Source organism: Planococcus citri, chromosome 4 (genome assembly GCF_950023065.1).
Source record: "Planococcus citri chromosome 4, ihPlaCitr1.1, whole genome shotgun sequence".
Classification (NCBI taxonomy): Eukaryota; Metazoa; Arthropoda; class Insecta; order Hemiptera; family Pseudococcidae; genus Planococcus; species Planococcus citri.
Window position 1 is genome coordinate 18,562,647 of NC_088680.1, and position 110,820 is coordinate 18,673,466.

Genomic DNA, 110,820 nt, shown 5'->3' on the forward strand with positions numbered 1-110,820 from the left:
ATTTTTTTCTTGATGATTCAATAAGTTCAATTAATTTTTCTGAAAAACTACATAATTTCCTAATAAGTAAACAATTTTGAAAAAAATTGCCAATTTTTTGTAATTTCTGAAGAGTGTAAATTGGCAAATATTCATCTCTTTCCTGACTGTACTTTTGGGTGATGTGTGACGAGGGGAGGGGAGGGAGAGGTAAATACATATAAAATATACTTTGCACAAAATCCATAAAATTTGTAAAATTGATTTTTTTTTCAATTCTACTTTCAAATTCTACTTTCACCTGCTTTAAAACATTTTTGAAATAATTTGATGCAAGGAAGTAAAATATGCCTTGAAATTCTAAAAAAAATGTAAAAATTGTCAAGACTTTATCCTTCCTCCTCCACCTTGTTCTACATATTCCAGTACATCACTCCTATTGGAAAAAGGAAAAAACCAACTCACACCACCAAATAATTTCACCCATCAACCTCCCTCACCTTCCCTTCACCCATACACTTCCATTACGTCACGTCTAACTAAAAAACCCACCAAAAACACAACGTCATTAAACTATTATAAACACTACCACAGTAACACCAAAAAAGAGCAAAACGGAAACACGACCCAGAATCGTGCGCACCTTTAGGTAAGTCCTGTATACGTATTATCTGCGTGAATGTTAATACGTGTATAAGTACGTTATATATTGTGTTTACAAAAAGTTAGCACGCTATACGATTATAATACCCGATAAACATATTTTAATATTTGGCATGACATGTATGCGACCATTTGTTTTAAACTTCCACGTTTTTCGTTGTTCCTAATATAGCTTATTATGCCTGCTCTCTTACGTAATGCATACCTTATACCATACCTAGTACCTACCAACCTCCTGCTTAACATAGTTTATTATAAGCAAGTCCCCATTTACACTTACCTACATTGTATGTAGATATAACTCTCGTCCAGAGCTGATGAAATTACAGTATAATATCTAGTAAAGTATACACACAATCGATTCTTTTAATATATTTTCTAAACATTTTATTAAAATATTGAAAGACAACAATAACTCGCTTATATACATCACAAGGAAAAAAAAAAGAAAAAACGAATAACAATTTTTTTATAGATATACACACGTAGAAGTAGTAATAGTACTAGTAGTTATAATTTCCGTATATAAATCTCATTAAATACACGTACGGGTATATTAGTATCCGCATATACAATAAATAGGAAATCATGGGCGAAATTTCTTCTTCTTTTATTCCCCACAGTACTATATGTAAAGATAGGTACTAATAACACATAATACACTCAACACTGGGATATATGGGGCAGGGGGCAGGGAGCAGGGCGGGGATCTATACAATAAAATTTATTAATCACAGATATGTATACGCTGCCGCCAATCTTACAATAATAGTAATCATATAATCTCTCGTATTTATTAAATACTTCTTTAAAAAAAAAAATCAATAATACGGAGCTATGCGGGCGCCGCCACCGCCGCATGCTTCTCGCAGAGATCATCAACTCCTGGTCATTTAATCGATTCGGTTTTCAACTCGAGACGATCGTCTGATTCTGTGGAAAAAAACAACACATTGTAGATGAGAAAAAAAAACACAAACGATGTCGATTAATTCACACCTCGTCCGACAAGTCGGCTCTCCACTAAACGGTCCCATCAAAATTTTCCTCTTAAAACTCACGAGTTCTTGTTCCATACTTTTCTACATCTCTTAAGCAGCAAAAAAAGCGATTAATTTGAGCCACGAAGCTAAGGTGATCTCGCAGATAATTAAGCCTCTCGCGAAGATCAGTCGGTCTTTTCCCCTACACTAGGATGATAATTCATTAACCTAGAATATGCCGAGACTCGATTTACCTACGTAGATGTTTAGCTATACAAACAAACTCGTGGGTAAGTACGTATAAGTACTCGAAGTGTGGATATTCTGCTTAGTCATCATATTCCAGAGACCACCTAGCATCTCGAGTCTACTTATCCGAGCAATTATATTAACTACAGGACATAAATTTTGGCGATAGTTGCATCGGTTTGTTTATTTTCAACTACAAAATACAACGATCGTGTGCGTAAAGACGTATCGTGCATCGACGAAGAAGAAGAAATGAGTAAAAACAACAGAACAGGCCGACTCGATGCCAAGGTATTCTATATACCTACCTATACAGCCGCAGAATGAGAGAGGTGTAGTGTGCATGGCTGGCCGAAGAGCAAAGGGCTATATAAAGGTGGTTTTGATTCGTATCAAATGGCACGCCCCTTAAACACAGGCCGACAAAAGAAAAGTGTTTGAATTATCCTGCCTTAATTACAGGGCAGTACTTGGAAGTCGTTCCGACAGTTTAGCTTGGCATGCATACTATACACATACACTGCTGCGCGAGTAAGGTATTACACACAGTATACGAGTATACCTTACCTCTCTAGTGTATATATCGACATAGCTCCCTTTTCAAAACACGCTGAAAGGCATTTAGCTTATATTCTTTTTCTGTTTTGTAGATACAGTACACGTATATTATGTGTATATAGGGTCATCTTTCTCTCTTAGACGGATGGATGCTGCAATCCGAGCGAGAGAGATTCTCTCTTTGGAAGGAAAAAAAAAAAAAACCAATAATATAGATCTTGCAGAAATTACTTTTTATTCTTTTCTCGCTCGTTTTCTTCGAATATCTATGCCCCCGCTATTACGTCTATCTTTCTTGCACTCGATACACATTACATTCTCCGATGGTCGCTTCAAAGCGGTTCTTTATAGTTTTGTTTACCAACGCTGAACCTTAATTAGCGGTTAATACTTTTAACGTAGTGTTACCCAAAATGTGTTCGTGTAGCTGTTGTAGTGTCTGCATGAATCATTGTTCAATTTCGATGATTGCATATCGCTGTAACTGTCTAGAAATTCACTGTCTGTCTCATCAAAGAGGATGCCTAATCCACATCTCAAGATATGTTCTACAATGATATCTGCGTCAAGGTTAAAGAATTGGTAGCCATTTTGCCAGGCTTGATTGAATAAAGTTGAGGAAAAATGAGAGCTTGATACTTGATCAATTGCACAGCTCAAACTTGAGAGCTTCATACTATGATTGGGCCAAATTTGGAGAATTTTCTGCAGCCCTACTTCACCCCAGTATCATTGAAACTATTACAAGTTGGAACTAGCAAATGGTCAGTGAAATCACCGTGTACTCAACCTTACAGTGAGCCTAAAATCTTGGGGGAAAAATTGGTAAGTGCGTCCCATCTAAAATTCAATCATTGGATAATTCAATGACAGAACATCTGCAAACTTCAAACATTTCTGATAAGTGGTGAAAAATTAGAGCCTTAGAAAAATTCATTCTGGGCATGAGATTAAAAATAGATAATACATAAGCCTTTAAAACACCGAGAAAATTCACTGAAATATCATTAAGAAACTTATGTTGAAAGATCCGCACAATTTGATAAAAAATTGGTACGGTTTTCTGAAAATACAAGTAAGTATACAAAAACGTGTTGTAGATTAGAGTTATATATACTTGTTTTGGATTCCAAATTGATCATATATTGTAAGTTTGTTGATAAGATAGTAAGATTCTAGTTACACTATGGTAGGATTTACAGTATTAGGCTATTGAGCTTTTAGCATGAAGTATTGCATTCATCGTTATCCAACCATTGCTCCTGCACTTGGTTTATCATTGTTCCAAAATATGAGAAAGACAGAGAGCAAATTTTAAGGGAGCTTACTTATGAAGATATTTACCTACACAGATGATGAAGATACCTATATTTGTCAAAAATTTTTCACCTTTTTTAAAATTTACTGGAGTCTATGACCTTATTTAGTGGAACATTATTTTTTTCAATGTCATTTTGTAATTTTTTTTTACTTGTTATGTTACCTATCTATACCTACTTGATTCATTTATTTGTTTATTTGCCTACTTGTTTATTTATTGCCTGATTAATCTATTTTGTAAATTGATACATTTTGTGCATCTAAGTAACCATATCTATGAAAAAAATGTAAATGTATTGTAGACGCAAAAAAGCCTAGATGCTAGAGAATCCTTGAATAAATTTATAGTAATTTCATTCATTCAACTTCAAGTTGTTCATCTGTCCAAAAAATGAGGGATGTTGACCCGAAACAATGCTTGAAAGTGTGCAAAAATATCGTGAACCCCAAAGAAAGTTTTTCATTAAAAATAAATGATTGTTAGAACATATTGTTAGAAAGATGTGAATGAAAACTTCAACTAAAAGTGTTCAAAAAATGTTATCAAATGTATGTATGTTACGACTTAACGTCGACTCATCAGCTCTTCACATTTCCAATTTCATATGTGTCATTCCGTAGGTAAAGGGCCCATTTGGTCGTTTCTATTTAACGAGATAATCGTGTTTTTTGTGAAAAAGTTGAAAAAATCGAAAATCGAAGTTTTGATGGATTACTTATCTCGTGTCAAAGTATCAAGGCCGCAGGTGCGTCCCAAGCGGAGAAAAACGGAACTAAAGTTTTTCTATAAAGGGCCCATTTGGTCGTTTTTGCTTTTTCGCGGTAAATTTGCTTCCAAAAAAATACCCTACAAATTATACTGCACCTAGTCGCCAGTGGCAACATGTATACCATTCAAAAACGCGATTTTCGTTGGTGCAGCGTTGTGTGGCACTGATAACGGATTGCAGAGCAGGACGTCTGGCGTCTGGGTTCAAATCGCACCTGGGGTAGAAATTTTTTGAAAATTTTTTTTCATGATTTTTATTTTTACAAGTTGAATTTTGACGGAAAATGTAATTTAATAATTTTTTTTTGCTTTTGAACAGAGTAATGAATTTTTAATTATGCAAAATTTAAATTGATTAATCATTGTTTTTCAGGCTTAAAATACTCATAAACATGAAAATATTGAGTAAAAAAAATTGCTATTGCAGGTGGGTAGTAATATTTGACATCAGAAACAATAATCTTCAATTTTAGGTATGAAGGTTTTCGGATTACGTGAAATTTCAGTTTTTTTCAGAAAAAAACTTTGAAGGTGATTTTCTCAAAAGTTGAGTTTTTCAAATTTTTAATTATGGATTTTTTTTGGAGTTTTTTTTGCACTTTTTGGGCTTCTATCCAGCTCATATGATTGCTCCGGAGGTCTACTTCATCCCCCCCACCCCTAACTCAATATCGACCAAATGGGCCCTTTACCTGCGGAATGACACATATGTACTATTATGGTACAAATTGGTGACTCTGACATTAGAACGCCTATTTAACACAGTGATGAAATACGCCATTCCTAAGCCAGTAATGCATATGCATGTGTATCAAAGACAAAATCATCTGTAAGTAAACTTTATTTCAATCATTCTCAGCAACAACAACAACAACAACAACAAAATCACTGACGCCACTTTGGCCAGAATAATTTCGACTTTAATCTGCAAAATATGACCAGCTTGGGTGCAAGAATCCGAAACGACGTGGAGTAGTGAGCCCCATATGCTTTGTCAAAATTCACTCACCTCATCAGAAGGTTCAACATACAATCTCAATGCAGATGTCAATGATTCAACTGTCAGTCTCCAGTAGTTCACAATTTGCAATCTGGTCAGGCATTCTCAATAGATGGAACTTCAATCATCCTGAATCAGCATTTTTTCTTCAGAATCAACAAATTTCAACATCAGTCATCAACTAACCAAGTAACCAATTTAAAATCAACTCATTCTGTCTCATTGTTTTTCGAAATCGCAGCTCCTCCACTGGAGGGGGAGTTATGTAGCTGCTCTCTGTAAGAAATACGCGGCCGCTCATTCTAGTTACCAGAAATGTTTGTTATTATTTTCGGTTGTTATTCTGTTATCAAAATGAAGGGTGGTTTTCCAAAAAGTGATAAGTCAAAAATTATGATTTCGAGATAAATGACGTTTTTAGTGCCCATTCCAAGGCGCGATGCACTTGGAGTATGCCACCTATCCTGCATGTTGTATTGGATCTACCTCAACACCTATGTGTTGGTTTCATGGTGTAACTCCCATTTGCAGCGCTTCTGCGGCAGAGACAGTAAACTGACTTATCATCTTTTGGAAAAACGATTTTTTATGTTTTCATTTATATGATAGAACCAGTGTTGCAAATCGATGTAAGTCAACTCTAATTCACAATACAAAAGTATATGACCAAAAAAATTGATTACAAAAAATTTTACCTGTATTTTAAACAAAAATCAAGTACTTATTACAACACTATAAATTGAAAAAAAAATTTGATTAAAAAAAATCTTACCACTATTTTGGCAATAAATTTACAAAAAAAAAATTTTTGATTGAAAAAAAATTTTTACCTCCATGTTGGCGACAAAATTGACAAAAATTAAGTATTTATCTACAGCACTATCATTTAAAAAACATTTATCTGCATTTTGGCAATAAAATAAAAACGAAAATTAAGTACATAAGTACTACAGTACTATCCATTAAAAAAACAATATTCGCAGCTCTATTTTGGCTATAAAAGTAACGAAAACAAAGTAATCATGACTTATTGCGTTTTGGAAAAACGATTGCAATCCGCAACTTAGAGAAAAGCTGGATTGTGCGTAGATAAATAGGTATTTTGGGTAGGTTAGGCATTAAATAGGTGAGAAACGACCTATAGAACACAATGGTGTGAAAAACTCAATTTTCAAAAAAATTGACTTATCCACTTTTGGAAAACCGCCCTTCAAATATATATATGTATGTTACAACTCAACTATGATTCATATCAGATCTTCACATTTCCAATTTCATATTACAACTCAACAACAATTCATATCAGATCTTCACATTTCCAATTTCATATGTACCATTACAGTATCTACAATTAAAATCACTGAAAATTTTATGTTATTTTCAGGGTTGCGGAGAGGAATAGAACCAGAGCAACTGGAATGTGAAACATTATTTTTGGAAACTTTTTGGGGAGTGGGGGTGGAATGGAACCATGAGTAAAATTTAAAAATATTTGCAGGAGTGGAACCAGAACTGAACCAAAATAAAAAGTAGGGTTTTAACGCTCCAACCTCACAAAACTTTTTCGCCTTTAATAAACGTTTTGCAAGATCATAATGTGAACAACTAGTTTTTTTGCTGAGATTTTAGATCAACAAATAAGAAAATTATAACATGAAATGGTAAATGACATGAAACAGACTGTACAGTGTACATTGTACTTTTGAAACAAAATATCATTTCAGAAAATCTAAATTCAAGTGCGAAACAGTTGAAATACATATACCAAAGTGTTTGATTGATTGTAAAACCTTACGTGGAGAAGGGAGAAGGATTGAGAGAAATTTTTTCAGCTCTAAAATTATTTTTGGCCTCTCAAAAATACCCAGTGAAATTGTGAATATTTTCAAAATTTGAGCCAAGAGTCGATTTAGGTACCTATTTTAACCAGAAGTACTCTTTCAATAGTTTCAATCAAGTTGTGAAGTTCATTGATCACTTTGAGCAAAATTTTTGTTCTTTGGTACACTATGGAATATTTTTTCACGGTAAAATTTCATTTGAATTGTGAATTTTCAAGTCAATTGCCACACTGGCTTCTTTTAGTGAATTCTAGTGGAATTTCACTCAAACATCATTTTCTGTACAACTCCCATTTTTAGACCCCTTTAGTTGAATCCACTGAAAATGTCATGAAAATCAAAGAGATTCCGTCTTTTAACCTCATGCAGTAACTTGAAGTGATTTTTCAGGAAATTTCAAGTTTGTGAATATATATATTTTTTTTGTTTTTGAAATTGTGAGTAAATCAAAAATTTATCCTTGAAACTACATCAGTTTTTTATCCTTCAAAGGCTTTCTGGGAGAAAAATTTCGACTGAAATTGAATCACATTACCTACTTGAAAGAACCAACCTGAAACCAAAGAGTAATTCTCTACATCAAATTTTCACCCCCTCCCCCTACAAAAAACAAACAAACAAAACAACGAAAATTTCGAAATCAATAATTTCAATATAGCATCATTCGTAAATACATAAATGTAGGTACGACGAGAAAAATTATACGGCTTTTACCAGCCTTCATTTCACGATACCTTTTACCCAACTTACACCGCCGCTTCACCAAGCGGTGATTTTATCACGTCGAGTGGGTGTGATTTTTAATTTTTTAATTTATTACAAAGGAATTAGCCGAGTTAAGCGCGTTATGGTGCGTACCACGAGCACCATACCCGGTGTAGGTTAGGTTAGGTACGTGTTTATGTACATAAAAGCAACAACGACCACGACGACATTCTTGTCTCAACTCTTCAATCTACAAGATGAATTACTTTTTAACGAATCAGCTCGCGTGATACATGTTCCTTTGGAATCTTAAACGCGAGTTTAACCCGCAGCTTGAATGTTTCAAGTACGCGAATTTTCTTCCGTTTTTTTTTCACGCGTGATGCATGAAGAATTACCCCCGAAAAAATATTAATAAAAATATAATTACGGGATTAATGCGAGGGAGGGGGCTGAAAACAGGATGTGGAGTAGTTCTAAACATATGGATTAGGCATTTATGGGCTGCAAAAGTGGAAAAATTGTTTACAGGAAATATTTTTCTAAAATTGGGTGAATTTTGGAAAAACATGTCATAACAACTAAAAATCACAAAAATTTCAAGAACTCGAATACTAATTTTCCAAAAAAATTGTTGAAAATTTCTATTGCCAAATAAGAATAAATTTATTTTGAAAAAAAAACATTACCAAACATCTATAGCGACAGACTACATCCTCAACGTAAGTATTTCACTCAATTTATACGAGATAGGTGAATTAAATTATCCAAGTCATTTTTCTTTTACATTTGAGTAAGTAATTTCAAAATCACAATGAGCAATATTAATTTATATTTTAATTAAATAATTAAGCGCACGAGTACTCAAAAATTTGAAATAAATTTTAATTATTCGTAATTGTTTATATTTATACAACTGGTGCTCGAATCCTTGAATCTTTCACTAATCATTTCAGCTACGTAGACTTTTTGAATTACGGTTGTTTTAAATTATTCTTTAAATATGTAATTGTACACAGTGGGTACGAGTTTAGATAGATATGAGTTGAAAACTAAGTCATTCGAGTATACCATCGTTTTTGTACCTGTACATGTATTTTCGTTTGTAGTAATTTCCTTTAATTATCGTTTTAAATTGCTTCGAAATTATGAGAAATTAGCAAATTACCTAGGCACGTCGTTTTCACTCGCCTTTCGAATTTTTTTTCTTCTTTTTTTTTTTTGCAATATCCGTGACCACCAACATTGTGTGCACTTATTTAAATTACCTGCGGGATCGTGTTTGTATAGAAATGATGTTACAATGAGTGCAAATTTTCATTGTTTGAAATCTCGCAAAATCGATGCAATCACGAATTACTGCTCAAAAAAATGATTCGACTCATTCGCAAAAATTGACTAGAATATTGAAAAAATGCTCAAATATCTAAAAATACTAATCGTTGAAAATTACGAAAAATTAATCAAATATCAAATATGTATTATTAAAATGGAATGAAATTGTGAAGAAATCATCTGAAAAATTGCCAAAAATTGATGGAATTTCAGTGAGATTGTACAACACTTTGCAACAACTTCTTAAAACATTACTAATAATGCTTGTTAGAATCACAGGACGCCATAAAAACATTTAAAAACGATCAAAAACTTGATAAAATGTCTCGAAATGTGAGTAAAAATCTTGCGAACGTTGCCTAGATTAAAACTGCAGAAATTAGGTAGGTAACGAAAAATCAGCCAAATTGACTTTTCAGTCACTGAAAATGAACATAAATTGATAAAAAAAAAGTCAGCGCAATCGAGCCTTCTCAAATAATTACCTACTCGTACTTTGCAATAATTTTGCTAAAACATCGAAAGAGCATCGTCTCTGAAACAGGCGAAAGACTTTGGAATACGTGCAGTAGTCCCGATTGGTCATTGGCAATTTCAAAAAATCTACAGAAATTGAAAATTTCAATACAAAAATGTGAGGGGAGAAGGGGAGAGGGTTGAGAACCAACAAAAAAGTCTGAAATTAGCCATTAGACAATTTCCTATACTTATTTTTATGCGCTCGAAAAAAAAAACTCCAAAAAATGTTTTTTTGGGGGGGATTTTTTACCCTGTTCCACTATTTAAAAAATTTGAAAAAATATAACCTGCAAATCCTATTATGGTTTGAGGCCAATATTTTGGCAAAAAAAATCTATTCTGCACCACTTCCAGTTTCGGAGCATTGCAGTTTGAATCTTTGAAAATTGCTTCTAAGCTTTTTGGCTAGAAAACAGTGGAAAAAAATTGTAAAAAATTTCATGAATTGGGCCCCAGCCTCTTTGTACGCCAAAGAGATTGCAAAATTTTTTGGCAGTTCGCGAACGATTCATTTGTTTGTGAATGAGGAAGAATCATTTATGAACGACATGAGTCAGAATTTGTTTGCTAAAGCAAAGCAATCCTATATAATACCTATGAATATTGAATACTTATAAAGTTGGTCGTTCGCGAATGATTCGTTCATTCGTGAATGAAATGAACGAGTTTCTAAAGAATTGTACCATGTAAGTGAGAGAATTTCCATGTTTTAAATTTTTGGTTCAAATCTTATTGGAATAGTGATCGATTCAGTCGTTCTCGAACGATTCGTTCGTTTGTGGGGGAAGATGAATCATTTGTGAACGATTTTCATAAGTCGTAATTTGTCTGTCCTAGTATATTTGTTTGAGGGATCTTTTAATAATTTCAATTTTAGTCGTTCCCGAACGATTCGTTCATTTGTGAATGAATTGAAATACAAGATTCGTTCGTGAACGAGTTTCAAAAGTTGAACCATATCAGTTAAAGGATTTCCACGCATGAAAATTTTGGCTCAAAATTTATCGCAATACATACCTAATTATTATATATTTTTCATTCGATTGATTCAGTCGTTCACGAACGATTCGTTCGTTTGTGAATGAAAACGAATCTTTTTGTTGAACGGTTGTCAAAAATTAGGATTTATTTGCCAAAGTATTGCGTTGAATTTTTCCTCAGTCAGAAACTCAGAATACCTACCTATGAATACTCGTCAATTCGGTCGTTCACGAACGATTCGTTCATTCGTGAACGATTTTCAGAAGTTAGGTAATGTAAGGAGGAGGATTAACGTGGTGAAGAATAAGAATTTTGCGTGAAAAACACGCTTTTTTCGCACAGGAGCGAGGGGAGGGGGACTAAGTGAAATTTTTTGTGCTCTAAAATTTTTTTTCGGTCTCCCAAATTAATGCCCTGTGAATATTTTCAAAATCTGAGCCAAGGGTCGATTCACCTATCTTAACTGGAGGTACCCTTTGCTGAAAATATGTCTTGAAAACTTTCAAAAACATATAATTTTCAAAAAAATCACGCTTCATTGAACTAATTTTTAGTCAATTTCCAAATACAGCTCGAAAAACATCTGATAGGTAATCAATTTTCAAATACCAACTTCAAAGACATCTAATTTCATAGCATACTTATTTTCCTCATAATCTCAGACCTGTCTACTTCAACTATGATCATCTCCTTTACCAGCCTTCTCCTTCACATTACTCTGCAATTAAAACCCTCTCTCCTCCTTTCCTCCTCTTTTCTCTACACCAAAATCTCTTCCATCCCCATCGACCAACACCCTAGTACATACAACACTTCGCACCTTATAACATCTCATTACGTATTATTCGTGAAATCATACCCCTACGGACTTATTAAGTTATTAATAAGACAGCGGTCTTAATTTACGATTACAATTTCGATGCGCGCAAAGGCCTATACTAATGGCTGGCTAAGCTACGCTTGCATACATTTTTATTATCGATTTTTCATGTAGGTACTAAAAAAATGATACAGGTCAGCGTGTTATTAACGGTACGAGTCCTCCGTTAATGGCTAATAAAGCGAATCTAAATACGCTACGTTTAATAGTATAGTTATATAAACACTACTTTTTATGTCTAAAATAATATAATTTTGTTCAAATAATAGAACGGTTTTTATCAGCGGGGTGTCTTGACATAGCACCGAAAAAAGCGGACAAATATTCCCGAAAAAAAACTCGTTTATATTTCCGCTATTAAAAAAAAAATAATACCATCTTCGACTTATACAATACCGCAACTTCTTCTAGCGTATAAAGGCTAGCAACACTTCACCACGATACCCAAAGAAAAAAAAATGAAGAAAAACAGGGGTTGGTACAGTGTGGTTTAAGTTACGAGGACCTTTCAAAGGGAAAATTTCATTCACCTGTGATCCTTTCTTTGTCGAAGAAGACAATCGCCCACATACGAAGACACATCCGCGACTATGGGCACACGCGATAAATAAACATCAACAATACGCCGACTACATAACTCGATAAGTATACATAATAGGAACCATTGAAACGGACAATTGCGTTATAACATTCGTAATATTCTAATTTATAGTCCACAATTTATAATTATCAAATAAGAAAAAAAAAATGAACACGGTTTATTAATCCGGATACCGTAGGTATCAACGCCGAAGCGTTAAACACCACAAATATTCTCTCCGTGGTACTCTGCTTCTTCCTTTTTTTCCCCATTTAATACGTACTAATTTCGACTTCTGTGAAAAGTGTTTACCAAAGCAGGTGTTTTTCACGCATGTATGCGTCTAACCTATCTATTTTCACCTCCTTCTACTTATATGAATATTCTTAATAAACTTCGTCTTCATCTCGTAGGTATATTATAATATCAGATGTGATAAATATTATATCGCCTAATCTTTTTATGTACGAGTAATAATATTTAAAAACCTCCGAGTCTGATCTAGCTGATTTGAAACTTTAACCCTTCGTAGTACACAAACAATGCGGTGGTGGAGTTGTCGGATTAAGCTGGTCAAAATGTGGTATTTATTTCTGGTTTTCCATTTCTTTTCCTAATACTTTCGTACACATTTTCAGTTTCGTTCTCACTTTTTATGGCACAGTAGTTGATACAACACAGCCAACACAGGGCACAGAGCTATGTACATAATACCTCTACCTACGAACAGTGTATTTAAAAGTTCAACGACTCGGTTATGTTTTCATTCGACTAATCGATTTTTTTTGTGCTTTTTATACACGTACAGGACATTTATGACTAACCACCGCAGAAAACCTAGGTGAATTTAAGCATTACGTGTGTTATTTGCTTAAACAAATTCCATTTCTGAAATTTATTTCATTTTTTTAAAATTTATACGACGCGACACGTCAACGAAGTGACCAACTGACCACTGTTCAACGACGTAAAATTAATCTCCTTGATAAAAAGTGAGTCTTTGGCGAAGCAAGAGTAAATAAAAATGGAGGGAAAAAACGGGAAATTGATATATTATCCAATTTGAAATGAAATTCTTCTAATCATTTTCTATTTTCTACCTCAAAAAAAAAAAAAAAATAATAACACTTTGTCACCTCAATATTATAGAATCAATCTATCGTCAGCTTAGAATTCAAAAAATTATTGAATATTTGAAAAGAGAACGTTAAAAAAACTCTCTCAAATGCAAAATTTCAGCAGCCCAAGTTGATTTCACGATTTTCGATGAATCTTTGAGAATATCAGAACGACCCAAAAATTTATTTAAAAAAATATCCATAACTTCTGAAAATTCATCAAAAATTTATATGTAGAAATTAATTTTAGCAGCTTTCATTTTGAAGTAGGAAAATTTCTGATATGCTCATTCCGAATATTCGGACCCCAGAATTTTTTAAATGAAAAAAATCACCATTAATTGATCAACTTTTTTGGTTAGAGTGAGGAAGAAGGAAAAAAGTGACGAGCATTCAGAGGCCAAGTTCAACCCAAAATTGGGAGAACAAAATAGCCTGCGCCACTTCTAGTTTCGAAAAATTTCCATTATTTTACAACCTTATACATATTTTAATCATTGTCAAATGAACAAATATTGAAGGGAATTCATCTTAGAACGTTCTCATTATCTTTGCTTCAAAGTTTCTTAGCAAGCTGCCTCACAAGTAAGACAGAATCAGGACTTTTAAGGGACACTTTTAAAAAATGTTTAAATTGAGGGAGGGGGGAGGAGGGGAAGTGGGATACAAATTTGTTCTAGTTGACATTTCCACATGTCATTTAAGTATTTCAGGAAATAGAAGAAAACAATACTGAAAGAAAAAAATGGAAAACTCTAAAACACATACTTAATAAAGATTCAAAAAAATGAAAAAAATAGGCTCCAATAGGAATTTTTCCAAAAAAACAATGCTCTTTTGTAATTTTGACAAAAAAACAATTTTTTGCAATTTCGGTAAAAAATGGTACTTTTTTGGAAATTTTGGCAAAGAGACAAGACTTTTGGAAATTTTGACAAAAAACATGATTTTTTTACAATTTGGTGAACAAAACAAAACTTTTTTTTTAGGTAGCAATTTTTGCGAAAAAAAACACTCTTCGATCTTTGCAATTTAAACTAAAAAACAGAAACTATTGGAAGTTTGCAGGAAAACAATCAGTTTACTTTTGAAAACTTTGAATAAAAGGACTTCTTTTTGACCGATTTTGACAAAAAAAAAAAATTTGAAAATTTTGACAGAAACAGGACTTTGTTTAATTTTGGCATACCTACAAAATAAAAATTTTTAGCCAATTTTAGCAAAAAAAAACATGATATTTGTAACAGAAAAGGCACGTTAATGAAAAAAAGTAAAAGTAAGTAATTTGCCACTTTTTCCGAGAAAAAGTGACCTCTTTTTGGCAATTTATACAAAACACATGACTTTTTTGGAAATTTTATGATGGAAAACAAAATTTTTGGCGATTCTGACAGAAAATAGAACACAATGTTTTAGGAAATTTTGGCAATTTTTGCAAAACAAAAATTTCTTTGCAATTCAAAAAGAAATTGAAAATTTTGGAGATTATCTACAGTAAATACTTAGCAAATTATTGTGACAAAAACAGGACTTTTTTGAGGGGGCAGGGGGGCAGGGACACTCTGACAACTTTGGCAAAAAACAGAACATTTTGGAAATTTTAACAAGAAACAGGTCTTTTTGGTCAATTTTAGGAAAAAAAACAATCATTTTCAGCAATTTTGGCATATAATAGGACTTTTTTGGAAATGTTGGCAAAGAAACATGATTTTTTGAAATTCTGGCGAATGAAACATTAATTTCTGGCATTCTGGCAACTTTGGCAACAAGCATCGCTGTTTTGATGAAAAAAAACCTTTTATAGAATTTTTGACAAAAAACATGACTTTTTAGGGAAATTGTGACAAAAAAAATCAAGGACTTTTGGCAAAGAAAAAGGATTTTTTGACAATTTTCGAAAAAATTATGACTTTTTTGGCAAATTTGGCAAAAAAAACAGGATTTTTTTGCATTTTTGGAAAAACTTGACTCATTAAAAAATTGGGGTAAAAAATATCACTTTTGGTTATTTTTACAGAAAACAGGACCTTTTTTTGGCAGATCTGGCAAATAATAATCCAAGACTTTTTCACAATTTTGATCTCCAAAACAAATATTTTCTGACAATTTTTGAAAAAATTTGTATTTTTCTGACGAATTTGGCAAAAAATAGGACTTTTGGGTGTTTTAAAAGAAGACACGACTTTTTTGGTAGTTTTGAGGAAAAACAGGACTTTTTTGAAAATTCGAGTCAGAAAAGACTTTCGGATATTCTGACGGAAAACAGGATTTCTGATGGAAAATCTGGCAAATAACCCAAGACTTTTTAGCAATTTAGGGCAAAACAAAATCATGACTTTTCGTGGAAATATTTGCAAGAAATCAGGACATTTTGACATTTTCAACAACCAATCACTGTATTTTGGACAAAATAATTTTTTTTTCAAATTCTCCAGAGTACTTTCATAGTCATCTTTGAAGTTGATTTCTCAATTAATTTTTTCCCCTTTTTCTAATAACAGAAGAATGTCAGAATTTTTCAAGTTTTTTTTTTTTGCATTACATAATAATCTAATTTTGTTTTTTCTTTTTTGCTCCTCATCTCCATTCACAAAAATAACAATTTCGCTAAAAAAAAACATCTCTCCCACACGATCTAATAAAACACTCCGCCGTTTATTTACTGGATGTCAAATCCCAATCCGTCAAAACACATCAAAAATATTAAACAAACCATACATTCACATACACCATACACCTTTAAAAAGGAGGAGATTTTAGCCAAACTAAAAAAACCAGTTCTCTGATTTCTCGTTGAACAGATTGGCGGAATATTTAATGACCTTAAATTCGCGCCATTAGTCCATCACCACCAGCTCGATAACGCGGATTTGCACGAATACGAGTATACTTACTCGTATACTTGGAAGAAGGAAAAAGCTGTATATTTAGCAGCGTTCGCGAGCCTAATTACTATTTTCCATCGATATAGGTAACACGTACCTACTCGTACGTCAAAATATAGCCATTAAGATTAATTTGGATTTAATCGAAAACGTTTATTAGCGTATTTTAGTTAATTAAATCATAAATTTGATCGGCGCATGGCATAGTACGGTTGCTCAGCAACATTGCCTTGTCAGTTGATTGCCTTAGGCTGTTTCAAGTAACAAGTATGTTCCGTAATGAGTATTATGATGCGTCTTTGGAGTTAGCTTAGCGTATGTCATATATCTTGTATTTTATTTTTTTGCAAGTGAAGCAGCTGATGTACCTAGACCTATATACGTATAGGTAAATGTAGGTGAATTCTCGAAGTACACAGGTACAGGTAATGTCGATAAATCGATAGATGTGGCGTTTTTAGTCGTCGTCGACATATACGAGAAAGAGGAGGAACCGTGTGCAGATGCCGCAAAGTCTCGAATGCAATTGAGGAGCTGGATATCAAAACGCCGTAAGTCCATTTTGCAAAATTTTCAGAAATGAGGAAAAACTGTGGGGGGGTCGGGGGAGTCGAAGGGGGTCAAATGTGTTATCAGAGGAAAGGGGAAGTCACCATGACCTCAAAACATGAAAGTGCCCAAATTTTTGAGAACTGGTGGGAACGTGGGAAGGGGGAGAAAAAAAGTTACTGCGTTTTGATCTGAAAAAAGACAGTTACTGCGTTTTGATCTGAAACTTGCTACAAAAATCACGCACATTTTATATCAAAACGCAGTAAATACACCGGCACTCTCTTACTGAAATAAAAACACATGGGTAGAGAACCACTTTAATGATTATTATCTATTAAATAGTAAAAAAAATATTCAAAATTAAAGCGCCGTTTGCCATAGTGACTGAGTCATGACACAAGATTTTGTTTTTTATGTTCAGGCCAAGTGTGATTATGATTGAACAATATGTTGGAAATTTTTTAAAAGTCTGTAGTTTCATTACCAACAGTAACCATCTTCTGAAATCAATGTTTACCAACCTTAAAACACAAAAAACGCTAAAAATAGTGTAGTTACTGCGTTTTGAAGTAAAATTGCTGGTTTTTACTGCGTTTTGAAGTAAATCTCAACTTTGAGTGGGATTTTCGAGGTGAAGGATGGCAGATGGATTTACGACGATGGCTGCAATCGATTCCCCGTTGAATTGTACATAGGAAAACACTCTTATCTCAATTTTCATAAAAATGGACTTACGGCGTTTTGATATCCAGCTCCTCAATTTATTGGCAACATGCATTTGTCGAAAATATCTACCACGAGTATTCATTTTCGTATATATGGCCGCTGCGACACGACGACTACTACCTCATCGATGTACATATGTGTACTAGTTTACCTTTGTGGGTACCTATACATTATACAAGTGAATACATTTGTTGGTACCTTGGGTTTTCGGTGAACATACATCTAACTAATATGTAGATATACGATCAACGGTGCTAATTTATCGATTTTTTTTACGTATGTATTTAAAAAAAATGAACGGAACACATATGTTTGGTTATGATGTAGTTTTTTGCACACTCTAAGGTAATCTAGTTTTTTTCTTTTAGGACGAGTAATTTCTACAGGTACAACATATGATAAGGTGGTGTGAGGAAGTATAAACGGCGGTTTATTTTTTGCGATGAATTGGTTAATTTATATGCGATATTAATTTATCGTTTGGGTAGCCTAATTTCAACAAGTATGCGAGTAATTCTTTATACATGTATCGAGCAAGTAAGGCGGGTATTTTGTGACGTCTGGTCTGATGTGGTTTGTAGGTATGTAGAATACTCTTGTTTTTGACAATTGAATTGAACCTTATGTGTATTATAATGCAATGAATGCCAATGGGAGGTTGCAGAGTTTGAGAGTCTATTCGATATTTGGATTTGACTCTTCAATGTTCCTTCAAACTTCCATTTCAAAAAAAATAATAATAAAATAAGAAGTGGAGAGAGGTCACAGGGGGAAATTGGGAGGCATTGAATTCAAAAACTGAATAGGTATTTGAACTCAGCGACCTCAGATCAATAAAAATTGACATGTAACTCCATATTTCCATAATTTTTCAAAAAAGGTTATTCATTTGAGAGCTGGAGAGGCCTTGAGAGGTCTTGTGCAAAAAATGAGAAAATATTCGAACTCATGCCTTCAAAACATTAATAAACGATGCATCATTTGCAAATTTTCATTTTAGAATTTTGAGGGCAATGACGAGGGACTCAGAGGGGTGGAATCGAAAAAATGAACCAATATTCGAACTCATCACTTTCAAATCAATAACAATCGATATATCACTTCATTTTGAAGAATTTTATAAAAATTGGGTGCTTTTGTTCGTCCGAAACGTGTTAGGATTTTTTTTTAAATTATTAATTTTACATTTTTGTAAAGAATATTTTTTTCAACTCAAAACCAACAACTTTTTGACCATTCTGGATCCTTCTGCAAGTATTTAATTTTTCCCAAGAATTTCAAATTGCCCTTGAAGGGTCAAAAGGGAACTTCCGCACATGTAACATTGCATCACTGAGGCTTTTTGAGGACCCTCGTAATTATTTTGGGCCATTACAAAAAATTCCAGTTCTTAGTATTAGCTCAATAATGAATTTATTGATTAAAAAAATAAAAAATTCACCTTCGACCTGACATTTCAAGAATTTTGCGGTAATAATCTATAATCTAAAATGACCAAAAGAGTCCCCAATCAGTCCTAATCGAAGTTTTAGGTTTCAAAGTTTCCTTTTGAACCTTTCATAGCAATTTAAAATTCATTCTGGAGAAAATTGAAAACTCATTGGAGGCTCTAGAACGGCTCAAAAGTGGTTGTTTTGGAGGAAAATGGAAATTTCTGATTTTTCAATTTTCCAAAAATTTCAAAATGAATTTCAACACAATTGATTGCTGAAGTTAAAGCGCTCTTCCATTCTGGCTCGGTTTTGTTAAAATCGGAGAATGTCGGTTCGAATAGGATCCTTGTTACTTGACATTTAATTAAAATTGAGAAAAAATGTCAATCTTCTAGGTAATTTTGAAACTCAAAATTCAGCTAATAAATCTCTTTTTTTTTCAAAATTTAATAGAAAGAGAATCTCTCGGTCACTCAATCACTGAAAATTTCAAATCATTCGACATTAACATTAATTTTCAACGTAGCAAGAAAATAACTCCTTTAAGCCAGTATTAATTTATAATTCCTATTGACCACTGCACATTATTCTGATTAATTTATCTACAAGTTCAACTACAGGTCATCAAATCACCTACTTAAACATATGAACAGCGAGCTTTGGCAAATGAACCAAACAAAACTTACTTTCTTTTAATCGATCCATGGGTCTCATAAACTGCAAAAACAAATTTAGCCACCAAACTAAAAAATTGAGGGTCTTAAGAGGATTTGAATTTTCCAAAATAGTATTGAATATTGAATAAATCTTTATTTAAGGACGCCTTAGAATCTAGGCCTTTTAGCGTCCACAGTTTGTTCACAAAATTTTTTTACATATAATAATAATATAGTGACTCAAATGAGCAAAATGTATAAACCACCAATAGACAATCAGATACCAATTAAATAAGTAGGCGAATAAACAAATAATAAATGAAAAAGATAACAAAAGTAAAAAGAAGAACAATTAAACTGATGAAAATAATCAAAAGTTCAATTTTTTCCAAAATAAAGCAGGTGACTTTTTAGTAACCAAAAAAAGTTCAAAAAAGTACCTAACCAAAAATTCACCAAAATATAATAAAAACAGTAACAAGACGTGTGCAAAACATTTTAGTGTGTAAAAAATCACAAAAAGCCAGGATCGAGATTTCATTAAAAAACGAGAAAAAATCATTTAAATGACTTTTTTCCAAATTTTTTTCGGAAAGACAATTTTGCAACTTCTTGGTAATATAATAAGAGCAAGATTTTTTGACCAATTTGACATAAAAGTGAGCATTTTTGGCAATTTTAAGAAAAAAAGCGAGATTTTGACAATTTCAGCAAAAAGCACAGCTATTTTTTTCAAGCTATCTTTTAAAAAAATTTTGAAACTTTTTGGAAGTGTTTGCAAAGAAACGACAGTTTTCAATAACTTTTGACACAATAATTTTTAGGGGGAAAAGTGAGACTTATAGGCAATTTTTGGCCTATTTCGGTTAAATTTAGAATTTGGAAATTACTGGCAAAAAAGTGATGCATATTTTTTTACAATTTATCAAAAACAGGAGACTTTATATTTACAACTTTTTGGTAAAAAAGTGACTTCTTTAAAAAAAATTCTGATGAGAAGCGAGACTTTGGCAATTTTAGCTAAACAGGAGAACTTTTTACCATTTTTGAGAAATTTTTGGAATAAAAAGAGAAGCATGTGTGATATTTTGCAAAGAAACGACAATTTTGGCTAGTTTTGGCAAAAAGCGAGACTTCTCTAAAATCATGAGATGTGCGATTGGGCAGCTACAACAACATAGGGGACCCCTTTTTTTCAGGTCATATTTTCATTCATGACTATACCATGTTCTGAGGAGCACTTTTGATAGAAAAACTAATTTTTTAGCTCTGGTTTAAAAAAAAATGTACGTTCTTTGCCTTTCCAGAGCGATTTCAAATTTCTGAAGGAATTTGAAAAATCACTGGAAGCTCTAGGATGCTGCATGGAAGTTGAATTGCAGGAATTCACATTGGTTAACATCGCTTAAAAAATGTATACCTTATGAAAAAGTTGAAAAATCGCCCTTAAAACAAATTTATTAGAATTTTTCAAATTTTCAAAAATTTGTCTAAACTCCAAAAATGTACAGTAGGACTTGAAATCTTGTTTACGGAGGTTTTAAGACATGTTCTTTCAATCTAGCTTGGTTTCGTTCAAATCAAAAAATGCATCTACGTTGAATCAACTGCAGCCTTCAAACCCCTTAAAACACATTCACATTGAAATTCTTCAAATCAAACTGCCCACACATAGAATAATTCAAACAAGCACCATTCATCGCGTCAAATATCATTAGGTAAACTCAAAATTCATAACTTTTTCACGCGTCTATTCTGCTGAAAAAAATCTCTCGCCATCCTCTCCACTCTGTGTTAAATCTAATCAACGACGATCGTGTATAAAGCCGCAGATCGAATTCCAATTACACCTCGAGCCAGCCCTTGAAACCGCGTTACTCTTAACAATACCAGGAAGAACGGTAAATTTCAAAGCTCGTAAGAGGCGTCAAAAGAAATTAGAAGAAGGATAGATATAGACAAAGAGAGAGTTTACGTTAAAAGAGATGGTAAAAAAAAACACAGCTTATATAGTACACTATAGCAAAACCAAACTCCAAAGCATATATATACGAGATGGTTAAAAAAAAAAAAAGAAACAAAAACAAAAAAAAACACGCCTCGAGCATTAAAACGTATAATTTGTTACTGGCTTATAAGCCGGTAACAATCGTTAATAGGTTTACATTTAATAAAACCGCCTTATAAGCCGCCAAATGTACGATAGTAATTGTTTCTCGGTTAGTTGGTAGCTGAAGCATCGCGATATTGTAAAGGCAGGCGAAATATTACTATTTTAATCTGAATATCGTATATACAGACTATACGGAGATACACGTACGAGTGTATTCGTAATAGGTATAGGTGCTAGGTAAAGTTCCGACCGAATATATTATCGCGATGTAACAATAATAATAATCCGGCTACAAAATTACGAGATTGTGGTTACGCGCTTCTAATCTATTATATTTCCTGTATACCGAGCGACTTAAGGTTGTGTTTATTTTTAAATTGGATACACGTCTGTGTCCATAAGTGTACAACAAATCGGTATAGGTAGCATCGAGTGAAGTAAAAATACTTATATAGAAAATCATACGTGAAAACATATCATAGATAAATACCGACCAATTGAATTAGATTTCATTTTCTATATAAGTCCAAGTCCATAATTCAACCCTGATGCGCTATAGCTTTTTGGATCATGTCTGCGGATTGTGGTTTGACCAATGACCAGTTGACCACACGTTACCACATCATAGATGTGATTTATTGTATAGCTTATAGAATGAGTATTTTAAAGCTGCGATTACACGTCGTTGTGTGAAATATCTCTTATAGGTACTCTGAGATGGTCTCGAGATGAAAAAAAAAGTGAGAGAGAGTCACGAATCCTTACAAGGAAATTACTGGAACTGACACCCTCCTATTTGAGAGATTCGTTTGTTCAGAAAACATCCATTGTCGTTCACTGGAAGCTCAAGAATGGTTGGAAAAAGATTCGTTTTGGAGTTGAAGGGTTGTAGTGAAGTAATTCCTCACAATAACTCATTTCGTTTGAAATAAAAAATAATAAAATTGAAAGTTCTCCTTTGTAACAGCTTTTTAAAAATTTTCAAACAGCCCAAAATTCGCCAGAACCCAAAAAATCAACTTCAGCATTTGACTATTTTATTTGAGAAAATTCAAGAGAGAAGCTTTTTTGATCTATCCTGATCAATGATCATTTATTTCAAAAATCAACTCCAAAGACTTCAATTTTTTTTAAAATCACCACACCTGGCCACTTCTCTCAACAATCCCTTCTCCTCATCTTCTCTGAAAAAAAAATTCCCAGCACTAATACCACATCAGCCACTTTACTTTTATAAATTTCATCCTCCATCTTCATCGTCAAAATTATCACCTCTAATTACCACTAACATAGTTACTTTGTACCTTCGCTAATTACCCAACCGACAAATTGTACACGTTGGAATTTTTTTTTCATTAAACTTGCATAACTGTGTATCTAGCTAGCTTCATCTCTATACACAAGTATAATATACGAGTAAATACACTTTCGATGCACAATTAGTCGACCGTTTTGATAACTTTCTCTCTCTCGAAGAGATGAATTAATACGACGATAGAATAAATTTCACAGATCACGATAAAAATGAACGAATACCTACATAAAAGTATACACAATGTATACCTTGCTCAGGGATTGGCCCAAGGTGCAACGTACCAACACATGTACAACCGATCAATATCCTATGGCTATGTTTTCATCATTTCAATGTAATAATGTGCCTCTAAATAGCCTTCGCGAATTCAAAATTGAGCAAAATATTGCACAAAACCCCCATTAGGTAGCCTAATAAAGTAGAATTATGCAATTGCCTTCATGAGTCAGCAAGCTGAATTTTGATGCATACCTGCATTTGAATGGCCGGATCTCAACTCAAATACATCGTATTGGATCTCTTTAATCGCGAATTTTCAATTTCTTCCTCACCCCACAATTCAACCCCCCCCCCCCCAAAATTACATGACTATATAGTCAGGTGTCGTAGGAGTATTCCCAAGTTTCGAAAATAGAAAATTTTTAGTACTCAAATAGAAAACTATAATCTCAAAATTCTACTCTCTTAAACGTATGTATCAAAAATTCAGGCCAATTTGCAAAAAAAAAATGCATTACTGCATGCCTAATTTAATCAAATTGTACGGTGATGACAATATAAATACAGGTATACAATGTATACTAAGTATCTTTACCTGCGGTATAATTTGTCAGTTCACGTAGCACAGGATACTGCCGCATGGACTATCTTTGTACCGCACTGCACCACACCATCAAATAATGGCGCGATCGTTTAAAATTCTATGCATAATTCATGATATGAAAAATAGAGGAGATTTTAATTCGCACATCAACGTCGTACATATGATTACCGCACACAGTGTATACTTTTCTTCTTGCCCGGTTGCCCCCTCCTTCTGGCTCCTTTCCCTCGATGGTATCGAATTAAATCGCATACGTAGATACCATCTGAGTGCTTTACTGATGCATATGCTACATACAAGGTGTCCTTTGAGCACCTGTGGATGTCGCACTGTGAATTTTTCTTAATGAATAAAACTGAGTATTAGGAATCCAAAAGGTAGAAATAGAGAACGAAGGAGGCAAATTAAACCAGTCTTTCAATTTTTTAGAGAGCCTATAATGGATAAAAAAAACTAGGAAATCTCAAGCTCAAAGGAAAACCTCTATTCATATCATCATTTCTAAGGCATCAAACTTTTAGAATCCGGCTGAATACAACTTACTCTAGTGCTCACACTCAACAAAGGTGGCACTCCCCAAGGAGCAGTAATTAGTCCTATATTATTTATTTTGGCAATGAATGATACACTTGGACTCTACCTAGATGAGCGCTTGAATTGGAAAACTCATCTCAATAATGTTAAACAGAGAGGAAATAATGCTATAAGCATTCTCAAAAAACTTAGTCATAATGTACCAGATGGGGTGCTGATAGATGGGCATTATTACGTATATTTTCAAGCCACCTCCGATCCATTATTGACTACGGATCAATCATCAATAATTCAGGTGCCGAATCAGAACTGAACAAACTAAATTCCATCAGAAATCATGCTCTTTGCCTCTGCATAGGCGCTTTCCACACAAGTCCCATATCAAAACTTATATCCGAAATAGGCACCACCACATTACAAGAAAGAAGAAACTGTCTTGCTCTAAAATACTTTATAAAGATCGCCACGAATCCGAGTCACACGAATTACTTCAAGATTTTTCATTCAAGCCTTGAAAAGCAATACTCCACCTACAAATCCTTTGGAAACCGAACTAGGGAATTGCTAGCCTCTGAAAATATTGATCCTGCCAACTTAAATGCTATTAAAGAAAGAATTCAGTCATATAAAAACATCATAATACCAAATCCTGTTACCTCATACCATTCAAGCAGACATAAAGACATAATTTTAGCCAGGATAAGAATACCCTAGGCCAAGTGATTTTTAAGCAGGGAGGGGAAAGGAGGGAAGCCAATATGACAATTGTTTTATCTCATTTCAGTTCTCGATGAAAGCAAAATGAACTTTCTATGAACAGAATGTTTATATGACCCCTTTCATTTCAAAAAGCATATCCAAGTCAACATACTTAAAAAAAGCACAGGATAAAAGCAGAGCTTTTGGCAGGAAATTTTTAATTTTTTTCAAACGTTTCAATTTAAGAGAAAGAAAAAAGGTTGGGTCAAAATGTATTCAAGACAATATTTTTTTGTGTAAAATTTTTTCTATTTTTAGAAAAAAATTCTAAAAAAAAAGAAAAAAGAAATGTCAAAGTTTGATTTTTAAAAATGAAAAAAAAACGATTTTCTCATAATTTTTGCAAAAAATTAAAAAAATGTTTTCAAATATTTTAATGGAGAGGAGGGGAGAGGAGAGGAGAGGAGAAGAGAGGAGAAAAATTCACTCATGTCAAAAATTTTCAACTCTAAAAAATCAAGAACATGTTTTGTAAAAATGAACAACAATCGACAGGTTTCACTAAAAATTTGTTTCCTGAAATCTACTTCAATTCCAAGGTGACCAGCACCGATTCGTGAAAAATTAGTATTCTTCTTCCTCGTTACGATCCAACTTTGGAGGGACGAATAGAACAATTTTAAAACATTTGTACAAGTAAGTATGAAATTTTTTTTTTAATTGTTTGGAAAATAAGAAAATAAGCCTCAAAACTCCTCAGAATAACATTTCCCTATTTAAATAAGTAATTTACAACTTTTTTCGAAGGTTTAGGTATGAAGTTTCGGTAAAGTTGTAATAAAGGGTCCTAAAAAATGGGACATCAACCCCCCACCCCTTCCCCCGAATCCAGCTCAACACCTTGAATAAATTTAATTGAAGGATTTATGTCTGAAGTTTTGTTTTGATTTCATATCAATTGAGGGAGTTTTATGGTAAAGGGGCCTTAGTCATTTCTTTTTTTTTTTTACTGATTTTTACATGTTCAAATAGACTAAACATTTTTTCTACAAGCACACATTTTCCAATTCGTTTTTTTTTTCTTGGAAGAACACTTTAATATCACTGAATATGGTTAAAATGAAAAAAAATTTTAAATAAGTATATTCAAAATTGTAAAAATCAAAAAACATAAAAAATGACTAAGGCCCTTTTTCCATGAAATCCCTTAATCATACTTACCAGCAATTTTTTCAAGCAAGAAATTTTCAATCTTACAAACTCACCCCCTCCTTTTCACCTCTCTTTTCAAGAGTTCCACGAAAGACAAAAAGTTTTTTGTATCAATACTTTTATTTCTTGAATTTTGTAAAAATTTGAACTTCTTGAATCTTGAAACCACGATGAAAAGCTGAGAATGAAGATAAATTGATTTGATTTGAATTCATCTTCCAAAAGGCCTCTGAACTTTTTGAACTTTTTGAACTTTTATCAGGAGATTTCGGTAGAAGTCCTGATATTGAAATTCTCTTCAAAGTCTTGACAATTTTTAATTCCAGTAACAGAAAGGTGGTGAAATAGAAGAATGTCTCAATGCAGCTGCGAATGTTGAAAAGGGATGAATAATTGGGAAATCAATTTTGTTTGTGAGGAGAGGAGACAAAATTCTGAATTCATATCTTGGGGGGGGGTTATAATTACAAGATTATTACACCCGTAAAGTGGGGGGTTAAATTTGGTTTGTGAGGTTGTACATATTCAAATTTTATATTTCTTTCCCATCGCCATTTGAATTCAAATCCAAATTGAAGCTCAAATTGAAGAGATTCAATTTGTATTTAGTTATTTTGCATGTTATTCCATTCTTGTCTTAAGCAATGTGATCTTACATGAAACTGATTCCAAGACTCCAAACGTTGCATACTTCATTACATATATAAGACGTTTCAAGCCTATATTATAGAGTTTCGACCCCTGCAACCTCTCCCCTCATTTCCCCAAAAAAGACATCAAGATGTTATCTCACCTCTGTGGTTTTTTCCACGCAGCTGTTCTGTATTCCCTACCCACCAATTTTTTTTTTTCGCTTTCATCAATTAGTGTAAATTTTTTCGCAAAAATTCACACTTGGCTGGTCTCCTTATACTTTATTCCTTATCTATACATAAGATTACTTTGGTCGTTATTGCTCTAATTTGACTCTTCGCAATGGTACCGTTATATTTACCCTTTTTTTCTCAGTTACCCCCGCTGAGAAAAAATTATTCTACTGAAACGTGGGTAATACGAGTATGTACATAAAATTGAAATATAGGCAGGCGCCTTGAACTTGGAAACTTATCGAATCGTAAAATCTACATGTACATACGTTGTCGGCTAACATATTACCATCATCGAGTCTAGGATAAATATTTAAATAAACGAAAAAGAAAAATGGTGGCGTTTTAAAACTCCATGACCGGCAACGATTTCCAAATAAACACACCTACGCCTCCTACAACACCCAAAATATACATATACTCGTAATATAGACCACGTATGGCGTTAATTAGTCAAGTAAGAAGTGTGTATAGTATACCTATACTTCTACATTATATACATAGAACGATTGGTACATTATTAACATACACTACTTACATATATGTACAAGGTAGGCCGCACTGTAAAATATTGTATGTGTATAATGCATAGATACACATACGGTCGAAGAAAAATATATGCCCTTTAATTAACTTCTAATTACGTACCTATTAAACGCGTTAGCGGCCGCGTATATTATAACTTTAAATATCGAAGGCTATTATGTACTATGTAGAGAGATACGTATACGTATGCCATAGCAGAGCTCTGGATAAAACTGGAAATTTCATAAATTTACATATGTAATGATAAATTACAATGTAGGTATACGAGTGTAGGTACAGTAATTCGCCTACTGCGTTACATATAATGTATATTTTTGTAGGTAGTACATAAATACGAGATAGCCTATATGTGTGTAATTGTGCAGTATTCTATATGCTTCTGGCGTGAACATCATAATATGCAAAGATCGAGAGGTAGAGTAAAATATGGGTATAATAATGATGTTAATATGGGTTTATGGAAAAAAATTTCGTCCTATTTGAGCAATGTATGTGTGTAGATATATAGGGATACTCGTACGACTGACGACGACGGCAGCGTAGACGTATAATTACTCGAATTAATATTTATTCTTCTTTTATATGTACGAAATATTCCAAGAAGCCGGTTTTGATTGGTTTACAAGTGTTGTTAATTATTCAGGCTGGTGCGCTTAATCGCCAGCTACTGTGTAAGAGTGTACTATGTACTGAGTGGCGAGTGTCTATTTTGCCTATCTCTGGTTTTATACAGGGTGTCCGATGAAATGTCTGCTATCCTAGTTTGCATGTTGAAAATAAATCGGGATGATCACCCTGAGTGTGAGAAGTTTGAAAACTTGCAGGATAAAGCATAGATTCTTTTTAGAGAATAGGTTTTAAAATGTGCGAATTTTTGCAGAAATTTTGGAGAAAAAAAGTTTATTTTTAAATGAAATTTTTTTCTGAAATTTGAGCAAATTTTTGGTTTTATGAAATAATTTGAAGCACGCAATTGTAAAGCAAATGAGTGAAAACAAGAAGAAGGAATTTTTACGCATCATAGACCGGTTCTTTCTGGAAATTCGAACTAAACGAGTGAAAAATGCATTATTTTTCATCCATAAATTCACTTATTGAAATTTGACAGAGCAAATCCAAAAAATTGTCAATTTTTACGTAATTTCGAAAAGTGGAGAAATTCCAAACAAGAAAAAAGTAGGCACAGAAAAATGCATGAAAATTTGAATTTCGACATTTATTGCTTGCAGACTTGAGAAATTTATTTGACACTCTTGGTGCAGAATTTTTTCAAATTTTGGAATTGAAGAATCACTTTTGTTGCCTACTTGTAATTTTGAAGATTTGCAAAAATTTTCAAATTGAAAAAGATTCATCCAGAACCAATGCTCTTTAATAATGCTCACAAGGGAACCACTCGAAACATCCACCTCTGATTTGAAACCATCATTAATTTTAAAATGCATGAAAATTTTAATTTCGACTTTTGATTGCTTGCAGACTTGAGAAAATTGGACACCCTGAATATTGGTGCACAATTTTTTCAAATTTTAGGATTTCAAGTTCACTCAATTTTTAAATTAAAAAAAATCATCCGGAAAAACAAAAATCCTTTAAAAAAGGCTTACAAGAGAACCACTCGAGAAGTCAGCCTCTGATTTCAGCATCAGGACCACAATTTTTGGAAAGAGCATGATTTGAAACCATCATTAATCAATATTTCAGCAGCCCAAATTTATTTTTCGATTTTTGGCAAAATGATGAAAATAAATTCTCAATTCCTCCGATCCTTGCGCAATTTTATCACTTCGGGTCATTGCGAAGCCTCCAGTGCGACTTTCAATTTCTCCAGAATTTTTGAAATTCGAAAATTTTGCAGGAGATTCCAGAATGGCTGGAAGTGGTGAAATTCGAATTCGATAGGTTGGTTATAGTTTTCAAGGGAATTTTAAACACTCCCTTACAGACAGAAATTTCTTTGAAATTTCTCGTTTTCCTCCTCATAATAGGCCATGCTAAACAAAAAACACATTCGAGGTATCCTTTTGAAAATCGGCCAAAATGTAGATAAACTCGTTAAACAGGTCGAGAGTAGCCACAAAAATGTTACATCATAGGACTTTTAAAATGAATAAGTATAGGTATAAAACCACGCAGTTGATCTTCCAGTAGGTACGTTCAATTAAGGAGCCGAAGTTCCACATTTTCATCATTCAAGGGGGAGGGAGGGATAAAATCATTGAATAGTGCTTTTCTGATAAAAATGGATCAATCCTAAGGATTAGAATGCAAAAATGTTTAAATTTTTGTTTTCTTTGATTCATCTCATTTTTAAAGGGGTCCAAAGTTCGACTCCTCTGCTTTTATATTAAATGGACGAAATCCAAGAATTAGACAGTAAAAACATTTCATTGGATCTAGAAAAATACCATTTCAAACGAAAATTGGACAACACAATTTGGAGGAAAAAAACATAGAATGTAATACAATCATTTTTTCTAAAAACCGAAATGTGAAAATTTTTGAAAAAAATTTTTAAAAAATACGAATAATTAATACGATTAACAATAAGAGAAGTTTCTCAAGAGTTCAAAAATATGCTGGAGACGCCCCCTCCCTTTTCCTTCAAAAAGATGAAATTTTATTGAAAAAATTCACAATTCACAAATCAAAATAACCAAAAACGTATTAAGATCAAAATGGGTGAAATTACCTCTCCAGAAAAGTTTTGAATCATTGATATATTTTTTGCTCAATTTAGCTCAATGTTCAGAATCCCAGATTTAAAATAAAGTAAACATCAGAAAATGATTTTTGAAAATTTGATAAGCATAATTTTGATAATTCATTAATTTTGCTCTCCTCGCGTTATAATTTTGAATGAAAATTAAATTTTGGAAATTAAATATAAAAAAAGATTATTATTTTTTTGTTTTTCGAAGTCAATTTTTCATCATTTTTTCAAAAATTACTGTACTCAAGTTGGTTAGAAAAAAAATTGAGGAGTCGGCCTGCAAAGTGACCTAACTGCAAAAAAATGATTTTTGAGATAGCAACGCTATCTGATAGTTTAGGACATGCCCTACAAAAGGAATATATCACCTTCATCCAGTTTCACTCGTAACACCCCTTCCCCCTCCCTTGAAAATGATAAAATTGAAAGCATGACCTGCAAAGTGACCTTATTTTTACGATTTTCCGAAAATGTGTTTCATAGGGTACTGTTTGTTGAAATCAAAATTAATTTTAACACCTTCTGAGGAAATTTAAAAATTTTGGAGACATCGAAAATCGAACTGGAGGCTCTAGAGTGATTCGAAATGGTAAAATCGTAAGTTGAGAATAAGCCACAACTCCAGTTTTAGCTACCCAGCTTCCTGTACATAAAAAAATCTTGAATGAATGAATAAATCTTTGCTTTCATAAAAAATAACATACGCAATGAAAAACTGGAGAAAATTGCGTACATATCACTAAAAAACAAAAAAAAACGTATGTGCGGCCTGCAAAGTGACCTAACTGCAGCATTTTTCATTTTTGTTGCACCCTGTAGCGAACCCATGTTCATATTTTTCAGAAACGAAAAGGTGATTTAGTGAGTGAGGGTTGACCCTTTCGATTCCCGAAAACAAATTTCGAAAATGTGACTTCATTTTCCTAGGACACGTTTTTCTCATTCATCTCGAAATCAATTTTTTGCAGTTAGGTCACTTTGCAGGCCGACTCCTCAAATTAAGACTACACCATCGGATTCTACGTGAAAAATTACCCTAGAAAACGTGTCATTTCACGTTATTGTGCGATGAAAAAAAATATTTAAAAAAGTGCTGTAAAAAACTTTGAGCTCATTTTTCTCAAAATGAACTTTTTCAGTATGTCAACTTCAAAATTGAAGTAATCCGCGAATTTTCAACATTTTTGAGTGGCGTTTGGCTTAAAATGTTCGTAACGATGTCCTGTATCTGTGGTGTGAATATCTCCGCTTTATGTTTTGCGACTTGGGTAATTATTGTACAACCAACAACAATAAAATTTTTCAACACTAATTTTTTTTGTTGAAAAATCATCAATCGGTTTCTTGAAAAGAGTGGGGGATGCTTCTGGATAAAAAAGGTTCAAATATAGCTTCCCAAATTTAATTATCTAACTATATGGTCTTTTTTACTTGAATTTCTACAAAATTTTTGCATTTTCATCAAATTGTTTCATTTTAGTTTCAGATCTGAAACAGGTCAACTCAAACAAAATTTATTACAAAAAACACCTCACTCACAAAAAAATATTCCAAAATTTAATTTATTCCTCCCCTTCCCTCCCACCATCTTCCATTCCTTGTAATTACAATATTATGCTTTTATAGCTACTTTTTTACAGTTCGCAATGTTCAGTTCAATTCACAGAAAAATCTATCCTAATTCTTAGCTTGGCCAGCATGAGAGACGTCGAGAAGCACGAAATGCCACACATAGACAAATACACACATCCAAGCAGACGCAATGGCATCACACATAGGGGATGTTTCACATTACCATGTAGGAGTTGTGAAGTAGTAAACACATCGTGTACTAAAGATGAACGAACATATGTGCGCGGTAACTCCAACTCCTCGTACGTCAATAAATTGGATGACTATTGCTATTGCATTACGCAGGGTTTAGGGGTTGAAACAATAATGGTGTCGTTCTCGTTATATTAATACCACACAGAGGGTACTTAATGGGTATTTATGTTTATACTGCGATGATTTGACGTCAGCGCGATTTTCGATGAAAGCTTATTTTTCAAAATATATACGAGTAGCCTACAATTGGAAAACATGTTAGGTCAATTTACGAGCAACGCTGTCAAGTATTATATCGTATTGTTTTCGGCGCTGTAGGATGGAAAATGAAATGATCGACGTAAGAGCATGATGAGGCGATGACGTAGCGTGCGAAAATCATTATTGTGGGTAGGCAGAGGAGTGATAATAATTGTCAATTTTCAACTTGGAGAGAAAACAATAGCGATTTGTTTGTCGGTTTAAGACACTGAAAAATATTTTGAATGGTTGAGAATTTTTTTTTGAAAACATGGAAAATTGTTTCCATCAAAATTAATTTCATCAAATTAATTTCCAAGCACTTAACCCTCCCTTAATAAATAATCAGAATTCGTCACTTCGAAATCCTTCCCAGAAAGTAATCCCCCCCTTTCAATTTCCTCGCACATCTCGCGACCTCACCTCTCTCTCTCGACTTGACCTACGTTAATACACTTGCTCTCATGCTCTGTGGCACGTTGCACACCATCGCACGTGTACATATAATATCTACGAGTACTTCTCTCTTTCTTTCTCTCTCTCAATGCCCAATACCCATATACGAATGCAGCTAATGTGCACAATTCACCGCCATGCCATTGCCGCAGCACAACTGCACATACACAATACAACACGTAATCACAGCTCGTATCTTTTTACTCGTAAATACAGTATAAAAACAACAACCATTATAACGTTATTACGTAAACGCTGCACATACTACAATTTACTCGTTTCGAGTACACACAATTTTGCACAATCAATTACACACATAGCCTATACTCTGCAGTCTGTTCTGTATACATATATGCTATACATACACTCCTCCTCCATCCTCTTCCTCCTCCTCCTCCTGCAATCGGTGTAAATGCAGCTTGTATTATACTACATACATTATAGTACCTACACAGCATAATGTAGGTATACTAAGTACATGTCGTACATACTTATGTAGAAAATTTATACACGTTTTCGAACATTAACAGGCAATCGTTTCGACAGTAATGCATTTTCTTCGATGCAATAAATCGTAATTTCTTCCGAGTTAGATAAACCAATAAATTGATAAAAGATTATACGCCTTTCAAAAACGTCAATCTTATAATCTTAAATATCCATGTAGGTATAACGTCATCGTGCAGCTTGCATTCGGCATGTCGAACTCAAAAAAACACAAAGAACCGATACCATTCACAGATACGTACTTATCGAGTCTAAATTTCTAATCGAGATACAGGCCTCGGGCTTTATGGCATACTTTGAGTGAAAAAAAAAATGAAATCGTATCGTGATCAAATTTTTTTTTAAAACTTGAAAAAATTTATAGCATTGTAATTTTGAGAGTTCATTCTCATAATTGGATTTTGAAGGGGTTATTTCTCATTTTTTTTTGAGGAGAAGGAGGAGGGGAAGGGGTAAAGATCCGTATTAAATAGCTTAGAGTAAAAATCTGAGCAGCACAATCGAGCTCTATAAATTTTCAAAGTTTGTAAAAATTCAAATTTCTACGTCAATTTTGCCCTCACCCCCTCCATTTCAAAAAATAGAGAATTTGATAAGCAGCTGAAGCAAACGAGAGGGAGTCTTTTTTGCTCAGACTCGAAGTTTAGGATTTCTTACTTCGAGTTCTATCTCTGAAGAAAATGCTACAAATTTTTTTTGAAAATAGTCGAAAAAAAATAATCGAGTACCTAGTTACAATTTATTGTACTTTCTGGTCATAATTTAATATCCAAGTATTTTGAGAGCCAATTTACAAAAAAGAATCAAATTAAACACGTACGTATTTTGAGACATTTTTCATGTTAAAAAAAAAGGATTGGCCTGAAAAATTATAAAAATTGCACTGTACTTTGATTAGAACAGTTGATTCAGCAAGTTGGTTACAACTGCCAGGTCAATTTTTTCGCCATTTTTCTATAAATGGAGTAAGTTTTTGGTGTTAACGGACAAAAAAACAATGTTCAATTTTTTTTCAGATTTTCATAGATATTATAAATAAGTTCCAGAAATTCAAAAATTGTTTTCTCATTTTTTTAATCCTGAACTAAAGAAAAGATACAGCATTTTTAAATTGACTAATCAGAAATTTAAAAAAACAACGCAACCAACATTGAATAGCTGCAGTAACTACATTATTTTTTATTATTAATTAGGTATACGAGTAGGTCGCAGGAATAGAGGTTTTTGGACTTTTAAAAAATATTTCCAGGCTTGTAAGGTTGAAAATTTTCAATGCAGAAAATTTCAAAAAAAATTTTAATTTAATTTCAAAAAACTATAGTCACGTTTTTCTGGAAAAAGTGATTTTGCTCACTAACACCCAAACCTTATTTCACGACACCTATATGGGGGAAAAACTCAAGATTGAAAAAAAATTAAAATATGACTAAGACTATTTAAAAAAATCATATTATATTTCTTCAATCAACTTCAATAGAATTTTTTTCAAAATAGTGGATGGGTAAAGGTTTGAAACGTTGAAAAAAACTGAAATTCAATCACAAGAAAATACCTCTAAAAAAATAAGCCTGATAAAATTGAAATATGGCATTTAAAAATTTCATTTTGGGTCGTTATTTCGAATTAGCACTGAAATTCCTATTTGTAATCTTCAAAAACTTTTAGAACTTTAATATTGTGGTTAGGTTGAACAGTTCAAAATTTCTATTTTAGGCTACGTAATTCCTGGACTTCTCCTGATGCTGTTTTTATCAAATACATAATACGGCAAATTCACAAAAAAAAGGGGCTTTGAGGTGACCGACTTCAAAAAATCACAGATGTGCTCAAAATTTTCATTAAAAAACTTTTTTCTCCAATATAACACATAAATATTTTTATTCTAAAAACAATAAAAACATCAATACGAGACTCCAAGAGCCAAAATTTTGATTTGAAAAGCATTTTGATGTGGGATGTAAACTTTTGCTTTGGTCACTAAAACTAAATAAATGAGACTAAAATTATTTTTTAAATTCTTACATACATACTTAAGGCTTCAGAAAAAAAACACTTGAAATGCTAAACCCAATTTTTCCAAATTCACAGTGAAAATTCTCAATTTGAGACGATATTGAAATAGAAATTTCAATTTTTCCTCAATTTTCTTCGCCAATAGGTAATTACAATCTCAACATTTCCTCCAAATTCTAGACACACGCCATGTTTTCTTATTTGCTCGTCATTTTCGTCCGAGATACTCAAAGTTGAAAGGATCGTTTCTTTCGAATATAGGAAATTCCGAATCGATTGAGTTTCAGCCACTCAGATTCACCAACAAACCAATTCTTGAAACCTTCGATGGCATTTTATTCAAATTCGAGTCTATAATTTCGTAAAATTGTTCTAATTCAGGAGAACTCTACTCAATTCAGCAGTATTTTGCTCCTCAATCCAGCTATATCAATTGTGAGCTAAGGTGACTCAAAAATGGCCCACCCCATAAGACGTTTATTTTGTTAACTCGAATAAATTTGGTGGAACAACTCGATAGTGCCATTGACAGCTAAAAGGAGTATAGAATAAAATAAACCCCCTTCTCATTCCTCTTTTAAAAAATCAACTCAAAGAAAAATTTTTAAAATTGATTAAAATTGCTCATTTAAGTGATAAAAAAAAAACTCAGAAATTGAAATTTTAAAATAAATCTTCAAAATCCAACACATGAACACTCACAATCTATCATTTATCTCGGATCCTTCATTTTTCCTGTTCTCAGAGAAATCTAGCTCTGAAACAAATATTGTCCCCTTACAGTTCTCTTCTCTACAATCCTGCATCTTTCAACTCTTCAACCCTTCCAAATCTCATGAACACATCACATTAAAACCAGGTTTTCCACACTTCGATCATACGTGCTCATACGTAATTTAAATACACCATCTTTGATCTTACCCATCATTGTAATAAAGGGCAACAATAGAGACGCGTTCAAATAGCCTACAATCGATTGTCTTTCTCTTCATGAACGGTAATTATTTCTTAAAATGAGCCCACTCGAGCTCTTCCGTATCATCGAGCTGTCTCCTTCATAATATAATAATGGCAAACCTTCGACCTTTCGTGCAACCTCACAAAATGGAACATTTCACCGAGATTTTTTATTTCATCATCCGTACTTTTTTCTGTGAGGCCTTCCTTTTCAACACCTTTATTCAATATCCTTTCCTCAAAAGCAAAAAAAAAAATCACTTATTGTCAGCCAAGTGTTAATCGCCTGGAAGAAAAAACAAAACCATTCTTCCAGCCATAGTACTATAAAACAATGCGCATCGAATGCTACCTATAGTAATAGGAGCCCTCCAAAGTCAAACCTATTTACGCCTTTAAGTCTCATTATCTTTTGAAATCTTCTCTTATAGCTCTGTAATCATGCATCATAGTGTTATTTATGTTGACCAAATGATAGTAATTTAACGTAATCCCTTTTAGCTTCGATACATCAGCATATATATATAATATCTATCAGTATCTCTATAACACGAATATAGATAGGTAGAAATACGCATTTAAATATTATTTCCTATAGCTTCGGTTTTTCTCGCCTGCATCGAGCGTCCAGCGCAACCACCTGCTCAGTAATAGCTTCATTTAAACGCATGCGATAATCAAAACATACATATAGCTGTACACACCATTCAAATATATCAAATGAGTCGGATGAAGGACGAAGAGAAGAGTTAACTATCGTCAATGTGTATAGAAATTAACATAAATGGATTTCCAAACAGCAGCACTGATAGTGAGATCCCTTCACTGATTCTGGAGTCGACGTCGAGTCGAGCGCCGTACAAGTGTCATTTCTTTTAATCTCGTTCTTTATGGAGAAACCCTATAAAAATATTTCGGATTTTTTGGCATCGTAATGGGAGAATGTGGCAGCGGTAGCAGCATCAGCATCGTCATCAGTACATAGTAGCCGTATAGATGTCATGTTTATGAAGCTGACGTGCTGTAGATACATAGGTACAAGTATTTGTGTGATCATGCAGCAAAAAACGTATACGTAGCAGCCTCGAGGTGTTTGGTCCCCTTTTCTATTTCTCGAATACCTACTATCGCGTCAATCTTCCTTATCTTTTTGATATACCACCGTTTATACGTATCATATACGTGTAAAGGAGGTGTACAAAGTATAGGTGATATAAGATTTACGATGTGTAAAGCCAGCCGAAATAATATAACGTATGCTTTGATAAGCGGCATCGTGCCTATTAATTTCCAAAGGGTATAATTTTTCGAAATTCGATGGCGCCCATGTTTGAAGATGAAATGACGGTGCAGCGTGACAAATTTTACAATGTGTTTCAATCGTGGGTTGGTTGAAATTTTTGTCGAAGACAAAGAGCATAGAGCTGAATTTATGGGAATTTGGGCACATTCTGAAATTGAAGATGAATTCCATAACGTTTGAACAAAAAGACTAAAATGAACTCGAATCAAAATGAATGATTTTTTTAATTTTTGGTATTTGGTAAAAATATTCTTACAAGGACGTGGTTGAAACGATCACGTGCCCACATGACATACACAAAAAAAATCACCAGCTTCTTCGAATGAAATGAAACTTTCTTTTTTGGATTAGAAGAACCAATGAAAAAACTGCTGAAGTGAATTAGATATTTGATTTTGCGATAAATTGCCAACTGAACAAATTCATCTTTTTGCTGCATGAACCACTTATTTTCTCCAGGAAATTTCAGGACCCTACTCATGAAAAATAAAACCTAAAATTGAGTATACCGAATGAAGCAGAATTCTCAGGTCTCAAAAATTCAATTTTTATCCCAATTTTTAAAAAAATAGGTAAGTATCAAAATTTTCAAAAAAATTAATCAAAAAATTGAGAACTAGGTAGATATACAATACATATGTTTTTTTGAAAAATTGAAAAAAAATCATCCAATCAATTTTAGAAAAAATGTTACCTACCTATACTTCACAAAAAATAAAAATGTTTATGGGACCCTGGAACTGATTGAAAAATGGAACGCACTTGATGGGTTAAAATAGTTTTTTCTTCAAAATTATCTCAAATGATCCATTTTTCCGGACTACCAACTTGGCAAGAAAATCGATAGAAAAATATGGAAATTTTTTTTCAGATACCTAGAGTGAAACATTATGGTCTTAAATCGGAGTAGGTAATTAAAAATTTCAAAGTTGAAGTTTATTTTTGAACTTTCGAAAATTGAAAGAATCTAAAAAAGGTTTCTAATAACACTACTTTTAAGCTACTTTTGAGACTTCACCAATGTTTTAGTTTTCCCCAGGAAATTCACGTTGCTCTTAAAACGCCAAAATGAAAGTTATTTGGAGATTTTAAAGTTCATTCTTGGCCTCGAAATTAAAATACACTCCAGATGGTCTCTTGATATTAAAATACAAAAATTACTCGCGAGAGCCAAAAATAACTATGGAATTGAAAATCTTGAACATTTTAGTCTCCCCCTCCCCTCCAAAAATAAAAACAGAAAACCAAAAACCAAATAAGATTTTAGGTTATTTTAAAATAAATTTCACTACGATTTGCAGGCTCAATCTTCCTTCAATGAATTATGTTTTCGATAGCATCCGCATTTCATTCCCAGCCTGGCCTTCTTGCCAATCTCCTGAAGTCGAAGATACAATTCAATCGAATTTGAAGGCACAAAATTCTCCCTTTTCCCCAGTAAATAAATTCATTAATTTTTACAACAATTTCTCCCCCTCTCCTGTAAAAAATATTTTAAAAAATTCACAATTTTACACTTTGTAAAAGAGCTCAAATCTTCCACTGTAGTTTCCAAAATTCTCAAATGGTGCGGAAAAAGGAAAAACTGAGATTAACAAGACATAAAAACGTATTTTCCTGGATTTTTTTCAAATATTAGTAAAATTAAAAGCCACGATAACTTGAATTTCTCAAACAGAGTGTTTTGAAAAAATATTAATATACCAAAAAGAAGAGGCCTTTGAAAAGACATTTTCAAAATGAGAATGAGTCAATCTCCACCCTCCCCTTTCACCAAAAATATAATTACGACCAATTTACTTCATTATACCAATATTACGTAATATAACAATATTGACACAACTACACTATGAAAATCAGTCGACAATAAAGCCCAAATTAGTACCTGTGTTTGAAGTTTTTTTTTCATTGGGGGAGAGGGGAGGCGAGATTGACTAAAAATTTGCCAACTTACATGAAAAAATTACTCAATTTGCCAAATAAAATTGTGAGCTTTTATAAAGAAAAATGAGGGGGGAAAACAATGTTGCCGATCGAAATATTCGTATGACTTGAATAAAAAAATTCTCATTTTTCCTTCTAAGATTTTTATGAAAATTAAAAGGTTAAAAGGAATTCAAAACGTTACATGTATTTTTAATAAAAATTGAGCAACGAAATGACTCAAAATTGAAAAATTGAGTCATTTCATTGCCCAATTTTGATTAAAAATATAACATTCTGAAAATTTGAAAAAATAAGGAACTTTTCAAACCTTTTTGAAAAAGAAAGAAAAAGAAGTACCTAGGTACTTTTTCAGACCTAAAGGACGATTTCTCAATTCGAAAATTTTCAATTTTTCCAATATCATGAAACTTTTAGAAGTTTCTTTCAAAAAAGGTAGCTACTTACGTACCCACTCCATTTAAATTTTCCCATCATGTAAGTATAAGGTTTTCTCCCTTCCCCCTCTCTCCAATTTCTCCATTTCGTTGACTCGAGCCATTTCCAAATAAGACCTAAAAATTAAAATTATTGAGAAAATCACAAATTGGAAATTTTTTAAAATATGCACACAGAATACCCAGCAGAATTTTTTTAAAGTATAAATGCTCATAAAGAATTTTTATGATTATTCTGAGGAAAGCATTTCTATTCAATGCTCAATTAAGGGCCAAAATAGATCAAAAATAATCAAGTCATAAAGACCTAATGGTGCTTCAAATTATCAGTTCGTTGAATGATTTGAACCCGAATTCCGAGCTAAATCAGGTTGAATTTTCTAAAAATTCATTATCAGTCTTGAGGTAATTTTTTTTTAAAAATCTAACAATGAAAGTTTAAAAATTGCGATTTTCTTCATATCCGGCTACAAGTATAAGTACACCATATAAGAATTTCAGGCCAGGGAAATTGTCTCGTCACTTGATAAACTAAGAAATCGTTTCGAGGTTGAAAATTATTTTCACTGAATTGATCAATATTGTGATGCTTAAGTTCAATAGCAGGGTGTTCACTCATTTCTGGGAATGATTTTCCCTGACTTTTCCAAGTTTTCCAGACCAATTTTTCCATTTTTCTAGACCATTTTTAAAAATTTTCTATGCTAACCCCATACTTGAATTGAAGAAGTTTTTTTGGGGGGAGGGGGGTGTAATTTTTTTCATAGCTTCTCTTCGAACTGGATACTTCTTCGGATATAAAAAACAACCTGCATCAAGTTTGGCCAACTAATACAATATTCATAAATTATGACTTATGAAAATTTTTTTTTTTTAGATTTTTGGAGGCCTCAAAATGTGAAATTTGTTTATGTGAAAAGGAGAAACAAATTGGCCCGAGCGAAGCGAGGGCGAGAACTTTTGAAAATTTTCATTTCGAGATGCCTAAAAACGAGTTTTTTTTTAATGTGAGAAATTTATTTTTTGGTCTTTTAAATTTCAATACTGGAATGTTGTTTTTTTGAAGGAAGTTACTTTTGAAAAAAAAAGAACTGGCTCGAGCGAAGCGAGGTCGAAAGCTTCTGAAAATTTGCATTTCGAGAGGCATAAGAACGAGGTTTTTTAATGTGAGGACGAGTAGTTTTTTTGGCTTTCAAGATTTTAGAATTTAAATGATATTTTTTTTGAAGGAAGTTGATTTTGAAAAAGAAAATAGGGCTGAGTGAGGGCGAAAGCTTTTGTAAATTTGTATTTCGAGATGCATAAAAACAATAGTGGTTTTTTTCGTGTGGAGTTCCTTTTTTAGCTTTAAAACTTGATTTTTATAATTTAGAAATTTTCATCTTGCTTTCGAAAAAGAAAAGAAAACAAGCCCGAGCGAAGCGAGGGCGAAAGCATTTGAAAATTTGTGTTTCGAGAAGTAAAAAATAATGTTTTCCTTTCATCACAGGTCCTTATCCAAAATTTGCAATTGATCATTTTTTCAAAATTCCAGGAGAAATTCCCTTACTTTTCCAGACCGACCAAATTCCCTGACATTTCCAGGTTTTCCAGACTTGTGGACACCCTGAATAGTAACTTGCAATTAGATTCATAAAGCTTTGTCATTTATGCCACTTAAAACTATACTAAGTAAGTTTCTATTGAGGGATTGGCCCAATGACCCTCGACTAAAACATGTTAAGATCTGTGAAAACTCTTAATCACCCATATTATTGGATTTCTGAGCTTCTGAAAAAGGATGCAGAGAATCCTGATTGATATCTACTCTACTCGTACAATACAAAAGCTCAAAATAAGGAGCTGTGTGACTTCTACAAACCTGTGATGAATTTCTCAAAGGTGTTTCCTGTTCAAATATAGAGCTTAATTTGAGCATATAAAAATATTAAGACTTTCTTTGAGGGATATCTTCGCCATTGAACAATCGATAATCCCTAATAAAGACAGCAAAGAATTCCCTCGAAGATTCGAGCCAATCAATCATGGGCATTTATCTACCTATTGCCTCAGCAATAGACCATCAAAATGTACATATCTAAATATACTTGAACATCCGTTACAATAATCTCCAGTTCTATTTCAAAGACCAAACTTCCGCCCAATCATCCGCATCAAAGGCTCACATTAATCGCATCATCGAACCTCATCCTACACATTCTTTCTCTCTCACAGTCACACTGGAACCATTTAAAGAGAGACGACATCCGGCACACCATATACAAATACAGTACCAAAAAAAATCAACACAAAATATCATACTTACTGAACTTGGCAGCCATCAGGCTATCCGAGGAACTGGACGTATCAACGACATCGATCGGAGGCGACGACATCGGCATAGGTTGACAAAACCGCAAACTATCGATAGACGGTAGAATGGAATTCGACATAGGTGGCGGCACCAAGAACCCTCTGAGTGCCGCAGCTGCATAAATCGCCGCGTAATTCGAGTTCAGCAAAGGCGGCAGGCATACCGGCGGGTAGTAGTAATGCGGAAACACTGGTTTCGGTACCAAGGGTTGGGAATTCGAGGTATTCGACGACATTATGCTATCGATACTGAACGATTTACTATTACTACACGTGATAGGCGAGGTTGTTTTGGTATTCTCTGATGCAGATTCCGAAGGTACCGGCGATACTTTGGTCATCGCTGTCGTCGTCCTGTGGATATCAGCGGCTGTATTCCTTATGACGAAATCTTCGGCATCGCTTAGCTTGGTGGATGCTCCAATTGGTACAGCTGAGAAAATACCGTTCCTGTCGATATCTAAGTTGACTTTAGATGAGTTCAGAGGCAACGTTGCACGCAGCAGGTCGCGATCGATTTTAGGTAATTTGAAACGTTTGCGACGTCTAAGAAAGGAACCATTTTCAAACATATCGAGAGCTGCCGGATGCAGAGCCCAGAACGCTCCTTTACCGGGGCGATCCGGTCTTCTGGGGATTTTGATGAAGCAGTCGTTGAACGAGAGGTTATGCCGGAGTGAGTTCTGCCATCTTTGGGTGTTCTTCCTGTAGTACGGGAATCGATCGCTGATAAATCTATAGATGTCCGATAATGGGAGCATTTTCTCTGGCGAACTCCATATCGCCATTGCTGTCAGAGATATATACGAGTACGGTGGCTTCTGATCGCCGTACGATTCCCGACAAGGTCGAGGCATCTCAGATGAACATTTTCCAAATCAATATTCAAAAACGCGACAATCAAAAACAATCCGACGAGAAAATTTTCAAAATTTACAAAAACCAACGCATAGATATCAAGTTAATTAATCACCAAAAACAATAATCCGACCGCGAATTCATTTTACCATCGAAAAAATTGTACATAACGTAAATTTACGAAAGAAAATTTGCGGAAAAAACTCACACGACGATGGTAAAACGCCGGTCATCGACAATACCAAACCAAAGAGACAGCAAGACATGTACGAGGAGAAATATGGAGCGTATCTGCACAATTAATACTGGGCGGTAATTTCGTCACAAGTGACAAGCAACCGAAAAGGCGGAGCGACCGAACCATTGGTTAAATATAATAACCAGTGACGTTCAAGGGTGCACCACGTTCTCTCATCTACCGAATATTCGGATCGTATTACGTTATTCGTTTATACCATACCCATCGCAGCCGCATCATAAACCGACTCACCGACGCGTTCTCTTTCATCTCCACGCCGCTGCCGCATACATCAAACGTGCCCCACTCCGGGCGCCGAGTTATTTTCAAATAAATGATATTATTAATATCTTTCACTTTAAAAAGAAGAAAAAAGCCAGTCAGCTAACCAGAGAGAGAGAGAGAGATGCGAACCCATATACAAGGAAAAATAAAAGCTGAGCTATACACATTATTTTCACTTTTTTTCCCTCTGCAATCGTCTCTCTGCCTCTTCTTATTTCTTTTTCTATTTCTCTTCAAATTTTTTTTCTCTCTTCGCATATCTGCGTCAAATATGTATTATAAACCAGCGCTGTATAATAAATTTAAATAGACCCCCGGTGGCAAAACTTATTTTCATTCAAAATCATAGCTTTTTAACCATACAGTATAGTTGGGCGTCAATACCTACTATACACATTATACACAACAGATTAGTACTACAATATACATAACACTCTGCTTAATTTAATATTATATTAAATATATTAACTACACGCCGTATTAATGTATTATGAGTTTCATAATTCCACGCTCAAGGGGTACTGAGCACTGAGCGCGTGCCCCCTGCCCCCACTTTTAATTTTCGCTTTCGAATAATGAATCCTGGCAGTAAGTATCGCATGAGCGAGCATCTAACTATTAAATTTATATCTATACCTACACAACATATGCACACAAATTATGTAATGCTTATTTACTGCTAAATCATATTACTGAAGTTTGCACTTCCCTTCTTAATTAGATAAATACCTACATATTTGGCAAAGCAAGATCAGCTTGCTCATCAAAAATTAATAAGTATCTTCTTTCACTTACGCAGCTAATGCATTGATTTTTAATGACATTAGGGTGTCTGGTGAGTGGATGTCAAAACTTTAGACATGGATATAACTGGGTACAACTTTGAAAAAAAACGTTATATGGACAAGTTACATATCTTTAAAATTTAAGGAGCAACCGAGCTTTGAAAAAAATTGCGAAAAACGTATTTTTGACCTTGGGAATGAGTAGTATGTACTTTGGAAAAAAACACAAATTTTGTCATTATGAATTTTTGCCTAACTTTGAAATTGAAGGGGCTAGAAATATTTTAAAAGAAAAAATTGAGAAAAACGTGTTTTTTAATATAAAAAGGCCAAAAAGGGGAATTCAATGATTCTTAGAAGTGAAAAGTGACAATTTTTTCAATATGTACTTCAAGAGTTTTTTGATGTTAAATGAGCCAAACAAAAAAAAAATCAAGTACACGAACTAATGATTTGAGACTGAAAACTCAAAAAACTGTGAATGACTCTGAAAAGTGATTCGCATCACACAATTATTCAAATCAATTTCAATTCAACACGATTGTGTTTAATCAACAGTAGAAAGTACATAATTATTAGAGTAAAAATGAACTCTATTGCTCTACTTTATCTTTGTTTTTATTAATCATAATTTTCAAGACTTACGCCTTTTCGATATTTTCAGCAAACTGCATCATCCAAAATTTTAAAACAAAATCAGATTCGAAAATTACAAAAAAGAATACCTACGCCCCAAAATTGGGACGAAATATTGCATAAATCACTTAGATCGAAAATTATGAAAAATTAATAAAATATTTTCAAAATTGAATGATAATTTTTTCAAAAGTATAAAAAGTACAAATAAAAATTGCAAAATTGACCTCTCGTGTCATTGAAAACGACCATAAATCGATGCAAAATCAACACAATATTGAGAAAATGTTTGCAAAAATTGCTTAAGAGGATGTCAAAATGTAATAATAATGGTGAAAATGAACCAAAAATTGATTGTTTTACTATAACACAAAAATTCAGAAAACTTGCAAAAATATGCTACATAAATTTGAAAAAAAAATAATGAAAATTACGAAAAATTGAACAAATATTATTGAAATGTAATGAAATGATGAAAAATTCACATCAAGTAAAGTTATACTAATCACAAAAATGGTAAAACTGACATAGAAATCACTTGAAGTCTTGAACCGAAAAAGTTACCAAAATTGAAAAAATGTTGTTAAGACTACATAAAACTACGTAAAAACGACAAAAAACTAATTGATGAAAAAGTTTCGAAATGCGAGTAAAATTTTGAAGAAAAAAACTAAGGTTTAAAAATTGCATAAAAATTTGTCAAAATTGTAGTATAAAGTATTACAAAATTGGTCAAACTGACATTTCAGCTATCTATAAATTCATAAAAAAATCACCACAATTGAGCAAACTTTGTAAAAATTGTTTGAAAATTTGTTAAAACGTCATTTGCCAACAAGATTGAATAATGAACACATTGAAATTTGAGTAAAACATTGCAAAAATATCCAAACATCAAACAAATTAGGAAAATCACGAAAAATTGATCAATTATTATCAAAACCCGGGGAAAAAAGTTCAAACTTGGCCATACATGATCATGTATGACGACTTCATACATGATCATACTAAAAAATTGTCCCCCACATGCTCATGTATGGATCATTTGTATGAAATTGCATGTTTTATATCATACATTTTATTCTATAATCTAGAAAAGTGTCTATAATCTGGAAAAATGTCTGAAATTCATTTATCCACATTTGTCTTGCATTCTTAGCACATCTTATGTACTTATACCATTCAGCAAATCATCCCATATAGTATTTTATACTGACAATATTTTTATTATAAAAATTCATACATTCTCGAATTTTAAGTATGATCATACATGTTCATGTTAAAAAAAATTCCCGCATTTACACATGATCATGGTTACACTAAATCATACTTGATCATACATGATCATATATGACATGTATGATCATGTGGGGGACAATTTTGTAACATGAGCATGTATGGAAACTTCGGTTTATGTATGATCATGTATGCTCGAGTTCATCCACCATACATGATCATGTATGGCCAAGTTTGAACTTTTTTCCCCGGGAATTTAATGGAATTTTGCAAAAGTTCCATAAAGTATCCCAGAAAACCTGCATAAAAATTGCTGAAAATTATCTACCAAAAAATTATGAAATTTTGACTAGATTACTAATGCATAAAAAAACGTTAGAACATAAAAACAATCAAGAATTAGGGATTTGAACAAAATGTCGTTAGAAACTGAGAATTACAAAGATCATAAAACATTACCAATAAAATTGATCAAATATATTATGTATTATCAAAATGGAATCAAATTCTGACAAATTTACATGAAGTATCCAAGGCTCGTAGGGCTAAATTCTTTCGAGAAAAAAAAAATGGGCAAAAAGCAGAAGAGCCGAACTTCTGAAAATTTTTGTTCAAGAGTGAGACCTTAATACTTTTTAACAAGAATGCGATATTTTGTTTTGTGACGATTTTTAGCAAAAAAATGATGATCTATGACAATTTCTAGCAAAAAGCAAGACTTTGACAATTTTTGAAAAAAAAAGTGAAACATCTGAATATTTTGCAAAAAACCGACAATTTTTAGAAATTTTTGGCAAAAAAGAGAATTTTGGATAATTTTGACGATAACTGGCAAATTTTTTTGATACATATTTTGTTGCAAAAGGAAAAGGAAAGGCTTTTTGCCAGTTTTTGGCAATTTCTGGGAAAAAAGCGAGTCTCTTGGGGAACACAAAAGTAAGACTTTTTGGAATTTTTCGCAAAAAAGTAACAATTTCTAGCAAATTTTTGGCCAGAAACGACACTTTTTGTCAATTTTGACAAAAACTAGATTAAAAGACAGAGTTTTGATAACAGAATGACAGTCAAGTAACAGTACCTACCTGAGTAATAGTAAACGCTGATAAATCGCTTGAAAAATAATAAAAAAAAAACATGTACGACTACGAGGTATCTTCACCAATTATTCACTTGTAAATGTTATTAACATTTTTTCTTATTTTCATTAAAAAATAAGACTAAGCTTTCAAAAAAATATCTAGATTTTTTTGAAAATTAAAAAAAAAGAAATTTGAGTAACCAAAATTTTAAAAAATTAACTAAAAGTCTACTTTTAGTGATTTGATTATTTGAGAGGTAGATAACCGAATAAAAGCCCTGAAAAACTGTAAAATGATCAAAAAAATGACCAAAAATTGCCAAAAGTTGGTGAAATTTTAGTAAGTAAAATATTTAAAATTTATGAATTGGGAAGACAACTAAGAACAAAAAAAATTATTAGTGAACATCATTTTATGGCTCATCATTGCGATGAATCATGAATCACAGCTTAAAAATGATTTGGATCATGAACCAAATCAAAAACAAAACTTTTGATCAAAAACATGATTTCTTATCGAATCACGATGGTTGTATTGTATAGGTCTGTATCTGATCTGCAAGACAATTTTTTGCCATCATTCAGCAATACTTCTTGAAATTTTGGAAACGATTGTTCAACTCCAAAATTCCTAAGCATCAAAGTGAAACAAGTTTTTATTAATTTGGAAACTCTAGTCAACAGCACAGGCACCAGAATTGCTGTGCAGATCATCGAAGATCGATAGTTTTCTTGAAGTAACATTTAGCCCAATGCGAGCTCTTTTTTCTTCAATACAGCTTCAAATTGAGCTGTTGCTAATGGGATGGAATGTAAGTATGTCCAGGATGAAAGCTGGCTGTTGAAACCCCGGGCTTCTTCTTTGGTTGCCTTTTACATAATTTTCTAAAAATGGTCATTCTGAGAGAAAGCCCCATCCTTTCAGATAGCGTGTTTGAACAAAATAAAATTCCATGAAAGTTCAGTAAAACTTTTTAAAATAAACATGAATGGACTTACTTACTTGTGTTTATTCTTTCACATAAATATTTACCGGACGAACTATGCGTTCTGATAAAAATCTGATGAGATGGGCTCCATCATCAGACTAAATGACAAGACAAAAAGTTTGAATTTTTTGAACAAAAACACAATTTGGCTGTATTTGCCACGTTCAACTGAAATATGAAATCACTTTCGACGTTTACTGTCATATTTGCAGCATCATGTTCATGAAAATAAAAACTTTCTTCTAATTTGGATTTTGTGGAAGCTCACCAACAATACTTATAGCAAACAAAATCAGTCCTAAAGGTATGTACTTATTGCCTAAAAAATGTAAGCTTTCTGCAGTCTCTCTAAATAAGTATCTATAGGTACGAAATACGTATCTACCTACTTACCATTTTTGAAACCGTTTTCATCTTTCTCGGTCTGCACATGTCTTTTCAGCACCTGAAAACAAATAACACCCCACAAGTGAGTACAAATAGGCCTAAAAATATAAGTATACTTACAATATAAACTCAACAGACACACATAATCACCTAGTACACTACAGATACATTTTCACAAATCCACAAAAGAAATTTTTAATGCCTCGTTTACCTAATTATCGACACCGTCGCGTAAACGATTAATTTTAATCATTACATCATCGAGTTCTTCATTGTCTTAATGTACAACAAAAGCAAAAATTCAGGTACGAATAATTTTTCTACGTTGATTCATCATTGGAATATGATTATGAGAAGTAATTATTATTGACGGATTATTTACTAATACCACCATATTATATTTTCCCAATATACTGAAGTAAAGAACAAAAAGCAAATTATTATTGCTCAAGAGTTGAACATTGAATCGAGCAAATTAAATGATGACAAAATTGGGCTACCTATTAATTACACAATGATAGAATTTGTTGAAACAATCTTGTATAACACATGCATTACAGTGAGATGGAAATTAACTGGAGAGAAAATAATATTCAGAAAGATGATTCATTTGCCTTACGTAGGAGATTTAAAAAATAGTATTCAACTCACGCATTACAATCTAGAATTATTAATTTGCTGATATTTTTTTCAGTGCAAAAAAGATTTTGAAAAATTAAAGAGACGAGAGAGAATCATTACTACCAATAATGAAATTTGAAAATTCTCATTTTTCCAACATCTGGCTCTGGATACACATTAATTAATTATTAAGATCACGAAAACCTCGCCTACTTTCCAAAGTCTCGCAGACATTTCCATTTCCTATAACCCAGTACAACAAATCTGCTAATCTTTTCATTTTACACCATAAATAAAACGTTGTCTCTCACGCAAGATACCTAATTATCGCATAAATTTAAATAATGTCTACATTAACAAAGCACAGTAGGAGAAGACTCGTCTCAGAGACATACCAAATAAATACAAGTAGACCTGTGTTGATTTGCAAAGCAATGGACATCTACAATTATAAGGAACTTGGCAATAATTAGTCAAGTCGTACGTGATAATTTTCAGTCGAATTATCCATCCTCGAATAAGTTAGAAAAACTTGAGCTATTGAGCTTGACGAACTGTATAAAGTAGCTTGAAAAAAAAAATGGAACAAATCGAGTTATTTTTACAATTCATGAACCCAACCATATAAAAACAATAGAGCTGGATTGGCATCTTTCATAAAAGACGAATTCAACATCTCAAATTCTTGCCCCTCTCATACCTGGAAAATCATCACGTAAAATGATTCAAAAAAGCAGTCTCAACTCGTAAAAATTTTATCGATCTAAGACATGCCAGAACACATTTTTCTTTCAAGTCTTTATAGCACCCACCCACGTAGGCTGTGCACCTTTTTGCGAAATCAGAATTATTTCACGCTCGACACATCAGCGTTGTATTTATTCCGCGTGTTAATTTCACGCAAACTTCCTGAATCTCTTACACAAAAACGTTTGTATACAAATAGGAAATCAATAGATATCTATAGGCAGTAGGCACCAAAAATATCACTATTCTTGTAAAAGGAGATCATACAACAAGAGATTTTCTAGCAGTGTACTTCTGCGAGAAAATTCCATCAGCTCTACGAGCACGTAGACACTAGACAACTATTTATGTGCGAGCAATAATCACGAATCAGTATGCACAATGCACATATTATACATTATAATGAAAAAAGAGAAAGAAACTTCCCAAAATAACTCTCCCATCAGGTGGATTCCATTTCACGAGCACCGGAGCACCAATGGGTAATGGGCATAGCTAAGTAAGTACAAGAGTACAGGTACAGGTAGCCATAAGGTAGTAGGTGATGCATCATGCATGCTCATAACAATCACACAAATTCATCCACGCGTTCGTCGCCCTCGCCACAGCTTCCATATGGACGAAGAACGACGACGACGTGACGAGAGTACAATTATTCGTATTAAGAATATTATAAGGTAGGTACAAAAGCCCGAGAGTTAACAAAGACAACTCGCGGACATCATCAACTTCACATCAATCTTGCGCGCGAGGTTTGTGAAATGGGAAAACATTCGTAAAATTGATGAGATATTAAATGACTAGTTTTCTAAGCTAGATGCCCAAATATTTGTACCTATGTGCGCGTTTATTTCAAAAGACATTTTCATAAATAACAAATCTTCAACGGTGTTGTGTTCGTCTCGTGAAAGGTAATATGAATCTTGAGTGTACCAACTTTGTTTAGGCGTTTCTGAAATAACCAATGATTAACGAGATTTCAGAAACTGGTCGAGATTGTTATGCTTTACTTGACCAATTTTGTAAAAGAAATAGAAAATAGGTATGTAATATTTTAACAATTTTTTTCCGAAAAAAACAAACATTTTGAGTCTGGATTAAAATTCAAAAAAAATTACAGATTTTGATAGAATCTCATGAAAAATGTAGGTACGAGTATATTATGCCTACTTTGAACTTTGAGGAATAGAATAATTATATTCTCAAAAATGATTCTTCAAAATTTTACACGTGAATTTTTGGCTTTTCTAATGTCTTCGGATAAGTTTTGGAGGGAGGCGGGTCTATTTCAATTTTTTATTGAAAAGAATAAAATTTTCAACCATCTTCAAACTTATTTCTTTCGAGACGGGATGTCAAAATTTTACATGTACATTTTTCGTTTTTTCAATAGGTACTCTAATGTTTTCAGATTTATTCCTATTTTTTAAACATGAGGGGAGGGGGAAGGATTGGGTTTGACAATTCTCCTTCCATCTTGGCCTTCCTTTTTTTAAAATTCCTTTGCGCGTTTTAAATTATATAAATTTTATATATGAAATTTCATCCTCTTCAATTTATGTTCAGAAAAAAATTTTCCCAAACCCCCTCAGTTGACAGTTCCAACTTCCAACTTCCAAGAAAAATGGGCAGTTGAAAAAAAATTAAAAATTCGCGTTTACACCTACATTTCACAATGTACCTACAGAAGTTGGAAACGAACCAATCATGAGAGATTACTCTACTATGAACTGCTCGCACCGCACAATTATGAAAAAGCCAAAAATCTGTTCATAAAAATTGCTTGCTGATTGGCTAGAAATACATGAAAGTTCATGAAAAAGTGAAAACAATATTATAGTTTTTTCGCTCAGCACAAAAATTATAAAAATTACTCGTTTTCTTCGATTTTAATTGGGAGAACCCTAGAAATTGTTGGCTGATAAAACCGAAGTTAAAATGCTCGCTTTGTTGAAGAAACTGAAAGTGACTTGGCAAGTAGAAAGGTCTCTTATGTGTAACATAATACGCAACACATAAGGCACCTTTCTAAATAACGTGCGCACTGAAGAATTCTTGAAAGCGATTTTAATATGGTTCCCCTTGGTGGGGAACCCTAAAAAACAGCCAAAAATAGTCGAAAACTTACGATGGAGCAGCTGCAACTTTTGGAATCGTCTGAAACTCAACTTTTGACAAGTAAAGACGATTCCCAAAATTTTTTAGCTATTCAATCGCATTTTTCGACTTTTGAGGGAAATTTTTTGACATTTTTGGGTTCAAAAAATACTTTTTTGGATGCTCAGACTCAAAATCGTGTTCAAACACTATAAAACTCGATTAGTGACTAGAAAATAAGATTCCCAGAGTTGCAGCAGCCCAATCGCACTTTTGGACCATTTTTCGATTTTTTGGGCTCAAAACAATACTGAACCAGCTGATGTTTTGATAATTCGTTAGAGAGCGGTAGATGAGCAGTGAAATTTTTAGGGCTGTTCGTGCTTCCGATTGTTTCTCCCTTAGTCACAATACCTAAGTACGTAAATATTCTCCAATGGATTTCACCACTTTCGGCAACGTATTAATTTCGTCGGGTTTTCTCCCAGATGCAGATTGAATAGAAATGATAAACGTGGAATGCACTTATGCTATCATTTCACTAAAACGATCGAATACAAAAATATTTCAGAATGAAATCTCTCAGAAAAGTAACATGTAGGACATGTAGGTAGGCACCTAGTAAGTAATTTATTCAAGGAATTCCATTTCTCCCAATTTTTCAAACAGACAAATTGTTCTGCTTTTGAGTGTTATTACATCGTTTTAACACGTTTTAAGCATTTTCCCGCGCATTTTCAACAAACTCCCACGTAATTTCATGAATTTTTGTAATTTTTGGCGATTAGTATAATGTTTTTTTGAGCATTTTTACATCATCTTAGCAAGTTTTCAACACTTTTCAAGCATACTTTATTCAACAGATTTCACTGAAATTATATAATTTTCTGCTAATTTTCAGTGATTTACTTTTTTGAGTGTTTTTACACAAGACCAAAAGGTTTTGAACTCTTTTTCGTGTACATATTTGACCAATTTTCTCGAAATCTCATTTTTCAAATTTTCAATGGAGTTTTGGCCATCCATCTTCAGAGTTTTTAAAACTACATACATATTTCAAGTGTGTTTTTCTAACTTTACCGAAATTCCATCAATTTTTTGTAACTTTTGGTCATCATTTCAATGCAGTGTTCATTTTTACTCCACCCACGATATAGGTACCTAATCTACCTAAGTATACTAGGTATAACAAAGAGGCTTAGGGATCAAATAGCGATTTTCCATGTTTCTTGATACGAGGGGTCTAGTTCTACGTAAAAAATCATAATTGAGAGAAATCGAAGTTTCTAAATCCAAAGCAGGGTTAATTTGGCACGGAATGACTCAAGAGAAAAAGAGTTTTGAAAAATTTTCTCTAAAAATAGGTGATTTTGCAATTTTTTTTTCAAATTTGAGATTTTTAACTTGAAACAATAAATTTTCTAATTTGCCACTTCACATTTGCGATTTGATAGCCAGAGATAAATTACTGATATGCCTTGCAACAGTTGTGTCTGACACGAGCGTCTAGATTCATACCCGTGGCGGTTTGTAGTGGAATTTTTTTTTCTGGACTTGGACATTTTCTCGTCTTGGGATAAACATGTTATCTTATCATATGTAGGTATGCATACAATTATTCGTGTATAAAATGCAACTTTTTCGATTGTTCGCGGGTTCGGATGAACTTTCATGAGGTCTTAAATTAAAGACGATGAAATTCCCTATCGATTGGTGTTAAATTTTTATCATTTCGCGTAAAAATGACGATTTTATGAATACTTTTATTTCACTGATTTTTGCATACTACGTACGTCATCTTTAAACTGAAAATACTCGAAATTTTCATTAGACACATACGTATTTGAATACAGCAAAATGTTCGTAATGTTATCCTCTTTAAAATGAGCTATTACCGAAAGCTCTACATGCAACCGTTCAAAAGTTTTCGAAGTTTTAAGTTGCGAAAACAAGCTGTGGATGGTAAGTATTGATCTTTGAATTAATATTACTCGAAATTTTCAGTGGACACATAGGTATTTTAATACATCAAAATGTTCGTAATTTTATCCTCTTTAAAATGGTTGTTTCCCGAAAGCTCTACCTTCAACCGTTCAAAAGTTTTTGAAGTTCAAAGTTGCGGAAAGTGGTCTAATTGTGTTATTATTATGGTTATCGTGTTATCAGTAAGTTATAGTTTTGATCAGTAACCACTTTTCGCAACTTTGATCTTCAAAAACTTTTGAACGGTTGAAGGTAGAGCTTTCGGTAAACAACCATTTTAAAGAGGATAAAATTACGAACATTTTGATGTATTAAAATACCTATGTGTCCACTGAAAATTTCGAGTAATATTAATTCAAAGATCAATACTTACCATCCACAGCTTGTTTTCGCAACTTAAAACTTCGAAAACTTTTGAACGGTTGCATGTAGAGCTTTCGGTAATAGCTCATTTTAAAGAGGATAACATTACGAACATTTTGCTGTATTCAAATACGTATGTGTCTAATGAAAATTTCGAGTATTTTCAGTTTAAAGATGACGTACGTAGTATGCAAAAATCAGTGAAATAAAAGTATTCATAAAATCGTCATTTTTACGCGAAATGATAAAAATTTAACACCAATCGATAGGGAATTTCATCGTCTTCAATTTAAGACCTCATGAAAGTTCATCCGAACCCGCGAACAATCGAAAAAGTTGCATTTTATACACGAATAATTGTATGCATACCTATGATAAGATAACATGTTTATCCCAAGACGAAAAAACGTCCAAGTCCAGAAAAAAAATTCCACTACAAACCGCCACGGGTATGAATCTAGACGCTCGTGTAACAACTCTGCGAAAGCGCATGGAAGAAAGCGCACGTATATTTTTGTTTTTTTTTTTTTTTTTTTGAACGATCTTTTCCGAAATTAGCCGATCTTGGAGCACAAGATATTCCAATAGCCAATAGATGGCGCTTTCTCGCCAAAATAATGATAACAAATGTTCACCTTATCTAAGATAAAAATTCAAATTTCAAAGTAAGCAATTCATCACTATTTAAACTTTATGCCGATGAAGTTAATTTATTTCGATTAAACATATCACAGAACTTACTTACATGGATGGATTTTTTCCAACTTGAAAACTATTTTGTAAACAAAAAACTTGAGAGGTCAAATTTGACGTCTCGAAAGCTTAGCTTGAGCAAAATATTTACAATAAAAATACGTTTTGTAGTTACTTTATTATTTTTCAGGGGTGTTTCTTTTTTTAAAAAATAAATTAACTGTATGTAGTGAATTTATTAGGTGAAATGTTATGCTGAATTGTTTTCTATGCATTGTTTGAAAAATTTTTCACCACAATAATTTTCATCGGATATCTGAACTAAGCTGACCAATTTGAAGATAATAGATGAATGCAATCATACGGTAGGAATATATCTTGCGGTAATCCAGTGTACATACAAAACAAAAATACATTATTTGACATTTATTTTCATTTTTTGAGTATTTTTCATTCATCTTTGTTTACCCATTTTTCATGATTCTTAATTTCATTATCATTTATCAGCTTATCACAGCAATATTTCTAAATTAGTTTTCACTCTTTCAAACTACATACTCTCTCATTAAGTAGGTATCAAACAAGTACATAGGTAACAACGTTTTCGCATCATTTTGAAAGAATTTCGTAAAATCAGAAAAGGAAAAGAAACGACCCATGACAGTTAAACGTGAGCTACGAGTTGATTACTTGTGTAAACAAAAACAAACGATTTTATTTTTTTGGAATTGCCCACAGATTATACAAAGATTGGTTCTTACAGGATCTTGCAGCTTTGTTACTGGCAACGTAGCATGATATAGAAAGCTTAGATTTGTTTTATGATGCCAGTAAACGAAAATTCTCAACTTGACTTTAGTTTACTTTTGTTCTATGATAGCAAATTTTACTTATGACTTGAGAAAATCTCATAGTTGAGTCACATTGATAAAAAAAAGTTCTTTTCGGTTAAGCCAAACATTTAAATTTTTACTGAATACCAAATAGATACTCCCCCTCCCAGGCAACATCGTTATCGCTGCTGATTACAACTTTTTCCACAATTCCCATGTGCAGAGATGGGACCGATTATAATCGATTATACATCGATTATTTTCTTCAAAATAATCGGGCATAATCGAGCCAAAATAAACACAGCAAAACATGACGTCATGCAGAACGTTCGGTACCTTGACTCGTTGCATCTTAACCATTGACAAATCAAAAAACCTGAAAATGAAATAATAGTAGGTACAATATACATAGGCAGCGCTAAGATCCGATTAATCGATACCCGAATAATCGATTATAATCGGTAATCGTTCCACCTCTGCCCATGTGGTTATTTCTGTTAATTATATAATTAATTTAATGTTTTGAATCCCTCCACAAAATACCACTAACCCCCACCAACCTTCCCATAATTATTACGCTTATGGCATTACCTTATATGCGGCTGTGAACTACATGAAATACAAATCTACGTATATGTAAAGGTAAGAATATTTTTATCAACCGGGTAACGATGGCGTTGCTTCAATCAGATTAAAAAAACATCCTATTTACCAATTGAGATCTACAAACTAATTAATTTTTCTAGGAAATACCTCATCGTGCGATTCCATTCTGATTAATCGTCAATATGAATATGTCTTTATCGCGAATTTGATAAGATATAGGGTCATAGATGAGAGCATTTTTGGTCGGAAAATTCAATAGGAACTGTCTTCATGTTATTTAACTGCATTAAAACCATTTTTGATTATTCTTCACGTTCACGTTTACAAATGAAAATGTCTATACAATATGCGGTATTATTGGTTTTATTCTTGGTTTTCCGCCTAGGAGTAAATGGTAAAGTACACTTTTACATTTTGTTATAAATATGAATAAGTATCTTATAGTCTACTCATAGTGCAATACCGCAGGGCAGATTTTCTGGCTCATTGTATCGCAGAAGGTGTCCATAAGAAACATACTTATCCAAAATCGGTAGTAATTCGCTCATCCCTTCACTCCTTTTTGGAGCTTTTTGGGTCGCTAATAACTTCATCGTTATAGGGTGAGAAGAGTTTTTTCTGTTAAATGGGAGGGATAACTGTTACCTGATAAGTTGCTTTTAGGGTGTTTCAATTCCAAAATCCCTTCATTATTCAAAATCACCTTTTGATTGCTCCAGTGAAAAGAATTTGTTGTGATGTTGTTCGTATGTATTAAACTCAAAACATCTGGAACAATAGGTATTTGTTTTTCCTATGTACTTGCATTTTTGTAATATGTATTACATCCCTCCACAGAAGTACATATGTATATAGTAAAATGTTTACCAAATAGGTATTTTCTGAAATGTTGAACTATTTCAGTATCAGTTTTGCCTTAATTAAAGTGTTCTGGCTAAGAAAATTTTCAAATTTGATTCTAGCAGGTGATCAAGATTTTGAAAAATGTTATCAAAAATCAAGGAAAAACATTGCTTCCTGTTATCAATTATGGCAACAATGTATAGGCATTTATTGTTATTAAATAAAATATCAATTTGGAGGTTATTGTTTTTTGAAAATCATTTTGAAATAAAAAGACAAGTATTTTGATAATGTATACCTAATCGTTCTACATATGTATTTGTTGACTTTTTTTCTCATCTCCACAGTTTTCTTTACTTGCGAACCAGATTTCTTAAAAATAGTACAGAATAATTTTGAACTTTTAGTTTCTGGTTTGGTTTTGTGAGGGGGTAGAAGTTTGCCGGAAATATGGTCCATGGGTATTGAGGATCTGAGAACGGTGTGGCCTATTTGAAGGATTAAATGGTCTAGGTGGGAGGGGTCTTAATGGAAATAGGTCAAAATGGAAAAAATCTTAGCGGAAGTGGTCTCAGGATGAAATGTGTTTGTATTATTGAAGAAAAGTGAAATGTTCAGCGAGTTCTATGTATTTTGGTACAAGAAAGGGGCTGATTATGAGGATTAAATGAATAGTCTGGGTTGCCTCCAGAAAGGTAAGAATTTGGATGAGGAGGGCTTCTCATTAGGGTTGCGGTTTAATACACATTTAACCTTGATCATGTTTTTTTCTAGACCTTTTGAAATGCGTTTACACTTATTCTTTTCAAGCATTTTCTCATCAATGCTTTTATAGTATAAATTCAAAATGTCTATCAGGGAGTTATTATAGTCTTTTCATTTTTAGTGTGCGTAGCACACTATTGGTTTCGCTTTGAGAAATGAAATTTCATTGGAAATGAATGTTCTCTTAAACTATCCAAGCGTTTTTTATACGTATTGGACAGAATATGAGAATCATTAAGGTGGAGGGTATAGATCATTTTTTATTCAATTCGGATGGGTAATTGCTGAGTAATTGCAATTTTAGTTCATTATTTTAATGCATTAAATCCTAAAAAATGGTAATGGGGACTTGTGAAACACCTGCCGCTCATTGTACCCTGCTATACCCCTAGTGTATTCCATCACCACTTTTCAAATTAGCTGTCTCATTGTATGTACCCTGTTACACCCCCGGTCTGTTAGCTGTATATTCCAAGTGGGAGTCGTTTGATGGGGCGTTTACCAAATAAATATATGTGATGCGCTCTGTGAAATAGGACCACAAGTCGGAAAATAAAATTGTTCAGTACATTAAAATAATCGAATTGTGATGACAAATATCAATTTTCAAGTTTTGTTATATTTTGAAAGAACACACTTCTAAGAACCTGTGTACAAATTTTCAGCGCAAAATATTGGTTAGTTCGTCCTTAATTATGTGTTATAAAAGCGCATATCAGATTTTTAAAAAGGATCACAGTCAGTAATCACGTTTTGGTGATGTTTTTCTGCTCTTTCCTGTTATTAAATGTTAGTTTCACAATAAAATTAGTTGTGTACCATTAGAAAACCCATTTTTTAAAAATGTTTTGGTGGCTGGGTGTCTGTAATGACAACTTGGCACTCCGGAGGTCGCGGGTTCGAGTACAGCTGCCGGCAAAAATTAAAAAAATTTTTAAAACTCATTTCTGTTTCAAGTCGTGAGTTTTTGTAAAATTATCACTTTTTACACATTTTTACGTTTTTTTTTTCAAATTTCTTGAGTCATTTTCCTATTTTTGTGAGTAATGAATTTATGCATGCCTTGCATAATATCAGAACCATCCATCCATTTGACGTAATTTTTTTTTGTAGCATCGCATGGTACCCAGGATACACATATTAAAATTTCAGATTGATATGTGAAGTGGTTTTGAAGTAAAAAAATAATATGTGCTCGGGAACGCAAAAACACTTTGAACTGATTTTTCTCAAAAAGCATTTTTTCAAAATTAGAACTTTGAGGCGCCGTGTCTCGGGTATTTTTCAACCAAATTTCGATATTTTTATTTCAAAATGTTCGGAATAAAGTCCTCTAATAATTAGGCAAAAAAAATCAATTTGGATTTTTCTGACTTGTGGTCCTGTTTCACAGAGCGCATCACATATTCTTTTAATGCCCTAACCCTTTGAAGTGAACTTGTGTAGGTAGCAGGGCTGTTAAATTACCATAATTTATTCTCTGGTAAAATACGGCGGTAAAATACGGTATTTTACGGTATTTTTGGTATTTTACTAATTTGAATATGAAGAGTTATTTTTTGTAGTTTGACTTCGAAGTTCTGAACTTCTGACCTGCCTCTGAAGTAAATTTTCATCTGTTTTAGAGATTATAGAAAATTTCCATGGACATTTTTTGGAAATTTATGGGGAAAATTTTTGGTAACTTTCAAATCATAAATTTCAATGGAAATTTGGAAATTTATGAAGGAAAGATGAAAAAAAAGTGTTAATTTGGCTTTTTGGTAAATTATGGTAAAATACGGTAATAAACTTTTGGTAAAATACCGTAAAATACGGTAAAATACCGCCGTAATTTACCAACATAAATTACCTTACAGCCCTGGTAGGTAGGAATAGGAATTGCAGGGTCCCAGGTTCGAATCCCCATGAGGTAGGTAGGTATAGGTGACGGATTTTTCGTTGGAAATATTGGATAGGTAAATGCTTTGGAGTGAGTACAATGATGATGGTGCAAAAAAATGAATTTTGAACCATGTATAACCCCCTCATTATAATTTATAAAAATCAAGTTATGAAATATGACGATATCATTAGCTCAGCTAAATGAATTTTTATTCCATTTATTCAAATACGTTTTACAATGTACCTATAATGCCGTAAGTATAGTAAAAGTTACCTTAGGATGACTGAGTGATTTTTACTTTATATGATAAAAAAATTACTTTAAAATGAGTAATTTTTACACAACTTGGTTTAATACTATTGGTAGGTATAGCAAAATTTATTAAAATGATAATTTTTACTAAAAGATTACAGTAAAAATTATTATTGTAACTGAACAGTTAGAAAAACTGAGTTTCAAAACAAATTTTATCATAATTATATTATGTATTTGTGAATGGGATCCGGTTATTGTGCTAAATATGTATAAGGTGCACCGGGGCAAGTCAGAATGGTTTTTCGCAATTTCAACTTTGACCAGCTGTTACTCCCCTTCTAATGAACCAATATGAATCAAATTTATTATGTAGGTTCCCATAAGGGTTCTTAACCTATGGTGAAAATTTGAGCGTGATTGACACAGTAGCTTTCGCGCAGTGGATTAAAATATAAACTGTTCTGACTTCCCCCAATTGGGGGAAGTCAGCTAAACTTTGCAGAGGCGTAGATCACAAACGGAGCGTCCTAGAAAAATTGCATACCTAGTAACAAAATTGTATAGAATTTGATTCTCTTTGAGATCACTCTCATCAGATTTTTACTAGGACGCACGGTTTGTCCGCTATATGCGAAAACCTAAGAAATAGAAAGTCTGTATTTTAGAACAAATTCAAAACGAGTTCAAAACAACAACAAAATACAATTGAACCAAAGACATCTAAAATGAAACTGAATCGCGAAAGTTTTTATGCCGTGATGAAGTAGGGGTAGTACCCTCAAGTCACCTTTAGTGGTACTTCGCCAGATATAAACCTCAACCTCTAGGCGCTAGAGCAAGTTTTCTAACTTACCCCAAATTCCAACTTCCCCCAGTGCACCTTAGTTAAATTTTTTTGTAAAAATTACCCATATTTTTTCGTGTTATTTAGAGGTAATGCAAATTCTGAACATATTTTATAAGATTTAATAATTTAGAATCAATGGAAAATTCTGAAAATTGGTTTAAAATTTTATAAGACAATGAAAATTCCAAAAAAATAATATGAAAATTTGTCATTTAGAGAGACAGAGAATTCCAAAAATTGATCAAAAGTTCTGTACCTAAGTTGTAGATAATGTGAACTTGAAAAACAATATGAAATATTTAATATTTATGAAGATAATGAGAATTCTGAAAAATTAGAGGCAATGTGAATTCCAAAAATTGTGTAAATGTCTTGCAATTTGTGGACAATATGAACTTGAAAATTGAATTTGAAATTTTGTAATTTGAAGACAATAAGAATTCTGAAAAATATTCAAAATTTGGTCATTTAGAGGCAATGAATGTGAATTCTAAAAATTGATTGGAAGTTTCCCAACTCAGCAGCAATGCAAAATTCTGAAAATTTATTGAAAACTTTATGAAATTGTAGCAATGGGGAATTCGGGAGATTGATCTGAAATTTTGCAAATTTTAAAACAATGCAAACTATGAAAAACAACTAAAAATTTCTTAATTTAGAAGCAATGCAAAGCTTAGAAATTATTCTGAAGTAGGTATTGTAATTTGGAAGATATGAAAACACTGAAAAACAATTATTATTTTGAAGCAATGAGAGTCTTGAAAATACTATTTCTCATCACTGTGACATGGTTGAGTCACTTATGCACTACCTACTCGTAGATATGTAATAGCGGTTATACTCGTAGCTGTAGAAAAGGCAGCTAGCTACGCACACTTCGCAGCTAGTTTTTTAAAAATTTGAGTCAAGTATACTCACTCTCATAATTATCTTTTTGTGCATTTTCATTGAATACCGCTAAAAATTGAGGTTTTAGTTCATTGTAGATATTGTACTTAGGTATGGTAAAGTACCAGTTAAGGATATTCGTTCCTATGGTCTAAAAAAAATTAATCGCTTGTACGTATCTTTTTTCTGTAATCATCGCATTGCATTCATGACAACATGAAGATCCACCCATGAAGTCTATGCACAAAAGCATTGAAGTTTCAAAGTGACAAAAAATGCATGTTTTAAAACTTTCAAAGCTTATTTTCAATAATGGAAAAAAACATGTCAAATACGTTATCTTTATAACTACGGAGGTTTTTGTATACTAATAAGTAGGGCAACCCAAAATATGCTCTCATGTTTTCTGATTTTTTCATAGGTGCCGTAGCAGTAGGCAATAGAATAAATGATGGATTAATAACAGAACAGGGAATGTCAGAGCAGGCGGATATTCAGTTGGAAAAAGAGCTTGAAGGTAAAAATTATAGTTCATATTATGTATATGTACCATTGTACCTCTACCGCCCCTTTTTTTATATGTAGTTAGTAGACATTTTCTGGATACTACAATTCATTGTATACGTATTAGGTACTTTGAAAAGTACAAATACCTATAGGCCTACATAATATGTTGAAAAGTATTACATATGCCTACAAGCTCAGCTTTTGAAACTTTCCCAAAATCCAGGACTATACACCTGCAATTGCCATTTACGAGTAACAACTGAAAATTATTATACTTTGAGATCTTGGCGACTGCGAGGTTTGTGGCCCGAGAAAATGCAGGCAAGCGAATGAATTTGGAGAACTTGATCCAAAAGATTATACTAAAGTAATAACACATGGGTCACTCCATGCCAAATCGGTGGATTTTTGCACGAGGGGTTTCGATTTTCTCAAAATCAGATCATGTGTAGAACTCATCAAACGATGATGAATGACGCAAACCGGACATTTTTTCACATATCCGTCTACATATTGGCGAAATATTTCAAAAGTGTAAAAATATTCATTTTTCAAGTTCCTGCTTTTGTTTAAAATGGCGGCGAAATTTTTCCAATTTGTTTCACTCTTATAATTATCGCACAAAAATGGTATTTCTCGTCAATTCGTTGACAAATAGGGGGGGAGGGAGGGGGATTTTTTTGACATGTTCGTCTACACATTGGTAAAATATCTCAAAAATGCAAACATTTTCATTTTTAAGGCTTCTGATGTTTTTTTTGCAATACGTGTAAAACTTGTAATTTTTTTTCTCGAAAATGAAAAAAAACGCCAGTCCAATTTTTTGATATTTACTCGCCGAGATCATGGTAAAGTATGTTATTTAAAATTATAAGTTTAAATCGATTTTTTTAAGTCTTTGAATGTAGCAACATTGATTTTGACATCATTTGTCGATTACTTTTTTAAAGTACTACAATTTCCATAGGTACCACGTACAACCGTAGCTCAATTTGTAACCGAAATTATCCGTTTTCAGCCATTTTGGAGAACTTTGAAGCCCCACAGCTCCGCCAAAAAAAAAATCAAAAAAATGTCCGGTTTGCGTCATTTGTCATCGTTTGATGACCTTTTGCTTTTTTCAAAAATAAACCAAAATTTTTTTCCAAAAATTGACCAAAATTCTCGTTTTTTTTTTTGATAAAATTTGCAAAAAAAACTGTAATTATTTTTTCCCAACCACTGCCTCAAAATTCTGCTGTATTGCTAAATTGTCAAAGTTGAGCTTTTAATGGAAAATTGGGGAAAAATTCTCGCTTTTTAAAAAAATGATTGCTTAAAAATTTTGGTTTTTTGCGGAAAATTATAAAAAGCCTCATGCACGAAGACCCTTCGTGCAAAAATCCGCCGATTTGGCATGGAAGACCCACATTTATTTTAACTTCCAAGTCGCATGGGGCTTCCATTTCCTACTACTAAGTAGGTACAACCTATGTACTAACAATAAGAATTCTGGTAGCGTGTACTCTACATAGGTATCTATCTATAATCAAAACTCATAGAAAAATACAACCATTATGTTATTTTTTTATTCTTTAGTAAATACCACAGAAAAATGGGAAATGGCTGAAGCGGACACCGACACGGAACAGAGAAAAAAAGACACAATGGCCGAAATCCAAAAACGCCAAGTAGAGCTGGTAGAAAGGGAGCAGAAAGTAGCACAGAGAGAGAACAAGGTGGCAGAGAGAGAAGCCGAGGTAGAGCAAAAGGAAAATCATATACCTGATATGAAGGCCGTAGCTGAGAAATGGGAGGTGATACAAGAAATATTGGATGGTAAGATTACAATTTTATGCATACGAGTATTACGTAAGGTGTACCAAGAGTTCAGACATGGGGTAAGTCCGGAGGCTCCGGACTTTTGATCTGAGGCCTAAATGTTTGCAGTCGTGCACATTCCAAGCGCTGCCTAGCAGCGACTTGAGGGTGCTACACCTTCTTCATCTTTACATAAACATTTTTGTAACTCAGTTCCATTTCCCATGTTTTTGGTCCTATTGAGTTTTATTGTACTTACTTTTGAATTTATTTTCAAAATTAGCCGGACATTTTCCAAACTGGTGCTCAAAAAATTAATCCATGGTGACAAGCACTCTTGAAACATCTCAACATCACTTTAGAACCCCTGATAGGGTAGTTAGTTTTGACTAAATTATAGTTACTGATGTCTTTAGTACATGTCCGGACTCATCACATGAAAGCTAGACTACTGGGGTAAGTCCGGATAGCTATGAAATTGACAAATTAGTGTATCCAAAATACCTCGAGCCTGGAAGTGGTGATATGTAACCTTGTTGTTTCAATTGAATAATTTTGTTATCCTTCGTTGAAAGTTTCACAGTTTTTTGTACATTACCCACAGTTTTCAAATTTGCTTTTCAAAGGTTCAAAAAAAATAGTTCATCTTTTAGAAGTCGTTTTTCGATAAAACCATTTTTCAGATCTCTACCAACTTCTCAGCCATCACCTCTGGAACAGAGCTCCGGAGGACAATACAATTAACCCCACAATACAAATAACCCATTCTCTTTTAGGGAGAAAAATACAAATTCTGCAGGTATTTTTCATCTTGATCATTGTAGTTCTTCAAAAGTCAACTTATAATCATGAATGGATTTGGGGGCACCTTTCTCATAAATATTTTCAATAAAAAAAGAAACACTTCGTTACCTTAATGCCAAATCCGAGTATGTCCAAAATTTTCGATTTTTTGATTTTGGTATCACTGGAAAGCTGATGCTCAGCCGAATCTAGTGAAATAAATAATAACCCTTATAATTATTATGAAAATGTAAAAAAATTGAATTTAAATAAATTTTAAACATCGAGTATGTCCATTTAGAAGCTAAAAGCGAGTATGTCCATTGAGTATGTCCATTAAAAATAAAACCATCAATGATTGAGCGTTCCAGCTTGTGATTTCAACTATTTGTGAGGTTTCACAGATCAGGGTAAATAAATTACTAATCCGCATTACAAAATATTCTAAACAGAACTCAATGAACTCATTGTGACTGCATGATAACAGTGATAACACATTTGACCATCTTCCGCAACTTTGATCTTCGAGAGCTTTCAAACGGTTGAAGGTACAGCTTTCGATAAACAACCATTTTAAAGAGGATAAAATTACGAACATTTTGATACATTAAAATACGTATGTGTCCACTTAAAACGTTCAGTAATTTCAGTTTGAAGTTCAATACTTGCAGCTTGCAGCTCTTTTTCGCAACTTCAAACTTCGAAAACTTTTGAACGGTTGCATGTAGAGCTTTCGGTAACAGCTCATTTTCAAGAGGATGAAAATCCGAACATTTTGCTGTATTAAAATACCTATGTGTCTACTGAAAATTTCGAGTATTTTTAGTTTAAAGATGACGTACGTAGTATGCAAAAATCAGTAAAATAGAAGTACTCATAAAATCGTTATTTTTACACGAAATGATAAAAATTCAACACCAATCGAATAGGAATTTCATTGTCTTTAATTTAAGACTGCATAACAGTTCACCCAAACCCAATTTGATTTTTTACATGAAAAATTATACGCAAACTTACGTTCTGTTACTGTTTACTTTACAACGGAGGAAGGAAAGTTGCGTATGTCCACAGTTGTGTTGTTCTAGCACTCTAGTATTTGTAGGAGACAGGTTACCAAACACTATTTGGATTAATGGTTAACTAAATTATCATCAACTTAATTTAAAACCTAAACAGATACCGGAAATTCATAAGAAATTTGGGACATACTCGGATTTCAATTCTTAACAACATGTGGCATATAGAATCAAAACCTGAGTATGTCCATCACCGCTTGAAAAACATTTAATTACACGTACTAAATTGAGAAATTTTACAAATATAGCTCAGACAATCTCTTCATAAGAGATTGAGCTATCATACTTCAAAATTTTACTACTCCATATCCCCTCCATTTGTTTTTATCATCTTTCAAACTTTCAATTTCCTCTCCTGAAAAATTCACGTTCTTGGACATACTCGGATTTGGCATTAAGGTAACGACTTGCAGTCTAATAATATAAACGTATTGATTACCTCCTAAATGGCATCAACACTGAAAATTTTTTTAAAAAAATTGGAACGGACATGGGTTATTGGCTAAGGTTCATGCTAAATTGGCCAACTCAGTTTCTTCAAAAACGTCATTCACCACTCAAATTTCTCTCAAGCAGTGTAGGTATAGGTAATGATATGATCAAAGGAACACAGTTTGGTTGTCAGTTGTCACCATAGAATTAAAATTTACTTGACAGTCAGGTTCATCAGCCGTTTTACCTCTGCCTCCGCACCCACCAGATTTTTTGCCATTGGCTCGATTTTTTTTTGGTTAGATGATTGGAAATAATGAGAGGTAGAAGCTCAAGTGGGAATCACCGAAAACTACAGCCCCTAGTCTCTCGGTAACTTCTGATGATTTATGTTGTGGTAACTTACTGGTAATTAACTTACCAGGTATGTAACTGTGGTAAGTTGCCACACATTGCTGGGTGCAATGTTACTTTTATGGATTGGCCCACGGAATCGCTTTAATAATTTGCTGCCTTGTGAATTATTGAAAATCAACTATCTTTAGCATGGCTGCTGCCAGTAATTCTTATTTGCAAAATTCAACAAAATACAATGCAATCGAATATGTTTTATTAAAATAAAAAAATATGAAATTTGCATTTGCAAAAGTCGCAACCGTTATAAATGATGAATAAGTCCACCCAAGGCTTTGGGAAAAAATGGGGATTTTTCATGAAGGATTGCCAATTTTCTAAGGAGGGGAAAAACGGGAAGAAAAGAACATAAGGAGAATGGGTATGATAGGAAATGGAAATCCCTCTCAATTTCATATTAGTGAATACAAGGTTTTTTGCAAATCAGGATCAGTGGTGAACCAACCATACCCCTACCCCCACCCCGTACCAAAAATCAGCCGACAAGAGAACAATTCCAACGCGAGTTGTTCCTTAACATGTAGCCTGAATTTTCACTACTTGGGAAAATTCATTTTGGAGCACTCCTTCCACCTCAAATTCTGATTTTAATACACGGCTCTGTATAATACCAAGCCTTTCAGAAAACATCAATAAGTAGGTACATTTTTCACTTTTACAATGGGCAGTTCAAAAGTTACAGAAGAATTATTTTGTAGTAGTAAAAAGTTTTCCAAACATTAAACTGCTTCCTCTTCAAGATGAAATGAATTTCTCCAAGTATTCTTATGCTAAATGAAGGTACTACATATAATCCAACATCTTTAAAATGAAGTAATATTCATTCCTTACATTTAATTATGAGTTGATAAAAATAATGAATCGAAAATTGAAAAAAAAAAGAAAATCACTCTCTTGTAAAATTTTACTTTTTTTGAGATGTAACATTATTACACCTACTCTGTAGGTGTGACATTAGTAGAAGAATTCTCAACAATCTCATAATTCCAACAATGTACTACACTACATTGTATGTACAAGGATAATAGGTGGCAATGAAAATAGCAAAAAATTAAGATTGAAATGAAATGCTTTTAAACATGTAGTGAACCTACATATGTTACCATTACATTCATTACATTAGGTATGAGGACGTAAAGGGGAAGAGATTAAAATTTACAAAAGGGGAACCGCAAATTGCTGATTTCTTTACAAAAGCTTTGAATAAGGATACACTTTTGAACTTTGGTAAGGAGTTTGCTTGTCAAGTATAAATACTAATAGTTCCCGCTCCCCTCTTACCTCTCTCACTCCTGGTGATATCAAATCTTTAGGGCCATTAGCTCAATGGAGGTTTAAACTCAGTTCAACATAAACTCGGTTAAAATTCGAATACAAATTATAGGCTACTTTTTAGCATACCAAAATTTGTATTGATACCGTACGTCATTTCAACTTGATTCGAGTTTTTTCACAGGCGAGTTGACCTACACCTCTGGTTTAAACCCCAATTGTGCTAACAGTACTCAATCACTCACAACACATTCACCAACTGGCAGATTGTGCTAACAGTACCGGTACTTAATCACTCACAACGCATTCACCAACTGGCAGAACTTTTGGTCACAACAAACTTAAACAAACTTTTCCAACACAAAAAAACAATTCGCCCCTGGAAAAATCGATGCCACCTGAACAGAAAAGAAGAAATCCTCATTACCAGACTAAGAATAGGCCACACAAAAATTACACATAACCACCGATACCAAAAAGAACCAAAACCTCCATGCCTATTTTGCAGAAACGAACCCACACCCATCCAACATATCTCAACTGAAACAAAACAGTCTTTCACTACAGATAAAAGAAAACCCACCTATCATTCCTGACGAACCCTCTGAAATACAAAAATTCATCTCCCTAATAAAAAACGCCAACCCTCACAACTACATCTAACCCCCTCCCCCACTGTACAGGTGTAATAATCTTGTACATTATAAACACCCTCAGAAAAAAAATACTAATAGTTCACAAATGATTTTGAATGATGAATGAAAATTAAAAAAATAATTTCTCTAACTTTACTGAAATTTTCATTTTCATTTTTCAGACTGGGATCGCTGGACAAATTAGTGTAACAGGAATGAATACAATTTCTGAGGTAGAATGCATTAAGCAAGAGGTAATACTTCCAAGGATCTGTCTTAGGCACGCTATTTTTTATAATATTTTATCAATGATTATTAGCGCATTATTTTAGCTGTAGCCTTACACAATTTTCTGATGAACAACTGCCATCAATAGATAAGCTGCAGTGGGGTAAGTCCAGATGTAAAGAGCCACCTATAGCGGTACTAGACCTTAAAGTACACTGATTTCTTTTTGGTGAAAAAACTTGGGAGCTGTCAGATATCGTCAGAAGTACTCCTCGGGTATCGTACTTCGTTCAACTTCTATTCATCTCCCCAATGTTTTGCCGGTGTGGTGATTTGTTGATTTGCTGATAATCTTCCCTGACACTGGTTTTTTAAATTCAACTAATTCAAATTTTTGATGTTAAATATTTTTTTCACAAATACAGCCTAATAATAATAATGGTTCAAATGAACTTACATGATGTTGATTGCAAAACCAATGTCACTGAAGAGACAAAGATTATTGACAAAATCACTGCAACACGAGAAAGATACTCGTATATATGTAAATTTTATTTCGCGGGTGTTTTAATGTTTCAAATCATGTGTTAAATGATGAATGGTTCGGGGGGGGGGGGGTCAGTGAAACTTGTACCTTTTAGAAGCATTCACAAATATTTTAGGTAATCACTGCTGTCGGATTCAGCACCCTGAAAACTACCACTATCCGCCAAAAAAACGCAAATTATTTTTTGGTTCTTGACCTGGTTTTCTTGTGACACGTCACATTTACATGTTTTGTGGAGTATGTATTTTATGTTGATGAATGATATGTATCAAAACTATCAGGCATAACTTTATTCAATGGAAATGGCATAAGGCTTTTGACGTATTGCGGGTTGCATATCGGTTTGCTTGAACTTTATCAATTTGGTGGGCATGCTTATCAGTGAGCATCAAAATTTCATATTTTGAGCAATTTTCAGAAGGTATTTTTGAAATTTATAGCTATTATTTAGTTTTTCCTTCAATTTTAAACACTGTTAAACCCTGTGATGGAAAAAGATCTGCTCTTTGTCGAGGTTCAGAAACGTTTTTTCAACTTCTTTAAAACTCGACGAAGAGAGGATCTTTTTCCATGGGTTTAATAGTGTTTAAAATTGAAGAAAAAACTAAATAAAAGCTATAAATTTCAAAAATACCTTCTGAAAATTGCTCAAAATATGAAATTTTGATACTCACTGATAAGAATGCCCACCAAATTGATGAAGTTCAGGCAAACCGATATGCAACCCGCGATACGTCAAAAGCCTTATTGAGTAAGGTACACAATATGTATATGACAAACGCTAGTATCTAAAGCTCATATCGCACCTCGGGAGTAATAAGGTTACATCTAAAAAAAAATCGATTCTGACATTTTTGCATTTTTGGGGTTTGTATGACCCCCCCCCCCAACCAAAAATAACATTTTGAGTTGGGTACATTATCTAGATCTTGTAAAAAACGCAAGTGGCCTAACTCAAAATCCCAACAACATTGCAAAGTTGTTTGGAGTTATAAGCGTACATCTCAAAAAACTCCACCTTTTTTGAGCAAATTTTGTACATACCAAGTGTTAACAAACACTGTTTTGATTGTTTTGAATGTATGTCAAATAGAAAAAGTCACAAGGTGCATTTTTTATTGGTTTGTACCAAATGGAAAAAAAATTAATTGATCACTTTTCAGAAAAATGAATTTGCACATTAAAATTAAATTTTAATTTTTTGAGGAAAAACTCAAAAACTAAGCACTAGAAAAACAGAACTAGTTGAACGAAATATTTCCAACTCTAACCCAACAACTTCCCAGTTTTTACACTGGAAAAAAAATTAGAGTACTTCAACGTCTAGTCCTAGTCAGTGACTTGAGAGAACTACCTCTTCTTCACCATGACATAAAAGTTTTTGCAATTCAGTTTCATTTCACACCGTTTTGGTCCTATTGTGTTTTGCTGTTGTTTGAAAGAAGTTATAAAGAAAAATGAATCCGTGGTGGCAAGCACCCTTGAAACGTTACTTTAGAACCCCTGATAGTTAGTTTTGACTAAATATTCAAAATACCTTGACCCTTAAAATAGTGATGTGTACAACAGTGGAAAACCCCCTCGACTCCCCCAAATCAAATAATATCCTTTCCGGCATTCATTTCTGGAGCCTTTATCCTCCATCCAGTATCTGACACACATACCAGCTGGTATGTGTGTCAGGGTCACCTAGGTGACCAAGAATAAGGGGTTATCGTTACTGTTGGAAGCGAAAAAATTCAATGTGCACAAAAATTCATATAGAGTTTGCATATTTTTGCGAGTAAAAATACACAATTTTCATGAAATAGTTTAATTTTAATGAGAAGAGTAGATAATTTCATCTTACTCGAAGAAACGAACGAATTCAGTACTGGTTTGCTGATAACGCTTGTTTATTTCATTTTCCTTCTCCACCAAAACGCTAACCTCGATATAGCTATTAACTCCCTTCAAAATTCTATAAAAACTTGTTCTAACTGGTTTAAATGCTGGAAGCTAGAACTTAACCCAAACAAATGTGAATCTAAAATCTTTTCTCTTCGTAAAATTGATACCAATATGAACATTTAAATTGATAATACCTATTTACCTTGGAAAAGAGATTCAATCAGATATTTAGGTATTCATCTAGACACAAAATTAAATTTTACTGATCATATTGATATCAAATTAAAAACTGCCTATAATCGTTTAAATCTACTGTATCCACTTCTAAACAAGAGATCTAATCTCAGTATATCAAATGGTAAACTACTTTACACATCCTTGATTCGTCCTATCTTAGGTAGCTCTAAAACAAATTTTAAAAAGCTCAACACATTTCAAAACAAAATTCTTCGCATCGTAACCCACAGCCCATGGTTTGTCCGCAATTCACAAATACCTACACAGAGAATTAAATGTAACAGATCTGTACACTCATGCTCTAATTTTAAGTATGAATACATATTGTAATATGTCAAAATTGTCAAATTTACGTGATATTCTTTTACCAACAATAAATAGAATATTAAAACCTAAACTAATACACGACCTATTATAAAAATATGACGTAAGTTTGTAGTTTGTGATAGTACTTTGTGTACTGATACAGTAAATATATATGATGATGATGATTTCATTTCCAAAAGGGAATTTCCCCCCCTTTTTCCCAGTGATAAAACCCCTTATTCTTGGTCACCCAGGAAGTAAGTAATTGATAGAACCTCAGGGTGTATGTATATTTGAGCCCACATCTTAATTTATCAATTGGAATGGGGAGTAAGGGGCTGGAAAGAAGTCAACTAATAAAATCTGACCGTATTGTCACCTCAAAGGCAACGGCGTTTCAGTCCATAAAAAAGTACAATTTTACACATCACTGATAAGGTTCGGATATGCTTGGAGGGTTCGTTGAGTCCTGATTGAACTTTGAACATCAGTTAGCTTTGTGGATATTCTGTGGTTCGCTTTTACTGCACCCAAGATGCAAATTTTCCATTTCAGGGCATCCCAGATCCTTATCAGTGACGCACAAAGACGATTTTTTTTACGGGCATACACACGTTTGCCTTTAAGGTGATGTTATGTAAACTAACAGAAAATTGAAATCTCCACAATTTTGGCAACATGTAATTTTTTGCTAGGACGCTCTGTTTTTGAGATGCACATTTTAAAAGTTGGATAATGTGAGAGTTGTAATCCATGGGCTCAAAAGCATTCATTTGGATGTATTGCACTATAATGAGGTTAAATTTTAATTGTTCACTTTCTCCAAGCCCTCTACTTTCCACTCTAATCAAGAAATTAACATATGGACTGAAAAATGTGGACACCCTGAGGTCTTGTTAATCCTTACATGAATGTGTCTAAGGTTGGCTGGAAAGATGGATGAAGGCTCCAGAATGGCTGGGAAGGATAGATTTTGATTTGGGATGAGTCAATAGGGTTTTCCCATTTTGGTACTCATTACTACCTTCAGCCTCAAGATATCTCGTATTTTAGATACCTAACTCCTAATTTGCCAATAACTTCATAGCTGTGATGAAGAAAGGATACTACCCTCAAGGCACCACTAGGTAGCGCTTTAGAATATGCAAACTTCCAAGTGTCAGATCAGGTTTCCCAACTTGCTTCCCTGCACCTTACTTCTTTATTTTCTATACAACCTTTATAAATACTTTGGTAGAGCGCCCATTATGTATAGTGTAACTTTCCTATTTTCAAATACACCTTCAAGCAAATATACCTATGATCTTTCACATACTCTCTTTCTCTTGTACTGTTAACATTAGCTCCTCGTTGATTTACGCTATAATTTATTCAAATTTTAACTAATTTCTGCTTGTGAAGTATTGATTTATTCAGTATTCGATCTAGTATCAGTTTTTTATTAGTCTGGTTTTTATTCGTTGATTCTACCTATTTGGAAATACCTATTTGCAAAAACTTGAGACGTATCAGTTGTGTTCAAATAAAGTACACACTGTTGTATACATATACCTATGTTATGAACAGGTGATTTACAACATAATTGTGCACCTCGGAAGTTACTGTTGTTGGCTGGTAGCTGGTTGTGTAACAGACTTGGGTAATTCAAAATATGTATATTACATATTATGAACAGGTGATTTACAGCATTATTAGACATCTTGAAACCATCGACATTTTAGTTTAACCTAGACCAGTACTCATACGCAAAATAACTCCACTGGTTATGTCGTCAACTCTGAGTAATAAACAAACGCAACAGCGCATGCATAAACAACTGATGATGTAAGTGTGTGTTTGTAGGTACATATGTGTATATTGCTGATAGTAGTTGAGTTATGCAATGCATGTGCTGTTCCTTTGTTTATTACTCAGAGGTGGCAACAAAACCAGTGGAATTATTTTGCATATGAGTAGCAGTCTAGGTTAAACTAAAATGTTGATGGGTAATATGGTAAAAACAGAAAAATATAAAGGATAAAACCATGAGTGAAAATTGATAGGTGCCTGTTTTCATGACGGGTGTATAGGTAATTAGGTATACAGGGTGGACAGAAATATCGGGTACCCCTAAAAAAATTTTCTGCTAAATACTTCGGTTGATCACAGTGAATGATAATAATGGTAGCACATGATTGGTTGTTAGACTGGAGAGATAACATTTCACCAATCATATGCATATATTTCACGTTGCCAACCTATATTTTTAATGAAAAACTTTCTTAGGGGTACCCGATATTTCTGTCCACCCTGTACCTACTGGAAAATATCAAAAAGTATAGGTATAATGAATAAAAAAGAAAACATTAAACTCCTACAATTGGTTGTATACATTTTAGCATACCTGAGCACGTCAAATCGGGGATAGAGCCGTAGCAGTGCACAAATTCTTATAAAAATTGATTGGTTTTGTTTATTGCATAATGCAAAATACGAAAAACTAACTCGAAAATAATACTTCGAACAACAATCAAAAAACTGTTTAATTAACGAACGACATAATGTACAAAGTACATACGAAAAAACGGGTGACAGGAAAATTCATCCTGCGAAATTAATCTCGCGAAATTCATCCCGCAAATTCATAGTGGGGAAAATTAATATCGCGAAATTCATCTTGTGAAAATTAATAATGCGGAAAATTCATAGTGGGGAAAATTAATATCGCGAAATTCATTATTGTACAAAACTTAAGCATTTATTACAAATATCACAAAAATCAATACAATTTTAGGTAGGTAGGTACACAGCCTACACAGGTTCCTTAGTAGGCAATATTATGCGCCACGCCGCGAATATATTCAATAACATTTATGCCATCCTCATCATAACTTAAAACAATATTTTGCAGCCTACTGGCGTTGTCTTTGTAAATTCTTTTTTTTTTCTGGGGAGGTTCTCCTGCTATGGCCTGTTCGTAGTCCGCCTCCATGAGAACCTGCTCTTTTTCTGGGAAGTCGAGGAATTTGAAAATGTTCGGGTGCACTGAGTCGAGGAGAGCCGAAAAACCTTGATGCCAACCTTCGCAAGCATTATTAGTTTTTGGCCCATTCGCGGCCGCTGCTTCATATCGTAACAATTCCATAATTTCAATGGATAACGCGGAGCTCTTCTTCGCTGGTTGCGCTGCAAACAACCAATCCACGTATCCTCAAAATAATCAATTTTGCGATATTAATTTTCCCCACTATGAATTTTCGGCAATATTAATTTTAACATGATGAATTTCGCGGGATGAATTTCGCAGGATGAATTTTTCGTAGAACCGAAAAAACGGATCATTTGGTCAGGTAGCAGTATTGCCAGATTCAGGGATTTCTAACTAGATCTAGGGATTTTCCACTTCGGTGAAACAGCCTAGGGATTTCTTCAGGGATTTGCATTTTTGCAGGGAAAAATCCCTAAAAAAAATGTGATTCTTGTGAGCAAAAATTTGAAATAAAACATGCAAAAATAGACTTTTTGGACTCATTTTTGTCAAAAAATTTTTGCTCTTGCTTCTCTCAAGCAAGTAATTTTGCCCTCATTTTTATAAAATCATCACACATTAAGTTCGGAATCGAGTGTTTTTACAAGGTGGGGTCACAATGAAGAGGAAGTTTGTAATATTAATGAGGATGTACTCGTATGTAGTATTGATTACAAACCGCTCTAAATTATGTATGTACTTATATGTATGATATGTATTTAGGTTATTTGTCTAATGATGATTATTTTGTTACAGGTAATTTCATTCATTTATCGAAGAAAGAAATTAAAAGATTAAGGTTGGAAGAAAAGAGTATGAGTGACCTAAACCGTAGGTATTTTAAATAATGATTTCTGTTTAAATTAAAAATTTGTGCTGACAATGTGAAATACTCATGAGGGCTTTTGAACTACATATACTCACACACTCGTTTCGCTGCTGTGCTTCGCCTGTCGGGGGGGCAGGTCCCCCTGAACCCCCTTGGGCTTCGCCCAACAACCTCCTACAAATGTTTTTTCCATGTTCTGCGCTTCGCTTGAACTACTTGGTACTTGCATCCTTGCTTCGCTCCTGTACTTCGTCTGTGTTTGGGGGGGGGGACTTTGTCCCTCCTGGACCTCGCCCTACTCACTTTCCATGCAGCATAATACCATAACATACCTTTTTCGACCCTGTAAAAGGTGCAAATAGGGTTGGATAATCGAAACCTGCAAAAGGCACTTCAAGTGCATCCTCCCATTGTACTGTGAAAATTTCGATCCTCCAGGTTAACTTGGAGTGGCTGTAGGCTTTCTTGAAAGGTTGTAGGCTTTCTTGAAAGTTCAAAAACAAATAAAATACCCCAAAAATCCACTTTTTTGACCCTGGATAGAAATCAAATAAGGTACACCGGGGGAAGTCAGAAAAACTGCTCACGTCAGAGGTTTATATCTGCCGATCTGCTACCCAAGTTCCATTTTACAGGCTTTTCATTGGTTCTTTTTTATGTAGTTGCTATTTTGAATTTGATTTCAAATTATTGTAACCAGTATTTTTCAAACTGCTTTTTACCTCAGAAGAAATGATCAGTAAAAGTGATATTATAGGTGTAAGTATTCCTAAAACAATAATGTAAAACCCCAAGTATTCAATTTCATTTAATTTTCATTTATTCATTATTTATATCGCTTGTTCTGACCTACCCCATACATTAGTGCTATGGGGTAAGTCAGAACAGTGAACATTGATAATTAGGATTCGATCTCATCGATGTGTAATAATGTAGAATGATTTTGTTTTCGAGGTCGTAGAATCCGAATCTGAAGTTATTTTTTTTTGTAGGAGTGGGGGGGTGAGGCGTGGGGAGGAGAGAATTTCAAATTTTTCACACATTATTGTGTAATATGTCGAATAATATGTTTTCGAGGTCGAAGAATCCAAATTTACAGTGAAGGGCACAGGGAAAGAACGATGTAACTGGTATTTTGCAAACTTCACAGGAGAGCGTTTTAAAAATTGAAATGTTTCTCAGTTTGAAAGTACAATGTTTCAGATATATTCCTAAAGTCTGTTAGAACAATTCTGAGCATGAAAATATCATTCACGAGTTATCAGAATACATTGAGAGCATTTTAAACCTAACGCGCAAGAAACAAGTTACATCGTTCTTTCCCTGTACTCCTCAGTTATTTTTTTTGTAGGAGTGGGGGGAGGGAATATTTCAAATTTTTCCTACATTACTGTGTAATATATCGAATAATATGTTTTCGAGGTCGTAGAATTAGAATCCGGAGTTATTTTTTTTTTGGTAGGAGTGGGAGTGAGGCAATGGGAGAGAGAAAATTTCAAATTTAGCCTATATTATTGTGTAATATGTCGATTGATATGTTATCAAGGCCGTAGAGTTCAAATCTGGAGTCATTTTTTGTGGTGAAGGTGGAAGGTGAGTCGTAGGTTCGTATGGGTGGGGCATTTCAAATTCTGCTTACATTATGGTGTATACGTCGATTGATGTTTTCGAGATTGTAGAGTTCGAATCTGGAGTTGGTTTTTTGGTAGAATGAGGAAAGTAAAAAATTCCAAATTTGGTTTTTATTTATCTCAATGTTTTCTCATACCACTGATGTTTAAAGTTGACAGTTTTTTATATAAAATCATGAATTCAGAACATGTTTCGAAAAAAAAAATCCTATACAATCAGGAAATATCATGTGTTCTTTTCTGCAGGGTGATGTCAGATGTATATTTTGGAATTGTGTTACTATGCTTTGGGGATTTTTTTGTTTTGTTTTCTCAGAAGATGATAATTAATTGAAGGGTTCCTTTCCAAGTCGGCCTAAGTCCATTTTTATCATTTTTGAGTTAGCAGCGCCATCTGCTGGTACAGGTCGGTTAACACCTTTATCACCTTGTCCCAACACCTGGCGTTACTTTTTTCGCTCAGGAGTGCTGTTTTGCCGGCTCGAAAAAACAGCTGATTATTCCAAAGTGGCCTAAATCCATTTTTTACGAGTATTTGTATACAAGTGCAGTTGTTCCGGTTTTTTTTCAAGTTTTTCAACGATTTTTGAGTGAAGGCGTTTTCACATGAAATTGTTTCAGAAATGTATTAAATTAATGATTCGTGAATTTTTTTTTAAAAAAAGCGTTTTTTCAGCTCTTTTTCGAAATTTTTAAAATCAGATAATTCCAAATGGGCCTAAGTCCACTTTTTCTGACTGTTTGACGCGCTCTGGAGCTGAAAATACGCAAAATTAAAAAAATACCAATACGGTACTTTAAAGCAGAAAGATCAAGCTTCACAACCATATAATCACATCATTTATTATTGAAGCGGAAGGGCGAGAAAAACACTTATTTGTGTTTTTCTCGAAACGAAAAAAATGGACTTAGGCCGACTTGGAAAGGAACCCTTCAATTTTTCTCCTTACATGAATTTTTCAATTTTTTACAAATTCATTTTTGTACTCTACAATAAATTGTCAGATGAATTGTTTTTCTGAAGTTACCACAAAGATAGCCAAAATGCCACTATGGAGGAATCAATAGGCTGGAGGGGAGATTTCTACAAATCGCCATTTTCATACACATCCGTGTTTTTGAGCGGAAGGTATTTCAAATAATCATTAGTTAGCACATTTCACAACTGTTTCAACTTCCATGGGGCACAGTGGGCCACAACCCTCCTCCCCAAACGGTGATACTTGGATATATATGCATTCGACCTTAAAAACTAGCTCAAGATTCGAATTCTGCGACCTTGAAAACATATCAATCAACATATTACACAATAATATAGGCAAAATTTGAAATTTCTCCTCTCCTCTTGCCTCGGCCCCCGCCCCTGCAAAAAATAACCCCAGATTCGAATTCTACGACCTCAAAAACATATCAATTGACATATTACACAATAATATAGGCAACATTTGAAATTCTCTCTCTTCCCTTGCCTCACCCCCCCCCACTCAAACAAAAAAATTATTCCACTGAGCGAAAACTACTGTGACAATCGCGCTCAAATTTTTATCATAAGGCCTTGGTAAAGAACCCTTATGGGAACCTACATAATAAATTTGAGGCTTTTTGGTTCATTAGTAGGAGAGTAACAGCTGATCAAAGTTGAAATAGTGAAAATCCGTTCTGACTTCCCCCGGTGCACCTTAAAACCTGCAAAAAAAAAAAAAAAACTCAGTGGCACCTTTCCTTTGAATGCGGAAAATGTGGACTCACTGGGTCAATTTTAGGGTGGGGGTCAAAAATATGGGTGAAATAAGGTTTTTCCACCTTAAATGCTCGAGTGGCACTCTTCCATTGTATGCTGAAAATTTGGACTCCCTGGGTCAATATGGGTAAAGTGAGGTTTTTTCCACCTTAAATGTGATGGGGATGACCTAGGAAGCTGAAATTTGAATATGTTGGTCGCAATGAAGATACTAACCAATAGTATGATTTTGGACCATTTTCGTCCATTTGAGGCCATATCGCACCATTGGAGTAAAAAGGTTACATCTAAAAAAAATCGATTTTGACATTTTTGCATTTTTGGGGTTTGTATGACCCCCCCCCCTCAACCAAAAATAACATTTTGAGTTGGGTACATTATCTAGATCTTGTAAAAAACGCAAGTGGCCTAATTCAAAATCCCAACAACATTGCAAAGTTGTTTGGAGTTATAAGGGTACATCTCAAAAAACATCACCTTTTTTCATTTGAGTAAATTTCATACATATTAGGTACAAAGTGTTAAAAACAGTTTTGATTGTTACGAATGTTTGTCAGATAGGAATAATCACAATAAGTGTACATATTTTTTATTGGTTTTTACTAAATGGAAAAAAATTTTAAATTGATCACTTTTCAGAAAAATAAACCTCCAAAAAAACTCTTCAAAAAAGAATTACACCCCGCCCTATCCACGGTTCCTAATGAACAACTTGCTCAGTGAACAAGAGATAAAAATATTTCAGTAAGAAAGTGTTATGATATAATGGTGGAATCCGCCCTCAAGAAAAAATACCTACCACTTAACCAGATGGTATGAGACAAACTATGAAACAGTTTTGGTACCTAAAGCAAACATCCTCCAGACAAGTGCATACCAAGGAGACAGAGAAATACGTAGTAAATATCAGTTGGCTGCATTTCATGAAAACAAAAAATGACCCAAAAATTTGGGTGCTGACATATCTTCCAGACTCTGGTTAGATTATCAAACTTATTTGAGGGATCTGTCCGCCCCAAATTTTTGGTTCATTTTTTGTTTTCATGAAATGCAGCCAACTGAAATTTACTACGTATTTCTCTGTCTCCTTGGTATGTAGATGTACTTGTCTGGAGGATGTTTGCTTTAGATACCAAAACTGTTTCATAGTTTGTCTCATACCATCTGGTTAAGTGGTAGGTATTTTTTCTTAAGGGCGGATTCCACCATTATATCATAACACTTTCTTACTGAAATATTTTTATCTCTTGTTCACTGAGCAAGTTGTTCATTAGGAACCGTGGATAGGGCGGGGTGTAATTCTTTTTTGAAGAGTTTTTTTGGAGGATATCAGTATTTTTTTTTTGTATGTTGTGATGAAGTGTTTAATGAAAATAGCATTATTGGGGGCAGGAGCATGCAGAGAGTTGAAAGATTACCGGACATTTTTCATTCAACTGCCTGGAATAAAACTACGTAGATAGTTTTCAAGGGAGGTGGGAGAGGGTGACTGAAAATTTGCCAATCAGTATAAAGAAAAAAATACAATTTTGTGTGTAAAAATTCTGAAAAATTCTCAATTTTAGTTATTTTCATGCAGAATAACATATTTCAAAAAGTTGGACTGAAATTTTTGTTCATTTTCGAGAAAAAAAATTACAAGTTTGGCACTAATTGCAGAAATACCATCAGAACCCTAAAAAATTGAAATTTTTGCATTTTTGAGATATTATAATATCAATGTGTAGACAAATATTTGAAAAAATTTCTTTTCCTCGGACTTTGTCAACGAATTGACAACGAATTATCATGCTGAAATTTCCGTTGACAAGGCTACAGCCTCTCCAAATGAACTGATTTTCTTGAAATTTTGCAATGTAACAGCAATTATGATGTAAATGACCTTTTTCCATGGTACAACAGACAAATTTTATGGGGGGAGGGGGTGGATGGGTTGGGGGGGAAAGAAATTTTCCAATTAAGAAAAAGGAGGTCAAAAATGATTTTCTTAAAAATGGCATTTATTCCGAAATAACACGCTTATTTACATTACTGTACACAACTGGACTCTATCGGTTCAATGGCGAAGAACGTATCAAAAATTATTCAGAATTAATTTTCCATTATTTTGTAATGGGAAACTCTTCATTCCACTTGACTCACCCGTCTGTTCCACTTGAACACTTCATCGGCTAAAGTGGAATGAAAAAAGTTGGTTAAGAACAAAAATTCTGGAGCCCAAGTTTTTGAACCAAATTTGAAAAATGAGGAGTCATTCTGTAGCCAAAGGATGAGACTACACAACAACAAAAAAGACAAAAAAAGTATTTACAGGTTTCTCAAAGTTGAAAAAGGTATAGTCACATTTTGGTCAAGTAACTAAAAATCGTTCCACGTGACCCGGTTTCACCCCTAGTAAAAAGTTTTATGAATGGTATTCTTTTCATTTGTTTAAAACGGTGGCAAAATTTTTCCAATAAGTATGTAGTATGTATCTATCACTTGCAAAATCATGGCCAGAAAAATGGTATGTATTTCTAGTCAATTCGTTGACAAATTGCGGCATAAGGAAATTTTATTCAAATGTTCGTATACACATTAGTAAAATATCTCAAAAATTTTAATTTTTTAGGATGCTGATGGTATTTTTGCAATTAGTTAGTACCAAACGTAATTTTTTTTCTCAAATATGCGAATAAGAAAAAAATGTCATTTTTTGATATGTTATTCTACATAAAAACAACTAAGACTGAGAATTTTTTTCAGAATTTTTACTCGCGGACACTTTGGTTATATTATTTAAATTATAAATTTTTAAATCAATTTTTTCATGTTTTTGAAAGTGGCAACACTGATTTCGACATCATTTGTCGATCAATTTGAAAAAACGTTGAAAATTCTATACCACGTACAACCGGACCAATTTGCAAACAGAAATTTTCCATTTCAGACCATTTTGGAAAACTTTGAAGCTCCCCAGCTTCGCAAAAAAAATCAAAAAAATGTCCGGTTTACATCATCCTTCATCGCTTGATGACCTCTAAACATGATCTGATTTTTAAAAAAATCGATGACCGCTCGAGCAAAAATCCGCCGATTTGGCGTGGAATGAGTAATTAGAAGGAGAAGAAAATCCCTATATCATCTGATAAAATTTTCAGTCGAACCCCCTCCCGCTTCCCAAAAAAAACCTATACCCAGACCCGCATAGTTTCCTAAAAATCAAAATTTTCACGGGAATGATAACGAATAGGTACCTACGGTAATTCAAACTATCAAAATTCTACATTTCTCTTGAAGTTTTTAACCAGTTTCAGTGTTTCAGTTTTTGTACTGTTAAAGTTCAAAAAAAAAAAAAAAAAAAAAAAAAATCATTTGGGTGTATAGGTAATGAAATGAGTAACTTTTATTGAAAAATATTTGGCTACCAAAACGAGATTTTTTTAAAACTTTAAAACTCGACAAGCGAAATAATAAAACCTACAGCCTTTTGCATTCCTAATATTCCATGATGAACGAGAACGACGAACGACAGAATCAGTATGCGTTCGTTCATTTACAGTGTTCTTACCGCAGTTATTTTCATAATGCAAGTAACTAAGTACGAGTAAGTATGTAGTGTACACACAATTACGTTTTAAAAGATGTAATTTTTTTCGATTGCTCGCGAGTTTGAGTGAACTTTTATGTACTTGAAAATTAAAGATAATGAAATTCCCTATCGATTGATGTTGAATTTTCATCATTTCGCCAAAAAAAGAAAAAATGATTATCTTATGAATTTTGCATTCGACATCTGTGAAGTGTGAACTTTAAACTAAAAATACTCAAAATTTTCAGGGAGAACATGTGTTGTATTAATTTTTAAATCACAGAAATGTTTGTAAGTGTATCCTCTTTAGAGTGGTTTTCTTCCCAAAGATGTACTGTTCACCATACAAAAGTTCTCGATTTTCGAAGTTGCGAAAACAAGGTAAAACCCAGCTGCGCGTACTAAGTATTGAACTTTGCACTAAAATTACTCAACATTTTCACCAAACACATATTTATTTTGAGGTAATTTTATCCTCTTTAAAATGGTTATCTGCCGAAATATCTTTGTTAAATCGTTCAAAAGATCTTGAAGATCGAAGTTACGGAAAGTGATCAAGATCAAATTGTGTTACTATCACCATTACCACTTATCAGTCACTTTCACTTTTGGTGTTGATCAGTGATCACTTTATTCAACTTTGATCTTTAAGAACTTTTGAACGATAAAAGGTACAACTTTCGGTAAATGACCATTTTAAAGAGGATAACATTACGTGTTCACTGAAAATGTTGAGTAATTTTAGTGCAAAGTTCGATACTTACCACCTCCAGTTGGTTTTGGGCCTTTGGCCTTGTTTTCGCCACTTAAAACTTCGAGAACTTTTGAAAATTTGAACAGTGAAAGGTAGAACTTTCGGGAAAAAACTTAAATTATAAAGGATGAAATTCCAAACATTTCAATTTTTTAAAATACATATGTATGTACTTATACTTAACAGATGTAGAATGCTAAAATCCGTGAATGAAAGTATTCATAAGATGGTTATTTTTTGGCAAAGTGATGAAAATTTAACATCAATCTATAGGGAATTTTATTCCCTTTAATTTTAAAGCACATAAAAGTTTACCCAAACTCGCGAGCAATCGAAAAAAGTTGCATTTTTTAAAACGTATTTGTGTGTATGTATACCTCGTACGAAACGAAAATGGTAATCACTCAGTAATGTTGAGAAGTATGAACGAACGTATACTGATTCTGTCGTTCTCGTTCATCATGGAATATTAGGAATGCAAAAGGCTGTAGGTTTTATTATTTCGCTGTCAATTTTTTATCACTAATATCAGTGATAACAGAATTATGAGTGAGATCGATAAGTTCTAATCAATAATCGATAATAAATCGATTATTCTAATTGAATATCATTTTGGGTTTGTTTATGAATAATAATAATAATAAAATAATGATTCTTAATTGAATTATTACGATGAAACAAAAACTGATATAAGTGTACGTACATCAAAAGGCACTTCTACAATCTTCAAAGTACATTTGTACAAAATTTCAGCGTGATTCGTGCCCTATTCAAAGTTGCAGCTTTGTCTAAAGAAACAAAAATGGCGAAAATTTTTATTATAAATTAACTGTTTCTTTAGACAAAGCTACAGCTTTGAATAGGGCACGAATCACGCTGAAATTTTACACAAATGTATTTTGAAGATTGTAGAAGTGCCTTTTGATATACGTACACCTGTATCACCTTTTGTTTGACCGTAACTTCAATTAATAAACTCGTCATTTTTTCAATAATTTCCATTTTTCAGCATCTTTCAACGCAGCTCAAAGTTAACGTAATTGAGCTAGAAAGCTCAAATTTGGCATGAATATCAAGTTTGTACCAGAGAAGTGCCTTTTGATATTTTGGGTCAATTTTGAAAATTTTTGGGTCCCAAAAAGGGGGGGTGCAGGGTCAATTTTCAAAAAAAAAAAACAATTTTTCATCAAGAGTCAGTAATGGGTAACAAAACAAAGCTACATTCCAAATTTCATCGAAATTGGTTCAGCCAATCCTTCTAACTTTGAGTGAGACTGGAACTACAAAAGATGCCAAAATGACAAAAAAAGGGTTACTTGAAACTTCGCGAATTTTCATCGTACAAAAAAAATTCTTATATATTCTGAAAGGTCTTTGAAAAATAAGAAAAAAAGTATCTTGGCGTTTTTTGATTAAACGCACAGTTTCTGAGAAAATTACGTTTGAATATCGCTGAAAAACATTACGAAATACTTATAGAATATATAATATCCTCGGACGGTACCACATCCGCCTACGGTTTCGCAAACGCGCATGAAACCGTGGGAGGGCGGGGTGGCAACGCTACCGCGTCGCCTGATTTGCACAAAGAATGAAATTTTAGTTTTTTGAGAAAAACTCAAAAACTAAGCACTCTAGAAAAAAACTAACGATACTACGTCGATTGGAAATTTAATTCTCTACAGCTTTGTTAACATGAAATCTTTTTTGGACGCTTCCTTTCGCCTCCAGATCAATTTTAATGAAAGGTTATAACTCAAAATGTTTTCCAAACATTGAAATATTTCCTTCAAGTATAAGATTTTATTTTTCAATGTGTTCTTATGCTGAATGAAGGTACGATACCAGATCTTTAAAATGAGGTGTACTTCATTCCTCACAATTAATTATAAGTTGATGAAAATAATGAATCACGTTTAAAAAAAAAAAAATTACTCTCCTGTAACATTTCACTTTTTTGAGATGTAACCTTATTACTCCCAAGGCGCGATATTATGCCTCTCCAAAGAAATGACCTTTCTGTAATTTTTAACCTTGACTCTCCTTATAGCAGGGGTCAACTCTAGCTCCCCAAAGAACCCCATTCCCTTACAAAAAAACCTAGATGCATGGGAATTGAAAAAAAAGCTTTCCAGAAAAATTGATGTTTAGGCAATCAATAAGTAACCTTTCCACAGGGTCCCCAAAAATCAAGTTAACGATTAGCCACATACAGGCAATCTCATCATAACGTTTTGTATAAACATAAATCTCAAGCACCCTCTGTAACTCCGTTGCATGTGCATGCGCTCAACGTGTCACCCCATAGATCTGATAGTACTCGATGTTAGGCCACGTTATATTCGTCAACTTGATTCCCCCCCCCCTGACTATAAAATCTTGTTTGAAGTTGACAAAAAACATTCTCAGTTTTAATGGAAATCGTTTTTTTCTTTTGTAGAATTTAGAAAGATGGTTTCAGAAAAACCCGAGAGATTCAAGATTATGTGGATCCACTTTCCACCATTCAACCCCCTTTTGGCCGGAGTTTCGCCCAAGTATTTACATCCAGTAATAGTCGTTGATTTTTTCGAATACGTGGAAATAGATCGAAACAATGCAACTCATGTTCGATACAACGCCAAGGTGATTTTTTGCAGTTCCAAAAACGACGTCCCGAGCCACATAACTTTAATATTCCGGCTGAAGTTGAAAAAACTCACCTATTGTTTTGATCAGTCGATCGAAATCGACTCTAGACGACTGACATCTTGCGATTCTTTCAAAAGTTACAAGTTATGGCCTTGTATTGAAAATGGATTATACAAGCGTTACAAATACAACAAAACTTTAAATTTAGGACAGTAGCAGGGCCGGATTAACCATTAGGCAAACACGTTTCATAATTTCACTTAATTTTTTCAGCAATTTTTCTTATATTTCGATCATTTTTTCAAAAAATATTTTACTCAATTTTCATTCCGATTTACCTACTAATTTTTCCAATCCTAGTACCGTAGTACCTAATTGGTTTGTGACATTTCTTGAACTTGTACTCGAATTCTTATCTGAACAATTTCTGCAGCATTTTAAAAATTCACGATATATATTTTTAAATGGCTGGTTTTCTCAAACAGAGAAAGTACATACGTACGATTCGAGATCCTGCCACATCAATAAGTTGAAAAACCTCACGCATAAGCTTCTGTTCCCAACTTATCGTAAAATCACGTAACCCTACACTTCCTCAATTAGTACCATAAGCTACAACTTTCGTATGTACTAAAATTTCGCACTCTCATCGTCAATTACTTACGAGCAATCTGCAAACAAATCAACGTTCTCCAAACTCAGAAGCCCCATTACGGACACGACCAATCACCTAAGCCCATTCGTGATCTCCAGGTACACCTTTTCTTACCTCCGAAATGAAACCGAATCTATATTCGAGCAATGACGAATGACGTACTTAATGAGTTTAATTTCTAACTAATATTAGAATTTTTCAAATTACCGTTTCCATTTCTTTTTTTTTTCTTTCAGTGTGTAATGACAACGAACTTAATCACATTTGGCACCCAATTTCAACTACTGTCAAATGCGGTGTTGTGCTCGCGTCTATCTCTCTATATACAGACAAACGAACTGTGACCGGGTCCGGGGTCGGTTCTCGCTTCTGAACCACGGTGATGGAGTGTGTCGGGGTAAAGCACGACCCGAAGTAGCCCAAACGTCATATAGTACATATGTATGTAGAGAGAGAGACCAAGTCTTGTAAGATTAATCCTTCATTTTCTCACGTTAATATCTCATCGTTGGTAACATTATTCGCTGACATTTTGAAAGCCGACAAAGAAACGTCGAAGTCTATTAGGACAAGCTGAGATGGAGGAAAAAAATAAAGAGAAAAATTCAAATCAGGTGTTATACGCGGTAAAAAGACATCATTTACTTAATCGTATGTGCGTGCTTTGAGGGGCTCCTTATGTAAGGGCTTGCGACGAAGTAATATATTGTTTTTTAAACGACTCTTTCTCTTTACTCGGGTATATAGGTACTTTGAGGATTCGTGACATCTAATTCCAATAAGTACTCAATATTCAACCTCCCTCTTAAGTCTTTCTCTAATATTGTTTCTGTTTTAACGTAATGATAATGAAACAGTAAAAATAGACGCAGGTAGTTCACAAACAAACCATTGGGCCAAACAAAACGTCGGTTGAAAAAACGAATAAAAAAATGGGAAAAAAGGGTATTTCCAAGTAAAATATGCGAAATGGCCCTGTTCCCAGATTTGGGAAATTATGATGGATTATTGTTGGGTATCTCCAAAAAAAAATTTCGAGCAGAATTTCCACCCCTCAAGGGACTTTTTGACAATTTTTGCAAAAGCTGTACTTTCAGACTTTAGGTATTTCGGATAATAACAAGATTTGATTGGCCATTTCGGCATAAAAAAGGATTTTTTGGATAACTTGTCAAAAAAAGGTCTTTGCCTACAATATTTTGTCAAAAAAAGTAGAACATGCTGACAATTTTGACAAACAGAAGGTTTTTGAAAATTTTGGCTAAAAGCAGAAGTTTTTTTTACAATGTAGTTAATTTATTTTTTTGACAAAAAAAACCGGTTTTTTTTGATAATTACGAAAAAAATCAATTTTGACAATAATTTGGCAAAAAACAGGACTTTTCAGGATAATTTTGGCAAAAGCAATTTTGGTAACAGAATTTTTCGAACATTTTGGCGAAAAGCAGGAGCCTTTTTTTTTTAGCACTTTTACAAAAATTTGAGGAGTTTTTTATAATTTTGACAAAAAAGGAACTTCATCACAATTTTGACACAAACGAGATTGTTTTTGACAATTTAGGCAAAAACAGAGCTTTGCAGCCAATTCTACTAACAAAGTTTTTTGGTCATTTCTGCAAAAAATATTAGGAGTACTTTTTTAATAACCTGACGTCAAAAAAAGGTATTTTTCAACAATTTTGGCAAAAAACAGGACTTTTTGGCATTTTTGACAAAAGTTGGAATTTTTTAATAATTTTTTTAAAAAAGAAACTTCTGCACAATTTTGGCAAAAATAAGACTTTTTTGACAATTATTTTGGCGGTAAGATTTTTTGAACATTTTTGCAAAAAACAGGTGCTTTTTTGACAATTTTTACAAAAAGTTGAGATTTTTTAATAATTTTGACAAAAATATAAATAATTTTTGAAATTTTGGCCACCAACTGGGTTTTTTGTTCATTTTCACAAAAATATTTGGACTTTTTTGATAACGTCAGAAGAAAATGTATTTTTCGACAATTATGGCCAAAAACAGTGCTTTTTCGACAATTTTGACAAAAGTTGGAATTTTTTATACTTAATTTTTTCAAAAAAGAAACTTCTGTACAGTTTTGGCAAAAATGAGACTTTTTTGACAATTATTCTGGCGGTGAGATTTTTTGAAGACTTGCAAAAAACAGGTGCTTTTTTGGCAATTTTTACAAAAAGTTGAGATTTTTTAATAATTTTGGCAAAAATATAAATAATTTTTGAAATTTTGGCCACCGACAGGGTTTTTTGTTCATTTTCACAAAAATATTTTGACTTTTTTGATAACGTCAGAAGAAAATGTATTTTTCGACAATTATGGCCAAAAACAGTGCTTTTTTGACAATTTTGACAAAAGTTGAATTTTTTATACTTATAATTTTTTCAAAAAAGAAACTTCTGTACAGTTTTGGCAAAAATGAGACTTTTTTGACGATTATTATTCTGGTGATAAGATTTTTTGAACTTTTTAGCTGGCAAAAAACAGGCGCTTTTTTGGCAATTTTTACAAAAAGTTGAGATTTTTTGATAATTTTGGCAAAAATATGAAAAAATATCTATCAGAACTTTTTTGATAACGTCAAAAGAAAATGTATTTTTCGACAATTATGGCCAAAAACAGTAATTTTTTGACAATTTCGACAAAAGTTGGGATTTTTAAATAATTTTTACAAGAACGAGATTTTTTTGATAGGTACGCTCAACATTTTTTGTTCTACAATTTTCGCATAATTTTGCAAAAAAAAACCGGGTATTTTTCAGTTTTTTTTGCAAATATAAGCCTTTTGCAGACAAAATTTCAATTTTATGGATTGATAGGAAGAAAGTACTTGTAAAGAAACACATTTTGGCGACAACAGTTTTTGTGCCCAACCCTTCAATCCGGAGCTGTGGCGGTTCAAAGTTTTCTTTTGTCAATTTTAACCCCACCACTACGATAAAATTTTTTGAAAAAAATCGTGTTGAAAGGCCCATGCTTCACCTACACATTCCGCGTGGTGCCAGAATTTTCTCCTCACTACTCATGGATATCGATTCCCCCCCATGAGTTTTTTGACTATACTGTCCATGATGGTGGGTTGAGGGGCGGAAATTCCACTCGAAATTTTTTTTGGAGGTACCCAACAATAAGCCATCATAATTTTTCAAATCTGGGAACGGGGCCATTTCGCCCTCAGTACCTGGAAATACCCTTTATGCACAAGGAATCATCAAATTCTGGTTTTATGATCATCAAATTCTGAGTACATTCCAATCAAAACTCATTCAGATATTCTTTCTCATCATTTCTTTGACACTTCAGTAGAATGTTTCGAAGTTCAATCACCCCTTTCCTAATTATCATCATTATTGAGTCCTAAAATACATTCCTGTTAATTTGTCAGTCGTCTTCATTAAGGCACAATGCCCAAAAATCCTGCAATAAAATCGGCGAGGGGTGAAAGAAGCTGACACCGCTAACCTATTCAGCCACATCGGTATACTTCTCACGTTGATTTTTAGTATTTTCTGCAACCTAAACAATTCCAAATCGTGACATCGAGGTTGCAATTCAACCGACGACCACGAATTTGCCAGTGAAATAACGGTAGTAAAAAAATCTACGTCTACCCTGGCTCCAACCGAAGCAAAATAACGTTACATTGTAAAGCAATAGATATACCCGTACCGAATAAGTAGACAGATATGCTACATCGAGGCGAAAATAATGGAAAATATTCGACGAGATGGAGCTCAGTGAGCATTTCACGTCTGGTATTCTTTTCGCTGGCTGGTCTCTTTGTGTATAAAACGACGATTTCTAATTGATATTTTGTTGAAACTGCTATTTTTCCACATGGCGAGTTCGGCGTCCCAGCACGGCCCGGCCGCACCGTTCTCTACGTACCAGGACCTATACATCTGTACAAATGCTCAGCGAATCAGCCAATGCTCGCGTACGTGCTCGAGACGAAACGTTTTATCGCACGATTCGCGATTCTCGTCTTAAATACAATAATTGTTAAATAATTGAAAATCAGCGCCAATTTTTGCTTACACACTGTCAAAAGGGGACAACAGTACTTGGTGCCTGTTTGCACACTTTCAACGACTGCTCAACAACGCTGCTTTCTGCATCGTGCTTGAGAATACGATTCGTGCAGAACGAATAATTTTCTAATATTTTCACCGCGCTGCGCCCTGCGCCTCTTTAGGGCCGGTAAAGTGTACTCAAATACAATGCGATCAGATCGCGTCAAATCGCCTGGTCATTTGGACTCGCAGATGAGATGACAGTCGTTGAGTCGCGTCCGAGGAAAAAAATATACTCCCAAAGAAGCCTACGTTCCAACGAGATATTGTCATCTTTTTTCGCGTGTATTCACGTACTTAGGTATAATATAATATGTTTTTTCTCGTACACATAGGCATACATAAAGTTATTGAAATCCTTATTTTTTTTCCTTCGTCACTTTGGAGCAGATTATCCATACATGTTCATCGATCGAGTACACTTTTAAAATCAATTTCAACTCTCTCCCGAGTTTTTTCTCGCCGTTTTAATCTGTTTCTTTTTCTTAATCCCACATCTACACTCTACAGATACTCTAAATCTGTCCAGATGATCCGTTATTCATCGTATAGGTACGTTTTTATGTTCTCACGACAATGTAGACCATAAAACAATGACATGGAGAAAAAAATTGTATCAAATTTTAATTTTTTTCTAGTTGCTCGCCGAACAGTGTTTCTCTTTCTTATGTTTGTGGTTTTTTTCGCGTTATTACAGATTCGCAAATACAGCAAATAAAATATGAGATGAGTTGAAAATTGAGGTTAGACTGTTCCTCTATGTCCACGTTCTAAATACAGGGCGATGATCAAGAGCTGTGTTTTAAACGTTGACTACTTTGGACTTGTGAAAGTACATATTAAATAAGGTAAAATCATCAACTACATATCCAACAAAAACAGCAGCATGATGGTCGAATTTTCTTCTGAAATTTATTCACGTTTTCAAAAATCAGTTGATGTACAGAAAAATGAAATAAAAATCAAGTTCACGCATATTCAGACTTCAGAATTAACTTTCGTAACTTATCGGCAGATTTCGCAAAAATTCAGCTGAGACCTTCATTTTCAGTTGTAAGTTACCCACAAACAATTTGTAGCCCCTAAGGTGACCCTGGAGCTGAGATATAAGACCTCAAAGAAGAAGAATTTTCAAAAAATCGTGATACTCATCCTAAAGTTTTGAAAATTGGTTCGGAAATTGGCAATAATTTGCCAAAAAATTGACATCACTGCGTTCCAAAAGATTTCCCCAGTTTCAGGAATTATAATATCTTTTGATATTTTGGCATAATTATTTAGAAATATTTGCCAAGGAAAAACTTTAAAAATACGGATTTATCCAAAAACAAGCAATTTGCACATTTTCAACCGCTCATAGGAGAACCCTAAAACTGGTCTTGTATTCCGATGGCAATGGACTATAGGTCGACGCAGAATTTCAAATACTTTCATTTAGGACTGGGCAATTCTTCTCAAAAACAGGTTGGGTAGGAGTTAGAGGGGACAACCCATGATTTTTCAAAAATGTCTCTTATTTGAGGATCTATATCTCCCTTCCAGAGGCATCTCCAGGGCTGAAATTTTTCTGACGATGATCAAGTTTGAACTCAAAACGAAAGTCTCTGTTGAATTTAGCCAAAATCCACTGACCTTTTATTTTTATGTCGATCTACCTACCTTAATATACTCACATGCAAGATAATCTCAAATTGACAGAAAAATTTTCAAGTCGAGCTGCACAACAGAAGAAAATGTGGAAGAATTAGAATGCCCAAAAATACATTAAGTATCACAAAAAATTTTAAAGAATTATGAACGTTAAAAAAAATACGAATTCGAACCCACAAAAGCACATTTTATAAAAATTGTGCCTATAAAATCGATAAAAGGATTTAAGCTAGATGAATCGAAAATTGGTGTACCCAAAAATCAGCAGCAGGCTTCAGAAAGACACGAAACTGCGTCAGCATTCCAATCAAATTGTAATAGTATATCTTTCAGAGGTCTAGAAATTTTCAAAAATTAACAAAAAAAAACCTCTGGAACTAGAAATTTATGTGATGATTGCTCTTTTTAGTCACAAGCATTGATAAAGTATAGCTATGTATTTCAAAATGAACATGATCATTGATCAATAACTAAGTGAACAAGAGTTACAGAAAAAAAGGCTTCTAAGAGCTAATGGAGGTTCTTTCTGATTCTGAACCTCAAGTACGTGAAACATCGAGAATTTCAAAGCTCCAAGACTTCTCAAAAGGCTGTTCGGGTATCGATTTTTCTTGATTCTTGAAACCACTGAATGAAATTTTTTTACAACTGTGGAAATGAGACACAACTAGTCTTTGCGTTTCAATGACATTTAGACAGAAAATTTTGTACCTACCTGTCAAAGCTGAATCGAAAGACCATGCAGAAAGAAGACATCATCAATCAAAATTTCAACGAGTAAAGTAATTTTTTGATTTTTGGTGAATTTTTGAAAATCAGAGGGTCAAAAATGGAAAAAATTTAAAATTTCACCAAAACTTAGAAAGTTTAAATTTGAAATGTACCTATTACTCGACTCCTAGAATCGATTCGAATTGATTTCGAACTGTTTTGAGCAGTTCTAAAGCTTCTAGCACATTTTGAAAAGTTGAACAAAATTTTACCAAACGAAATAGGAAAGCAAAAAATTCACTTTACACCTTAATTTCAAAGTGCTGAGTCCTGCGTCAACTGGAGGTGGTTTCAAGTTGCTCTGGAGCCTTCAACCATATTCTGGAAGCTCGAGATTGACAAAAAAGGTCATAAAAACTATCAAAAATTTACAGTACCTATCCATAAAAGTTACAAGACGTGAGCAAAACATTTCAATGAAAAAAATCACCAAAAAAAGTCAGAACATTCCAATTAGAATATAATCCTGAAACTCGATCGAAACTTGGAAATTTCAAAGAAAATCAGGACTTTTTGACGATCACTGGCAAAAAAAAAATGATACCTTTCCCAATTTTTGTGTGAGTCTATTTTGCAACTTTTGACATAATAGTGAGAAATTTAGGCAATTTCTTTTGACAGTTCAGCACAAGGCAGAGCTGTTTTAAGCAATTTTTACAGAAAAAATTAGACTTTCAAAAAATTTTTAAAAACTTTTGCCAAAAGCGACAATTTTTAGAAATTTAAAAAAAGTAAAACTTTTTAGAATTTTCAGGCAAAATAAAGAGTCTGAAAATTTCTGGAATTTTTATAGGAACTTGACAGAGGTGCGCCGCGCTAGTGTCGCCTTGTTCATGATTGGCTGATGAAAGGTCCCAGTATAAACATAGGAATGTAATGTTGTGAAAATTGAAGGAAAATTGTTGAAAATTGCTGATAACAACGGGACCTTTCGTTAGTTCCGGTGTTTTTGAATACCATTTCCTAGAGCGCGACAGTTGTCTTGTCAAATCCCTATAGACGAAAAAGCAAGATTTTTTTGCAATTTGGTAAAAAGTGAGAATTATTGTCAAATTTTGGCACAATGCAAGACTTTTCGGAAATCAACGGCAACAGTGACAACACTTTTTGCAATTTTTGTCGAAAAAGTGAGACTTTTTAGCAACTTTTTGACAAGAAAGATTTTTTAGACTTTTGAGAAAATTTAGGAAAAAAGCGAGATATAAAATTTTTTGCAACAAGCGAAAATTTTTAGAAATTTTTTGAAAGATTTTTGCAGAAAGCGAGACTTTGAAAATTTTGGAAAAAGGCAAGGCCTTGTAACCGTAAAGCTGAAAAGGCAGTGTAGCCAATAGAAAATAATGAAAAAGCTGATATTTTCATAAATTATTCACATTGCTGATATTATCAAAAATTTTCTCTTTTCAAAAAGTAGAATTGAATTTTTGAAAATCAATAGAGCAGTTTTTCGAAAACAGGAATTTCCAAAACATTGTTAGAGGCTCCAAAACGTCTAAGACCGCCTTCAATCAATTCAGCGTATTTAAAAAGCTGTTAAGTTAATTTTGGCTTTACAACTTCATTGGGTAAAATATCTTTTAGTTGAAATTTCAACTTTCAAAAACCTGCTGGAGGCTCCAGAACTGCTCAAAATACAAATAGTTCAAAAGTGTTTCCCATCAGTTCGAGGGGCTGACAATAAGGTACATGCCAAATTTCATCTTTCTATGTTGATTAGGTTAATTTTGATTTTCCTCCAATTTTGGCCCTTTGATTTTCAAAACATTTTTTTCAGATCGAAAAATTCACTTTACCAGCTGAAAATTCAACTTTTAATGTATTTTTGCATACCCTTCAAGTGAAACACTTTCTTATCTTCAAACAAAAAAAAGAAACTCAAAATTTTCATATTTTTCACTCACAACCTCCTTTACCCAGGCAAAACCCTCACACACATCACATTCACGTATCGAATCAAATCATCAACACTCAATAGTCCACGTCCACACCTCGAATCTAATCATACTTTAACCTCACGCATATCTCAATCTATTACCTATACCTAGCAAACATGATGTACCTAGAGGTACACAATTACACATACCAAACACATCGTATAACATACCTATCATCATAATACGCGTACAATGTACATTCGAATGAAAATCCGGTATCCGAGATGTAATTTGTCACTGAGTATCGCCGAGCAATACATGAGATGAGACCACCCATAATACATTGGCTAGATACATTGAGACTTGAGAGAATCAGTGGCGTATGAACGCCCGCCAACTCAGCTTTAAAACTAGATAATCAGTCAAACAATAACATATTAAGAGACTGATAACATATATGATGTGTATACACATATAAAAGACATGTACACTGTACACGTAAATATATCCACAATGTACCTCTATCTACCTGTACCTGTACATAAATACATTTATCACGGCGTTAGTAATTTTTTTTGTCTTCGTTGTTTCGTTGGTCCGTTTTTTTTTTTTTTTGCAGAATGTGCAATTGAATGCCTTCCACTCGTCTAATTACAACGTGCATTGTTGTTTCTACATCTACACACATACACGTTGTAATTACATTTTGAATTACGCTATCTTTGTTTTTTTCCTCTTCTTTTAACCTACACATTAAGTCTAGCGAAAAGAAGAAGAAAAAAATTAACTCGATACTCTGTAAATTACTAATATGAAATTTTTATTCATTGTTTACGGAATAGTGAATGTAAATGTTGCAATTACTCGTAGAATGTACCTCCAGAGTCTCTATATGTGTGTTCTCTGTGCAGTCCTTATATCCTCCACCTCTCACCTACTAAATCGTATACATATTTTGTCTATGTTGAGCTACAATAATATACATTCGTTCCTCATCGTCGGCAAAGATACATATTATATGCTCATATAGGATTTCGCTAACCGCCTTTTTGGTGCGAGCATCTTGATATTCGCGAAATAAACGTTCCGCGTGACGATTTTTTTCTTTATATTGCAGACTGTTTGACAAATGGGCGTCTCTTTACATATTACTTATGCGTTTAATTTGCGTAGATGACATCGCTAAGGCTGGAATGGGTATACAGAACAGATGAATCACGCTTAGATAAGCGACAAATTGTAATGTTCTTCCATTTTACACCGAGACTTCCTTCCTTAGTTCCCTTCATTAAGAGAAAAATACGTTTACTCGCTCGTATTCGTATTAATAATAGGTAATAGGTATATATCTGCAAAGGTATAGGGTGTTTCAAAACTATCTGCACAGATCAGAAACGAATCAAAATTACTGATTCATCACAAGTCACCAAGATTCACTAAAAATCACCATCAGGTATAAAATATGCAGATCACATAAAATGGCAACTGCTTGGTGAATTTGTCACCAAGAAATCACCGGACAGTAAAATATGAATTTTCTATGTTTTGGTGACTGATTCACCAGAAGTCACCAAGATTCACCAAAAAGTCACCAGATACGAAATAGATCACATATACTCGTATAAGTCACCAGATAGTCCAATATGAATTTTCCATGTTTTGGTGACTGATTCACCAGAAGTCACCAAGATTCACCAAAGGTCACCAAGTACAAAATAGATCACATATGGTCGCTGCTTGCAGGAATTGTACGCGTACTCGAATTTTTCTCATAAAAAGTAGATGGCTTTAATAACCAAAAAAGCTGGAAAAAGTAACCAGAAGAATCATCAAAATTCGAATAAAAACCATTTATCAACACTTCGAAAGTAAACTGACTCTGAGTGAAAATGCAAAAAGGAAGCATGAAAAAAATACCGGATTCTGGAAACATTCCAACTAATGATAAAAAATTGCAAAATTGAAAGCAATGGAGGGGGAAGTCCACCAAAATAGTGAAGAGCTAAATTTAATCTTATCCAACATCATTTCGAAAAATTAACCACAAAAATATCAATTGTAAAATTGCAGAAATTTTGACACGAGCGAGCAATTGATGAAAAACATTATTCGAGTGTTGAGAAAGAATAAATAATAACAGGAAAAAATTACATAAATAAGAAAAATCATTTTGGAACAGAAAACTCATTAAAATCAATGGTAAAGGGTGGGGGAGGCGAGCTTGTAGTCCAAATTTGGGAAAAATTGTGATTTGTGAAAATAATTTTAAAAATTGGAATACAAAAAAATGTACTGTGCTTCAGAATGAAAAAAATTCTCAAATTCGCGACAAAAGACATCAAAACTTGGTAAAAAAGCCGCAATACATTTCAAAAAAAAAAAAAAAAATGGAAAAATTAAAAAAAAGATGCAACAAAAATATTGAAATTGAGAGAAAATGACCAAAACAGGAAGCAGAGGAATGATCAAGATCTGGAGAGAAAATTAGTCAACGAATAACGTGGAAAATCATCAAAATCATAAGTCTCTAGGAATAAAACTCGAGAGCGAAATTCAACATAAAAGCATTACAATTTAAGAGAAAACATATAAAAAAAAAAAAAAAAAACTCATGAAAACTCACAATGAAATTGCGGAAACTTCACAAAAATTTAGGCACACGAGAAAACACGAAAATTCGGGGGAAATCGTCGAAAAATTGGGAAACAGAATCTACAAGAACTTGAAAGAATTAAACGTGAAATAAAATCAAGAAAGCGCCAAAAAAAATCAAAATAAAACATCGAGTCTTAAAATCCAAAAAAAAAACTTTCAAACACTCAAAAAAACTGTAAAAAAGAAAATTCCACAAAAATTTAGCCAGAAAAAATTACTAAAATTTGGCGCAAAATTAGAAGAAAATATCACAAAAAGCTCAAAAATTCAAGAAAAAGGGTTTCGTCGAAATCAAGAAAAAAAATTTAGTTAGAAAAACGAATCGATAAAATTCAAACAAAATCGTTGAAAATTAAAAACTCTCGAAAATTCAGTTCAGGAAAAATCAAAACAAAGAACTCGCGAGAATTAAAAGTAGATACGAATACAGAAAAAAAATCGACAAATTTCAAGCAAAACTCAAGACGATGCGAGAGAAAAAAATCAAAAAATTGTTCAAAGAGAGAGGGATCAACAGAATCAACGAATAAAAGATACTAAGACTCTGAAAAAAATCCATCTTAAAAAGTGAAAATGAAAAAAACAAACTCATCGAATCTTTAAAAAGTCCCCCCCCTCCTCGTTAAACAAAAGATCAAAATTTAAAGGAAATCGTAACTTTTGGAAGAAGAAAAATCACAATTCTACAAAAACTTAAGCCAAAAAATGACTAGTTTTCTTAAAGCACGAGACTCGAAAAAAAACTGTTGAAGTTGAAAAAAATTCAGTCAAAATTAAGGCAAAAAATGGTCATAATTTAGAGCAATACTAAAATCGTGAAAATTCAAAGTTGAAAAGTACCCACATCAAAACTGAAGAAACTTCGCCAAAAGAAAGGAAAAAAAATGGAAATTCCAGAAAAATCATCGAAAAACTAAAAAAAAGAATTCACGAAAATACAAAAAAATGATATCTGTCAAAATTTAAAAAAAAAAGAAAAAACTACAAAATTCACAAAGAAAAAACACCAAATTAGGAATTTGAGCAATAAAAACATACAAACTTGATGGGGAAATTCTTATGAAAAAATCACAAGAACTCGAGGTGATAAAATTCAGCAAAAATTCAGACGAAAAAAAAAACATCAAAATTCAAAACAAAATTATGGAAAAATCATTTTGTAAAAAAATCACTACAATTCAAGAAGTAAAAATCGATCAAAACAGGAAAAATCCACAAAAAAACCAACGAGAAATTCAAAAATAATAAATACTTTCCCCATTAGTAAATTTCAATTTTTTTCCCAATAAATATGCTGGTAAAAAACCACTCCAGGCGTTCACCTGGAAAGGCTGGAAATTGGCTCAAATGAAAAAAAAAAAACTCGTTTAATAAGTCAAAAATGAGTCATAACTCGATTATTAGCGGACCAAACAAAATTAAGAAAAAATTAGAAATATTTCAAATGAAAAACCACCAAATTTAGAAAAGTAAAATTCAAAACGCAGAGAAAGCAGTAAGAGCATTTTTTTTCTTCAAAAATTTTGGTTATAAATTTTGAAAAAAAAAAGGAAATTTGTGAAAAAACTAGAAAAAAAGTAACTTTTAGTAACGAAAATAGAAAGTAACCATAAGTTACCATTAGGTGGGTCTGTTTACACAGAGGCCTGTTTTCTTCGAAGATCTGCGAGGGAAAAAAGAGTTTGATTTGTTCTGGTTTGATCTCATCAAGAATGGAAAACCGAAATAAAAAATCGGAAAAATATCAATCCAAATTTATCCATTTTCTATCACCACATTGTCAAATAATTCGAAAACTTATGCCCGATACTGTGCTAAGCCAAAACATCAGCATTCGATATAATTTGCAACCAAACACGTGGCCTGATAGCGACGATGGCACCAGTAGACTTGTTTTTATTAAACGTACAACGAATGTATCTAAGCATTAAAATCATATACATAGATACACCGCTTAGTAAATACCTCACACCTTAGGCAATCACGCAATACACATCACAAATAAGAGTTGCTACCGGTGCAAGTTACAAGGAACTACGTACACTATACCTACATTTCGCTGAACAGTGAACATGTCAATCAAAAAACATGTAGCCTACACCTATTTACGGATAATTTTCCTAAAACATAACTTAATACAGCCCAAGTACATATAAGTAACGCAACGACAATCAACATATTACACCTTATAAGTCGGTTAATTACAGAACAGATTAATGCTACAGATTGAGGAAATTGCCAGACATGGCGAGTCTTTTGTTTTATCTATTTTTTTTCACGAATGATATTTCAGGTTAATACTTTATTAACCAATTAAACGTGATACTTTGTGTTCGGATTCATGAAGAGATTTCAGTTCGTAATTACGTGATCGATTGCGTGTCCTCGTCTGAAAACCTAATCCGATTAACTTTTGTTTTAATATACGAGTAATTATAAGAAAACGTATAATTACTCGTATATAGTGTTTCATAAGCGATTAGAAAAGCTCGAAAAAAATCAAGCCAAGTTTCGAAAATTACTCAACCTTAACTATTTTTGTTCTTTTTCAAATAAAAAGAAATTAAGTATTAATCGAGGTAAGTAATTAATGGATTATGTTCGTAGATTAGCAAATATTAAACATTGGGCAATCATTCAAAATCAAAATGTAAAAAGAAGAAAAAAACTGAAAAATTGAACAAACAAAATACACATATTCGTTCCAAAAAACTGTCTTAAGTAGGAAAAAAAGGAATCTCTGCAGAAAAAACATGCAACTTTCATTTTCAAAAAACTAAAAACAATTCGAGGCTTTAAAATCAGGCACCTGTGACATCTATACACCATTTCCAATGACACACATCCATGATCCATTACCCTAATCAAGATATGTACCCACAAATATCATCACGAATTCAATACTCTTACACACTCTTCCTCATCTTTCCTTCATCCACCTTGCCTCTACCATACGATGAACATCAAAGAGAAAAATCTACAGTGCCAAGGCAGGCATCATGAACGTCAACAGTCAACACTGACACATGTATCGTTGTGAAAAATTACCACACCACACGTACGTGTTTTCACACGATATCGGGCGAATTTTCCAAAATTACCTTCATGGTTGATTTTTCGATTGTTTGTCAAGTTGCGCATCGTCGATTCATCGTCGTGTATCTCCAGATTGTTGTAATAAAAATCCAGTTAAAGTGTCGGGTTATTATAACGGATGTGAATACCATAAGAAGGAATCCAATTTAAAAGTAATGGACTTGGGTAATACCTGAAGCAGGTTCTAAAAAGTACCTATACGAATAGGTATAGTGTATAGAGAAGATACGCGGAGGAAAAAACCATAGAAACAAATCACAGACGTAAAATAAATTGTGTTTTCTTTGTATTGTACAAAAGTAATGGATATCTATAATCCAGATATTCAGTTCAATGAATTCGTCATGGTAAGAAAGCAAAGTGACATCGGTAAAGAAAAATAAAAAGAAACAGGGGTGATCGAATCGGTATCATGTAATCATTGAACGTGCAAACAGTATTAAATGATTGAATTTAATTTCACACCGGGTGTTTCGAAAAGTATCGGGTACGTGATGTAGGATTTTCTCGGCAATGGGTGGAAAAACTATATGAGGACTTGTTCATCAGAGCACAACTTTTCATCAATGCTATTCCTATTAGAAATCGAAAAAATCATTTCATTTCAAGTTTTAACCCTCCACAACTTTTTATATTAATATTTTTATGGTTGTTACTTTTCTTTAAAAAAATATTCTGCTCTGGAGATGAGTAAAAAATGAAAAAAATGGCAGGTGTCGGTCTTCGAAATTGAAAATAATATAAACTCGAGCAACTTTTTGGCATAAAAAAAGTATGGACGCACCTAAAACTAAAAACTACAGAATGTTGTAAAATTTCAGATGAAAAACATGACTTTCCCCTCAAATTTTCAATTTTTGGTGAGAGGGAGGTGAGAAGATTGAAACTTTTTTCCATTTTTTTGCAATTCCAAGTAAGTATTAAGAAGCTAAAAAAAATGAAAAAATGAAACTTCTAAAATGAAGGAAAAATAAATCAAAACATGGAAAATTTTGGAGTTTGGTATAAAAAAATGGAGGAGAAATACTCGTACATGTTTTTATCCAATTTTTAAAGTTTTTAAAGGGGGGATAGTGAAATTTCTTCTCACTTCGATTACAATAATTTTATATGAACTATGGACCAATAAAAATTCAAATTTCTAAAAAATTCAGTAAATATATAAAATGTCGAAATTTGATTCAAAAAACGTGAAAACAGGACGTTTTCTCCAAATTTTCGATCTTTGAAAAATTATGTAAGGGGTGAAATTTTTTCGAAATTTTATATATATCATCCAAGAAAAAATGTAAAAAAATGTAGATTTTTAAAACCAAGGAGAGAATAGTTTATTAAAAGAACAAAAAATTGAAAAACAGGACATTTCTACCAAATTTTCAATTGTTTTGTGAGAGAGGGGAAGCAGGAGAACCGAAATTTCTCTCGATTTTTTTGTTTTTTTTTTTATTTTAGTAATTCCGCATCAACCATAATAAGAAAAAAAGTTGAGAATTCTAATTTCTAAAATAAAGGAGAGAATAATACATACATGTATTTACATAATAAACGTGAAATTTCAATGTTTGGTTAAAAAATGGAAAAACTGGGCATTTTTCTCAAATTTTTGATTTTTTAAGGGTGGGAGGGAGGAAGGAAGAGATGAAGAGAGGAACGTAGGTTGGGGGGGGGGTCAAAATTTGTTCGATTTTTTTCTTTTAGCAATTCTGCATTTAAATTTCTAAAATGGAAGGGGGAATTATTTCAATAAATGGAAAATTTTGGAGTTTGATTCAAAACATGGAAAAGGAAGAAATTTCCCACAAACCATAAATTTTTGGATGGGAGAAAAGGGGCTCAAATACTTTCCTATTCTTTGAGGGAAATTCTACATCACTTAAGACAGGGTATTATAGGTATCTAACGGAATTTTTCAAGCAAAACTCACCGATTTTTCACTACCTTTTCACTTCCATTACAAAAATATTTCCACACAATCTTAGCTCCCACCCCACCTCCTCATATTTTTCCCAGCTTTTTTGGAGTTATTAAGAGAACGTCCTTTTTGACCATTGGCATAAAATTTTTCAAAATTTCAAATCAATTACAAACACCCAACGAAGTTAGGGCAAAAGTTCTCCAAAATTTATACCAATAATTCAAAAAAAAAAAATAATCAACCCAACTCAACAATAGGCTATTTTATTTTTGATGTCAGAAGTCGATTTTTTTGGCCATTGGCAGGTTCAAAATTTGAACGGTAATTCGTTGTAAATTTCAATTTTGAACAAGAAAAGAAAATTGGCCCCAGGCCCCAGCGAAACAAAGGAGAAAGTTTTTGGAAATTCAATAAGAAATCGAAAACTTGAATAGCATTATTTTTTAGGCGAGAAGTCGTTTTTGCTACTCCTTGATATTTTCCCAGTTCAGATAGTAATGTTCTAATGATTTCAGATAATAAAACTAAGGGTCCAAGCGAAGCAAGGGCAAAAGCTTTCGAATGTTTTGGAAAACGAAAATGAAAAAAAAACTACAATGGAATCAATTTAAGAACGACCCTTAGCCCAAACTTCAAATCAGAAACTTGAACTTGAAAACTGCCCTGAGCATTTAAAAAATCTCAAAATGTGATTTATTTTGTTAAAATAAGAGGAATCAAGATTCCAAAAAAACTAGAAAAAGTGATGAAAACTGGAAACCAAACTTGAATCAGGATTTGAATCGAGTGACCTGAAAACCGAAACCGAAACCTAAACCTATAATTATACCTACATACATTCAATTTTCACAGCAGTGATGAAAAAACGAAAAAAAAAACGAAAGCACAATGAAATTTAGAATTTTACAGATCAAAACGAAATTTTTCTCAGTACCTATTAAGTATAACGTTAGGAAAACGATATTTTATTTTTAACCGAAACAAAAAAAAGCATTTTTGTTGCAAAAAATAGCAAAAAAAATAAATCAAAGAGGCACTTTTGGGGAAAACGAAATAAAAACGAAAGAATTTGGCAAAATAACGCTAAACACGAAAAAAATCAAAGCTAAAACGAAAACTAAACAAAAAAAATTTTTTTAACCTTGTGATGAAAAAACAAAATAAAAAATATTTCATTGATTCAGTACTTTGATTCATTTTTGGAAAAAAGCAACCAAAATAATTAGAAACAATAAATAATTTTTTCAGAATTTGACAGTTTTTGAATTTTTAAAAACAAAATAATAATAGCTAAATAGGTACGCAGACCTACCTATTTGAAAACTCACCTACTTGACCTACTCGATTTTTTTCAGAAAACAAAAATTCGTATCTCAAAAAAATGACCAAAAAAAATCACATTTATCAGCACAATTCAGCACAATTATAAAATTTGCACTTGGAAAATGCCAACATTTTTTCTTTATTTTTCAAGAGCAACTTTATGAAACAAAAAAGTAACCATAGAACTGAAAAATATGAAATAAAAATGCCTCAAAAGTAACGATTTGCGAAAGATAGAACTACGATTGAACCCAAAAAACTTTTAAACTTGAGTCAGAATTGAAACCTTTCACCCCCCCCTTCCCCTTCTTCAAAAGAAAATAAACAATAATTCAAGAAAATTTCTTATAGGTTAGGTGTTAACTCCTGGTGCAGTCTTTTTTACTATTTTCAAACAACCCTGTTCCATTATTAATTCATACCACTAAAAGAACAGAAACTGGAACTAAAATGCCATGAAAACGATACCGAGAAACAATGAGAATGAGAAACAGAAACACCAAAATACGAGTAACACTAATGAAAACGAAAAACCGAAGCCAAAACGACACCAAAATGACAAAAAAACAACAATAGTAAACCGATAACTGTAACGTAACCAAACTGTAACTGTTAGGTAGTAGGTACCTACTGACGTTGAGATAACCAACACCTGTAACTTCCAACTGAAACCACCAATAATTTCAACTGAAAACTAATCAAAAACTGATTAAAAATCGCTCAATCAAGTCGTAAAATAATTTTTTTTATGATGAAATCACTCCAAAACATATTGCTACTGTCAATTAGGTACACAGTATGCTGAACCGGTATCGTGATTTTTGAGACACCCTAATTCATTACACAGACAGACTAAAATTCATGATTCTTGCATCAGGAACTTGAACTTCCCCAAATACAAATTCAAAATTATGTATTTGAACTACCTATATACTCCACTCAATGTCTCAACAGAAAAATAAACAGTACGCAGGATGAATTTGACTATTTGAGACCGAAACAAAAACTTGATAGAAGATAGTAGATAAACAAAACTCGAACTTCAAGACAACATTTTAGAACGCCTTCGAAATCGCCAATGCTATGTACGAAAACAAGCCTCAATCCAACACAGACAGGACATCCACTAGAACTTCACAAGAAATCCAAAACATCACCATTCAACCAATAACCCCAGCTTCTGCCAAACATCTCCCAATTCACAACGAATCCTTCGACACTTCTTGAACACGTTGTACCGCAACACGAATAATAAGTTTGATTTTACATTTATATGTTTGTCTGAGTGGTATCTACTGAATCAGCGGTATGTTGTATCTATTTTTCGATTTGTATGTCTTGGAAAAGCATCACTGTACGTACGATTAAATAAGAAGCACCAGCAGCCGTGGGAATGAAAATAACAGTAGACTCCCTCTGTTGAATAGCACGCACGCCACTGATCAGATACGCACGATTCAATGAGCATTCCTCGTTCTTGATTTGGAATTACCTTTTGCGGTAAGCCTTACTTCACGCTGATTTAACCGGCGTTGTTAACACTCTCACGGGCTAAATTTACCCGTGCCCGAGCGTACATTCTATTAACTCGATCTAATAGCTATAAGGAGTGAAGAAGAAAAAAAAAGATCTTCAATAAAAAACCTAACCTTATCCCCGTGCTCGCGTTATCGACAAAATGAAACAATTAATTCGACAAAAGGATAGGAAAATCATCGGACGATTAATTTATCTCCGAGGTATATTATCTACACGTCAAACTGAACTGATCCCATTTGGCATTTGGTTGTTTTTTTTGCAACTTCGCAGATCGAACACAATTGGCAATCTGGTTGCGATGAAAATGACATTTGGCAAACGCAGAAGCACCATTCGTAATCCTACACAAACCGAATACATATGAATAAAGAGTGAAAAAAACTCGACCTTTAGTAGTATTACTACTTTACGATTATTGCATTTTAAACCCGTCATACGCACACCTGGTCATCGCCGGAATATTCTTTATTCATCAGATTACGTATTACAATACGTGTTGCTCGTAATTTAATCATTTCCAATACCAAACACGTAAATAGATCGTAAAACTGGCAGAATCTTTGAACGAGTTAACAGTCTTTAAAAAGAATACAACCATCGCATACCGCATATCTATACGTAGGTACCCGAAAGGTAATTTTTATTGTCATTTTTAACCTTACGGTGGTAGTCCGAATAAGTTGCAGCTACCTATGTCAAAAATATTTTATCGTTTTCTTTTGTAGCGTAATACACACTTACACAGACTCTAGTATTTACTTCGAAAGCGTATCAAATTTCCAACTGCAGTGCAGAATGACCGAGCCGAGCAAACGACGTTGCGCCAAACGTAATTTGTAAATATTAACTGAAGAATAAAAAAAACAACGCTACAACGGGATGAGTTTGTTGTTCTATGCGGCGATGATGGTCTTCTGAAACACTCCGAATTACTCACCAGATCGTTAAATAGACCGTATAAATCGTTTATGATGTCGAACACTTCTTACTTTTTACTCCTTTTGCTGTAAAAACCATACCAATGTTCGGAGCTATCGGCGGTGTAATTCGAGGAAATAATCCATCATCGATTAAGTTTCTTAGTTTCTTACTTCGGTAATGGAAGGAAGTACGGTTTTGATGACAGATTTTTCTTCCTACTGCACGGACGTATCTCTTTCGTGATTGTTGTACAATAAAACACATACCTGGGTCTGTAACAAAACGTATAAATATATTAGCTATTGCGGTTTTAGGTACTTAGAGTAGTCGTCAAAATATTTACACAAACAATTACTCCGGTGATGGTGAATTAGTATGTCCCGTTGAACTGGAAACTTGACTCCTGGATTTGGTTTCAAAACCGAACAATATTGTAATGATTATGATTACACCAAACATCGCGGATTTATTAGTTTATTCGTAAAACAACTCGTGTACGGATAAATTTCACTATATTAAACATTAATTCGAAGTAACTGCGACGAAAACGACGAAGAACTGATGAAATTACTCAAAACTGATGCTAACTTATCACAGAAAAACTAAAAGAAAAACAAACAATGGATAATTTCAGAATTGCCACTTTGGGAAAACAAAAAAGTATCGATTAAAATTTAAAAATTAAAAACAAACATTTTTGATATTTTGACCTTGAAAATTTTCCTTATCACTTTCATTCAATAAAAGATCAAAGATGATGTGAAAATGAGGAATAAAAAAAAATTGGTTAAAGCCAAAGATTAGAGGTTACAGAAGGTTACTGAGAATGACTGAATGAGAAAAAGGTTTTGGTTAGAGATTACAGAATACAGATTAATATGATTATTTACTCAATGTCAAAAATTATTTTTAAATTGGAAATTTTTTCGGTCAAAGGACAAAGGTTGAGGTTAGAGGGATTTTTTTTAAAATTAAAATTAGGTATCTAAAAATACCTACATAATATACATTTCCTGTTTTTATTTAGGTAAGTATTTAAAACTGCAACTACTGCAAGATAATGATAATGACTATCAGTAATGAGGATGAGGAACCTATACGAATGAATTGTTTTCATCAAACTACTCTACTTCCTGTTTGTTTCTGGTTTCTGCAAAACTAGAAAAAAATTATTTTAATTTTTCCAAAATGAATTATCAGTTGCCACCCTCCAAGACTTTTCAATCCTTCTCATCAAAATCGAATCTTTTTCTTGTAATGTATCTAATGTAATTAATGTAGGTACCTACCTAATGGATTTTTCAGTAGTTTTCTTGAATAAAAAATTTATTGCCGAATTTTATGATATATTTTATTGTTTATCATCTTAATAGCTCGAAAACTCACTCAGTTATGGTCATATGGTCTCGTTAATTTGAGTTGAAAAAATTGTACGATTTTTATTTTATTTTTATTAAAACGTTGAGAAAATTTAAATGATTCAAAGTCAACAAAATCCAGAACCTTTCATTGGGAGCTCGAAACACTCGAATATTAAAAAAAGAATAAGAATCTGAACTATCTACTCGAAATTTTTTAATGGTTACAGTGGTAAAAGGTTAGGGAAATACAAATTTCAAATTCTGGTTACGGTTAGGTATGAGTTCCGGTTTTGTTTTTTAAAATTTCGATTATGGCCAACTTATTGAATAGAATTTGTTCCCAAAATTTTCTTGGGTCAATTCCGGTTACCGCTAAGGTCAAAAATTCCGGTTCGCATCCCTGCTTTTACTCTCGCAGATCCGGTTTTCAGGGTTAAGACCAGCAAAATACCGATCAAAAGGTCAAACTAAAATAATTATAAATAAAAATTAAAACTATGAAATAAATATCAATTAGGTAAATTTATTAATAAGTAGGTACCTACCAATAATTTTATTTCTTTTATTAAATTTTTAAAATTGATTTTCAATTCAATTTTAAATCAATGATTTCTCAGAAAAGTGAAATCAAAATTGAAATGACTTTTCTGACTCCTGATTCCTGAATGTCATTTTCTTTCTGTTGATTGAATGATGATAACGCCAAAAAATGTATATAAATCACTGAAAATTACCAAAAAATAATCAGATTTCAGTAGGAATTTTGCAAAACAGAAAAAAAGTCAAAAACTTCTGAAATTCTGTTTAAAGAAAATGGGTCAAAATAGTGTAAAAAGTTGAAAACTGCTAAAAACATATTGAAATCACCGACATTTACCCAATAACAGTAGGTACCTATATATTTCTTTTTATTTCGTAATTTTTTCGTGATTTGCAATCTTTTTAATCAGTAAAAAAATGACTAAATTATTAAAATTTTGATTAGGTACCGAAATTCTTTCATGTTTTGTTCATTTTCAGTAATTTTAATGTTTTTTGTTTTTGTTTTTTCAAATAGTGTTTTTGTATAGTTTTAACGCTCTTTTGAAACTTATTCGCGTGTTTTTGGTTTCACCATGAATTCACCTAAAAAAAACGTCAAAAACTCACTTGGTGACTTCTGGTGACAGAATCACCAGAGTCACCAGGATTCAACAAGGAGTTTCCAGAAACTAAAAAAATTATTCAAAGGCTCTGAGTACATCCTCGTAACTTTTTAAAAATAAATTCGCCTTTAAAAAAGTAGAAAACTAACACGGTGACTTCTGGTGAATCTGTCATCAGAAGCCACCAGAATTCACGAAGGTGTCACCAGACATTTGAAACAAATTTCTATGGTCATAAGGACATTGTGGTGATTTTTTTCACCATAAATTCACCTGAAAAAAAAGTCAAATACTAATTTGGTGGTTTCTGGTGAATCTGTCACCAGAAGTCAACTGATGCACCAAGGAGTCACTATAGACACCAAAAAAGATTTTTAAAACTGAGGATATTTTCTTGACAAGTTATATTTATTTTCATACCCAGGTATCTTTTTGGTGAAAGATCCACAAAGAAGTGACCATATTTCAGCGATTTTGTAAACCTGGTGACTTCTGGTTAATGTTGGTGACAGAGATTCACCAGAAGTCACCAGGATTCACCATAACATTCAAAAGTCATATTTTATACCCTGGTGACATTTTGTTGACAGATCCAACAAGAAGTGGCCATATTTGAGCGATTTTGTAAACCTGAGGACTTCTGGTGAATCTCGGTGGTGGATTCACCAGAAGTCACCAGGATTCACTGATTCACCAGACGTCACCAGGATTCACCAGACCGTTGAAATGTCATATTTCATACCCTGGTGTCTTTTTGGTGAATGATTCACAAAGAAGTGACCATATTTTTTTGAGCGATTTTGTAAGTCTGGTGACTTCTGATGAATCAGTCACCAGAATTCACCAGAACATAGAAAAGTCATATTTTATATCCTGGTGACTTTTTGGTCACAGATCCACCAAGAAGTGACCATATTTGAGCGATTTTGTAAACCTGGCGACTACTGGGGTGAATCTTGGGAACTGATTCACCAGACGTCACCAAGCCTCACCAGAACATTGAATTTGTACCCTGGTGACTTTTTGGTATGAGCT

The 110,820-nt window shown here is 33.3% G+C and overlaps 2 protein-coding genes across 5 annotated transcripts; one reads left to right on the plus strand and one right to left on the minus strand.

The window, feature by feature from the left end:
* Positions 1-1,003: 1,003 nt before the first annotated feature.
* LOC135844202 (forkhead box protein B1-like) lies at positions 1,004-43,865 on the minus strand. The gene is made up of 2 exons (XM_065362343.1): positions 42,543-43,865; positions 1,004-1,575 (listed from the first exon to the last, which is right to left on the minus strand). The coding sequence occupies exons 1-2, from the start codon at positions 43,444-43,446 to the stop codon at positions 1,532-1,534; spliced, it is 948 nt and encodes a 315-aa protein (XP_065218415.1). The 5' UTR covers positions 43,447-43,865; the 3' UTR covers positions 1,004-1,531.
* A 13,133-nt stretch (positions 43,866-56,998) lies between these two features.
* Positions 56,999-87,664, plus strand: LOC135842873 (bone marrow stromal antigen 2-like). Of its 4 annotated transcripts, none has more exons than XM_065360539.1 (6): positions 56,999-57,060; positions 57,165-57,418; positions 62,929-63,024; positions 64,593-64,832; positions 76,398-76,472; positions 86,608-87,664. In XM_065360539.1, the coding sequence occupies exons 2-6, from the start codon at positions 57,295-57,297 to the stop codon at positions 87,012-87,014; spliced, it is 942 nt and encodes a 313-aa protein (XP_065216611.1). In that variant the 5' UTR covers positions 56,999-57,060; positions 57,165-57,294; the 3' UTR covers positions 87,015-87,664. The 4 variants fall into 4 exon arrangements, 3 of the variants coding, with proteins under 3 accessions (XP_065216611.1, XP_065216612.1, XP_065216613.1); XR_010558208.1 differs by lacking the exon at positions 56,999-57,060 and adding an exon at positions 69,609-69,680 and having other exon boundaries at positions 57,174-57,418; XM_065360540.1 differs by lacking the exon at positions 56,999-57,060 and having other exon boundaries at positions 76,398-76,476.
* Positions 87,665-110,820: the final 23,156 nt, after the last annotated feature.

Bases quoted from the DNA above. Each gene is read 5' to 3' on its own strand.
- LOC135844202 (XM_065362343.1), bottom strand. From the start codon at position 43,446: ATGCCTCGACCTTGTCGGGAATCGTACGGCGATCAGAAGCCACCGTAC. The intron at 1,576-42,542 runs GTAAGTATGATA...TTTTTTCCACAG, and splicing joins CCTGATGGCTGCCAAGTTCA to AATCAGACGATCGTCTCGAG.
- LOC135842873 (XM_065360539.1), top strand. From the start codon at position 57,295: ATGTTATTTAACTGCATTAAAACCATTTTTGATTATTCTTCACGTTCA. The intron at 57,419-62,928 runs GTAAAGTACACT...ATTTTTTCATAG, and splicing joins TTTCCGCCTAGGAGTAAATG to GTGCCGTAGCAGTAGGCAAT. The intron at 76,473-86,607 runs GTAGGTATTTTA...TTTCTTTTGTAG, and splicing joins GAGTATGAGTGACCTAAACC to AATTTAGAAAGATGGTTTCA.